General features: G+C 38.7%; 3 protein-coding genes and 3 long non-coding RNA genes across 7 annotated transcripts; 1 reads left to right on the top strand and 5 right to left on the bottom strand.

Moving 5' to 3' along the window:
- Positions 1–36,228: 36,228 nt before the first annotated feature.
- On the bottom strand, positions 36,229–40,148 carry LOC311096048. The gene is made up of 5 exons (XR_014608944.1): positions 38,884–40,148; positions 38,746–38,794; positions 38,082–38,142; positions 37,943–37,993; positions 36,229–36,880 (listed from the first exon to the last, which is right to left on the bottom strand). It is a non-coding gene; the product is annotated as an uncharacterized lncRNA (long non-coding RNA).
- A 6,424-nt stretch (positions 40,149–46,572) lies between these two features.
- Positions 46,573–50,094, top strand: LOC311096466. 2 transcript variants are annotated; one of them, XR_014609042.1, is made up of 5 exons: positions 46,573–46,666; positions 47,721–47,757; positions 48,354–48,414; positions 49,141–49,240; positions 49,612–50,094. It is a non-coding gene; the product is annotated as an uncharacterized lncRNA (long non-coding RNA). The 2 variants fall into 2 exon arrangements; XR_014609043.1 differs by lacking the exon at positions 49,612–50,094 and adding an exon at positions 49,348–49,406.
- Positions 50,095–73,871: 23,777 nt separating this feature from the next.
- On the bottom strand, positions 73,872–89,365 carry LOC311096277 (uncharacterized protein; the record flags this gene model as incomplete). The annotated part of the gene is made up of 15 exons (XM_084135344.1): positions 73,872–74,214; positions 74,297–74,400; positions 74,754–74,916; positions 75,056–75,301; positions 76,321–76,484; positions 76,867–77,051; positions 77,133–77,258; positions 77,738–77,888; positions 78,316–78,594; positions 78,695–78,828; positions 87,473–87,562; positions 87,655–88,056; positions 88,152–88,544; positions 88,813–88,884; positions 88,966–89,365. 15 exons carry the CDS (start codon positions 89,363–89,365, stop codon positions 74,211–74,213), a joined length of 2,913 nt encoding a protein of 970 aa, XP_083991470.1. The 3' UTR covers positions 73,872–74,210.
- A 3,650-nt stretch (positions 89,366–93,015) lies between these two features.
- Positions 93,016–100,343, bottom strand: LOC311096276 (uncharacterized protein; the record flags this gene model as incomplete). Its single annotated transcript, XM_084135343.1, has 10 exons — positions 93,016–93,026; positions 93,204–93,354; positions 93,781–94,059; positions 94,160–94,293; positions 96,127–96,507; positions 98,465–98,554; positions 98,660–99,061; positions 99,150–99,542; positions 99,797–99,868; positions 99,950–100,343. The coding sequence occupies 10 exons, from the start codon at positions 100,341–100,343 to the stop codon at positions 93,016–93,018; spliced, it is 2,307 nt and encodes a 768-aa protein (XP_083991469.1).
- A 3,015-nt stretch (positions 100,344–103,358) lies between these two features.
- LOC311095865 lies at positions 103,359–108,410 on the bottom strand. The gene is made up of 3 exons (XR_014608918.1): positions 104,902–108,410; positions 104,107–104,127; positions 103,359–103,702 (listed from the first exon to the last, which is right to left on the bottom strand). It is a non-coding gene; the product is annotated as an uncharacterized lncRNA (long non-coding RNA).
- A 1,735-nt stretch (positions 108,411–110,145) lies between these two features.
- On the bottom strand, positions 110,146–136,517 carry LOC311096275 (uncharacterized protein; the record flags this gene model as incomplete). Its single annotated transcript, XM_084135342.1, is given in 20 exon segments — positions 110,146–110,496; positions 110,597–110,699; positions 112,177–112,339; positions 112,485–112,730; positions 112,996–113,159; positions 114,644–114,828; positions 114,947–115,051; positions 116,575–116,607; positions 116,703–117,104; positions 117,328–117,591; positions 117,814–117,885; positions 117,966–118,355; positions 129,533–129,913; positions 130,510–130,911; positions 131,038–131,430; positions 131,693–131,764; positions 131,849–132,238; positions 132,779–132,875; positions 132,877–133,175; positions 136,472–136,517. Coding segments are annotated over 20 exon segments (4,311 nt in total). The 3' UTR covers positions 110,146–110,392.
- Between the last annotated feature and the right edge of the window lie 7,662 nt (positions 136,518–144,179).

Raw genomic sequence — 144,179 nt, 5'->3', positions numbered from 1 at the left:
GTGTACAGTGCTGGTCAGAATTATTTGCCCCCTTGGTAAATATGATCAAAGATGGCTGTAAAAAAATTAATCTGCATTGTTAATCATTTTGATATTTTATTAAAACAATTAGCAAAATCTAACCTTTCATTGAAGTAAAATAATTGAATATTATTTCAATTTTATTAAATACTTTTTGCAACCTCCTTTTTCCAAGATAACAGCTCTGAGTCTTCTCCTATAATGCCTGATGAAAACACCTGACAAGAGATCAGAGACCATTCCTCCATACAAAATCTCTCCAGATCCTTTAGATTCCCAGTTCCATGTTGGTGCTTCTTCTCTTCAGTTCAGCCCACTCATTTTCTATAGGGTTCAGGTCAGGGACTGGGATGGCCATTGCAGATGCCACCTCTCAAACTTGCATTGCTGGTTTTGCCAGCGGCGTACCCTATAGAAAATGAGTGGGCTGAACTGAAGAGAAGAAGCGCCAACATGGATCTGGGAATCTGAAGGATCTGGAGAGATTCTATATGGAGGAATGGTCTCTGATCTCTTGTCAGGTGTTCTCCAAACTCATCAGGCATTATAGGAGAATACTCAGAGCTGTTATCTTGGAAAAAGGAGGTTGCAAAAAGTATTTAATAAAAGAGGGCAAATAATTGTTCCCAACGTGTTTTGGAGAAAAACACTTATTTCATAATGTGATTTTTCCCCCACTTTCAATTATTTTACTTCAATGAAATGTTAGATTTTTGCTTTTTTTTTTAAATAAAATATCAAAAGGATTAACAATGTAGATTTATTTTTTACAGCCATCTTTGATCATATTTACCAAGGGGGCAAATAATTCTGACCAGCACTGTATTTGAATAGATCATACATAGTTAAACCTACCACAAGATTTGTACCACAGATGTGTTCATCATTATCAAAGAGGAATTCCACTCTGCCATTCCGGACCGTTCCTTTGCATCTGGGATCATTGAGGTGTAAGACATCAGCTGGAAAACCAGCCTCAAAAAGCTTACAGCGAGACACAGATATGGAGCCAGAGCTGCTTTCACATATTTCTGAGAAGTCTGAGAGAGAAATACAAATAAAGATAATTATTGACTGAAAAAAAGTATATTTCACATTTTGATGTGGAATGATACCAACCAAAAGAGTCAGAATGGGGTTGTGGTGTGTGATGGTCCTTTTTACATAAGAGCTCAGAATAGCGATCTCTTGCATCTAAGAGAAGCACAGATAGATGAAATTTAACACAAAGACACACTGAGTCATGTCTCAGTAGCATCTGATAGAGAAGAGATGAGATAAAACTGTATTAATCCCTAAGGAAATTACAATGCTGGAAAGTTGTTCGCTTACTATTAACAGTGAAACCAAATTTATTTTACAGTAAAAAAAAATAAAAAATTCAAATTAAAAAAAGATAGATAGATAGATAGATAGATAGATAGATAGATATACCCTTCTATACCCTTGTGTAATGGGTCAACAAAAGGAGGGTTATAAAGGAGTCAAGACAATACTTTACCAGTGGTTGGTGGAGTAATGGATTCTGTGGGTGAGATTGTCTCTGTTGTTGTAGACGCCGATGGGATGGACTGGTTTGTGTATTCTGTCATTAGGAACATTTTATATCAACAGCAATCATTTTCAAAATAAATGACTGAAATACATGAGTAAATGCTTTCCTACCAACACAGTAAGCTCCGCAAAATATTGGCTTGACAAACTCATAAACATAGTAATTTCCTGGACAGGCTTTGACTCTTATAGCATGGGATCTGTAAGTACAGCAGCCATTCCATGAGGAGACACAGATCTGACGGGTGACCACTCCATCTTCCAGCTGTGGGTGAGGGCCGTTGAGCCACAGTGGTTCACTAGTGCCACACGTGTACTGATTAACACATGATTCTGGCATCTGAGCATTTTGACCATTGTTGAACAGCCTGTACCAGCCATTCCACTCCACATTATAATCACACATGCCTAAGTTATGATGGTCAGTGGCTCTCCAGGGCTCATCCAGACTGGTATAGTTGTAGCAGGGGTTGACACTTGGGGTTGTGAAAGGTACTATAATGAAATATTAGAAAGAGAGCATTGTATACTGAAGATTAAATGCATCCAAGTAGAAGATAAACTTTAACAGGTCTGCACAGGTAATCATGTGAAAATATACAATACAATTCATGATAAACATGTAAAATAAACAGATGAATATACCTGCACAATATACAGGAGCTGGGATTGAAAGAGTTGGTCTGGTAAATTTGTAGACATAATAATTTCCAGGACAAGCTTTGACTTGGATCAGGTCGGATCTGTAGCGACTGCACTGATCATTACGGGAGCCGTAAATTTCACGAGTAACAACTCCATCTTCTAGCCGAGGATGAGAGTCACCAAGCCACAGAGAACTATAACCTCCACATGACATGTAAGACATACACCACTCAGGCATCTGAGCACTTGATCCATTAATGAAGAGTCGATACCAGCCATCCCATTCTACAAGAGTGTCATCATGTCTATTTACATATTCATTTGTATACCAGTAAATAATTGGGCCTCTCCAGTAGTTGTCGAGTATGCTGTGGTTACTGCATGGGTCATAATCTGTGTTAGTGAGAGATCAAAACAAGGAACTTTGTGAGGCCTAATTTGATCTAGTCAAATATAGTAATAATCTGTGTAGTATGATACATGGTACAAGTTCATGCATAAAAGGTGCCCTTTTAGAGCAGAATCATTACAAAAAAATTAAAATTATGGATATCTTTAATATTGTATTAATTTATATTAAGTTAAGTCAAGTCACCTTTATTTATATTGCGCTTTATGCAATACAGTTTTTCAAAGCAGGAAAATTATTTCAGACATTCATTTCAGATGTAAAGCAGCTCTAAAAAAATAGTGACATTGTTAATCTGAAGTCAGTTCAGTGTCGATTCAGATCCATTGCAAAGATCATAAATTATTACGTTTATTCTTTTAATCTAAAGCAGTTCTGCAGAAAACAGCGATGTCATTGTCCAGCTCAGTCAGTTCTCACCCAATAGTGTCAGGGCAGTCATATATAATACATTAAATTGTATATACTATATACAACTTACTCAATGTCATGTTGAATCCAGAGATTATATTTTGACTTGTAGAGAAAAACACCTGTGAAATAGTGCTGACATCTATAAAGAAGAAAATTCAAAACATGAATGAAATCGTTTTGAAAAGTTTTAAGGTCTCTGGGAAAAATCACACTACCTGTGCAGTATCCCGAACACCCAAATTGTGGATTCACAAGTTCATAGACATAGTAATTGCCTGGACACGCTTTAACTCTGATGGGTTTTGTCTTGTAATCACAGCAGCCTCCCAAATGATAACTACCACAGACCTCCCTGGTCACCACTCCATCCTCTATCTGAGGGTGAGGATCACTGAGCCACAGATTGACTTCTGTGTTACAGGTGTATGAACTAACACAGGTCTCTGACATCCGGATGTCCATTCCATAGTAGAAAAGCCGGTACCAGCCATTCCAGGAGAAACGTTCATCACAAATGTTATCTCCACTATCATTGTTGGCTCTCCAGGGACGATCCAGAGTCTCATAGTTGTAGCAGGGATCACTGCTGATGCTTTGGAAAGCAACTGTCATGGACAAAAGTTATCTTTGTAAAATAATGTTAAAATGATGACAATTTATTTTTAGCCCTGACTACAGAGACACTGGGATAGGCTCCAGCATCCCTGATACCTTGTATAGGACAAGCAGTTAATTTAGTTTTTAAAATTGTACCTGCACAGTACATGGGCCCTGGAGCTGATATTATGGGTTTGACAAATTCATAGATGTAATAATCTCCTGGACAGGCTTTGACTCGTATGGAATTAGATCTGTAGCTGCCACAATCACCGTTCCAATTAGTTCCCACGACTTCACGGGTCACCACTCCATCCTCAAGTGTTGGATGAGAACCGCTGAGATACAGAGCAGTGTAACCACCACATCCCACATCACTCACACACCACTCAGACATCTGGGCACTTTCTCCATTCAAATACAGTCGATACCAGCCACTCCATTCTACAAAAGTATCATCCTGTCCATAGTACTGATATCGCTTTTGCCGTATGTCTCTCCAGGATTCATCAAGAGTGTTATAATCATAGCATGGATCAGAGATGGAAGTTGTAAGTTCTGAGAGAATTAAGACAAACAAATAACAGACGTGATGATTCGTACTCATTCTCTGCACTTAAAAAGTGATTTTCTTCCTCAGTATTTTCCTTACCCTTGCTGGTTTGTACAGTATATCTACATTAGACTTGTTATAGTAGCATTTTTAATTTTTTTTAATTTTTTTTGTAGAGCAAGTATTTGTTTTCTAAAAATACTAAAATCTCTGAAGTGTCTTTGAATACACCTTAAAAGTAAAAGCTTATGATAAAGTGAAAATAGGGATTCCTTTGACAGTTATTGTGTGTTTGCTGGAAAACGTGATTTTAGCCATCCCATCTACTATCATCTCTCTTTAGATGGTTTTTAGGTTTTGCTGTTCCTGCTCTGACCAGCAGGTGAAGTCTGGTGTTACTGTTCTGCTGTCAATCATGGATCATCCTACCTGTTCATCATTACCATTTCATTATCTACCTACATATACACCAGAGGGTATTCCAGAGAGTAAGGTTAACTACCGTCACATATATCCTGAACTCTTGGTTAATTAACCCAAACTTTGTCAGTCCCAAAACTTCTACAAAGAGTTAATTCCAACCTCTTATTGGTAATCGAGAGTTTATGCATGCACATGGTGAGTACATAAAGACATTATCAGTGGATCACCGATTTCACAGTCAATAGATCACCAATTTCAGCTACACCCTTGCTTCATTTAGTATACACAAATCCATGAATATGCAAATTAGTCCCACCTCCAGTAACTCACACCAGCTCAGAGATTCATTCGGTCAACTTTACTGAGGTAAAGTTCCTTTCCATATCTATTGTCTTGGGGTAAATGCTGCACAAGGGCAAGTGGAAATACTGGTTTAATTCAGCCATATACTTTGAACCAGAAACTGACTGAAGTGGAAGAGTATCGCTCTGTATTATTTTTGTATTACTGTATTACTGTAATTGTAATAATTCAAGGCAGAAATAATGAGCTCTTTTAAGAAACAAATATTTGTTTGCTGTTAAATGATTATGACATATAGAAAATTATAGCATTGGTGCAGAAAGGCATATAGTTCATTATAACATTGTAACGTACATCATATATGTAACAAGGCGGACATCCGGCACTGGTGAGGTACACAGTCTCTTTATTTCTTTAAAAGAAATCTACACATCAAATAAACATTAATTGAAACAAATACCAAACAGAATAACATCTTACACAGAGTACAAACAAAAATAAGGGCCACAATAAGGAGAGGGGGCCAGATTGATTTGGTTAGACAAGTCTTGGACTGGAAGTAACAGTCTCCACTATTAAGTGCAACCCGAGAAAATTGTAACACACGTGCCCAATGTAATACACAACCATCAAATCAATCAAAGATAGTGCTATCACTGCATCACACCAACTCCTAATGAGAGATATGGAAACCTCCAGTACCAGGCCCCCTAAATGGCCAAAAAAAATTAAATAAAACAAAAACAAGTAACAAATACACTATACAATACAACTAACAAAAATCAACTAAATAGAACAACAACAAAAAAACAAATAAACTATACAATATTCACATAACAAAACAACAAACACACAATTGGAAATAAACTTTAAATACTGGGAAAAAACAGTGGTCTAGTGCGCCATCAGCTGCCAGATAAATCTGCAACACAATGCACATTCAGCACCCCTACATTTATACACCATTAAAATATAGAAATGACATTTGGACCATACATTTAATTTATACATCTTTATATAGAATATAAAACCACATAAAACATCTCATTACCTCTGCAATGTGTCCTATTTTATACCGAACACGTCATATCACAAGTCACGGACGCGATACCAAGCTCGCCACTATAACACATACAAAACACATACTCAAGAACAATACTCTGCTTTCTTTTGCACATAATAAAAATCAAACGACCTACCCAGAAATTGTCAGCAACATGAACAGGAAAACTGAACGATATGAGACGTACAGCTCCAAGTGAATGACCGCGATGCCAGGTTTGTTACTACAACACATAAAACACATACTCAAGAACAAACAATACTCTGCTTTTTACACAATCAATCTAACGACCTACCCGGGGATTATTAGCAACATAAACAGGTAAGCGATACCCTCAGCGTGCAGCAGCTCTTCACATTTGCAGCAATGCCACGCCAAACAAACATGTGCGTGTCTCCCACCATATTGCGCAACGCACCTTTTAACTCGCGTAGGTGGAAATTACGCAGGCCGCATTCTGCCGTGACGTCAGTCAAAACAGTAGAAAAATATATATAAACACTGCCAACCCACTACACACACCCCTACTTTAAAAGATTCGCCGTCCCGGCGAATACCTCGTAATACTCCTATAGCCATGGTCTAAATACTGTTAAATGTGAATTCACTACCGCATCACCGGGACCCAACACCTGAGATACAGGCTGAGGTAATCGAAATGGATTTGTGTGACATCCAGCAGTGGGACGTGTAGTACGCCTGACTGAGGAAGGGATTATATCCTCTCTACCTAATCCATTACCACTTAGAGGAGACGGACCACCACACCCTGCATTTTCAGGTGAAGCCAAACTTTCACTTGGTGTAGCGACATTCTGGTCCCCAGTCCCCCTAACACAACCTACCTGACCTCCAGAACAAGAATATGGACGCAACTGTATTCCTGTTTCAATTGGCCCCTTACTTACTTGACCTAAAGTACTTGGGTGGGAGACAGTAACTTCCACAACCAATCCATCACCTTCCTCCAATTCAATCTCCTCCTCCACTCCTTCACCACTCTCTACTCCTCCCTCTACCACCGGGACCATGCTGATATGTGAGGTCGGAACCGGCTTTAACTCAGATCTATGAAGGCACTTAGAAGGACCTGTACCATCTCGACGTCGCACCTCGTAAACATTTCCAAGGCCATCCTTACATTCTACTACTTCAAACATGCTAGGAGACCATGCATCTTGGATCTTATTGCGCCCCAAAGGGTGACTCCTGCGATAAACCAACGTGCCTGGAGCAAGTATAGATGCATCATTTGATGGCACTATTCCCTGGTATGGGGCCTTCTCCTCCAGATCCCTCTGTGCACGATCATAAACTAAAGACAAATGCTCTTTATGTTGGAGAATCCAGTCACTCACATGGCCTCCTACCAACTCTTCCTCCGCTGCACCCAAGAGGAAATCAATCGGCAACTGAGGCTTCTGGCCAAACATAAGTTCGTAAGGGGAGTGCTGTATGGACTGATGAACAGTGGTGTTATACGCAAACAACAGTTGCGGAAGGAAGTGTGGCCACTTCCCTTTCTTATCTGGAGGCAAAGTCCTCAACAAATCATGCAACGTTCGATTGAAACGTTCGCACTGCCCGTTCCCCTGAGGGTGATATGGGGTAGTACGACTCTTTTGGATCCCATAAATGTCACAAAGATGTTTAAACAACTCACTCTCAAAGCTACGGCCTTGATCCGAATGTATACGCTTAGGTACGCCATACACACAAAACCACTTTTCCACCAGTATTTTAGCCACGGTCCTTGCTCTCTGATCTGAGGTTGCAAAGGCTTGAGTAAACTTGGAAAACACGGTCACCACCAGAACATTCTCTTGACCGTTGCTAGCTCGTTCCATGAGAGTGAAATCAATTGCAAGGATTTCTAAAGGTCGGGATGCAGTTAGACTTCCCATGAAGGTGCGGAATTTAGGCTGTGTGGCCTTAGCCAGTACACACCGCTCACATGCACTACACCACTGTTTAACATCTTTCCACATTCCTGGCCAATAGCATCTTTCCCTTAGCAAGGTCATGGTTCACTCGACACCCTGATGGCCATGGTTATTGTGCACATTGTTAAGAACCTCAGTCCGTAAAGCAATAGGGAGTAATAACTGCAAGACGGTCTCTCCTGCCGGTGGAAGCTGTACTTGACGGTATAACACTCCTTTATCCTCCCTAATCCGAGGCCACTGCCTAACCAACTCCCTAAGGCCTACATGGCTCTGATCTACTTCTCCCTTTGAGGGCAGTGTTCCCCTCCTCCAGTGTCTCAGGAAACTTCCAATCACCGGATCAGAGGCCTGCAGTGCCAAGAGATCACATTTCTCTCGCACTGGTACAGCATTTATAGCTGAGGCCTTAACGACATGGGGGTTTAACTTAACAGCCGGCTGATGTAAAATAACCTCAACTGGAACTACTGTCCCGGCATTGCTCATCATTTGACTACTCATAGTGGGGGAGGGAAGGCGTGATAATGCGTCCGCGTTACGATTAGCCGCCCCTGGTCGATACCGAAGGTCAAAATCAAAAAGAGCCAGCTGAGAAGCCCAACGCTGTTCTACGGCTGCCAATTTTGCAGTTTGCAAATAACTCAAGGGGTTATTATCGGTATACACAATGAATCGCTTTATTGCCCATTAGGTATTCCCTGAACTTCTCCGTTATTGACCATTTTAAAGCCAAAAGCTCCAATTTCATCGAGCTATAATTTGACATATTCGTTTCAGGGGGCCGCAAACCTCTACTGGCAAATGCGATAGGCCTAGTCTGTCCCCCCTGGTCTTGAGACAAAACTGCTCCGAGACCACGGTGACTCGCATCAATTTCCAAAATAAAAGGTTTAGAAAAGTCTGCGTACCCCAACACCGGAGTATGCACCAACTTCTCTTTAAGGGTCACAAAAGCTCTCACAATTATCACTCCAATGTTGTTCAAAGGAGCGTGTAGTTCTACGAACCACCCTCTTACCACCTTGCAGTGCTCCCACCAACTTATGCAAGGGTGCAGCAACCGAAGCAAACCCTTCAACAAATCGGCGATAATATGAAGCAAAGCCCAAAAAAGAACGCAATTCTGTCACACTACCAGGCCTTCGCCACTGGGCAACAACACTAACCTTTTCGGGGTCAGTAGCTACTCCCTCTGCCGAAATAATGTGCCCTAAATATTTCACCTCAGTCTGGAACAGATGGCACTTTTGTAGTTTCAATTTCAAGTGATATTGCTGGAGACGTCTCAGCACCATTTCTAACCTCTCCAAATGCTGCTGGAAAGAAGTTGAAAAGACCACTATATCATCAAGATATAAAAGCAAAGCATGAAATCGTTGATCACCAAATATCCTTTCCATGAGGCGCTGGAAGGTACTAGGCGCATTGCACAACCCAAAGGGCATCCTAGTAAACTCGAAGAGCCCAAAGGGAGTGCAAAACACGGTCTTCTCTTGATCTTGACTGGCTACAGGAACCTGGTTGTATCCGCTAGCTAGATCTAGGGTACTAAACAACCTAGCCCCAGCCAAAGCATCCAAGGACTCCTCAATCCGTGGGAGAGGGAAGGCATCCTTACGAGTTCTTAAATTCAGTTGTCTATAGTCTACACACAGCCTAATTGAACCATCCTTCTTTTGTACAACAACAATTGGAGACGCATATGGACTGCAACTCTGCTTTACTACTCCTTGATCTATCAGCTCTTGGATATGCCTCTTTACCTGATCGTACTGAGAAGGAGGTAACCTACGATAACGCTGTCGCACTGGAGTCTCGTCTATCAAAGGTATTGTATGCTCAACCAAGGTAGCACAGCCCAAATCACTTTCCCCACGACTAAAGATGTCACTATACCTCTCCAGAAGAGTACGGGCCTCCAATACTTCCTGAGAAGACAGATAGGGCAAACTAACTGTGAAAAATTCACGTGGTTCTTCCACTGCCACCGCTTGGACTACAGCTACCTGCTCTCCAGTGGAACTCTGGGAATTAAATTCTACTTGTGTTGTAGACTGCACTGAAACTAGATGAAAGTCTCCAAGAACTACCTTAGGCTGAATCCACCGATCCTGAGTTCCTAAGTTTACGACAGGTACCTCCAGCCTCCCCTGAGCTACTGGCAGAAATGCAGAAGATATAATCAAATCACAGGGTAAGTGACAATTCTCCAAAGGCAAAGGCTCCAACAAACCTGAAGAAAATGTAGATCCTAATCCAGTGTGACAAATAGCAGGAACAAACTTTAAAGTACCAGCTGGAACCAGAACAGCAGATCCGGGACGAACCCGAACGCGGCCAACTAACCCTGTGTCCAGAACACGATCAAGCTGTCTGCATTCCGCCATTGCCTTCTTCCATTCTTTTCCTGAAGCTTGTACCCCTAGATGTTGAAACAAAGAATCTCCATGCTGGATAAATAACTCTTGATAACACTGATTGATCACGTTCATTCCCAACAAGCCGGCGATACGGCCATGCTGCCCCTGACCTCGCACTCCCTCTGGATTCTTCACTACTAGAATTCCCATACCAGGAAGTAATCTGCCTAGTACTTGGACATCCACCTCCAAGTAGCCCAAATATGGGATAGCGAGACCATTAGCGGCCTTTAACTTTAGCCAGTTGCAAGACTGCAACTCTGTTCCCAAAGACGGCTGAAGATGTTAAAAAAAAAATTTGTTCGGTAATCGTGGTCACCATGGAACCGGTGTCTAACAAACAAGCTACAGGTAACCCCCCAATTATCATTTCTACCGTAGGACAGTTCCCTATAAGCTTAATACCATCATGTCCTTTAAAACCCGAAAAACTCCCCTTCCGATGCCTGGGCACCAGCACCGGAGGGTTCTAGTTTTCCGAGTGATCAACAGTGGCTCTAGATGTAACATTGGACTGACTTGAACTTCGTGGGCCATCCCCTCCAGCAACATGCTGAGATGACTTCAGATCTACCTTGCAAAACCTAGCAATATGACCTGCTTTATTGCAACGAATACATATGGGTTTACCATCTGGCTGGTAGGGAAAATTAGTACCACGTGGACGCACATCATACCTCTTAGGAAACACTGGTGGTTCAAGATGTCTCATAATAGAGTCTAATTGTGCTTGTTGCTTACGCAAGCACTCCTTTAATTCTGTTAGCTCATTTACTGGCTGTACTGCAGCTACATTTGTTTGAATCTCCGCAGCCCTGCCCTGAGCACTATATGAATAGGCACAGGGCCTTTGACTAGCCATGCGTTCTCCTTCTTCTACCCATTGGATAGCTTCCGTACGAATATCCAAAAAGGAGGCAGAAGATTCCATACGTACCCTTCTCTTTAGCTCTCGTCTCAACATGCTATCCCTAACATGCTCGATAAACTGGTCCCTAAGAACAGAATCAGGATTAGCAAAACATTGTGGGTCTCTTCGCTTAACTGACTCAATAAGGGACATAAGGGCATGAGAATATTCCCTCAGCGATTCTCCCTCCATCTGTTTCCGTTGAAAGAACTGCAGTGTTTCCCCTATAAATTTTTCCAGCAGCGGTGCTGTTACGTGCCGGAGGTTGTTACCCAGCTGCTCGCGGGGGGTCCGGGGGCATGCACCCCCGGAAGATTTTTTTTTTTAATAACCCCTTAAACCATGACTTCTGGCAAGTTTTGTGGATAGAAATGGACATTTTGAGACATACATTTTGAGGCTCAAATGTAAGAAAGGGGCACTATGTAAAAAATAAAAATAAAAAAAAATGATATAAATATTATATATATATATATATATATATATATATATATATATATATATATATATATAGTGCTATGCATACGTTTAGACACCCATGCTAAAGTTGACTAAAAAGAGGAATAAAAAAATCATCTTTTGGAAATTGAACTTAATGCCTTAATTTAAAAAATGAGGAAAAATCCAACCTTTAAGGACACCAATTTTCTTTGTGAATGAATAATGTATCGTAAATAAATAAATGTTCTTCCTTAACATACAGGGTGCATAAGTCTGGACACCCCTATGTTGAGGCAGGCAGATTTTTTATTTTTAAAGGCCAGTTACTTCATGGATCCAGGATACTATGCATCCTGATAAAGTTCCCTTGGCTTCTGGAATTAAAATAGCCCCACATCATCACATAGCCTTCACCACACCTAGAGATTGGCATGGTTTTATTTCAGTTAGCCTAATAGCTGGTTTGATTTGCATTGAGAGATGATCTTATAGAAAGTACTCCATGCCAATCTCTAGGTATGGTGAAGGCTATGTGATGATGTGGGGCTATTTTAATTCCAGAGGTCAAGGGAACTTTATCAGGATGCATAGTATCCTGGATCCATGAAGTAACTGGCCTTTAAAAATAAAAAATCTGCCTGCCTCTATGGGAATTTAACATAGGGGTGTCCAGACTTATGCACCCTGTATGTTAAGGAAGAACATTTATTTATTTACGATACATTATTCATTCACAAAGAAAATTGGTGTCCTTAAAGGTTGGATTTTTCCTCATTTTTTAGATTAAGGCATTAAGTTCAATTTCCAAAAGATGATTTTTTATTCCTCTTTTTAGTCAACTTTAGCATGGGTGTCTAAACTTATGCATAGCACTGTATATATATATATATATATATATATATATATATATATATATATATATATATATATATATATATATATATAACGGCTGGGAATCGATTAAAAAAATAACGAATTAATCACACAATTTGCTGTGATTAATCGCAATTAATTGCATTTCCTCCAAACTTGTAATCATCAATATTTAAATGTAGAATCACTAATTAAATCAAACACACAAAAAAGGGGGAAAAAAGAAAAATGTCCACACAAATTGGACAGAAAATAGCCCTATATTAAAATATAAAACATCAATATATTATTCTTCATTCAGTTCTATGCAACATACTCAGATTTAACAGATTTATTTTTTGACTAATTATCAAAATAAAGTATAGTCATACAAAGCTATTATTACCGGAGCATGTGATCAGAGCAGGTCATTTTACCATGCATGACTATACCAGCTCAGCAAACAGAAGTCTAGTACTGAGACATTTCACGTTATTTGAGCATACTTTGCTTTTCCAGTGCATGATCGGTACATGATTGGAGCGTTTGGGCCGTTAACCACAGAGCAGAACGCGCATCGCAAACACGGAGCCGAACATTGAGCAGAGAGCGCAGTGCGCCGACACACACTCACACACACACGGAACCGAGAGCGCGGCGCAAACACGGAGCGGAAAAGACTCGCACGTGAAGTTACTAAAACAAGCTGCGCGAGAATGAAACCTGATCGCCGAACACGGAGGGGCGGGACGGCATATTTTCCATAGACAGTAAAAAAATGGACACAGCGACCCCATAGACTTCAACGGAGAAAAGTTCGTACCGCTTTCTCCTTTGCACAAGCGCTTGCTCGCTCTCCCGTGGCGTCTGTCGTTGCTATGCCAACCATGAACAGAGGCGCGCCTGAAAACCTTTTGATCTGTCCATGCTGAAAACGATGTGAACGGCCCCTTATGGCAACGTGTGTAAGTGAATGTCGTGATATTATTGATCATGTGAAGATTTTGCAGCGGCGCTGAAAATCCAGCGGCTGCTTAATACATTGTAGGGGAAACACTGAACTGAGTCTGCAGACCTATGTAGGATTTAGAACAACCATAGGTCTCCCGAAGGATGTAAAAAATCTTTTCTGCAGTATTTCTTTCTGCAGGGGTCCTAAACTTCATCTCAGCCTTTGCCTCACCTTCCAGTAAGTCAAAAACAAAAAAAGCTTGTTCATTGTCTGACATATGACGTAAAGTCAAAGAGCTACGCACCTCCTCTATCCAGTCCTCAACTCCCAAAGAATCCTGGGAAGCCTTTCCTGAGAAACGAGGACACTTTCTTTCCCTTGGGACATAAACATATCGTTCGGTTACCACCGGAAGAGATGGAATAGACACAAGAGTTGGTAAAGAATTAGTTAACAAAATAGGCACAGAAGAAGGGCCCTCCAACAAATCATAAGCAGGGGCAGCTACAACTCTCTGAGTGGTTTCTTCTCTAAGCCTGGCATTTTCTGACTGCAATTGCTGTACCAATTCAGTTAATGCCTGCAATTGCGCTGCCATTTCCTCTGCCATACTGTAATAAAGCAAAAAAAAAAAAACAATTGATATAATTTGCATATGTCTACCACTCAAAAAGATGGACAATCTGCTGTTCCCAGCCGATGCTCAGAGCCCCTTTGACGATGATCCAGGTCTTCAACCACTGTTTTTCCCAGTACACAACACCATATAACAAAAAAACAAAACAAAAAAAAACTAAAAAAAAACTGAAAAACCGTGCACCATACACCCACAGCCTTAATACCAATTATCCTGCCGTGACTACGCCAAATGTAACAAGGCGGACATCCGCCGTCTATAATCAATGGGGGAATAAACCCGCTCAGGTTGTTCAATTAAATGAAAGTATAGGCACTGGTGAGGTACACGGTCTCTTTATTTCTTTAAAAGAAATCTACACATCAAATAAACATTAATTGAAACAAATACCAAACAGAATAACATCTTACACAGAGTACAAACAAAAATAAGGGCCACAATAAGGAGAGGGGGCCAGATTGATTTGGTTAGACAAGTCTTGGACTGGAAGTAACAGTCTCCACTATTAAGTGCAACCCGAGAAAATTGTAACACACATGCCCAATGTAATACACAACCATCAAATCAATCAAAGATAGTGCTATCACTGCATCACACCAACTCCTAATGAGAGATATGGACACCTCCAGTACCTGGCCCCCTAAATGGCCAAACAAAATTAAATAAAACAAAAACAAGTAACAAATACACTATACAATACAACTAACAAAAATCAACTAAATAGAACAAAAAAAAAAATAATAAACTATACAATATTCACATAACAAAACAACAAACACACAATTGGAAATAAACTTTAAATACTGGGAAAAAACAGTGGTCTAGTGCGCCATCAGCTGCCAGATAAATCTGCAACACAATGCACATTCAGCACCCCTACATTTATACACCATTAAAATATAGAAATGACATTTGGACCATACATTTAATTTATACATCTTTATATAGAATATAAAACCACATAAAACATCTCATTACCTCTGCAATGTGTCCTATTTTATACCGAACACGTCATATCACAAGTCACGGACGCGATACCAAGCTCGCCACTATAACACATACAAAACACATACTCAAGAACAATACTCTGCTTTCTTTCGCACATAATAAAAATCAAACGACCTACCCAGAAATTGTCAGCAACATGAACAGGAAAACTGAACTATATGAGACGTACAGCTCCAAGTGAATGACCGCGATGCCAGGTTTGTTACTACAACACATAAAACACACTCAAGAACAAACAATACTCTGCTTTTTACACAAATCAATCTAACCAATCAATCAATCAATCAATCAACCCTTTATTACAGACTCAAAGTCCAATATTAAAAAAAAAAAAAAAAAAAAAAAAACAACAACAAGACAGTCAACATATACAACCCATACAATCCATCACAAACATCTAGAGTCACATAATACACCAGTACCAGTGTCTCCACAGCTTTGACTGATATCGTGTAGTACTAACCCTTATATTTGATAAACACACAATAATTTCGTTTTTAGAAGCATTAAGCCGGCAGATAAATCTATACATAAGATTACGTAACAATGCTTTAAAAGTGATTACTCTTACACTCACAAACATTTCACTTGCACTATGCCATCTAGGTCTCCTTAGTAAGATTCTCATTGCGTCATTATAAGCTACTTGCAGCTTCTGTAAACTAGAGGTTCTATAGTTACACCACAAATGAGCAGTATAAAATGTTGTACAGTATGCTTTAAAAAGTGACACCTTCACCTCATCTGAACAGAAACTAAACTTACGCAACAGTATATTTGCCCGCATATATATCATGCGGCGCTGCCTCTCAATGTCCTCATCATCTGTCATGTGCTCAGTAATAATATGTCCAAGGTATTTTACTTTCACACACACAGTGAGACTCTTGTTAGACAACTTAAAAACTGGAAAATTTATACTTTTATCCTCCTTAGTTCTGCAAACCATAACCATACTCTTATCAGGATTATATACAATATCATGTTCAAGACCATAATCGGAACACACATTTAAAAGCTGTTGAAGACCAGCACTGCTAGGACTAAACACCACAAGATCATCCGCATACATAATATGATTCACTAAAGTATTCCCACTCATACATCCAGTTTTACAAAAATTCAAACATTCAGACAGCTCATCCATGTAAAGATTAAACAAAATTGGGGACAAAATCCCTCCTTGTCTCACCCCGTTACTGACCCCAAAAGGGGCAGAGACCTTATTGCCCCATTTAACTCGCATCAACTGGTGGGCATACCAATAGGCCAAGATTCTCACAATGTATTCTGGTACCCCTCTTTGTCTCAATTTAAAAAACAGCTTATCATGGTTAACCCGATCAAAAGCTTTAGATGCATCAATGAAACACATAAAAACTGTTGAATTTTTATCTCTATACTTATTTACAATTTCCTTTAGTGCATAGATGCAAAGATCAGTACCATGTTCAGCCTTAAATCCAAACTGATTGTCTGTAGAATTAATAAACTCATTTAACCTATCCAACAAGATTTTTTCCAAAACTTTAGACAAAATACTAGCTAAAGCTACAGGTCTATATTATCTAAGTTACCCACCATTCCAGCTTTGTTTTTAATAACTGGTACTAATAAAACAGACAACATTGAATCAGGTAACACATTGTGAATCAAAAATCCAGTAAGACAAACAGCTAATAGAGGGGCTATCCTCTTACTTCCATATTTAAGATGTTCAGCAGAAATATTATCTAAGCCACTAGCTTTATTCTGAGGTAATTTGCTTATAGCTTGATCTACCTCGTGTGACATAATCACTATTGGATCATTAACTTGGTGATCGCCCCCATTATAATCCTTTCGGATACAATTAAAAAGACTACAATAATGTTGTCTCCATAATTCCGCAATATTCTCTGCCCCAGAAACTCCATTCAAAGTACAAGGAAGAGACACTCTGCAACTATTGAGAGTTCTGACTTCTTTCCAAAAGTCAGTGATATTATAATTTAGGAGCTTCATAGCCATAGAATCAGCCCTTAAAATTTGCTCATTTTTGCAAATAAAACGAATGGCATACTTATATCTTGCATTTGTAGACTTCTTATGCTGAAGCTCTGGCCCATGCCTGGATCTACCTGCCGTCACCCATAATTTATATGCTTTCTGGGCTTCGGCTTGATATTTAGCTACATATTTACTCCATCCAGGCCTAGCCTTATTTATTATACCCTTCGATTTAAAAAATGGCTTGCTACAACCATGTAAGACATTAACTATATCATTATACATTGAGCAGATTTCCTTCTGATGATTTACATCTTTACAGTTAACATCACTACACATTATTGCATCCCTTGGTAAATGAATATCACTCAAGCATGTGTCTGTACTTACATAATAGGCTAAAAGGTCCTCCTTAGTAAGTGCTGACCAATCCATTTTTACTGCATTGATATTACTTTCATTATTAGACATCGCTATAAAGTGATCAACATTTATCACAACAGACACAGGTATATGATCAGTTGTTACGGTGTCATATAAAATACTCATATCCCTCAGCGAGTCATGTGCATCTGCTGTACTAATGCAATGGTCCAACCATGATGTAGTGTTCCAAGCCTCACTAACATAGGTATAGCTATCCACAGGTAAACACACTTCACTTGATAAAATGAGGTTGTTATCTTGACAAAATTGAACAATATGACTAGAAAATAATGACTTTCTGTCCGAAATGTCCGCATTCATGTCACCAATGACGTACACACTGGAAATAATAGAACTTTCAATAAAAGAACCAATAAAAGCTAATCTATTTAAATATTCATCTTCATTCTGATGGCATTCGTAAGGTGTATACACATTTAGAATGATAAATTTCTTATCTTGATAAGTAATCTGTATTGCAATACACCAATTAACATCCAATCTAACCACCTTTACCAATGAGTCTAGGGTTTTTTTCCACAGTATGGCTACACCACCAGATATCCTACCTTTAATTAAACCCATACCAAGATCTGTTGTGGATTCACCAGCACCATTGAAATTATCATTAAGAGAATTCAATTTATCCAAATCCTGCACTGCTAAAAAAGTCTCTTGCAAGCATAAAATGTCACAGTTCTCCAAAAGGCTGTCCACAACCATACGGCGAGCTTTATCCCCATCACTCTGGCCCACACGCAGACCACGACAGTTGTATGACACAACCCGAATGTCCATGCTGGTACCAGGCGTTGTTTATTCTACCCGAAGGCACACACTTTCCCCATCGACTGGTGCAGAATTAGACCCAGTGGCACCCACTCTACGCGGCTCATAATAACGTCTAACAAAAGCCCCTTCAGGCCAGAGCTGCGGGTCATACATTTCACTAACTTCATTACATTCAGCAGATACTTTAAATGAACTGTATCTGCTTTGCATAGTTTCAATCTTCTGACAAGCAACATCACGACCAAGTTTTTCTTTCAAATACTCAGACAAAGTCAAGGCATCTAAGTCAGGTGTAAACTTGGAGGCAAAAACACTCACCAGTTTGGTCTTCACCATTCTGATTTTGCCCACATCTCCAGTACCAACAACAGACATGACATTACCTGACTTCTTCTTGTGCCTGAGAATAACAGGAGGCAATCTTGTTTTCATGACAGCAGAATTCTCAGCACCTTGCCGACGACCCTTTTTCACCACACGACTCCACTTCGGAGAATCCGAGGAAGATGTTAATCCTGTTGTAATCCCATCGTCACAGCACTTTCCATTCTCTGAGCATTCAAGTATAAGGACCTCTCCACAACAGCTCCCTCGCCAATGCCCGTCTCCAAAGTTTCCGCCGATGCGGCCCTGAGTTCCGTACCCTCAATCTGTGTAGCTCCGACCGCAGCTACCGCCACCTCCGAATCCGTTGATTGCTCTAGAGCGCACACTCTTCGATTAATATCCACCGAAATAGCTCGTAGATCTTCACCCACATTAACATGTAGTTGCATCGCGTGTTTCATAGAGCAAAGCTCAGCACTCAGCTGCTCCATTCTTCCAAGCAAACTTGAAACGTCAATACTCTCAAAAGACACTGGCGGCAACTCATCCAAATAGTGAGAAACAAATCTGGGGATATCTTCGCCGCATTCGTTCATCACTTTAAGACAGCTTTTTATGTTATTAACATCTTTCTGTGGCCCTTTATGAGCAACATTCCGTTGAGTTGTAGGACATAGTTCAAACAGTACCTTCTTTGAGGCCTCAATCCAATCAGAATCAAATGTTTTTGCGGCCAACAGGACAATTTCATCCTGGCTTAGGGTTTTAATTTTAACAGCAAGAAAATTAAGAAGTTCATCTTCAACAATAACTTTGCCGTCAACAGTGTTATATATCTCAGGTTTAAAACGAGATCGTTTAAACACAGACGCAAACGAAGCCAACCCTCGTGTCGCAGAATCCGCCATACTGCCCCGCTGATGAGAAAGTGCCCAAGTCCTGGTAAGTCCTGGTTTTCGCGCTTACCAGCCAGCAAACATTTATGCTACATTTATTCGCCTCTGGATTTCACACCCGCCAGAAGCCGTCTGTGAAAATCGATAAGGTCACGACCTACCCGGGGATTATTAGCAACATAAACAGGTAAGCGATACCCTCAGCGTGCAGCAGCTCTTCACATTTGCGGCAATGCCACGCCAAACAAACATGTGCGTGTCTCCCACCGTATTGCGCAACGTCAGTCAAAATAGTAGAAAAATATATATAAACACTGCCAACCCACTACACATACATAATTGACCCGCTATATTGCTAAATGTACCCTGTAGGGAAGTGGGTTTTGACGGCCCACATCCTGGACGTGGTATGGCCCAACGCAAATGCTCTATGGTGCAATATGATGTTTTATTTATATAGAGGTGCGCATTTGTAACATCTGCATCTGCCATTCATTCCTTCAACCGCCAGAGGGAGCCATCTCCTGAATACTGCCACATCACTCCCTGTTCCTATCTGTTATACAGGCCCGGCCCTAACCAATTTGGTGCCCTAGGCAAGATTTTAAGTGGCGCCCCCTTGCATCGCAGTACAGTACTTGCACTGTTAGTGTACATATACTCACAAGAAACTTAATAGCTTTGTTTTAGACATTCTTTTATTTAAAGGTTGGGTAGGTCAGAATTGTCTAAAAAAAAACTTTTATTCAAATTTGTTTAAACTGTCTTTATATACCAATACATAATTAAAATGCAAGTACTCTGAAATAGAGAGTATAAAAAATTGAGTGACTCTAGTGTATTTAATCTTCAATAAACACAGTAAAACACACTAAAACAATTGCACATTCAAAATACTAATTATAATAATAATAAAAGAAACAAATAAAAAAATTAACTCAATATATGAAATACAATATAGATAGCTTACTTATTATTTTAATACTCCCGAAATGAAAAGTGTAAACAAGTGACATTAACTTATATACAATAGAAATACGGCACTGTGCAAAATAAGACATTAGTATATTATCTTATCTATCTTATACATCTTATCTATTTGTATCTTTAAGTAGACACAGAAATACTACAAGGATTTGAATAAAAAAAATGAAAAGATGATCTTAAAAAGAGCTCTATTGGTGTTTTTGGTCCTGCCTTAAATTACTAATATTTACACATTTGTCCGAGGAAGGTACTCATATTACTATTTTCCATAATAATAGCGCTAGGCTTATCTGTTAGAACCATTGACTGTTAATATTTTGGTTAGAACTAGCAGATAGCGCTGGTTATTTATAGATTAGCTAACCACCATGTATGCTAATGACTAATGGCATTATTGATCATCTTTCTGTAACATCAAAATAATATCATTAACATCATCTTTACTGTAACATTACCTTTGTCTTTGTCGCGTTTTTCCTCCTCTTCTTTTCTTTTTTTCCTCCCCTGGGCACCAGATAATTTGGGACGCTTTGACATATTAACTTTTTTTGACGCAATAAAAACGAAAACCGAATGGTGGCCGCGGGTAAAAGAAGTCTGATTGGTGGAAGTGTATGATCCCTTCAACTCCCCCCTGGTCACGTTAAAGTAAGAATTTATAAGAGAAAGTCAATGCCATTAGAAAAATTTGATCACAAAAAAAAAAAGAAAGAAAGAAAGTCAATGCCATGTACATCCCATTATTGCTCCACTCGTTGCAGTGTTAATGAAGTACAATAAAAGCGGAAAGTTTACCCTGTCTCTTTCGAGTGTTTGCTTTACCCTGTTTGGTTTTGTGATATTGCCTGTTTATGACCACGATTCTTGGATTACGGATTTGGACTAGTTTGCTATTAGGACTGCTTCTACTTATATCAACTCTGCACCTGTTTGTTGACTACGATACTTGCCCTGAATATCACTTTGTTTGTACTGCTGTGGATTCGAGCAACCAACCGAGTCAGTCATCGTTACAGAATTATATACAAGTGAGTCCAAACCTGTATAAAAATAGTCAACTCTTCCACCGGCAAAAAATATATTAAATAAACAAAATAAACAAAAAAAGAATAAAATGTAAACACGTATCCACAATCAGTGTTGGGAGTAACGCGTTACAAAAGTAATGCATTACAGGAACATATTACTTTTTGCTGTAACGCAGTAGTGTAAGGCATTACTAATCAATTTTCAGTAATATTTTACTCGGTACATGTTCGGTAACCAGGGACGTGCACAGACATTTTGAGGGGCAGGGGCTCAAGTGAAATAAAGGGCACTTCTCATAATTACGTATTTTTTTCCTTTTTTTAAACAAAAGTATATATATTAACGCAACTCTGACTTCCTTTTTAAAAAAAATAATTAAAAAAGTTAATTTTATCTTCCTCAAACTCACGCAATTGTTTCATTTTCAAAAGATGTCTACAAAATAATCAGTTCACACAGAAACCATGGTCTCCTTAGTATTCACTAGGTTTATAGAGCAGCAAAGGAAACCATTCCACAATGTGCATGTTTTGAAAACATTTTCTATGCTACTAGTTTCAAGTATATGAAGACTTCAGATGCAAAAGCCTCTAAATGCCATCTGAAATTTTCTTCTAAAATGAGCATTTTTTTTCAAGCTCGTATATTTAAGTTCAGTAATTTAACTTAAATGACAATTAATAGGTAATTTTCATTGCCAGTAATGTGAAATAAGTGAACATAAACATACAAGCTTGATAAAAATTATCATTAGCCTATAGAAGGAAATTTCAGATGGCACTTAGAGCCTTTTTCATCTGAACTCTTCATATTTAGAATAACCTAAATAACTGCATCAAGGAGAGGGGTGTGTTTTACTAATAATTTGTTTATTTTTGCACAAGGCACTACATCGTTTTAATTATTTTGGTGTTATCAGAATACATAACACTTTAAAATTAAACTTGCCAAAATAATTGAGTAAAAATTCAATAAAAGCCAATGTCATGTATGTATTTGTGGTTGTATGGAATACTATTTTATAAAGGTTTAGAGGAAATAAAAAAAGTTAAATTACTCATAAATAAAAAGTTAATTTATAAATATTGTTATTTTTAATGTTTAATGTTAACTTATGTCTACTCAGTTTTATTTATTAATGTACCAGATGCAGTTACTCATCTGTTTGCATCTGTAGATTTCTTCTAAATTCACCAATTTAGATTTCTAAATTTCAGGGGGAAAGACTCTTGATGCAAGTCATTAACTGGGGACGTTCTGTATGCAAATTAGGCGTCAACTAGTTAAAATGCGCACATTTGCATCTAATTGACAGGGCAATGCAGGTAAATGGGATAAACAAAATAACTAAAGCATATCACCTGGTGGTGATATATGCTTATTTTATTACTAACTTATTTTATTACATGGCTTGGTTGAATTCCAATGTAGAATGCGGTCTGTTATGTAAGGGTTAATGCCCGACGAGGTGTCCATTATCAGATTTTAATGGACGACGGCGAGGCGTGAACCGTCCGACGCGCAGCGGAGTCCGCCGAAGTCCATTAAAACCTGATAATGGACACCTCGAAGGGCATTAACCCGCTTATACCATGGTTACTTACGAAAGAAAGAAATATTTAATCAATTAATAATACTTTAATGTGTTTTAGAGTAAAAATAGTGAGGGTTTTTATTTATTAAGTCGAGCGCACTATTTAATATCTCCCGTATACAGGCGTTGCCAAGCAACGTGGCCACAGCGACCCGACCGCAGCAGTTGATCAGTGAGTTTGAGCCAGCGCAATCATTTAGAACTGTCATCAGACAAATTGACGGGACGCCTTTCCTAGGTGTCCATTATCACTTTTTAATGGACACCCTGCAGCCAATCAGAATCGAGTATTCACCCAGACCATGGTATAATTATTGATAACAGAGCGCTGTGCGGAGTATAACAGACCATTGCCATGAAAAACAGAGCGTTGCTATGGATTCCAACCGTAGAGACGGAGCGTACTATTTTCTTTAGCGGAAGCAATACAATCGGGTTTAACAATCGGGGGAGAGGGAGAGGGAGCGCTTCAGAACTCCTGACCTGATATTTAGATATACTATTCTTCAATAAATATATTTGTTTGACAGGGAAGCTGTGCGCAAACAGAAATATATATTATTTTTCAAAAATAAAAAAAAGCACCCCAGAAAAAAGGGCACTTTCTCTCCATGAATAAAAGGGCAGGTGCTCAAGCCCCCTTTGATGTCTATGTGTGCACGTGCCTGTCGGTAACGCTTGCGTTACAACACACTTTTAGCCCAAAATGTAATTGTTCCAAAAAAAAAACAACAACAAAAAAACCGGGGGGAAAAAAACAGCAAGACCGCAAGACATTAACGAATGAAAAATGCACGTAAGTTATTACCTGCTCGTGGTCAGTCGATAGCCGCGTGTGGTGTCCAAGTTTTTAAATAAAGACTAAATGACCGCTTCAGATATATTTGTATGGCGATTTATTTCATTCATCTCCTTCTTGCTGGTGTAAATTTGTATTGTGTGACATAGTCCATAAAGGCGTGTTTAGGGCAGGTTTAAATAAATGCGAACACGAAAAATAAAATGAATATATTATGTTCTGTGGAGAGCCAACCCTTCTTCATCCGGTAGGTAGTAGCCTATTACCTTTGGTTTGCTTAGTAGTGTCATTCACAGAATTACTAAAAAATATTTTGCTACCTAAAAGTTAAAGATTTTTTTGTGTCACGCATGCATGTATATTTCCCTCATGTTAAATATAAAACGCATGTAGACTGATATTTTTCTAATGTCTGGACTCTTTTATTAAGGGAGTAGCCTATGGATATATAAACAGACGTTTCAATATATTGGTATTAAATGCATTTTCTGAGAATTTATATTTCATGTTTTTACTGCAAATGTCACGTCCATGACGCTGGAATTGCCCAATTTTAAAGAATTTATCCTCAACTGGTTTTGTGGTGTAGGTCTACGTATTTTATAATGTTAACTTCAAATAATACTAATAGTAATTTAAAGATGTGGTAGCATTAGATCTTCTCACACCGTGACTAGGTTCGTGGATCTGAGTGTCGCGATTTCGGTTTCATATCGCATATCGTTACAGCCCTAAGAATGTTAAGTTCTACTTCTGTAGTTATTTTGGTTAAAGTAACTAAAAAGTAATACAGAAGTAATGTAACGCATTACAATTCTGACACAGTAATACTGTAAATGTAAAGAATTACTTTTAAATAACAGTAACAAGTAATGTATAATGTATTACAGTTTGGAAGTAACTTGCACAACACTGTCCACAATACACAGTTTCACAGAGGAAAAATATCAGATTGACTTGTTTGCGGCACCACAATTGCACGCTCATGCATCGGCCTACCAAGAGACCCTAAATAAATACTCAGACACTCTTTTATACTTTTGGCTCCTCCCCTATTGGAATATGACACTTTACAGTGTTGAAATAGACTACTACATAAACTTGCACCTATAATCAACATCAAACATAAATAAACCTATAAAATGCATACCAAAATCACCTAATATTCCTATTCTTATAACATTTCCCACATCACAGAACACATAAGGCTTGTTCGACTTCATGCAGCACTGAACAGACCGATTGGCGGCTGACTTGAAACAGTGCATGCCGGTTAGAAATTTTGTCCGACTTTTCCCTCAGCAGTCAGCACACAAGAAAAAAAGAGAAAAAGCATGGACTTACTAATTTGTCACGGTGCGCACACGAAAGGGTGAATTCCAAGTGCAGCTTTATTTTGGGTAATCCATAATCATATCCACAAACAGGTAAAAGGTCATAATCCATGTAAATCAGTCCAAACCAACAAACCAACCAACAAACCAACCAACCAACCAACCAACCAACCAACCAACCAACCAACCAACCAACCAACCAACCAACCAACCAACAAACCAACCAACAAACCAACCAACAAACAAACCAACAAACAAACCAACAAACAAACCAACAAACAAACCAACAAACAAACCAACAAACAAACCAACAAACAAACCAACAAACAAACCAACAAACAAACCAACAAACAAACAAACCAAGACAGACTCTGAGATGCGGGTGACAATACAAGGACTCCACACCAGTGACTAAAACAGACAGGGTATAAATAGACAGACACTTAACAAGGTGAGTGGGAACAGCTGAGTGCAATAATAAAAGATGAGTCCGACAAGGGTGATGGGGATTGTAGTTCATGAGTGAATGACACCGTGAGGAAAGAGGACCTCTAGTGGCTACCAAGGGAACATCACCCAGACATTGTGACACTAATTACGAAACTTTGATATGGTTGAACAGGTGAAACAGTCACAATTCCTCTGGAACTATAAAAACTATGAAGGAAGAGAACAGCATCGACAGTTGATGGTTTCAGCGCATCCTCCTTTAATTGCGGTGTTGTGAACAAAACAGTTTTGTAAAATGATATATAATAAAATAAAAATGATTAATTTATCATTTTACAAAACGATTTTGCTCATGTGCTCCCGCGCGCACTATTTCGGTCACAACACAGCAATCAGAGGAGGACGGTGGCGCTGAAACTGCGCACGTTCTTTCTCTCTTGAGTGCTCATATTTACGATCACAACAAGGCAAGCACACGGCACGCAAACTATATGTAGCCTATAGCCTATATAATTTTTCTTGGTTACAAACCCGAATCCGACCCGAACCCGAGGCTATTCATTAAACATGAACCCGAAACCCGAAAGTTTTTCGGGACCCGTCGGGCTCGGGTCAGACCTCTATGTCCACCACACCTATAGTATCCTCCATTCCGTGTGGCGCCATTATTGCGGAGACGTGACAGTGCTATAAATAGCCCTCGATACCAACAATCACGTTTAATCTCCATCTCAATCAACATATCAACAAACTGATCAAAATATTTGAATGTATATGTATTCGTGTGTATGCGATGTGAGTTTATTGTAGCGAGGTGTGTACGTTGAGTTTGAATGAACACGTCCTAAGGGTCTCGTGTGCACCCGGACAATAGCGGTAACAGAGGAGGAGCAAATTAGAATGAGTGTGTCAGAACCAGCGCCATCCTGCCGCCAGATCAGGTCCAGGGTGGGAATTATACCGCGGCCACGCGGCCATGGCCGCCGTTGCCCTACACTTTGGCCTTCATGCCCCGTGAAAAAAAAATCATCGTACGGCCACAGTGGCCTGTGTGCCCTGGCCCTGTCCAAGTTCCATGTATAAAGCGCCAGTGCGGCATAGTGGGCTTGCTTTGAATTACAGCGAGCCACCCAAGTAGTCTCTGAACTTCAATTAGTTCGTGGATTCGCGCAGGTGCAGTGTCATAATCACATCGATGATCTCACGCCTCAAAACAGCAGTGCAAGAAGCATGTAACGTCTGCACCAACAGAAGAACGACAAGCATTAGCAAACGAGCTAAGCCGGTTTGATATGATACGTAACTGATTAATGTGGTAGGATTTGACTGAATGTAACACTTAGTATTACCGGTATTTGCCATTTTTGCATGCTGAACTAGCAAGCTAGCTGCTAGCTACTTAGGACAACAAACATCTCCTCAGGGGGAAAAAGGTCGGCGGCTGCAGCGCCATTTAGCATTTAGTTTACTACCTGAGGCTGTGAATGTAACGTTAGCTAGTATTTTTCCTGCTAAGCCGTATTGATATTATAGCCTACATGACGGACGTATGTGGTGTTACGTTGAACTGACCATCTACGTTTAAGAAGCACTATTTGGTAGGACTATTTAGAACTATTTGTAATCAACGTCTCGCTGACGTTAGTGCTACATTAAACTTATGCTAGCTGCAGCTAGACACTTTTAAATGATGGGTGACTAATACTGTCGCACGTCTTTTCCAGAAATGCCAAGCTTAAAAAGAATTTGTGACAAAAATGACAAACTATTACGGGAGTCTGCTGCTAAGTGCATGCGTCTGGATAGATTTATGATACGGTGAGTATCAAGTTCAATCCCAACAGTGACAAGTGTCTTACTAAGAAGAGCACATTCTTAATGTTCTGATTTGCTGCTGATGTTATGGATAGCAATAACGTTATGCCACAGTGTTTTAGTTGTGCTGGTTTGTTGTATTTTCTCAAGGGACGCAGTAAGTCAGTTTTTACTAAAAATCTATTTGCTAGTAGATAAGTGCCCTTTTCAGAAAAGGGCCCTATGCAAGGTTCCAGAGGTAACGTTATGTCTTAACCTGTTAACCGTTGCCAGTGCGTCGGCGCACTGAAGCGTTTTTTTTTTTTTAATAGTTCAAAGTTACTATAAGATTTAATGTTATTACCTTGACAAACTATACATCATTAAAAAGATATAAGACTCACGTTTCAGTATTTGACCACTATTGTATTCTGAGAAATTTATATTGACAGTTATGTCTTAATTTGTGTCAGGAGTTATGAAATGCAAAAATGAGTCAATACCTTTAATATGAATTATGAGCATCAGACGCTCCCATTCATAAAAAACTCCTGTGCTGTCGAAATGGGATCTGAATGGGAAACCCATCGAATTTTACTCAATGGCCTTTGTGCCCTGTCATATGGTCTTGGTGCCCCTAAAAAAAAAGAAAAGGTGGAGGCCAAAATTTGGCCTTGCCCCTAAAATTACATAATTCCCACCCTGATCAGGTCCCTCTTTTACATATCCCAATTTGCATATCAACAGAAAAATATACCGGGATAACCTGGCTTCTCTTGAGACTCTCCTGCTTCAGAATGGTCATGGTTAATGATATGCTAAAGGTTGACGTGATTACACGTGGTTACAAGGTCATTTGTCTTTTTTTCACTGCAATTTCAAGAAGAAAATACTCCGCAATGGTGTTGACTTATGAATTTACACATGGTTTGTCGTAGTGAAGTTCACAACGTAATTTCGGGAGGAATGAACCCATCTAATCTTTCAATTAACTGCCGGAGCATATAAGCAGCTGCTCACCTTGCTCTGGCATCAGCTGTTTTGGCATCCCTCCACCTCCCCAACTCCGCCAACATAATTTAGGCATCTTGCTACCATACATACTTAATCATCCAAGCATTAGTAGTCCCACTGGGGGGTATATCTAAGCTCGAGATGAAACTGCTTCCTTGAGCCCCTCCATTGCGGACAGCAAGCCAAATATGCTTAACCCTATTAGCTTAAAGATTATATGGGCAAAGGAACTCGTGAAAAGCATATTAAAAACACCACAAAGACATATAAAAACATAACAAACTTATGTCACCACAAGGGGTCTTTAATGCTTTGGAGTAGATGGAAATATGCAGAATGCCTTGCTTTAAATGAAAAGTTGTTATCTAAAGAGGAACTATCAGATGTAATTCTTTGAAAATGCTCCTACCTAATTTGCAAAAACAAAATTAAACGTCAATGTTCTCATTCATTTATGGAGAACGAAAGAAATAGATTTGTTCAGTGTAGACATAATCACTAATTTAGTAATTTCGCATGAGTCCGATGCAGAAAAAAATGACAAAAAGCAACAAGATGGCAGAGCTTTCAGCTTAGATTCCCCGATCCTAGAGAGAATGAAGTGCTACTAAGTGCTAATGTGGATTTCTGTCTAGATAGGCAATAAACATTTTGCAAGAGAAAACCTCAAAAAGGTTAATTATAGATCAAATAAGACAGAAACACACCCGTTCACCGGTCATTTTCCTCAGCTGTAGGCAAAGGCAAGTTTCAAATCAGTGCTTCTCCTGGGAGACTAGCGCTAAATTAGCCTCTAGTTTAGCGCCATCTACTGTTTTAGAAGAGGAAGTTGCTCAACTGCATTTGTGAGAAAATCTGCCTGGACGCATTTGTGAGAAAATATGCCTGGATACATTTGTGAGAAAATCGAGCCGAGAGATCTCATAAAAAGCGAAGCGTCACACAATCATAACAGACAGATATGCATTTGTATGCACTAGATTTGGTATTTGTTCAAAGGTTACATGCAATTTGAAGGATGGTTTGTATATATTTGTGAAGTATTATCTTGGCTCATTTATTTATATTTGTAAAACACAATACATATTTGTAACTCCACTGCATTTTCACTCAAACTGACCTTTGTGCTTGCACATTGCTTTCTGTTTGTTTGCGAGTCGAGTTTTCCTTTGCAAAGCGGATCGAGTTTGTTTGCGAGTGGAGTTTTCCTTTGCGAAGTAGATTGAGTTTGTTTGCAAAATGCTGGATTTGTTTGTTATAATTATGGCACATAATTCGCTCCATATAAGTGTGGCAATAAAATAGGACATTTCAGGTTTCTATCGAACGTGAGCATTTTAGGGAGAAATGTGGTGGAATCTGTGTATATGAATTTTGTGATAATTAAGGTAGCCTACTCCAGTTCCCCTTCGGTCGAGAACGTCAGACGTAGTCGATGTCGACTGAATGGGGATCACGCTTAGGGAGCCTGTCTTCTTCGTACTACTATTTAATCAAGCCAATTAAACATTGGTGTGCATGATTACTGGCTCCGCCCCTCATACGGATTACTTAAACAAATAATTTTTTTATATATATATGATTTACATCATTTAAAACTGGAGACTTCAAGCTTTGTATAGACATTTTTCATGTCAAAGTGACAAGCATTCACTGACTTACAGATCATTTTCTGTCACATTTCAGAATGAACTTCACATTGAGAGAGACGGGAGAACGCGCATTAATGTAATGTCTGACATCACTCATAGAAAGTGTGAGAAGGGATGATCGGCACATGCAGAACTTTAATATAGAATATTTAATGATTTAAAAATTTAGGCTACCTACAGAATGACATCCAAAAATGACAGACATGAATTATTCATACAACATTTCTTTAATTTCTACAGTTTTAATGGAAAACAAAGGATGGAAAGAGGATAAATTAAAGATTAGATGAAGTGAAAGAATGATTCTACCTGTTGTTTGTCCAGTGCTTATTTCACCTGTCAAAATACACAATATGCATCATTTATTACAGAGTAAATATTCAGTCATTTTACATGACAGATTATAAAACACTCACCATTAATCAGCAGCAGCAGTGAAACACACAGTGAGATCAGAAACCTCATTGTGACGAACGTCCTACACACATACAACATTTTGTTATTTTTACTCTGTTTATTGTGCTTGTAAAAAAAATAATAATAATAATAATTAAATGAAAATTAATATCAATTTAGAGCAATCAAAGCCAATGGCATTCAGGGTCATTTGATAAAATGAATAGAAAATGCAGAGAAATAACTTTACCTGCGGTCAAACTCAGGGAGATTCGGAGATTCTCCCTCCAGCAGCACAAAACAATGCTGAACAGTAGCTCTCACAGTTATTTAATTATCAACTGGGTGGAGCTTTACTGCAAGTAGAATTCTGGAATGTATTTAAACAAACAGCCGGCTAATGTCTCCTGCTGCTTAGATCAGCATTAAAGAACTATCTCAATTGTTAAATAACAGATATAAGATTTAAATAATATCTGATTTGTCTCATTTTTACTTTTGATATGGTTAAATAAATGTTCAGTGATATCTTCCAAAAACATTTAGAATTTTATTGTATTTATTTTTTTATTAAATTTCTGCAGACAAATAAAGGGTGTTACAACAGATGTAAAATGAAACAAGGTGTCTGAAAGAAAAAGAAAATCAACAGAACAGTTCCACACAGCAATAGACCCCCACCCATCAACCCCCCCACCCCGCCCCTAAGGCCACCCGTAGCACTCACAAGTAGATAATAAAAATAAAAAATAAACTAGTAAATACATAGACGAGAAAGTACGTAAACGAAAAAATAAATAAAAAAATAAAAATAAATAAATAATAATAAGACAGTAAACAAAAGAAGAAAAGTCTCTCTCCTCCCCCCAGAAGTCTAATCAGGAGGTCTTGACATCCCGATAAGACCTTCAATAGTAGCCTAGTCAGTACAGGGCTCCAAGTTTTATGAAATGATCTCAGCGAACCTTTAAGAGAATGTCTAATTTTTTCAAGGTGGATGCATTGCAATACCTCTCTTATCTACGGTGGCCGAGAGAGCTCAATGCGCTGCAAATGAAGAAAACACATGCAAACAGAAAAAAACGCATGCAAACAGAAAAAAACACATGCAAATAGAAAAAAACACATGCAAATAGAAAAAAACACCAGCGAATAAGAAAACATCTTCATCAGTTTTACAACTCACGTGCGTCCCAATACTCACAACACAACCAAATACGGAAACGCGCTGCAATTACAGAAACGCGCTGCAAAAGTTCACAACACAACCAAACAGAAACGCGCTGCAAATAGGACAGAACACAACGGAAATGTTTCCGGGGAACCCAATAAGTGACGGACGGACGGCTAGGACGTGCTTACAGCTGTCTACTTTTATTATTATTAATTATTTTATATTTTTTGCAAAACATACAAAGATGACACGTTTATGACATACAACTTTGTATACAATATACAAAATGTATTTGCGATATGTTCAATGTCATAAGAATACTAAAAAGAACAATGAGCTGAAGACTAAAATAAATAAATAAATAAAAAAGATAGAGAAAAAGAACGAGGAAAAGACATTAATCTATACATCAGTTACATTGAACACATTTTGTCATGTTATGTTAAAATAAGTTTCGTAAGAAATGTTAGAATGTAGCTATAGGTCCAAATATGAGACGGCAAGTTTTAAAGTTGAGAATCTCACACAAAGATATAACACATATTTTAAAAACTTTGTTGTATAAAATGTATATTTATTTGCAACAGTTATGTTAACAGCATTAATACTATATTTCTGGTAAGAACAGCTATTCAGCTGATGGACACGCGCTGCGTTGTCATGGGAACATCCCAGGTGAAAATAATGAGGAAATTACGTTGTCTTTCGTTGCTCCCTTCATCAACATAATGGCACACAAGTGCCCCGCTCCCTCCAAAGTGCCCAATTCAAGGGCTCTGCCGTCTGCCCTTTTAAGAGAGTAGGGCATAGGTCTCTCTGGTAAAGCTCGCGAGCCGTCCGTCCGTCACTTATTGGGTTCCCCGGAAACATTTCCGTTGTGTTCTGTTCTATTTGCAGTGCGTTTCTGTTTGGTTGTGTTGTGAACTTTTGCAGCGCGTTTCTGTAATTGCAGCGCGTTTCAATATTTGGTTGTGTTGTGAGTATTGGGACGCACGTGAGTTGTAAAACTGATGAAGATGTTTTCTTATTCGCTGGTGTTTTTTTCTATTTGCATGTGTTTTTTTCTGTTTGCATGCGTTTTTTTCTGTTTGCATGTGTTTTCTTCATTTGCAGCGCGTTGAGCTCTCTCGGCCACCGTACTTATCCAGTCGTCATGTGATGGAGGAGAAGCATGCTTCCATTTAAGGAGGATGGCACGCCTGGCCAGCAAAGTAGTAAAGGCAATGACGCAGTGCGCTGTAGCTGGTATACATGTGATTGGGGAAAGGCCGAACAGGACAGTCAAGGAATTAGGGACAATAGTGTAATTGAGGGCCTGTGAGAGGGTACATTTAGAATTTTAGCGCATTTTTGTTCTATATGGTGTTGAAATAGCAACTAGTAAATACATTAAAGGTCCCGTATTATGCCCCTTTTCACAAGATGTAAAATATGTCTCTGATGTCCCCAGAGTGTGTATGTGAAGTTTCAGCTCAAAATACCCAACAGATCATTTTTTACAGCATGTTTAAATTGTCATTTTTTGGGGCACAGAAAAACGCGCTGTTTTAGTGTGTGCCCTTTAAATGCAAATAAGCTGCTGCTGGACGACCCAGGGGGCGGAGCTTCATGAGCTCGCGCTCAGTCTGTCGGGACAATTTCATCTCACGGAATGATGATAATATCAGAAACTCTCAGTAACGGTGTTCATTTCGAGTCGGACAATAATGCCTACAGAGTCAGAGTGCTGTATAGAGATGAAACAGGCAGTGTTGGGAGTAACGCGTTACAAAAGTAATGCATTACAGGAACATATTACTTTTTGCTGTAACGCAGTAGTGTAAGGCATTACTAATCAATTTTCAGTAATATTTTACTCGGTACATGTTCGGTAACGCTTCCCAGCAAACATTTGGACGTTTAATGACCGTTGAAAAGACGTCCGACCGAGACGTCCCGTCATGGTTGAAAAATAGTTCCAAAATGGAAGTTGAACCGACGTCTTTGACGTCGTCTGGCCGTGAATTCCACGTCTTTTCTGGCCGTGATTTCCACGTCTTTTCTGCGCGTCCCTGGACGTCTAAATGGGTTTATTGTTTTTTTAGTTCTTCTGGATGTTTATAAGATGTGTTGCTGCCAAATGTATGTGTATATATAATCCTGCATATAAAATAATCACACCCATATTGTGTAACATCGTGAAAGGCAATAATTTAGGCTATTTTTACACATCTGAACTTGACAAAGGTTCAAAAGGTCCAAAATCGGTCCGGTCAGACCTGGACGTCTATAAAACCGTTTAATCACGTGTACATCAACACATTATTTGTGGACAAAAGCAAAAAAATAGTGCTATAATTTAGCTCAACATTTTATTGTGAATATTACATTTGAAATGTCTTCCAGTTGTTAAACAGCTACTATTCAAAAAAGATAATAGAAATAGTACAATGTGGTAAATTCTGTGGTAATGACAACAGTTTCACATTAAGGTTAAGCAGACATTAATCAAACCAGAATATAACAAAAGTACAGGAACAGTCAACACATTCTATTTTTAGAGTCTTTCTATAAAATGCCATCATTGATGAATAGAGCTGTCAGAGCTGTGGCAGTACTAAGTTTCAGTTACTAACAGTCTTGCATTACTGTTAAACAGCCATAAATAAAAGTTTTTAGAGTCCATGAAGTTTATTTATGGCTTTATGGTTTTTGTTTTGTTAATGGCACATTTTTTAAATCCACCACCCCCAGCTGTTCCTGCCCACATAGCAAATTTTTTCCGGCCCAGCTCCGGGCCACACAATCACTTTTCCCTCGGCCCAAATACCGCAAAGAATGACGGCCCTGAAGTGGCCCAGAACTGGATTAAAGACAAGGGTCACACATGGGCCATAACTGGCCCGAATCTCAGCCAGTTAGTCACCTTTAACTGGCCCTGAACTGGGCCAAAACAGGTTTTATTATTGGTACCAATTCTCAGCCATAAGTTAACCATATCGACACCACCCTTTAACCAGAAACCCCAAAACTGAGCCATAACCCAGCCTAATCTTACCCAAACCATGTGAACAAATAAGGCACAAGAAAATTCAAATCTCAAAAACAGTTTATTTAACAATAGGCACAAGCCAATAATAATAAATTATTATTATTTTCTATTTTTTTTAGTACATTCAAATCTTAACATCTTATTACCACCTCAAAGTGCATTTAATTTCAAAATGTTCTGGTCTGTCTTAAACAGTTTACTTATTGTAGTAATGCACAAGCCAACCCCCCCCCCCCCCCCCCCCAAAAAAAAAACAGCTAGAAATTGTGAACACTATTTTAGTTGCCTGAACAGCCAACTATGTACAACATTTTTCAATTCTAACTAAATGAATCTATCAATGAATCTAGCACTGAAATTTAAACATATTATAATGTAATTTTACTCTCAACAAACATAGAGCAAATAAAAAAAAAAATACTTAAACCAAATTTGCACACAAGAATGTTTGTATGTGTGAGGGAGAAAGTGATGCTATTTAGGACTGTCCTCAGGAAGTAAAGTACAGCTCTGCAGCCCCTCTTTTCTCCTCAAGCGCTCTCCTTCCTCCATCTCTACCAGGAGCAAGCTGAAGCCATCTTTGTATTGTTGCTTCTATCTCCTGATCAGTGGCATGTGTCAGACGATTTTTTCCTCACAGCAGCTAAAAGACAAAATACTAAATTAATAAATACATATACAAATATTCATCCAGCTTCAAAAAAGAGATGTTCTTCAATTTTTTAAAGATTGCCATTACAAAACCTGCCAAAAATAACCTTCGTACCCGCCACGGTCGATTTTTAATCGAGGTTAAGGTTAAATAATAATACAAAAAAAAAAGAGAGCTGTAAACACATCGCAGGCTTGATCTGTTGCGGCATGAGTGCAAAAAAGAACCCATGCGGTTGCATATCTGTTGTATGTATTACATCTAATGTTAGGTCGTACACAATATAGACTGTAAAAAAAAATAGGGTCGTGCAGAAAATAGCTTCACTTACCTGAACAGCGGTTCGGTTGTCAGACAGACGTCTTCTTCACCCTTCAGCGGGAGAAATTTCAAACGACGCATCACGTGAACCTCATCCACCAACCAGAAAGCTGCTGTTACCGTGGAGATCGCACCAAAATAAACAATAGTTCACTGCACAGTTAACTGAATAACTATTTTTAAATAAACTGTTATTTAGAATATAGTAAGTTTTAACTTGATTTTGTGGTGCTTAACCTAAAGAGTATGGAAAACTTAGACTATTTTGTATGTGAATTAAAAAAAAATATATTAGAAATTCATAAACACATTAAAATAAATAATTGAAAAAAATGTAACTCAATTGTCATGTTAGGAAAATGTATATTTTGTTCAGGTCAAATGGATTTTGGAATTTTTAAATGATTATTGAATTTTGTGAACACTGCTGAAAACTAAATGCTATATTTATTAATTATTTGTCATTTTTTCTGGACATAGCTTTTTTCACTGACTCATAAGTCAATTCATATTATTATTGTTATTAATTATTAAAATCATTACATCTCTTTCGTAGTTTTGATAACTGCACCATCCATGGACAACACTTTAAACTGTTTTATTTCTCCCGTGAAAAATTGTGGTGGTGGGGGGGACAATCTTTGAATATATAGTAGCGGCCTAAATACTTATAATTGTCCAGTAGCTACACAAAGTATGGCCCATAATCGCTACACTGATCTGGGCCACACACCTCCCATGCACAATCGGCCCAAATGTTGTCTGCCGACATGCAGTGCCATCATTGCCACACTTGGCCCACAGTTGGCTGACATGATCTGGGCCACACACCTCCCATCCACAATTGGCCCAAATGTTGTCTGCCGTCATGCATGCAGTGCCATCATTGCCACACATGGCCCACAGTTGGCTGACATGATGCATGCCAGTGCCGGCAACACGCCAGCAGTGCCATGATGAGGCCACATTTGGGCCAAGTCTGTTTGCTATGTGGGTGGAGCGTTCTTCAGGTGTTCCTCCACTGCTGCATCAATGTCTGAGTCTGTAGCATTTGGGCTCCACCTCATCACAGCATCTAAGGAAAGAGAATATGGTTTAAAAAAAAAGAAAAAGGCTAATTTCTAGGTAAATGACGTACTTTTTTTTTTTTTTGAAAAGTGTCGGAAAATAACCATTTTATTTTACTGCATAATAATCTTATGCCAATAAAAGATGTTCTGCATTAAATGTGTTCGAATAGTGAAAAAAGAAAAGAAAAAAAAAAACAGCATTTGCCCTCTTCAATACTGAGCCCTTCACTAGCTGTGTAACTGTAAAAGTGAAACGGACATTTCTGATAAAGACAGGTGGTCTTTTAAAGAATGTCCCCTGAATAGATAAAAGTTAACAATAAAAATTACATTAATATTAGACAAGGAACAAGAGATTTTTTTTTGAATGTCATAAGGCCAAAATTACATTGAATTACATCGTACAACGCGTTTGTGTAGCGTTGAATGACTTTTCTATTTGGCCACCACTCCTCATTTTTAAAATCGCCATTAAGGCATTTGACATGATTCTGTGAAAGAAATTACACAGGATTACTTCACCTCAAAAAAAAAAGAAAAAAAAAAAAAAGAAAATCAAGGTCAATTCAGGAGAGACTGAATTGACGATGAGCGAAAACAATGGTATCAATAATCATTCAATACTTGGTTAAATACTTGTACTTCTAACAAAGGTTGACAACAAACTCCAAATAAGCCAGTGTTTTAAACACACCATATATAGTTAATTAAATTTTATTTCTGTGTCATGCCAAACATTTGGCCCATCCCACATGGGATTACAAGACACCACAAACTTATTTAGCAAACATCTTCCGGTCGCATATACAAATCATTCGGAGAAATACATGAATACAAATATATACATACACACAAACAAATCTTCGTCTACAGATCATCTCGATAAAGAGCTTTTTTCCTCTTCTCCCAGGCTTTCTCAAGATAATTGGCAAATTTATATGTTTCACATGTGAACAGCCAGCTCAGTCTTTGAGCATCATCCATATTTACCAAATCAATCTCTAATTTTATCTTACAAAAAAAAAAAATACCGTTCACAATAATTAGAAATATATAATATTTCTTACTTTCACTTTCAGTTGACATGGGGTAAGCGCTCCTTGAGAGTCTGGTGCCAGCTATTTCAAAATGTAAAGATTTGTAAAATGTAAATTCAATTTTGGATAGGACAACCACATGGCTGGAAAAGACCATTAACACACACACCGTCACTTCTGTGCTCTCTCCCGAATGCAGCGGTCAAGAGGCAAGACAACATTTGGAAATTCTGTAAACAGAATGAAAATGAAAACAAAACACACAAACTTAAATAAGAGGGTAGTTAAATGAAAACCGTAAACAATATTGTTTTATTTTAACTACTTTGTGGATGTAGCAAAGATTTAGACTTCTTGTAATCCAATTGGACAGTCAACTATTGTAGCCATATAATAATCATTCACAATGACTAAATCCAAGGTAGCCAACCCTGGTCCTCGAGAGCCACTCTCCTGCTTGTTTCCAAACTATCCCTGCCCTACTTCCTGCTGACTAATAATGGATCAGGTGTGCTGTCAGTCAGAAGCTGGAAGGGCAGGAATAGTTGGAAAACAAGCAGGGCAGTGGCTCTCGAGGACCAGGGTTGGCTACACCTGGTCTACATATTTTAAATTGTGAAGTGATAAGACTGATGTTCAAATGTACACGTCACAGTGTAATACTGCATTAGTTACTATGAAATTAGCTGGCTGTACTTTAGCTTTTTCCTTGAGCAATGACAGACATTATAGGCTCTATATTTGTAACTGTATGAACAATTAATTAGAAAAATGTATGTTTGTATTTAAGGTATATTGTGTATAAAATAAGATGCAAATCGCAAAGTTCTTACATAAAATGGGGTGTCCTCTGGGACTGGGATGATAATGCAGAATTTGGAACTGGAGACAATAGACATTAAAAACAAATGGGTGAAAAATATTTAAGGTAAGAAAGGACCCCTTAAACTATATGGTTAAAAAAAACACACCTTTATGAAGGACATTAAACAAGAAACAAATGCAGTGTCTCTTTGGTTCTGCCAGATGGTCTGGAGAAAGATTCCCGAATTCTACGTCTGACAGATGGCTGTTCGTTATGTGACCCTGAAAGAAAAGTTGCAACTTAACGAAATTTCGTTAAGTACAACAAACAAAATCACGTTTTAAAAATTTCACTGAAGTGATTACAAAATAGAGTGCTGAAGTTATGACGTCACTTTGTAGGCCAAAACGCGGAAGTGAGTTAGCATTTTAGCACTACCGGTTCCCTCGCCCTAAAGTCTATGGGTTTTTTGAATGGGTTTTTGCTAAATCGCCTGAAATAAGGTCTGTGGTTAACAAAAACGTATTTTCACGTTTTGATCTATGACATAAAACACACCAGTTATAACCTGCTTGTGATTTTTTTTAACTTTATTGTGTCTTAAAAACGGTGGTTGCTAACAAGTTGCTAAAAGGGACTACATCCTTTGGCGGGGACTTTAGACGTCATCATGACAAACATGAAATCTCTCACGAGCCCGCGTTTCAGCTTCACGGTCTTAGAAGTTTACCTTTCAGTTAATATACATAACGTTATTTTTGTTTTGTCCCGAGATGCAACCACAAGTCATAGAATGAAATCTCGTTTGACCATTTTCCGTCCGATGTTACCCAGCGGAGACTCTGGGTTCGTGCCAGATGGAGTAAAAAAGGCTAGCAGTAGCAAGAATAAGCGTTTTTCATAACCAAATCAACAGCTAAAATACCTTTTGTCTTTCTCTTAAAATATCTAAAAGCTTGTTTACTTTGCCACTGTTTAATAGATTAGATCCGCTGCAGTTTTATTAAAGGCTAACGTTACGTTGAGAAATGTTTAATTAAAATATTCAAAATAATACCTGGTTTATTGACTTTTATTGTAACTTGTTTGGATATAATTATAGAAAGGGTGGGTCCTGCACCCTGATATTTGTGAACTTGGCTTTTACCCACTTATAATAATATGATTGTATTTGTAAACAGCATTACCGGTAGTTAAGGCATTAGGTAACAATGATATTAATCTTTGTTATTTTAGTAGTAAATGTTAACTATATTTAATGTGCTATATAAACGTGGACAATTCCCAGAGAACACGCTGATATGTATAGCCTTAATGCACTGTAAGTTGCCTGTCTGACACACAAATTAAATGTTAAACTATTGTATACTACTTGTATACTATTGTAACTACACTCCAGTCAGCTCACAGTAATGTGAATGTGATATAAAATGTACTACACTGGCTCTCACATTGGGGCTTGTGGATTACCAGGTAAAAATATATAACGTTAGAAAATGTTAACAAAATTAGTATATGTGGTTTATTTAGGGAACATATATGGTTTAATTATAATATATTATAATAAGCATTTGCTATTGGACAATTCTCTTTAAATTCAACATATATAATTATATACAACTATTATATTGAATGTTTGGAATTTAACTGCGTTATGCTTGTTCAGAGATTATTTGTATAGTTATCTTAAATACATAGAACACTATTATAACTCCTCTATCTCTCCCTAGTTTTACTTATCAAGACTCGATTAACCTTGTCCCTCATGCTGGCCCTTACAATACCGGCAAGTAAACCAGAATCTAAGCTGCACTGTTCATGTCCAGATTTATAGTGGTTCTCTCCTCGATCTATGGTTTTTCTATCGTCTAAGAAAAAGGACTGGATACGTAATTGATACGGCCATAACGTTAGTGCTTCTGAGAAAGCGCGTTTTTTCCTGGCGAATTAGCAAATGGTATGCAAACATACAATCAAACATAATACAGTGAAAGATAATCTTTAAAGTTTATTTGGGGCACAATGATCAGGCATAATAATCTTAATCACAAAGAAAATAATATTAAGGTTTATATAAACTAACAAACTAATAAACAAATAAATAAAACATTAACAAAATGATTAACCTGAAAAATTATGATGACGTTGATCCGCGACCATGATGTGCTGGTGTGCTGTAGTCCGTTTATAGCCTACTGTTAGCATTTTATATCTGACGGCTTTATTTAGGCTTCAAAATGTATACATTTTGGATTAGCTTGTAAAGATTATCTTGATAGACAAAACGTGTTAGGGTCACAACTCTTTGTTGAACACAGATCTTATTTTTTGCGATTTTCCAAAAGTCTATGGGGAAAATGCATTGCTTTTCGATCGAGGGAACCCATGCGCCGCTAACTTCCGGGTTGTCCTACAAAATGACGTCATAACTTCGGCACTCTATTGGTAATCTTAGAGTATGGTTATAGAGCAACTTTGTAACAGAGCATTTAACCTGAGCCATTAACTGCCTTAGAGAGCACATAAACTGCCCTCCAAGTGACAATAATATACTCACAATACATTCCAAATATGATCAAAAACAGAAGATTCGTTCTTTGCATACAGACAGGATTTATATTCATTATGCAAAAAGGCACGGCCATAAAGCATTACTATAATTAAAGCTGAGGCCATAGGTGAGGAATCAGGTAGTCTTCCTTCCTGATACTTGCCTATTTTCATTGTGCATTACCTCACCTGCACAAATAGTTAATTTTATGGTAGTATAAGATATGAACATAGTAAATCACAGAAACGTTTGGGATATTATGTTAACATTTATGCAAAACACCCCCTGACTCATGAAATATCCGAAATGGTCCGACCTAATAAACGGTCCGTGGAGCACAAACGAGTTGCGCAGTTTCGTTCCGCTTTCTTTTTTTTTTCTTTTTTTCTATTCGCTGCTGGGCAATGTTGCGGTCGCGCCAGCGCGACCTATAACAAAATTTGGACTCACCGGCAGAAGAAATTAGCCTGGTTCTACCAGACTCTCGTACATAAATGTAAAATTAAATAAAATGTAATTTGTACAGTCTGGCCCCTCTCTATTGACAAGCGTTAACTTCATTGAAGGCGGGTAGCCTACTCTGTTGAAGCAGAGAATGTCTAATGTTACATTTATAATACAAAATGTACTTACCCAACAGCAGATTTTTAGTAATTCGGCAACACACCATAGACAGTAAAAGAAATGGACACAGCGACCCCATTGGAACTCAATTGAGACAAGTGAAGCCCATTTTCAGCGATTTCTTAGCACTTCCTTTCCTGACGCGCAGACTCAAACCGAGCAAAGCGTTACACGGACCACATGAGCAACCCGTCTGTCTTCTAGTAACTGTGCCAAGAGAAATCTGAATCATTCCCTTCCGAATCTTGCAGAGACGGAGAGTGTGAGTAGGAGCTGTCCATAACCTTGGAGCAGGAGAAACTTTTGCTAGGTATTCTGATTAATTATATTGTCATTTTGCCTCCACGTCCCCCCGATTGCCCGCGAGCTTCTCCTCCCGTCTATACGGTAATCTCTCTAGTGTGCGACAGAGAGTCGCGTGGTATTGACGCAATCGTTAGCCTACTTTTACAAAAACTGCTTCTACGGGTCCATAACATAAGCTACAAGGTAATGGAGCATTTTATACATTGTCGTGTATCTTTAGAAATAAATAATGGACAAATGGAGTCTTTAAACGCCTCAGATGTAAAGTTATTCGCTGTCAAAGTGACGACAAAATGAATGGGAGTCAATGGGATGCTAACGCAAGTGAAGTTCTGCTACAAGATGTCGGCACCCGGCTGACTTCAACTTCCGGTCGACTTCCTTCCCGCCTGCAACCATAGACAGTAAAAGAAATGGACACAGCGACCCCATTGGAACTCAGTTGAGACAAGTGAAGCCCGTTTTCAGCGATTTTTTAGCACTTCCTTTCCTGACGCGCAGACTCAAACCGAGCAAAGCGTTACACGGACCACGTGAGCAACCCGTCTGTCTTCTAGTAGCTGTGCTAAGAGAAATCTGAATCATTCCCTTCCGAATCTTGCAGAGACGGAGAGTGTGATTAGGAGCTGTCCATGAGCGTGGAGCAGGAGCAACTTTTGCCAGGTATTCTGATTAATTATATTGTCATTTTGCCTCCACGTCTCCCCGATTGCCCGCGAGCTTCTCCTCCCGTCCATACGGTAATCTCTCTAGTGTGCGACAGAGAGTCGCGTGATTATGACGCAATCGTTAGCATACTTTTACAAAAACTGCTTCTACGGGGCCATTACATAAGCTACAAGGTAATGGAGCATTTTATACATTGTCGTGTTTCTTTAGAAATAAAAAATGGACAAATGGAGTCTTCAAACGCCTCAGATGTAAAGTTATTCGCTGTCAAAGTGACGCCAAAATGAATGGAAGTCAATGGGATTGCTAACGCAAGTGAAGTTCCGCTCAAGATGGCGGCACCCGGCCGACTTCAACTTCCGGTCGACTTCCTTCCCGCTTGCCTGCAACACACCAATGCACCCTCAAATCCTGCTCGCCTCGTGCTCGTGGTTGTAGAAAAACGGGAAAATGGCTGCGTTATCGCTTCGCTTTATCGCGAGATAATATATCATATCGCGGGATTTTGCAATATCGCGAGATTTGCTACAACATCTCGGTGGCACATTTTTGACCGGTTTTGACGTGTAAAGCACGTTAGTGTACGTCTTTTCAGAACCTCTTAAAAACTACTTGGGGCACTTTAATTATTGCAGCATCAACCAAGGTGTAAACATAATAGCTTTTGCATATTTCATAAGGATTTCAGAGGGTCATGATGGACTATAATTGCACGTGTAAAGGACGTCACCTACTGGACGTCCACTTAAAACGACTAAAATGCAGTGGCTTTGCAATCACTTAACCACACTGGGCACTTTGTCATTATAATTTATTTAAACAAGATAAAGTAAATATATTTACTTTGTATACAAATCGTGTATTTCATAAAGATAATTCCTGTTTTTTTCTGTCTTGCTTGACTAGACGTGTAAAGGACGTCAGTGGACGTCTTCACAACCTCTTAAAAACTACTTGGGCAATTAAATTAATTATTGCAGTATTAATGCAAGGATTAAGCACAGCTTTCGCCTATTTCACAAGGATTTCATAGACATAGAGCAGGGATAGGCAACTCCGGTCCTGGAGGGCCACTGTCCTGCAGAGTTTAGCTCCAACCCTAATTAAACACACCTGAACAAGGCAATCAGTGTTTTCAGGATTACTAAATCTATACAGGCAGGTGAGTTTTTATCAGGACTGAAGCTAAACTCTGCAGGACAGTGGCCCTCCAGGACCGGAGTTGCCTATCCCTGACATAGAGGGTCATGATGGACTATAAATGCACGTGTAAAAGACGTCGCCAGGTGACGCCCTCTCACCCGATACACTATATTGAACTACACGTAGCTAAAAGTCAAAATAACAATTATACATGCAACCACAGAGAACTGTAGACATGTACAAATGTATCTGAATGCATTTTTAGGAAATGTTCTTTGTAACATATTTTGACCGATTTATGCCGTCCTACCGTGACTATTTTTGGCCAGGGACACGACGTTGCCGTCAGACCAATGTTTGCTGGGTTGCGTTACTTTAGCCCTTTAGCCCGTGCACTTTTAGCCCAAAATGTAATTGTTCCAAAAAAAAAAAAAAAAAAAAAAAAACGGGGGGAAAAAACAGCAAGACCGCAAGACATTAACGAATGAAAAATGCACGTAAGTTATTACCTGCTCGTGGTCAGTCGATAGCCGCGTGTGGTGTCCAAGTTTTTAAATAAAGACTAAATGACCGCTTCAGATATATTTGTATGGCGATTTATTTCATTCATCTCCCTCTTGCTGGTGTAAATTTGTATTGTGTGACATAGTCCATAAAGGCGTGTTTAGGGCAGGTTTAAATAAATGCGAACACGAAAAATAAAATGAATATATTATGTTCTGTGGAGAGCCAACCCAGCAAACATGGTCCGACGGCAACGTCGTGTCCCTGGCCAAAAATAGTCGCGGTATGACGGCATAAATCGGTAAAAATATGTAACACCGAACATTTCCTAAAAATGCATTCAGATACATTTGTACATGTCTACAGTTCTCTGGGGTTGCATGTATAATTGTTATTTTGACTTTTAGCTACGTGTAGTTCAATAAATAGTGTATCGGGTGAGAGGACGTCACCTGGCGACGTCTTTTACACGTGCATTTATAGTCCATCATGACCCTCTATGAAATCCTTGTTAAATATGCAAAAGCTGTGCTCAATCCTTGCATGGTTAATACTGCAATAATTAATTTAATTGCCCAATTAGATTTTAAGAGGTTGTGAAGACGTCCACTGACGTCCTTTACACGTCTAGCAAGACAGAAAAAAACAGGAATTATCTTTATATGAAATACACGATTTGTATACAAAGTAAATATATTTACTTTATCTTGTTTAAATAAATTATAATCACAAAGTGCCCAGTGTGGTTAAGTGATTGCAAAGCCACTGCATTTTAGTCGTTTTAAGTGGACGTCCACCCAGCAAACACAGAACGTTGGCACAACGTAGCCAACCTTCTAACAACGTTTTAACAACATGGCCAAAAGGTTGCTATAACTACGTTGTGTGGTGAAGTTGTTACAGCGTTGTCACAATGTTGACATTAAACCATCGTTCAGGGCCATTGCTTAAGGTTGTGCCTAGGGTGTCTTGACAACCACTGGACTACATATGTACTCGTCACTGCCCTGAAGCGGGAAAATCAGCCTTTTAAATTCCAACCACCTGTTGTTGGGCTCATTGTGTTCTCATTCATCATCGAGCAAGGATACGTGAGTATTGCGTTTAGCCTAACAGTTACCTCAGCTATCAAACACAACCTACAGCTTTAATTTCTAATGTGATTAATGAAGCATCGCTCGCACTGTTTAGTTTTTCGTTTGATTTTTCCGCTATTTAGTCTCATTCGTTTCTTTGTTCCTCTGGATTTGTGGATATGTTTCCCCGGTGACACCTGCTCGGCTACTGTCTGCCATATAGACCCGGTTTTGTTCATTAAATGTTCTGATCTGCCTTTGCTTTTCATGTTTTATGTATTATACTTAAAATAAATGTGTATTCGTTTATTTCTTTTTTTTTTTTTTCACAAATGTATGACTTTTGGAAGTGCAATTTGATTATATGCAATTTTAATAAAGTTGAATTAACGAAACCTTCTGTCATTTTTACTCTTTAAAGTGTAGGCTACACTTGCAGGTGTTGATAGCCCCATTAAATAATATAGATAAACAATAAATGATAAAAAGTATATAATTATCTAACAAAATACACCATATAAAAATATTGTCAGAACGTCGTCTCTCAGTTGCTGAATGTCGCGCAACAACGTTGCTACAGCCCTGTCACGTCTTACAATTCTACGTTGTTACAATGTTGCGAGCACGTATACAGCGACGTTGCCATAGCAGAAATGCAACGTGCCAGAGACGTTGCCACAACGTAAATGTGTTTGCTGGGCAGTAGGTGACGTCCTTTACACGTGCATTTATAGTCCATCATGACCCTCTATGAAATCCTTATGAAATATGCAATTATGCTTACACTGGTTGATACTGCAATAATTAATTTAAGTGCCCCAAGTAGTTTTAAGAGGTTCGAAAAGACATACACTGACGTGCTTTACAGGTCAAAACTGTGCCACCGAGATGTTGTAGCAAATCTCGCGATATTGCAAAATCCAATGATATGATATATTATCTCGCGATAAAGCAGTCATTTTCCCGTTTTTCTACAACCACCAGACGGGCTCTGCAACCACGCATAGCAACCACGAGGCGAGCAGGATTTGAGGGTGCATTGTTGTGTTGCCGAATTACTAAAAATCTGCTGTTGGGTAAGTACATTTTGTATTATAAATGTAAAATTAGACATTCTCTGCTTCAACAGAGTATCCGCCTTCAATGAAGTTAACGCTTGTCAATGGAGAGGGGACAGACTCTTTACAAAGAGTTTACAAGTACAAATTAAATGTACGAGAGTCTGGTAGAACCAGGCTAATTTTTTTCTGCCGGTGAGACCAAATTTTGTTATAGGTCGCGCTGGCGCGACCGCAACATTTGCCCAGCAGCGAATGGTAAAAAAAAAAGAAAGAAAGCGGAACGAAACTGCGATACTCGTTTGTGCTCCACGGACCGTTTATTAGTTCGGATCATTTCGGATATTTCATGAGTCAGGAGGTGTTTTGCATAAATGTTAACATAATATCCCAAAACGTTTCTGTGAATTACTGTGTTTATATCTTACACTACCATAAAATCAACTATTTGTGCAGGTGAGGTTAATGCACAATGAAAATAGCCAAGTATCAGGAAGGAGACTAACTTTACCTGATTCCTCACCTATGGCCTCAGCTTTAAATACTTAAGTAATGCTTTATGGCCGTGCCTTTTTGCATAATGAATATAAATCCTGTCTGTATGCAAAGAACGAATCTTCTGTTTTTGATCATATTTGGAATGTATTGTGAGTGTATTATTGTCACTTGGAGGGCAGTTTAATGTGCTCTCTAAGGCAGTTAATGGCTCAGGTTTGCTCTGTTACAAAGTTGCTCTATAACCATACTCTAAGATTACCAATTTTGTAATCACTTAAGTGAAATTTTTAAAACGTGATTTTGTTTGTTGTACTTGACGAAATTACATTAAGTTTTCATTTTTCTTTCAGGGTCACATAACAAACAGCCATCTGTCAGACGTAGAATTCAGGAATCCTTCTCCAGGCCATCTGGCAGAACCAAAGAGACATTGCATTTGTTTCTTGTTTAATGTCCTTCATAAAGGTGTGTTTTGTTGTTGTTGTTTTTTTGCCATATAGTTATGGTGTTTATTGATTAAAGTGTCCTTTCTTACCTTAAATATTTTTCACCCATTTGTTTTTATTGTCTCCAGCATTTTCATCCCAGTCCCAGAGGACACCCCATTTTATGTGAGAATCTTGCGATTTGCATCTTATTTTATACACAATATACCTTAAATACAAACATACATTTTTCTAAATAATTGTTCATACAGTTACAAATATAGAGCCTATAATGTCTGTCATTGCTCAAGGAAAAAGCTAAAGTACAGCCAGCTAATTTTATAGTAACTAATGCAGTATTACACTGTGAAGTGTATATTTGAACAGCAGTCTTATCACTTCACAATTTAAAATATGTAGACCAGGTGTAGCCAACCCTGGTCCTCGAGAGCCACTGCCCTGCTTGTTTTCCAACTATTCCTGCCCTTCCAGCTTCTGACTGACAGCACACCTGATCCATTATTAGTCAGCAGGAAGTAGGGCAGGGATAGTTTGGAAACAAGCAGGAGAGTGGCTCTGGAGGACCAGGGTTGGCTACCTTGGATTTAGTCATTGTGAATGATTATTATATGGCTACAATAGTTGACTATGTCCAATTGGATTACAAGAAGTCTAAATCTTTGCTACATCCACAAAGTAGTTAAAATAAAACAATATTGTTTACTGTTTTTATTTAACTACCCTCTTATTTAAGTTTGTGTGTGTTTTGTTTTCATTAACAGAATTTCCAAATGTTGTCTTGCCTCTTGACCGCTGCATTCGGGAGAGAGCACAGAAGTGACGGTGTGTGTGTTAATGGTCTTTTCCAGCCATGGGGTTGTCCTATCCAAAATTGAATTTACATTTTACAAATCTTTACATTTTGAAATTGCTGGCACCAGACTCTCAAGGAGCGCTTACCCCATGTCAAGTGAAAGAAATATTATATATTTCTAATTATTGTGAACAGCGTGATTTTTGTTTTGTTTTGTAGCATAAAATCAGAGATTGATTTGGTAAATATGGATGATGCTCAAAGACTGAGCTGGCTGTTCACATGTGAAACATATAAATTAGCCAATTATCTTGAGAGAGCCTGGGAGAAGAGGAAAAAAGCTCTTTATTGAGATGATCTGTAGATGAGGATTTGTTTGTATATGCTGTGTATATGTGTATATATATGTTTGTATTCATGTATTTCTCCGAATGATTTGTATATGCGACCGGAAGATGTTTGCTAAATAAGTTTGTGGTGTCTTGTAATCCCATGTGGGATGGGCCAAATGTTTGGCATGACACATAAATAAAATTTAACTAACTATATATGGTGTGTTTAAAACACTGGCTTATTTGGAGTTTGTTGTCAACCTTTGTTAGAAGTACAAGTATTTAACCAAGTATTGAATGATTATTGATACCATTGTTTTCACTCGGTGTCAATTCAGTCTCCCCTGAATTGACCTTTACTTGGATTTTTTTTTTTTTTTTTTTTTTTTGAGGTGAAGTAATCCTGTGTAATTTCTTTCACAGAATCATGTCAAATGCTTTAATGGCGGTTTTCAATATGAGGAGTGATGGCCAAATTCAAAAGAAGTCATTCAACGCTACACTTTGTACGATGTAATTCAAGGTAATTTTGGCCTTATGCCATTAAAAAAAAAATCTCTTGTTCCTTGTCTAATATTAATGTCATTTTTATTGTTAACTTTTATCTATTCCGGGGACATTCTTTAAAAGACCATCTGTCTTTATCAGAAATGTCCTTTTCACTTTTACAGTTACACACCTAGTGAAGGCTCAGTATTGAAGAGGGTAAATGCTGTTTTTTTTTTTTTCACTATTCGAACACATTTAATGCAGAACATCTTTTATTGGCATACGATTACTATGCAGTAAAATAACATGGTTATTTTTCGACATAAAAAAAAAAAAAAAAAAAAAAGTACATTTACCTAGAAATTAGCCTTTCTCTTTTTTTTAAACCATATTCTCTTTCCTCAGATGCTGTGACGAGGTGGAGCCCAAATGCTACAGACTCAGACATTGATGCAGCAGTGGAGGAACACCTGAAGAACGCTCCAGGAACAGCTGAGGGTGGTGGATTTAAAAAATGAGCCATAAACAAAACAAAAACCATAAAGCCATAAACTTCATAGACTCTAAAAACTTTTATTTATGGCTGTTTAACAGTAATGCAAGACTGTTAGTAACTGAAACTTAGTACTGCCACAGCTCTGACTTCTATTCATGAATGATGGAATATTATAGAAAGACTCTTAAAAATAGAATGCGTTGACTGTTCCTGTACTTTTGTTATATTCTGGTTTGATTAATGTCTGCTTAACCTTAATGTGAAACTGTTAGAGAAAATGCCATTACCACAGAATTTACCACATTGTACTATTTCTAACAACTGGAAGACATTTCAAATGTAATATTCACAATAAAATGTTGTGCTAAATTATAGCACTATTTTTTGCTTCAGTCCACAAATAATGTGTTGATGTACACGTGATTAAACGGTTTTATAGACGTTCAGGTCTGACCGGACTGATTTTGGACCTTTTTAGAACCTTTGTCAAGTTCAGATGTGTAAAAATAGCCTAAATGATTGCCTTTCACGATGTTACACAATATGGGTGTGATTAGTTTATATGCAGGATTATATATATATCTTATAAACATCCAGAAGAACTAAAAAAAAAACCCATTTAGACGTCCAGGGACGCGCAGAAAAGACGTGGAATTCACGACCAGACGACGTCAAAGACGTCGGTTCAACTTTCATTTTGGAACTATTTTTCAACCATGACGGGACGTCTCGGACGGACGTCTTTTCAACGGTCATTAAACGTCCAAATGTTTGCTGGGAACCCTTCTTCATCCGGTAGGTAGTAGCCTATTACATTTGGTTTGCTTAGTAGTGTCATTCACAGAATTACTAAAAAATATTTTGCTACCTAAAAGTTAAAGATTTTTTGTGTCACGCATGCATGTATATTTCCCTCATGTTAAATATAAAACGCATGTAGACTGATATTTTTCTAATGTCTGGACTCCTTTATTAAGGGAGTAGCCTATGGATATATAAACAGACGTTTCAATATATTGGTATTAAATGCATTTTCTGAGAATTTATATTTCATGTTTTTACTGCAAATGTCGCGTCCATGACGCTGGAATTGCCCAATTTTAAAGAATTTATCCTCAACTGGTTTTGTGGTGTAGGTCTACGTATTTTATAATGTTAACTTCAAATAATACTAATAGTAATTTAAAGATGTGGTAGCATTAGATCTTCTCACACCGTGACTAGGTTCGTGGATCTGAGTGTCGCGATTTCGGTTTCATATCGCATATCGTTACAGCCCTAAGAATGTTAAGTTCTACTTCTGTAGTTATTTTGGTTAAAGTAACTAAAAAGTAATACAGAAGTAATGTAACGCATTACAATTCTGAGACAGTAATACTGTAAATGTAAAGAATTACTTTTAAATAACAGTAACAAGTAATGTATAATGTATTACAGTTTGGAAGTAACTTGCACAACACTGGAAACAGGTATAGTTTAGTAGTTTAATTACGGTTATTATAACGTATTTGTCATCTGCTTGTATGTATCCGTTATTTATTAATAGCCTACAAGTCTGCTGTCTGAATGATGATCAAACATATACTGATGAGTTTAATAAAGTTTATTGTAGCCTACATCACACAAAAGATGAAGCGTCAGTTTTACTTCAGAAAATCACCGTAAGAGCTGAGTAAACACAGTAAGTTATAAGAAGTGCGCAAGTACATAAACGAATTTCGGTAGAGTTGAGGGCAGTCTATGGTTGAGGGAGCATTCCTGTGGGCGGAGGTTGGTCAAAAAACGGTTCTAGTGACTTCATTAAAGAAGGAAGTAGAGGGATGTAGTCCAAACGGGCCGTTCAATGTAGGCGACTTCTGTTAAATAAAATATCTCGCTTGGCATTGAACTTTGAGATTTATAATTTTACAGATATTATTTATGCTCTAACAGCAACATTACACACTAACTAAAGTTTGAAACATGGGATCACGAAGAACGGGACCTTTAAGTTTCATCATGCTAGGAATGTGTGGAAGTATTTGAAGCAGGGTTGGTATTCGCCGTGTGTGGTGTTGAAAACAGCGAAGCTAAAAAGCACACGTTTGAACAGGCCTATAATCACCCCGAATGTCATCTAACAACATCCTTTAGCCATTAGCTGTACAAAGAGCATCTCATGGTGTATTATCAATAAGAATTTGAGTCAGACTCAGTTTTAAAATGCTTTTATTATTAATTTAGTGAGAATGTGATGTTAATATACAGTAACAGATATTGGGTTAAAACTGATTAAAATAATTCATAAAATTATGATAAAAAGAGCAATAAGACAAAGTGCATACAGTTATAAATGCTGAAGTAATGTGAAAATATACTAAATTGTCATTTTCATGGTTATGAGTATAGAGTTAAATTACTCACCTGTAAGCTGTGCTGTGATATTTTACTGTTATTTGTTATCCTTCTATGCAGTGTAAGAGTGAGAATAGAACACGTTTATGTTTATTGTGTTATGTTTATGGATTTAGAGAAGGTAACCGGTGTCAATAATAATGTGTCCAGTGTCATGTATATATATACGTAAATGGTTGTAGTATGAGACATTATTATTATTTCTGATACATGGCTAAGAAAACTGATGCTAGTAGAGTAAAAGAGCGCTCAGGACATAATGAGTGAGCACTGGTGTACATGCAATGGAGTGTTCCCAACATAACCTGTCTTTATTATCTATTTTACAGAAATAAATGTGTTGCATCAAGGACGAGCAGCTCCTCATTTTTAAAAAGTGTAACATATGCACAACAACTAAATGTATCTACTGCACGAGTCGCTGACAAAAGAGGCTTGAGTTGTTTGCGTTATACATTATCCATTCAAATATATTACAAATAGCTTAAGATAACTTTTAAGCCATTTGCAATATATTTGAATATACAGGGTTGCCAACTCTCATGCATCTGGCGTGACAGTCACGCATTCAGCCTCAATCTCACGCTTAACAAAGAAATATCATGCTAACTACTGGATGGACCACCCCCCAGTCTTCAGATACTACAGTGTCTGAACAACAAGCAGTTGCAGAAAATGAGTTGTACTCAAAGAAGCGTCCACTTTTTTGTAGATGAAGATGTGACATTCAAACTCTTCTGTTTCTTTGGTTCAGCCATTTGTAGGCATAAGTTTGTAAATAATGCATTATTCACTTCTGCACTTTGTTTTTCAGTAACTTTTTCCCCCCAGAAAATTGCATTGTGATGCCAATTTATTTAGTGATGTTATATTCATAGTGTACTTTTCAGTGATACAGGTATAACTAAAATGTTCTACAAAAAAAACTATATAAATAGCTCTGCCATAGCATTTCACTAATCTTTCATTAATTATAATGTATTTTGGTCAAGAGATTATATATGTTGTAGTTTTTTAATGCACTTTTAATATACCATTTTGAATACTGAAAAAAAAAAGCTTTATAATAAACTAGTAGTGTAATGCTAATACATTTATAATGAGCTGAAATTCAATTGAATTGTTCTTGAATGACAATAAAATGAAGCTTCAAATATATTCTAACTAGTTTAAGAAATATGAAAGTATGGGTCAATGATGTGACGGGTCATTTTTTTTGTCCAAAGGCCTTAATAATAATAATAATAATAAACAAAACAAAGATATGACTGTCACGTGTTATGTGGGATAGTATATTATTACATAATTTTGACAGAATTCTACTTTTGCTGATGCCTTTATCAAATAAGGAAAAAGCAGCTCGCTACTGGGAAAGGATGATCCTCAAATCTGATTCTGTTAAAAAAGAAGAGATACTTGCCAAAAGAAGAGAAAATTATAATTTATTTTATTATTTAATTATTATTTATATTATTGTAAGAATTGAGAAATTAGAAAATGCCGGACAGTCTGGTTGAAGAGCGACCAGACCCTGAGAGGACAAAGGACCTCTCTGGAAATTAACATTTAAACTCCTCCTCGTGCACTATCGAGACGAAAGTCTCACCTCCGAGTCATCCTAATCTACATTTCATTCCCTCATCCCTCACCCCCTCTCTCTCATACTAAGATCACCTGAATTCACCCAAGAAAATATATAGTTTAATGTTAATGATTATCATCGAGTATTATACATATTAATATCATTTGAAATATCTCAATGTGACTGGTACAAATGTCTCATTTCCAAATAAGTAAAACAAAAGGTAATAAGGTTTTTAAGAGTTTAGGGATAACTGGCACAACAAAGGAAGGTGATCTCCTGGCAAATGGTCTCCTACCCCCAAAAGGTGTAACCTCTGAATGCAAATTTCCATTGTTAGCATATGTTTCCATGTGAATGAGGTCTGTCTATATAATGGAATGTAGCAAAGGGTTCAGAGCCCTTCTGTTACTCAGATGAGCCCATGATGTTGAAGGACCTCTAAGACTTCAGCATCATGTATTTTATTGTCGGGTTCGCATCTCTTCTCTTTAATCCAGAGCTTTTGATGTTTTGTATTGATTATCTTTGAATTGATTATGTAATTGGCATGATACATTTACCTGACATAATAAATTGTTACATTTGATTATTCTAACTGACTTTGACATTATTTTCATTAAAGAGTTAAAAAGAATAGTCAAACATTCGCTCACATTTAATGACTCACATTTAATGATGCATCATTAAAACTTTTTCATTTATGGAGTCAGATGAAATAACGAGAGAATACATATTCAAATGTATTGCATTTAATCAAAAAATAAAAACTTTTGCCTCGAGAAAAGACAGTAACACGTAGAGACCTTCCGTGCTGGTCGGATGCCGGACTTTGGGCCGATCGAGCGCGAGCTTACATTATTATAATACTATATATAGTAGTAATTGCATCATAACACTGTTACAATGCATTCAATCGGCTCTATTTTACATTTAGTAACTAAAGAAAACTGAGTGATTAACAGGCACCTGCCATTATTATATTATTACTATTAGTAGTAGTAGTAGTGGTAGTAGTGGTAGTTTTCTTTTTGTTTTTAGTTACTAAAGAAGAAAACTCAGTGGCAAAAAAGAACACCTGTCAATTGATGAACTTGGCCAAAAGGATCAAGAAAAAATATTTTGTCTTATATGGATGAGGGCAAAATAGAGGCAGAGAGAGAAGTTGAGGACCATAAACAATATACTGAACCTGAACCCCGATTCTTTAAATGTGACACCTGACATCCCAGTGGATCAGACGCCACAGGAACCACCTTTAGCATCAGAACCAGACAGAATCGTCTACTTTAAAGAAGACGTGCATACAACCATTAGTGAGCCAGAACATCTAAATTCACGGTCCTCGAGATTATGCTCCAAAGACTGGATGAGGATGACTTTCATGAATATATAGCATCTAACATCTAATCTAATCTAATCTAAATGTTTAACAATTTAAGGTCCCACTTTATATTAAGTGGCTTTAAGTACTATGTACTTTGTTGTGGCAAAAACAATAACTAACAAACAGCATCAAGGCGTAAGAAACATTCAAAGTCAAATTGTATTAAAGAGAAGGAGTTTTATTCTCTTTAAGAGGCTTGGTCACACAAATCACTCCAGCTACCCAGTGATAGGAGCAAGACCTGATCACACAGAAACAGGACCTTTATACCTCTTTTCTCCTAAGGTCTCTTCCGTAATTTTCCATTACCCAGTAAACCAGATCGGGCTGGTTAAGACAAAATAAAGTTCTTCTAACCCCCCTCTATTCAAGGTTCCTTCTCCTGTAACATTCCGTATGACTAGATCAAGCTGGTTAAGACAAAAGGTCTTTCTAACCCCTCCACCCGTAAGGTCAAAGGTCTTTGTTTATGGCTAAGTAACCCCTCTGTCTTTCCTGAATACAAATTACCCGCCCTACAGAGTTAAAAAGGCTATTATCTGACCATCAGTGTGTGTGTGTGTGTGTGTGTGTGCGTGTATATGTGTGTGTGTGTGTGTGTGTGTGTGTGTGTGTGTGTGTGTGTGTGTGTGTGTGTGTGTGTGTGCCCATGCTAGGTGCGCACATACATTTCAGGAGAGAAGCACATGGTTTCAAACGAAAAGGAAAGAAAAATAATCTAAAACAGATCAAATATTAATTTTTCCACAACAACTTACATTGAAATTAATAATTTGATACAATGTACTTATTGTGTAACTACATGTTTTTACATTGTACTTACATTTTAAAAATTCCTGCATGTAATTACAGCTGTAATTAATTTATGTAATTACATTTGTAATTACACAGTTGGCCCTTCCCTTACACCTTAACTCACCCTTAAACCTACCCAATCCACCACACCTGTCCCTAACCTTGCCCGTATCACACCTCAATAGCAGCAAAAGTGTTTTACAATACAACATGAACACAATAAGTACATTGTACTTATTTTTTGATGTAAGTACATAGTACTTAACGCCACTTAATATAAAGTGGGACCAATGCTTCAATGTTTTAATTACTTTAATATCATTAACAATATGAGTTGTATGTAAATATGTTTGTTCCAATAACAATGAAATCAAGCATAGCATTAGTTCTGGCAGGTCACGTTAGTCAAGCTCACATCAGCTGACTCTCAGCTGATCCACATCTACCTATAGGAATACGACACCTATCACAGCAATCATATATAAGCTCCTTCAGTACTATCAGCAGCTATCGCGTTTCTCAGGAGCTCCTCCTGACCATGAAAATGACAATTTAGTATATATTCACATTACTTTAGCATTTATAACTGTATGCACTTTGTCTTATTGCTCTTTTTATCATAATTTTATGAATTATTTTGATCACAGTTTTAACCCAATCTGTTACTGTATATTAACAGCACATTCTCACTAAATTAATAATAAAAGCATTTTAAAACTGAGTCTGACTCAAATTCTTATTGATAATACACCATGAGATGCTCTTTGTACAGCTAATGGCTAAAGAAATGTTGTTAGATAACATTAACACGTGAGCGGGGTGATTATAGGCCTGTTCACACGTGTGCTTTTTAGCTTCGCTGTTTTCAACACCACACACGGCGAATTCATGTCCTAAAACATCGATTTAGTTCATCATTTGTCACTTCTCATTTTCATTGCAATCGTGGTATTTTCCACACTAACTCCACATTTTCGCTCATGCTGAAAGTTATGATCGTTTACTATCGTCCGCCATTTTAGGTGCAAACTAGTGCTGGGCGATAAAACGATAACGCTAATTATCACAATATAATATTTCTCGATAAAACGATATCAAGAGTTCGATAAATGTTCGATAATGTTTATGCGCCAAAAGCGGAACGAAACTCATTTGAACCGCGCGCCACACGGACCATTAATCTGCTCGGCTTAAAGTCCAAACGGCAGCGCGAGCTCACTATAGCAGATGCATTTACTCTGATCGGTCTTGGTCACGAGATCCAGTGAGAAGTGCTTGAATTCAGCGAAGAACACAAATGTCTCAGTGATTGTGACGCAGACTCAGACTGATTAGGATCCATGTGCAGTTTTATTTAACAAAGGTGCAAGCTCAGTGTACAAACAGGCGTGGGTCAAAATACCAGGGAGAACAACAATATCAGAGACAGAACAACAAACGTGGTCAAAACTGGCAAAAGGTCAAGGCAGGCAGCTAACAACAGAAGTGAGAGTCCAGGTTAAACAGAGATCAAGGGCAGGCAGAGAAGAGTCGTAAACGGTAATCCAAGGCAGGGTCCAAAACACAGGCAGAAGATACAATCAGAAGATAATGCTCAGAAATGCAGCCGGGGCAAACAAGACTTCGCAATTTGTGTATGAACAGGCAGGGTTTAAATAGTCTGGTGATGAAGATCAGGTGTGCAGTAATCAGTCCCAGTATGTGGCTTCTTGGGAAATGTAGTTCAAAACCAACACTAATATTCAGGAGAGTGAGACCTCCGGTGGCCGACAGAGGATTCTTCACTGGCGTTCGTGACAGAGCCCCCCCCCCCCCCCCCCCCGCGAGCGGCTCCTGACGCGAGAGCACATCCGACGTCGGGGTCTTCCTCAAGGTCGTGGGGCCGGTCTCTCCGGGTGGGTCCTATGAAATTCACAGATGAGATTGGGGTCGAGGATGTCATCCGCATTGACCCAGGACCTCTCCTCCGGACCATACCCCTCCCAGTCTACCAGATATTGGATCTGGCGTCCCCGACGTCTGGAATCTAGCAAATCTCGCACTTGAAATTCCTCCTCGCCATCCACGATCATGGGTGGGGGGCCTGAGTCACCGCCTTCCTCCTCCACCCTCGGACCACCGGCAGGTTTCAGCAGAGAGACATGGAAAGTAGGAGAAATACGATAAGTGGCTGGTAATTCAAGGCGGTATGACACAGGATTGATTTGTCTCAAAATTCTGAAAGGACCCACATACCTGGGACTGAGTTTCTTGCAGGGCAATTGAAGACGGAGGTCTCGGGTTGAAAGCCACACCCACTGTCCAGGAATGTAGTTGGGACTGGGGCGACGATGGCGGTCAGCTTCCTCTTTACCCCTGTTTATGGCACGTTGTAGGTGGACATGCGCTTGGTTCCAAACCGCCTCACTTCGTTGAAACCAGTCGTTCACAGCAGGTACTTCGGACAGCTCTCCGGACCATGGGAAAAGTGGGGGTTGGAACCCCAGAACGCACTGAGAAGGTGTTAATTTTGTGGAGGGTTTGAGAATTGAGTTCTGTGCATATTCTGCCCAGGGAAGAAAGCGGCTCCAGTCGGACTGATTCTGCTGACAATACATTCTGAGGAATTTGGTGAGCTCTTGGTTTAGCCGTTCCGTTTGTCCGTTGGATTGGGGGTGGTAACCTGAAGTGAGACTTATATTGACATTAAGTAATCGAAAGAAGGCTGTCCAAAACCTTGATGTGAACTGGGAACCCCTGTCGGAGACAATGTCTTCCGGAAGACCATAATAGCGAAATACAAAGTGGAAGAGGTGTTCTGCGGTTTCGAAGGCTGATGGGAGCTTAGACAGTGGTATTAGTCGACACGCTTTGGAGAAACGATCAATGACAGTTAGTATGGTGGTGTTACCCTGAGAGACTGGTAGATCGGTGACAAAGTCAATAGCGATGTGGGACCATGGTCGTTGTGGGATGGGTAGGGGTTGTAGTAGTCCTGCTGGTAGTTGTCTGGGGGTCTTTGCTGCAGCACAGCTGTGACAAGAGTTCACAAACGTGCTGGTGTCTGTCTGTAAAGTCTCCCACCAGAACCGGTTTCTTAATAGTCTAACTGTGGTAGTGATGCCTGGGTGGCCAGAGCTTGTGGAGGAGTGCACCCAGTGGATTACCTTTTCTCGTAGTCCTAGGGGAACAAAGGTTCGATTGAGCGGACATTCCGGAGGTGGTGGGTTCTGTGCGTGAGCCTGAGTGATTTCGGACATGATGTCCCACTGGACTGGAGCTAGAATTAGAGAGGGTGAGATGATGGGGTCTGGAGAGGGATTTTGAGGAGTGGAGTCATATTGGCGGGATAATGAGTCAGCTTTGATGTTCTTTGATCCTGGATGATAAGTGATTGAAAAGTTAAATCGAGTGAAGAACAGGGCCCATCTGGCTTGTCTGGGACTTAGTCTTTTGGCTGAGCGTAGGTATTCCAGGTTGCGATGATCTGTTAATACCAGAAAGGAATGTTTAGCCCCCTCTAGCCAGTGACGCCATTCTTCAAGTGCTGCTTTCATAGCTAATAGTTCACGATTACCCACATCGTAATTTTGTTCAGCGGAGGAGAGTTTTCTAGAGTAATAGGCACATGGGAAGAGTTTGGGTGGATTACCTTGGCGTTGAGAGAGGATGGCTCCAATCCCAGTGTTGGATGCGTCAACTTCTACCACGAAAGGTATGTTAGGGTCAGGATGATGCAGAATGGGAGCAGAGGTAAACCGATTCTTTAGTACATTGAAGGCTTGAATGGCGTCAGTAGCCCAGTGAAGCTTGGTGATTCCCCCTTTTACCATAGCAGTGAGCAGAGCGGCGACGGAGCTGAAATTTCTGATAAATCTTCTGTAGAAGTTGGCAAATCCCAAGAATCTTTGTAGTTCCTTTACTGTAGTAGGTTGAGGCCAATTTAGAACTGCTCGTACCTTTCCCTCGTCCATAGACACTCCTTCGGGACTGATGATGTAACCAAGGAAGGAAATTGAGGATTGATGGAACTCACACTTTTCCGCCTTGGCATACAGTTGGTGGTTGATGAGACGCTGCAAGACTGGCCGGACCTGCTTGATGTGTTCCTCCATGGTGTCTGAGTAGATCAAGATATCATCAATATATACGATTAGGCACTGGTTTAGCATGTCTCTGAATATGTCATTGATGAAAGATTGGAACACGGATGGACTATTGGACAGACCGAATGGCATAACGAGGTATTCGTAGTGCCCGCTACTGGTTGAGAACGCAGTTTTCCATTCATCCCCTTCTCGAATGCGTATGAGGTTGTAGGCGGAACGTAGATCGAGCTTAGTATAAAATTTGGCAGTTCTTAGTTGTTCCAAGGCTGCAGGAACCAGAGGCAATGGATATCTGAATTTGACCGTTATATAATTTAGACCACGATAATCAATGCAGGGACGAAGACCCCCATCCTTCTTTCCCACGAAGAAGAATCCCGCTGCTGCTGGTGAAGTGGATGGTCGAATGAAACCCTTAGCCAGTTCTTCTTCAATGTATGATTTTCATTGCGTTAGCTGCGTTACCTGACTCGGTTGAGGCGTTGGAGCAGTGGGTGGAGGTGCAGGCTGATGGACACTTTGTACGGCTTTCACCAACTCCTCAGTCATGGTGGTGAGTCGACTTAGTTGTTGATGGTGAATCGCCAGTTGATTCGCTTGGGCAGAAAGCTTGCTGAGAACTGCTGGATCTGTAGGTGGCGAAGTCTTCTGTGACACAGACTCAGACTGATTAGGATCCATGTGCAGTTTTATTTAACAAAGGTGCAAGCTCAGTGTACAAACAGGCGTGGGTCAAAATACCAGGGCGAACAACAATATCAGAGACAGAACAACAAACGTGGTCAAAACTGGCAAAAGGTCAAGGCAGGCAGCTAACAACAGAAGTGAGAGTCCAGGTTAAACAGAGATCAAGGGCAGGCAGAGAAGAGTCGTAAACGGTAATCCAAGGCAGGGTCCAAAACACAGGCAGAAGATACAATCAGAAGATAATGCTCAGAAATGCAGCCGGGGCAAACAAGACTTCGCAATTTGTGTATGAACAGGCAGGGTTTAAATAGTCTGGTGATGAAGATCAGGTGTGCAGTAATCAGTCTCAGTATGTGGCTTCTTCGGAAATGTAGTTCAAAACCAACACTAATATTCAGGAGAGAGAGACCTCCGGTGGCCGACAGAGGATTCTTCACTGGCGTTAGTGACAGTGATTTACACCAGTTTAACGGAAACAGCGCTGACAAACCGGAGAAACACTGCGCGCAACGATACAGTCAGAAGGCTTTTCCGTCTACAAATTCCCATCATTTACCATGGATTTAGTGTAACGTTAGCCTAGTAATATTAAAGGTGCTCTAAGTGATGTTGGGTGACGTCACTTCTTGTTGACATTTAAAGTATTGTCAAACAAAACGGAGGCTAACTAGACCCTCCCTCCAACTCATCCGCGCACTAACCCCCCAAACCACACCCCAAATTTTTTGTTTGTTATACAAACAGTTTGTTATGTTTCGTGGTGCGGGTTAGTGCAGTTTGTTTTTTTGCCGTTTGTGGAGCCTGTGGTGTCTACAGAGATCGCGTTTTTTTACAGTGTGTTCAGGGGACAGGCAGCTAGCGGATAGTGAGGAGATGTTTGCTGTATGTGACAAAAAATGTTTTGGCCTAAAAAACGTGACATCACTTAGAGCACCATGAAATGTGGCATATACATATTGAATTAGTAGTAACTATGACCCACCTTATGTCAAAATGATTAATGACTTTGACCTTTGACCTTTTGACAGGTTACCCCGCCCCTTTTGGTATAGGATCAAAGGGGATCAAAGGGCTTAACCTTTGACCCGGCAAGCCATCGATCATGTAGTTTTGACAGAAAGTTTTGATCGTTTGAAGACGCTGTTATAATAATACGTCATGGTATGACAGCAAGTTTTGTTTTTTTGAAGTTGTTATAATAATAATTCATGGTATGACAGTTAGTTTTGTTTTTTGAAGTTGTTATAATATGTCATGGTATGACAGAAGGTTTGGGGTTTTGAAGTTGGTGTCACAGGATTCCCCTCCCTTCACATTCCTGAACGTATCCGGGCTGTGCTGTGAAACTGTGAATTGTATCTCACACAAACGTTGAAAAACATTCTGTTCTTTTAAAAGAATATAAATGATTATAAAATAAAGATCTTACTAAAACCTCACACAAAAAGTTTAAATAAAATGGAGTCACAAAAAAAATTGCAATGAGTCTCTCAACCAGAGGCCCCAGCTCGTGTGTGTCAGCAAGGGCTAGGGGCGCGGGCGTTTCTGTCTGTCTGTCTGTCTGTCTGTCTGTCTGTGTGTGTGTGTGTGTGTGTGTGTGTGTGTGTGTGTGTGTGTGTGTGTCACATGCAAGCATTTGAGCTCTGACATCTGAAATGTGCTGCTCCTCCACATTCCTGAGGTAACAGTGAGAAAGGGGTTTTCCTAAATCTGTTGTATATATCAGACTAACTAAAGTTGAAAACATTCTGTTCCTTAAAAGTGTATAAATGAAATGTTTATAATATAAAATATAAAATAAAATAAATATCTTGCTAATTTAACTAGAGTTGAAAAACATTCTATTCTTTAAAAGTATATAAATTAATTGCTTATAATATAAAATATATAATATAAAATCACAGAGCGGTTCTCTCTCTCTCTCTCTCTCTCTCTCTCTCTCTCTCTCTCTCTTCTCTCTCTCTCTCTCAGCTCCTTCTGTCGGTCTCTGACTCACACCCTCCGCATTCCTGAGCGCATTGGGGGCTGCTCGGGCACTGTGATTAAACAACGTCACACAAAAACATCATATCCTTTAAAATAAATATCTACTGAACCAAATATTTATATTTTTTGATAAACAAAAATAAAAATAAAATCATCTTACATTTTTAGAGAGTTGAAGAAGTAGCTCCTAACATACCACAAATGAATGGGTTCACAAAAATGCAATGAGTTTAAAGTTGTAATACAAAAGATCCCAGATTGTTTACTGAAGCGCCTCTCACACCAGCGTTAGACAGTCTCTGACTCAGAGGGTTGTGTTCAGTGATCAGGATATCAGGTACTGAATTTATTTCAAAGTATAATCTTAAAAGTTTAAACGATATATTTAAAAAATAAAAGATGTTTTAAATTAAATTCAATAAATTATTAAAAGTCTTATTAAAAAAAAATATATATATTCTACAATGATGCTCTGTGGAAAAACTTGACTTGAACTTAAAGTATACTTTTTATTTATCATGGGTATGTAAAATAATTAGAAATTTGAAGCGTCACTATCAACTAAGGCAATTGATTATAATGGGAAATATATTTACAGGAGTTAAAGTGTGAAAAACTGTCGGCTAAATATTCTGTAGGCTATATAATAATTTACCCGCTGGCTTTCTAGAACTTTGAATCAATGTTTGCAATGTTGAATGGGCTTTAACCTGTCTTTGCTCTTTCTCACTCTGTCTTCTTCTAATTTTGTGAAGGCATTGTTTTTTGTCTACAAAATCTGCCGACAACAGAAAATGTTATTTATTTATTTATTTATTCGTGTTTTATTTATTTATTAGTGTTTTTTATATTAGATTAGATCAGGTAAAATAATTTGATTGAACAAGAATTCTAATTTTCTTCCAAGAACATGGATATTTTGCACAAGTTGTTAGCACTATTTGAAGACCAGGAGCAAAACATTACAGACAGAAATACAAAAACAAATGACCAAAATACTAATTTCGTGGATCAACCACTGTCTGTAATGTGGATTGTAATTTGTAATCGACCTGTCAATGGGACGACATTCTATTCTGAAACTGTCGTTGGAGAGCGGGCACATGCTTGTCTGTGAGTGATGCTGCGGAGCGAGCAGGAAAACACGGAGCGGATTAGCGGAATCAGTGGATCTTTAGCGGAGCGATAACAGAACGTTTTTATGGGAATCCTCTGGAGCAGGGGTGTCAAACTCAGTTCCTGGAGGGCCACAGCCCTGCAGAGTTTAGCTTCAACCCTAATTAAACACACCTGATCAGGTAATCAAGTCCTTCAGGCTTATTTGAAAACTGCAGGTGTGTGTGTGTTGAAGCAGGGTTGGAACAAAACTGTGTAGGGCTGTGGCCCTCCAGGAACTGAGTTTGACACCTGTGCTCTGGAGGGTTAGGAAGGGGGGCGAGAGGGGCACCTCAGCTGATGAGGGCAGAAGGGCAGTGGCTCTAGCCACCGGGCCACCCCCCTGTGCACGGCCTGGCGCACTGATTCACTAAAACGGACTTCACAAACAACAGTCTGGATGTTTCTGCTGTAAAACATGAACTCGCGATGCCTTAACAGTGGATAATACCGGCTTTTGTGACAAAACGTGTTTAGGGTTCAGTCAATCTTCTCAGGTGTCCATTTCATATCTCCATATCGATGTATTGTTACACCCCTATTATTAGTATCATTAAATGTTTTGTTAATGTGCTATGGAAACAACAATGCCATTTTCATCTTGGCTCAAACAACAACTGTATAATAATGATGCGTCTGTTATAACAAGCACTCTTGACAATTTATGATTGGATCACCCTGCAATACAATTTTGATGTGGGATGTAGTTTTGTAGTGTTTTAAAAACATTTCTTTGAGTCCTCATACGCACGTGTTGGTGATGTTGCAAGTGTGGTTATGTGGTGATGCCTTTATGAATTTAGGTCTTAATATTAATTTGATAACAATACTAGCCTTATAATAATAATAATTTAATAGATTGATGGGAAAACAAGCCATTTTTTGTATTGATATCGTCAAAGGCATCAGGCATCAGCCATCAGCGTTATCTCTGACTATTGTCGATATATGATACTATCGTCACAACCCTAATTCAGGAGCCTACCTCTCTCATAGTAATGTAGTGTTCAATCTTTTCTCTGAAGATGGATGGCAAGAGGATGAGCCCAGCCTTCTAATCAATTCCTGCAATATCAGACAAATATCTTACTTTCACAATCACATATATTTTACAATGTGGTAAAGTAAATTACAGATATTATTGTGAGGTTCACAAGCAAAGGTGACTGTCTCTACCTGGTATATCTTCAGCCAGGGCATCTTGTCTTGCTTCAGTTTACTTTTTTGCTAGGGGGGATTTGGTCTTGGCAAGTTTCAGCACATTAGGCAGAACATTGGCAAAACCCTCTCTGAAGCAATGACAGAAGCTGCTTGGTGAAGGATGGATTCATCAACCTCATCAAAAAACTGTAGAATATACATGAAGACATGATTAACATTCTTCATTCTTATCACTGAAAGCATCACTGAAAGCATAATTTTTATTTTCCTTGTTTTCAGTGACAGCAATCGACATGTCTTCAATTTCACAATTTCCAAAAGCCCAAATGAGCAGACAAACTCTTGTCAAACACATTTACCATTTATCTTGTTGAACACATTTACCAAAACGGGACCCTCATAATGCTGCCCTTACCTTGGATCAGTGAATGGATGAGGCTGGAGTTCTTCCGTAGACTGAGCGACTTCAACTGGTACCGGCTCTAATACAACAGTGGTCTCAGTCTCCTTTTATTGCTTTTTGAAGGAACCATCAAACAGGTAGCCAACCATGGCTTCAGTGAGTCCACAGTCCACTGTTTCTCCATCCACGTCATTTTCTGAACAAACGCAAAATTACAACATTTATAGATTGTAAAACACACAGACTACTGTACTCCCCAAATGAGTGGAAAATGAGAATCGACAGAAAATGGCAGTTTAGCTTAACTCAATGAACTGCTAAACTGAGCTAAACTGAGCAAATACGGTGCGCTTATATTTATGAATGGGAGAAAGTGCAAAATAGGGCCTAGTAAGTTAGTAAGCAACTATCTGAAGTAGTTCATCCGTGGACAAACTCGACAAAAATGAACAAATAACCGATATTTTCACTCATTTCACGCACTCTTATGACTACTTGTGCATTAGAGAAAGCGCTACTTGCACTATGGCGACTTGATATCGCGCCTTCTCATTAGAAGAGCCAATCGCTGATTGTTAAAGTAATCGCGTCATTGCAGCTGCATGTTGCATGTTCATGCTGGCATGGAGAATTTGTTCAGTCTTTACACAAAAGTATGGTAAAAATATCATGATGCAATTTATCATAACATATTTTACACCATTGATTATAGAATCAAAAGAGGATTATTTTGATACCAAGAAAAAGGGGATTTGAAGACGTTAAAGCAGTGATGCATCATCTTTGGATATCAACATTTGAAATTACTCTGACATAACTAAAGAATCATAACTAGGCTAATAAAACATAGGGACATGCATAAAACACAGGGGAAATACTAAAAAACATTTGGGAAAGTCTGTGGTTAAAAATGGAGTAAGTGTCCTTGTGTATTGGAGGTTTATCTCTATAGTCTTGGACCAAATGGCTAGTGCCGTCTGGACTCTCGTGCTGTCTTTGAGGGTGGCAGACACAGTCTCTTGCTGAGATCGTTCAGGAGAGCAGAGATGAGAACTGGCTTGAGGGCCGATGACAACAGGGGAGAGGGGGAAGGTTTTATGATGCCTAGAGCATTTTGGATTAAGTCCATTCGTTACAAAACATACTTAGGTTTAAAGTAGTATTAATTTTTTCCCACATTAATTTCACACATCTAGCACAATTATGTGGTTTTGTTTCATTAATACGGTGTATACTTTTTTCTTGATTTGCCCCAAAATAATGGAAGTAAAATGTGACAACATGCCCCATCGGTGGGGCACATTGTAAAAATGTGAAGGGCACATTGTAACATGATCATATCAAGTCAAGTCAAGTCAAGTGCTTATTTATTGTCATTCTTCTATATAACAGGTATACATTAGAACAAGATGGCGTTTCTTCAGGCCCATGGTACAACACATTACCCAAGACCACATAAGTGCAAATACCTAAAACAACAGCAACAAAAACAAATAAACACAAATATGTACATGTATATATGCACATATCCACATATACACATACACACACATACGTATACATATACATACATATATACATATACACGCATACATACACATACACCCACGTACGCATACATATAAAAATAAATAATAAATAAACAGATATACTGAATATGACTGTGAATGTAAACATATTTGGCATAGAAGCACAAGTATAGCAGCAATAGTGAAGTAACTGATGCAGCTACTTTATCATATGACAGCTTCTAATGTTATCTGATCTAATCAAAAAAATATACAAGATAAACAAATATTTTCTCAATAAAATACAATTATTAACTTTTTATATAAAATAATGGCATTTTTTAATAATTAAAAATAAACAATTTTGAGTTTGACACAAAACACAGCTATACAGCATAGTTCAAAACAGAATAATTAATAATTTCTAAACATTGTCTCTTAGTCTTTATTCACCTTTTTCTCATGGTTTGTCAATAGAATTCATAAAAGTATCGAATATAATATCATAGTTCTAACAGGGGCACATTGTATCGCAGTGTTACAACACGGCCCACCTTGGTTGGTTTCACCCCTGCTTCAAACCACACATACCTGTAGTTATGTAGTTAACTGCCAAATATTTGTGAACTTGACTAGCTGGATCTGGTGTGTTTAATTAGGGGTTGAACCCAAAGGTTTGACACCTGTCGTAAAGATGAGTCATTTATGGTAACATTTGTTAAAACGAATGTAGTTTTTTTTTTTTTTTTTTTCTTGTCAGAACATATCATGACAAACACTTGCCAAACAGGTGAGCATTTCACAAATCTGAGGTAGAACATTCAAACATTTGTCATTTTTCCTTAACAAAATAAATGCTAATGGGGGATATTTTTTCAAGTCTTGTAACAGGTTTGTGTTGCCTGACTTTGATGGCACGTATCTTCAGCACAGTTTGCATTGCAGGCTGCAATATTAATATTACATGTTTTGTCTCGAAACAAATATTTGACAGTGAGTTGGACAGTAGTATTAGCTTGAGTTAGGATGCAGATTTACAATGTTAAATTTATGTTCATTAACAAAAACAGTAACAACCTCATTTTTATTTGGTAAAATGTAATATTTTGACTGTTTGAGTTTTATTAAATGCACAGCTATCCGTGTATTATCCCCCTAATACCATGGTCATTTGCCAGCAATGACAACTTAAAGCTGTTTTTGATGCTTGCAACGCAATATGTGACTGGAAGGGTACAACGGGCGCATATAATGTAGCGATTCAGCGGAAATGGAGTTTAATTTATTCATTTTAATAAAAAATAATATTAATTTTAATTCCTCAAGTGGAATGGATTTGACTGACGGCGCTCTGAAAAGCAAACAGACAAATGCGCTGAATTAGAGACAGTAAAAGTGAGTGGGTATAATATCATTGGTCTTAAAAAGTGGGTGGGTCTTGTCCCACCCATATACAATGGTTCCGACGCCAACACCATTTTAAATCAACGCTATAATACTGTATACGATTTCCATTTGAACTGAATGCATTTCTGCCGATTTCAGAGCAAAACACGAAACTGACATTCACTGACTCGCTTCACTCGGCAGTGCTAAAACCATAGACGGTAAAAGAAATGGACACAGCGACTCCATAGACTTCAACGGAGAAATGTGAAGTAAATTAGAAGCACTCACTTCGTGATGGCTGAGCGTACTGCGCAGACAGGTTTGAAAATTGTGGCAATTCTTATAAAAAAATAAAAAAGTAAAGAAAGAAAATGTAAATATTAGCATTGTATTTAAGTGTAGCCTACTATAAAATAATTGTATTTTTATTTAATACAATTTTCTTTTTAAAAAATATAATAGTTTTATTACACTTTATTTATTATTTTGTTTATTTTATTTAAAAAAAATAAACAATAAATAAAATGCAGTAATACTATTATTTATTTATTTATTTTTTTTATAGTTATATTTAATGGGTCATACTCTGTGCAATGTGAGCACCAACCCGTATCTCCAGGTGCTCTCATGAGAACCAGATGAAAAAAAAGCTTTTTATAAAATCTTGGAATTCGCGCCATTTCATCAGATTTGTAAAGTAAATCATTGATAAACCTACACCAACCCAGAGGAATACATCAATATCTTACAAAATATGTAAGATAAGTTCATTGCAATTTAAAAATTGCATGTGTTGATGTCCACATATTATTGTTAAAGAAATTAGAGTGGCTGTAGCATTTCTATCGTAAAGAAGTTGCCAAATGTTAAAGATTAATTGGACATCGGAATTAAATGTCCAATATTAATAAAGGATCTGTTCATTCTGTGGAGTCTAACAACAAAAATCAAAGGCTATTGGCGCCCTCTGCAGGCAGTTGTTATATTACTAAATGGAGTATAGCTGCAAAAAATTGTAGACCGAAGTCACTTAATGCAGCTTTAAGAAAACTTAAATTGTACACTTTGTGTTCAAATGTGCTGTTTCACTGACTTTTTATGATAGTATTAGTTATCAGTCTGAATGCTTTGCACTTAATGGGGAAGCATTATTTTTTACAACAGATGCATGTTCAAAATTAACCCAGATCAAGGGACCAAAGTCACACGCAAGGAAAAGGGACGCCAGTGCGTCATCAACCCAAGAGTGCTGAGCCTCATATCCAAAATTACCAATTTTGAGTAGACAGAGTAAATGGTATCTCTCCCTCACAAAAAAACAAACAAACAAACAAAAAAACACAATCATCAGTGAAGCGATAAATGAGTATAAGTCAGTCCCAAATCAGATCCTTTGTTAGTTTTGAGGGCACATACACACTGAAAGGTGGTCATGGTATCTTTTTAATGTCAGACGGAGAGAGAGAGGGAGGACGGGATCAGGAAAGGTCCACGAGTGACATAATTTGTTTTACATTCTAGAGAATTAATTATAATTCTGCCACATTTCTAAAATTGTTGTATAATTAATCTCACAGTTCTTCTCTCTTCTTACAGATACCAGATGTTATGAGATGTGTACACACAGTATGGGTGTTATAGACAATGCAATTTCTTTCGTTTCTTGAAGTTCCTTGATGTTCCCTAGTTTGACCAGGAGAGTTAACGGCATGAGAGCTATATTTATTTTTTGTACATGTTCATATGATCTACCTGTTTCTTTGATCCCAAAAGCTCACCCAACATTTTTAAATGGTGTCATCATTACTCACCCTCAAGTTGTTCCAAACCTGTATGAGTTTTTTTCTTCTTTTTGAACACAAAAAGATGATGTTATAAAGAATGTTGGTAACCAGACAGTTAATGGATCCCATTGACTTTTCTTTCAACTATGGAAGTCAATGGCTACCATCAACAACAACAACAACCTTTATTTATAAAGCACATTTAACACAATACAAATTGATCCAAAGTGCATAGCAGGACTACACTTTAAAAAACAACAATTACAAGTTTCCAAAAGCTAAAGAATAAAAATGTGTTTTCAGAGTAGATTTAAAAATGTCCAATGAAGGAGCAGACCTCACATGATAAGGGAGAGCATTCCAAAGCTTGGGCCCAGCCACAGAAAAGGCCCGATCACCCTTTCATTTGTAGCGACATCGTGACACATTTAAAAGCAAGTGATTTGAAGATCTAAGTGCCCTAGCAGGACAGTATGGCACAATAAGATCACAAATATACCTTGGTGCACAGCCAGACAACGCCTTATAAACAAACATAAGGATCTTAAAATCAACTCGAAACTTAATGGGAAGCCAGTGAAGGGATGCCAAAACAGGAGAAATATGATCCCTCTTTCTAGACCCAGTCAAAAGTCTTGCAGCTGCATTTTGAACAATTTGTAATCGAGATAGTGAAGATTGAGGAAGACCACAATAAAGAGAGTTGCAATAGTCTAATCGTGATGTTACAAATGCATGAATTGCAACTTCTAAATCTTTGTTTGAAAGAAGGTTCTTCAACTTTGCAATAGATCTTAAATGGAAAAAGCTTCCTCTAATAACCGCACTAATTTGTTTATCAAAAAATAGAATAAAAATGGACATACGGTTTTGGAACAACTTGAGGGTGAGTAATGATGACACCATTTAAAAATTTTGGGTGAACTAACCATTCATATCCAGAAGAAATTAATATAAGAAGGCTTTATTTTCTAATATGCCTTTGCCGTCAAGGCTTTGACAAAAATGTTTAACAATGAATTGTTACTTCACTTTCATTTGTGTTATTCTCTTTTCTGAGGCATTGCCTCATTGTGAATACTTAAGTTCACACTAAACCACTTAATGGCAAAAAGTGTTGCTGCTCTTTTCATTCTTGCTTGACTAAATCCTGTCTGGACTATTGCAAAGCTTTCCTGGCTTTATCTATATTCAATTTACTTTAGTCAGCTTTCCTGGCATGTATAGTCCTTTTACTCTCTGTGACATCACTGATTATGTGTGTGGCCAGAGGCACAACATGACTGAAGTTTAAATCCGGAGAGCAAATCTGCAAGAGACTACGCATTGTTTAATGCAATGATAAAGGTTTGCTAAATTTGTATCCAGAATTACAGTGTTTCAATGTAAAAATACACTTAAATGTAAAACTAATAATATTTACTTTAAAATGACAAGGAAATATGTTAGATTGTTAGTATGGATATCAACCTTTAATATAATGAGCTACATGTTTAATAAAACATTATTTATTATTGTAATTTTACACAACTTTGTATGTAATTTAAGAAAATGGAAAAATACTGTAAAAATAATACAGTAATTGTCCTGTATAAAAAATAAGCATTACTGTAATTTGTCATTAATGACATAATCCTTAAATTTATAATCCTTATCAATTAATTAATTTACAGATATTGTTTATTTTACAGAAGAAAAAAAATATTTTTTTAAATCTTACAAAAAAGAAAAGTTATTTTTTGTTAAATTAGGATTTTCTTTACAGTGTAAGTTTTATTTGTCTAATGTACATTTGTTATTGAAGACAAAGTATGCAATTTCTAGTATTTGGAATAAGCCAAATGTATTAATGAACCAATACTTATCAACAAATATATCACACCATGATAGCCTCGTGGGCAAGTGCGCTTTGGGAGACCCGAGTCCCAGTCCCGGCTCGTGGACCTTTCCTGCTCCCTCTCCCTCTCCCTCTCCCTCTCCCTCTCCCTCTCCCTCTCCCTCTCCCTCTCCCTCTCCCTCTCTCCCTCTCTCTCTCCCTCTCCCTCTCCCTCTCTCCCTCTCCCTCTCCCTCTCCCTCTCCCTCTCCCTCTCTCCCTCTCCCTCTCCCTCTCCCTCTCTCTCCCTCTCCCTCTCCCTCTCCCTCTCCCTCTCTCCCTCTCCCTCTCTCCCTCTCTCCCTCTCCCTCTCCCTCTCCCTCTCCCTCTCTCCCTCTCCCTCTCCCTCTCCCTCTCTCCCTCTCCCTCTCCCTCTCCCTCTCCCTCTCCCTCTCCCTCTCTCCCTCTCCCTCTCCCTCTCCCTCTCTCCCTCTCCCTCTCCCTCTCTCCCTCTCCCTCTCTCCCTCTCCCTCTCCCTCTCTCTCTCTCTTCTCTCTGTATGTACAGGCAAGTTATACCTAAACTTAAGCTAGGAGTCCTTTTGTTTGTTGTTTTGGCCCTGCTCCCTCCTGGGGCTCGTACCATGACGGTAGTTAAACAAAATCAGGGTTATGGGATTAGTTTTGAGTTGAAAAAAACAAACCAATCCAATCAGCCTTTATGACAATGGCCATCAACTTTCTGTGTTAACCCAGGCTTTAATCCTGAGTGTGTGGAGTGTGTACACATTAAAGTGTGACATCAGTAGCGAACAAACAGTCACAAGCCTTGAAACATGCGATTCACTTCTCACGAGAGAGCCAGTGTGATTCAATTTTCCCTTCTCCCAAAGATTAAGACATTGAAGAATATGAATTATATACTGTAAATGCATTTACATAGCAAGAAGAAAATATCATGCTATATCAGTGCAAGTGAAGGTTATCAAGTAGATAATATATACTATAGGTATACAGAGATTTGAACATGTAAGCTCACATGTAGTCATTTATAAAGCTCTATGTATTGATTATGAACGCGTATTTATATTAAATATTATCTGTACACACATTTAAATTAAATGCTTAATAATAATTGTTGAAATAAAATTGCTCATGTGTAATGAATTAAGCGTGTAATAATTACACAAGTAATATAAAATAATTTAAATAGTTCATTGCTAAAAGCCAGATGATATTGTCTTAAAATCTGTGAAATGGTGGAAGTGACTTTATTGCGTCAGGCATGTGTCACTTTGCTCACAGCTGACTGGTCCAGTGTTAGGTTGACGTCTCTTACACAGAACATAACCTTCTCTAAAACAGGTTTGCTGTGGAGTGGAAGTTACTATTGCGATGAACACCGCTAAAAGCCAAGCAACTTTCATGGAGCCTAAAACCCAGAGTCGGCACAAACTAAACTGAAACATACTGTACCTGATACCCACCTTAACCAGCTTGGTATAGGCGTCTGAAATATACATTTATTGTTTATTTTAAATTAAATAAAGAACAACTTAAGTTCATTATCTGGTAGTGTGTTACTGGTGATGGAGACAAGAAGTTCCTCTCCTCTCTCCAAATTCTGTTCCCACTGACCCGATTTCCCATAATCTAAAGAGGGCTAGTACGTGACACTATTCAGAAATATTCTAGCCGTTTCTTCTTTTTCCTTTTTTCGATCCTCTAATTGAAATGGTTAAAGCTAAACACGATTTCTTGGGAATATTGTTTCAGTTAAGTTAAATGTATTTTTTCCCCCCTTTCTAAATCAAACCTCTGTTACTCTAAAACTTTCCATCCTGTTTGATCCAGTTACACAATTCAGTTTGCTATTATCAACAATGAAAGGGAGGTTATTGATGCATTCATGTATTCATCTTGTTCATGAACCAGATCATCTTTCTATTACTGAAAGCCTGTTATAGAAATAATTCTTTGAGCTGCAACATAAACATATTCATTTTTTTAAACAATAGAACTGAAAGGAAGCGGAAAACAGAAATGATCCCTTTAATGCTTTTGAATAAACATGAATCTGATTGTCTTTGTTACCGTAGTAAAAGATGTAGTATATAACAATTCATGTAAATTATTAAATAATGATTAATTTTTATTCTAGACAAAGACTACATGAGATAAGAAAAAAAAATTAAACCCAAAACCAGTATAACATCAATGTTACATTCATTAAAATGGCATTAGGCAAAATACATATAAAATGTTGTGGTACTAAACTAAAAGTGTGTCAGGACACTCATCAGAGGAACAAGTATCAGCATCAGAGAACCACACAGACAAGAAGCCTCAGATACCTTCACTTGTTCTGGGACCCACTTATCTGTGAACAGGGAATATAATGAAATGCAGTGAAATGTAATGTATTTACATAGAAACCTTTATTTATGAATTATTAAAATCACCTGTGTTCCATTTCAGACAACACCAGAGGACCCATGGATATGGAAGCACTGTCATGGAAGTCCAGAGACCTGCCCTCTCTCCGCCGGTGTCCAGAGTCACAGTCCTAATAGAGAAAAGAGCAAAATCCAGCTGTGTGAATCCCTGTTATATATATGTAATCACAGTTCATCACCATTGTTTTTGTGAAAGGAGTGTTAAGCAGTGGACAGCCAAAACAAGTATTTCAGCAGCCTTACATACTGACACTGAAGAATTTGATAAAGTTCCAACACTGAATTTAAAGCCACTATAACTTTTTTTGTCCACAATTAAAAATTTTAATAATGAAAGGAGCACATCATGAATCCATCTTTCAAACCGTGTTTTTGACTTGCCCATTTATATTTAAATTGATCAGTTACATTTAATATCAGCGTGAATAATTCAGTCCCATTATGACAGGTTTTGTAAACTCACAGTTGAGCAGCGATTGCTTGACAGAAGGCAAAGGTGAACAGCACAGTGCAGGTAAAGCTTAGTGGAGTTTGCAGTGAAGATAAACATCCTGAAGGAGAAACGGCTGGATGTCGAGACGCCGTTCTGCAGCAGATCCACTGTGTCGTCATTTGGATTGGGACACCTGAGAATATCAATAATGACAATCAACAAATCAAATTCTTTTCTTTGTTTCCACTGAACAAAAATTGAATCTGTGCTTTTGTCTTGAAATCATGAGAGATAAAGTATCCCAGGCAATCCTAAAAAAATCCCTGCTTTACTCTGAAAGGATGAGATCCCAGCAGAGGCTGTAATCAGGATCATTCACAGGTGTAGCCCAACACGTGTCCATCACCAGGGCAAACTGGCGGCTGTCGACCCCCTCAACACGAACTTCCACATGCATCTCCTGGTCGAGCTCTGCATCCACAAGACCAGTGAAGGGCCGGGTAAACTCATCATCCTGATATGGAATCATCCGGACCAGATATCTGCCTTCACCAGCGGGGAGGATCTTGCGCACCATACTGTTGAAATGTTCACCAAAAAAAAAAAAAGTAGAATAAAGTAAAATCATGTACATTTTTGTATTTACCTCAACTCAATTTAGAAATGTAAACATTTCAAGAGCATATATATATATATATATATATATATATATATATATATATATATATATATATATATATTCTTAGAGTATATTTGCACAGGGTTCGAATTATGATTTCATCTTTGTGGGGGTCTCTTTAAAAAAAAAAAAAAGTAGCCTATGAGCAGGAGCGGTAGCTTAATAATGTAATATAAAAATATAAAAATTTGTAAATATAATACAAATTTAATAAAAAAGCGTTGGTAACACAATTCAATTTAAATAGTACATTTGGTTTAATTTGTTGAGAATTTTCACGTGAGTGAAATAGATCTGACAGATTTGACCGTGTAATTAAGTGGTTCAGTGGTAGAACATTTGCCAAACGCGTCAGAGGTTCTGGGTCGAAATCCGCACTCATATCAGTTTTTTTTTTTTTTTCATCAAATCCGATTATGTTTATAAGTGGTTCTATATCAGGCAGAGACACGTTTGTGTGCATTTTGTTTTGTAATTTTACTGGAACGAATAGAGAGTCTCCACAACGGATTGAAGCGCGCCCGAGTGAAGACTGTGCGCGAGCCACAAACAAACACAGTATCCGCGCCAATGATCGCAGCGGCACTTTTATCACTTGATTTAAGCATAAGGATGTACCGTAGTGTGATGACGATCCAAGATCCCGTGAGATCCATGTGTTTGGCATCTTGTCCTATCTTTTAAGTCATGCTACAGTAGTCTGAAGGAAAAAGTGCTTTATTTGTAATTTAAAATAATGGTGCTGATGATTTTTAGAGCCCCCCACAGGTGTATGATTTTACTGCTTTCATGGGAGCTCATCCTCTCTCTATGGGAGCTCAGCTCCCACTGGCTCCCACGTAATTCGAACCATGTATTTGCATTTGTTTACTCATTTTTATACTGTGCATTAGTTTTTCCTGCTTAAAAGATTCCCACCTCTCCAGCGGGTTTATTTCCACATTCATGGAAAGTGTTTGTGATTGAGGATAAACACATCTGAAAGAAATCTTCAGGATTTTCTCTCTGCTAATGAGACTGTCACCCTCTGACCTCGGTGTCCCCAGAATAAAGTTATCATAGATGAAGTGGGTGCTGTTAGCCTGTGAACAACAAATGTAAAATTTAGTTATTTAGCCTAAAATGAATTCAAGGTATTGCAACAGCAGAAACTAAGCTAAAATTTCCCTCAGTCAAGAGAAATATTGGTGGGTTACATATTAATGGTGGAGAATGTGGGCAAATGTTCCAAACTCTTTCATAGCAGGGTGCTGTGCATCTTTCCCCACTGAATCTCTCTTTAGGGAGGTCTGTTTGGGCCCTTCCCTTGGTTAGTTACAGATTCTTCAGTACCCTTACAAGCCTCCATACACAATTCTCAAAGTCTCATAGAGATTCCCCAAGTGGTCAAACTCTGTTGTTTCCATCAGGCAATACAAATAATTGGATGGTGTATTTGAATAAATGATACATAGTTAAACCTACCACAAGATTTGTACCACAGATGTGTTCCTCATTATCAAAATGGAATTCCACTCTGCCATTCCGGACCGTTCCTTTGCAGCTGGGATCATTGAGGTGTAAGACATCAGCTGGAAAACCAGCCTCAAAGAGCTGACAGCGAGACACAGACATGGAGCCAGAGCTGCTTTCACAGGTTTCTGAGACATCTGAGACAAAAAGCAAAGCTAATTAATCACTGAATATTGTATTACCGTATATTTTAAATTTATTTGTGGAATGATACCAACCAAAAGAGTCAGAATGTGATTGTGGTGTGTGATGGTCCTTTTTACATAAACAGCCGTAAACACCATTTTTCATCCCACAGCTTTCGTTCTCAGAACAGCTGAGTTCAGAACACGAATTTCCATCAACTAGAAGGGGAAGCACAGATTTAATACAATACTTCTTTTCTGCAATTAACCTCTGTTCTAGCTTGCTTCCTAAACAAGCGTTCAATTAAACCTGGAATTGTAAACTATGAATATTGCTGGCTCTGTGACAAGCTGCTTATGTTACACTATTTGAAGTCGCTTTGGAAAACAGTATCAGCTAAATGCACCTCACTAACGCAACCATAGCTAAGCGTTGTGTGTACAAAATCTTACACCCTGACCGATTACTGCTCTTGGTCTCAAGTTAAAAAAAAATCTAGTGAATTAAATGGATCTTTTTAACATTTATAATAATTTCCCTCATTAGGTCCACTGATAATAATAGTCTAAGTTTTTAAACAGATGCATTATATTCATTCAAAACATTGCATAGAGTTATATGAAACTTATAAGAAAAATTGGCTATTAAAACAAAACCTTATTGTTTTTATCTATTTCTAGAAAGACAAAACTCTTACCTTTAGAGAGGTTGTGTCCACTGTCCACCCTGAAGGCCCAACGGCCTGTAACATTGACATTACTGGACCTCTTGAGGTTTGGAATAAAGCTCCCGTTGACTGATCCAGGAATCACAAAGTAGTGTGTGGAGTTTACAGTGTCATAACCAGCCTGTATAATACACATAAAAAATGCAAAGTATATATTTAAACTGTACACATACATACGATACACTTATATAGTACTGAATAGTAACATTTTGATCTGATACAGAAAGGCTTCTTTCACCTCCACCTGACGTCCTGTTACAGAAATGTCACCATAATTCATCAGAATAAATGTAAAATTACTGCCTGAAATTAAAACCACTTGAAACGATGTTTCCTGCAAAGATTGGAAAAAAGCATAATCACTCTTAGTGTTCATTGTTCATTATTTTTAAACAAAATATTCATATTATTCAATGTTAGTATCAGTAATATTATTGCTCTTATTTGTATGAACATTACTGTGTGATTTCATTGTTATAATTGTTTTATTTGAATGGAATTGAATTTAGTAAAAAACAGTCACATTTCAGAAGCATAATCAAACTTACTGTGCCAGACATGGAAAAGTAAGGGACTTTATCCCACGTTGCAGCAAAGACCCAAGAAGCGTTGAAGGTCAGATTTGGGAAATTATTGTTTATATCCTGAGTGGCGCGTGTGAGAACACTTCCATTAGTGTACTGATGATATGAAACCACACCTCTCGCACTGTTGTCAAGGTCGGTCCAGAGACCAGCAATTATATCTTGGCTTTCATTAGAGGGAAAGGAGTTTGGGAAATATTGTGATGAAGACTGGTTGAATGTGAGGTGTCCATTATTATTCACCTGAAACATGAGATATATTGTCAAAATCACAGCCACAGATGAGCTTATAATGCAATCACTCACATTAAGACTTAGAATCGAGATGAAATCCAATTCTTACATAAATCTGCTGGTATGTTCGGCCAAAGAACAGAAAAGGCCTCAACAGCTTAATTTTAATGGAGCTTCCATCATCAGCAGCAGCATTTCGTGTGTCTCCTGATGAGCCGAAAGGGTAGAATATTTCTGGTGCTGCTGTGAGAATAAACAAAAAATACAGAAGATTTGACATTTACATTTCACAGTGATTTGTGAGGTTCATTTTGAGTTTATGTCATGTGAGAGGAATCTGGCTGCTATTAGTATAGGGACATGATGACCTCTGGTTGTGGATTGGAGTACTGTGAACTAATATTGGCACCTTTGGTAAATATGAGTAAAATGTCGTTCATCATTTTTTTAGGGATGCACCAAGACCACTTTTTCTGATACCGATACTTTCATTTTTGGTACTCGCCGATACCAATACCATATAACCAATACCTGTATTTTCACAGCATTTGTAATTTTTAAATATTGGTAGAGAAAGCAAAAGAATATAAATCATATTGGCTTAATTTGTTCAAATAAATATTTCCTAAAGTTATTTTCATGCTTAATTAAGCCTGCTAAAATGCATTGTATGAGCTTCTGTTACTTTCACTCCTCATTTTATTGCTCTATCATATTTTATCTTTCATTTAACAGTACAGCACATATTTAGAGCAGCTCCAGCAGAGCTCAGTGCTGAGGACTGTGTCAGTGGTACACATGTTTAGACACCAGTGATTCCAATTTTGACACTACAACAAAAACTACAGTAATCAATCAAATGTGGAAAAAAAACACTGCATATTCGTTACTGAATAAATTAAATATAGATGGGTTTTTTGTAAAGTTACAAAAGATAGCCTATTTAGTCAAGAGCAGTGAGTAATGTTTTCCTGAACATTTTATATTGAATATTTGTTTGATTAACATTAAAACAGCAGCAGGTTTATAAGACTGCTGCCCCTTTAAGACCGAACGCACGGACCCCACAAGCCAGAGACGTAAAAGACTATTCAATTCAGTATTAGCGCGCTGAGATTCTGGTTCTCTTACGAGAGGTTCTCTCGTATTGCGTAAGTAGCTTACGCTTCGGGAAAGTTCTCTTTCTTCGAGATCTGAAGCCAAAAAATTATCCTTAATTTTGCATTTATTGTCAACGCAGTGCAGTGGCAGGCAGACCAAAGCAAGCTGTATAAGCGTGCTCATTGGCTGCCAGGCGGCAACTGCTTAAGCCTACCAGTGAGCCCGGCGTGACGTCACACCCAATGAGGGCTTCGCGCCCTCCACACCCTTCTAACCGTCAAGAAGGGTGTGGCCAGTGTGTATATATTGAGGGCTCACAGGCTGAACTCTGATTTTCTTGTCTTCAGCGAAGCTCTTCGCATCGCTGGATCTTGAGAAGCCGCCGCCGTCGAAACCAGCGACCAGCAAGCTTAGGACAGCGCCTGAGGAAGCCGGCCGCCTTCGCCGCCTTCAGCCATCCGTGCCTGCTACGCTATCCGGCGACATATCCTTTTATTACTGCTGTGTGTGTTCGGCCTGCGACACACACTCTCTCTCACTGTTCTAAAAGAGCACGAGGCGTTTTTGTCAAAATGCCTCGTTTTTCCTGCGGCTCGTGCCGCGCCCCGCTCAGCAACGGAGACCGCCACCTCTTCTGCGCTCTCTGCCTGGGCCGCGAGCATGCCGCCACCGCACTCTCTACGGGCGGCTGCCCCGAGTGCGAGGAACTTTCAATGTCGACCCTGCGGGCTCGACTTGAAGTTTTCGACCAAGCTGTCGCTCCGCCTGTCCCTGCCGGGCCGTGCAAGAAGCGCCGCTCGCAGAGACCACCGGAGACTGTTGTGACTGAGGAGCTCGCCGGAACCTCTCCCTCGAGCTTCTCTCTCGCCCTCTCCGCCCCCCCCTCCCGGCCGCTCAACCGCCGGCTCTCACCCGCGCCGCCGCCGCGTCAGAGGATGAGGCGAATGAGATAGACACTCTCCCTCTGTTCGAGCCACGCTACTGCGCCGCTCACAAGGGATGGCAGAAGCGGATGGTCTCGGAGCGAGCTTCCTCTCCCTCTGTTCGAGCCGCGCAAACTGCGCCGCTCACAAGGGATGGCAGAAGCGGACGGTCTTGGAGCTCTCTTTACGTTACAAGAAAGCTACTCCGTCCTCGCGCGTCACTCACCGGCGAAAAGGAGAACAGAGTGTTTTCGTCCCGCTGTGGCCGGACCTACTTCCATTTCTCAGTCCCCTCTTAAGTTCAGGCGACTGGAATTGTTCATATCGCAGTGTACGAGCCTGTTATAAATACACGCACGCCTGCAAGCAAACGCCGTCACAAGACATGACGCTCTCTTATATGCTCGCTCTAACCGAAAGCTATTGTATTCTCCCCTGTGGCTCAGTGGCGGAATCTTAGGCTTTCACGGCCAAAGCCCCGTGTTCGATCCCGGCTCTTGCGGCAGTTAATAATTTATGCTGTTCGCTTCTCCGAGCTCGCGGCCAGCTTTTCTTACATACAGAAAGCGAACCCGCTCTCCCCCTTGTTGGGCCGCGCAGATTGCGCCGTTCACAAGGGATAACAGAGCGGACAGTCACGAGCAACGTTCAGCGCGCGCGCCTCACTCACCAGCGAAAAGAGGAGAGAGAGTGTTTTAGTCCCGCTGTGGCCGGACAAACCGCCAATTCTCACACATTTCTCAGTCCCCTCTTAAGTTCAGGCGGCTGGAAATATTACTATTGCAGTAAACGAGCCTGTTTTTATACACGCACGCCTGCAAACGAACATGAGGTCGCTCTCTTATATCTTCGCGCTAACTGAAAGGTAATGTGTTCTCCCCTGTGGTTCAGTGGCAGAATCATAGACTTTCACGCGGGAGACCCGAGTTCGATCCCGGCTCTCGCGGCAGATAAAAATTTATGCTGTTCGCTTCTCCGAGCTCGCGGCCAGTTTTTCTTACATACAGAAAATGAACCCGCCTCTCGTACCACTCCTACTCATGGTGCTCGAGTATTTATGAGCGTCTAAACACGAGGGAAGAAAAGACGGTTAAGTCCCGCTGCGGCTGGACCACTGTCAAAGCTTCACGCTCTGTCAGTCCCCGTTGCCACGGCTACTGCAGATGTTTACTTCGCAGTCATCGAGCCGGTATATCTACCCGCTCGCCTGCGCGCAACCACCGTTCTCACGGCGACCCAGAGAAATCTCAAATGAGCATAATGTCTGGTTGCACGGCTCACGCCGTATGTGTTTCAAATGCAGTGAATGTGCCCACGTTTCCGTGTTCACCCCTGCACACAAGCACTATAAATCCCGTGTTTCTCACATACCCCTTTTCCACCCAAAAAGAACTGGTTTGGAACTGGTGCTGGTTCAAAGTTGGTTCAACTTGCGAACCTTCTCAGAACCTGTTTGTTTTTCCACTGACTAGAGAGCCCAGCGAACGACGTCGTTATATCACTGTGTACGTTGCCATAGGCTACGTCTTAGCTTTCCTAGAAAGGCTTGCGCCAAATTCAAACATAACAATTACAATGTTGGACTACATTGTCTTTCTGCAAATGTTTCTCCTTGCCTCGCGATCCTATATTGGGGTCAGAAGAAGACAGAACACATTTGTGCTGCTCGTCTGGATTACTATAGACGGAGATTATGCTCGAGAAGAAGTTCGACAATAACCCCACCCCCCGACGTAAGCGTGACGTGGTTAAAGAACGGTTCTAGTCCAGCAAAGAGTTGGTGCCGCTTTGGAACCAATTTTCCTGGCCGAGAACTGGTTCTTTGGCTGTCGAAACACATATAACTGGTTCGCGAGTAGGCACCGGCTCCGAACCGGCACCAGCACTGCTTTGGTGGAAAAGGGGTAACAGAGCCCACTCTCACAAAGCAGGCAGAAGCCGCTCGAGTGTTAAAAGTAGGTCACGTGTCCACCTCACCGTGCCCACACCTACTCACTGCCCGCTCTGTCACACGGCCTCTCACGACCGGTCATGTTTTAAATGTAAGTCCTGTGCCCGCCTTCGAGCGCTCACACATACTAACGAACATTTCGCCCCGACGCCACCCTCGCGCGTCGCGCCTCACACTATATGTTCCCCGTCCAAGCCACCGGGACACCGTGTGTAAAACGGCCAGCTATCGCTGCGTGCGATCCGCCGTATCTAAGCACCAAGAGCGCGCACGCTGCGCCCACCCCTCCGTTTCGAGCTCTCGAGCCCGCGACGCGCGGCGATCAGAGCCCGGAGGCCATTCTGCCCCTGGCTTCACACTCAAAAGCGTGGGAAGCTATTCCAGGCGCATCAGAATGGGTGCTAAGCACAGTAAAAAAGGGCTATACTCTGCAGTTCGCTCGCCGCCCCCTGCGCTTTCAGGCGCGTACCGAGACGAGAGTGAATGGAGAAGTAGTACATCTACTCCGAGCAGAAATAGCTACACTTCTGTGCAAAGGGGCTATAGAACCGGTTTCCCCTTCTATGAGCGAGTCGGGCTTTTACAGCCGTTATTTCCTCGTTCCCAAGAAGGACGGAGCTCTCAGACCAATTTTGGATCTAAGATGTTTGAACAAGGCTCTTATGAGAAGACCGTTCAAAATGCTCACAACCGGGCAAATTCTCGCGCAAATTCGCCCGAGGGACTGGTTTATATCTCTCGATCTAAAAGACGTGTACTTTCAGATCCAGATAATACCCCGTCACTGGCCATTCTTGAGATTCGCCTTCGATGGTCAGGTATATCAGTACACCGTCCTGCCTTTCGGCCTGTCGTTGGCACCCCGTACATTTACGAAGTGCATGGACACGGCTCTCGCTCCCCTGAGGGGTCGGGGAATGCGAATTCTGAACTACTTGGACGATTGGCTAATTCTAGCACAGTCAGAGGCCGAACTCATCGCCCACAGAACAGTGCTTCTAAGCCACCTGGACAGCCTGGGGCTCACGGTCAACTGGACCAAGAGCTCATTAGTGCCCAGTCAATCAACCTCTTTTCTGGGTTTGGATCTGGACACTGTGGCAATGACGGCCCGCCTGTCGACACAGCGCGTGCGCTGCATTCGACACCTGACCGCGTCCTTCCAGCCGGGCAGCACCGCACCTCTCAAGACATTTCAGAGGATGCTGGGTTGTATGGCTTCAGCTGCAGCAGTGCTTCAGCTGGGTCTGTTACGTATGCGCCCGCTACAACGCTGGCTGAATGCCCGAATGCCTCACAGAGCCTGGGCTTCCGGCGGCATTCGAACCAGAGTGACTCAGAGCTGCGTTTTCAGCACTGAAGCCCTGGTTAGCGGCCAACTGGTACCAGCGGGGAGTGACAATGGGAGCTATCTCACACCGCAAAGTTATCTCGACGGACGCTTCCACCTCAGGTTGGGGCGCTCTTTCGAGGGCAAACCGGTCTTTGGCCTGTGGTCAGACCAGGAGAAATGCCTCCACATAAACTGTTTGGAGATGATAGCGGTCGAGAACGCGCTCAAGCGCTTCCTCCCATTCATACAGGATCACCATGTGCTAGTCCGCTCGGACAACATGTCTGTGGTATCCTATGTGATCCGACAGGGCGGTGTCAGATCCAGGAACCTGTGCAAGCTGACAGAACGCCTTCTCGTTTGGGCTCACCGCTCGTTGCGCTCGCTGAGAGCCGCGCACGTGCCGGGCCACCTGAATGTCGGTCCAGACAGACTGTCCAGAGACATCATTCCCCCGGGAGAATGGTCCCTGCAACCCCAGACAGTCCAGTTTCTCTGGCGCCTATTCGGCAGAGCGGAGGTCGACCTCTTTGCGTCGAGAGACAACGCTCATTGCCCGAAATTTTTCTCGAAAAGCGAGGACGTGCTGTCCCAGACCTGGCCCAGCCTCCCGCTGTACGCTTTTCCCCCGATCTCCCTGTTACCACAGGTTTTAACAAGGATCAGGGTAACACAGCACACAGTGCTCCTTATAGCCCCGCGCTGGGAGAACCAGATTTGGTACCCAGAGCTGGTGAGGCTGTCGCACTCACCCCCATGGCCGATCCCGGTGAGAAAGGATCTCCTCTCTCAAGCCGGTGGGTCAATCTGGCATCCCCATCCGGAGCGATGGTCTCTGCATGCATGGGTAATCAACGGATACCCGTTGACCTGCCAGAAGGGGTCGTGAACACGATCACGCAGTCTAGAGCTCCCTCCACGAGACGGCTCTATGCGTCTAAGTGGTCTGTGTTCTCTAAATGGTGCGCTACTAAGAACTTTGATCCACGCACATGTGGGGTTCCGCAAGTGCTCTCCTTCCTACAGGAGCTGTTGGAAAAGGGCAGGTCCCCTTCCACGCTCAAAGTGTATGTGGCGGCTATTGCAGCGTTCGCTGAGACGACGCGCAGCCGGGCAATCGGAAGGAATGAGCTTATTATCCATTTCCTCAGAGGAGCCAGGCAGATGAATCCCCCGCGGCCCCCCTCGGTTCCTATTTGGGATCTGTCCTTGGTCCTGGAGGCCCTGAAGGCTTTTCCTTTTGAACCGCTTGAATCTGTGGATCCTAAGTACCTTTCGCTCAAAACCGTTTTTCTGATAGCTCTGTCTTCAGTAAAACGCGTGGGGGATCTGCACGCGCTATCTATTAGCCCTGCATGTCTTGAGTTCGGACCGAATGACTCTAAAGTCATTCTCAGACCGAGACACAGGTATATTCCCAAAGCGATTGGTACCCCCTTTAGGGCACAAATCATCTCCCTCTCGGCTCTGCCAATATCCGATAACGGGGACAGTGATAACCTCCTATGCTCTGTTAGGGCGCTGAGAGTTTACATCACGTGTTCCGCCGCTTTCAGGCGGTCCGAGCAGCTCTTTGTTTCTTTTGGCGGACGCACCAAGGGTCTCGCCGCCTCGAAACAGAGCCTGCCCAGGTGGATAGTGGACGCGATTGCAGCAGCTTACGCCTCCAAACACCTGCAGTGTCCTTTGGGTGTCAGAGCCCACTCCACTAGAGGCATGGCCTCTTCGTGGGCCTGGTCCAGTGGAATTTCTATTCACGATATTTGTATGGCGGCGGGCTGGGCCTCCCCATCTACATTCGTGAGGTTTTATAACCTGGAAGTTCCCGCCCTGCAGGCTAAACTGTTATCAGTATAAGTGGCATGTATGCTGCCCAGTCGCTTATGCGCAGACTATGTCCACATACTGGTTAATTTTCTGGTTGGCACCAGGGGAAGGATTCTTTTCCACAAATAGACCAGTGTTTCTGCTCTATTCCCTTTCCCTATACGTGTTTATGCACTGTGTGGGCCCGCGCTGCCGGCCACACCATTTCCACTGATGTATACAGACCGGCTATGCCGCTCTATCATTTATGTGAAGTGAAGTGCTTAGTACAGGTGTGGGCCCGACCGGCCACCTGTTTCAACGTTATGTTTTTCCCCGGTCTCCCTGGGATTCATGTGTTGGATGCTCGGCGCGCACGGCGTTGACAATGGGTTCCCGAAGCGTAAGCTACTTACGCAATACGAGAGAACCTCTCGTAAGAGAACGTACTCGGTTACCTAATGTAACCTCGGTTCTCTCTAGAAGAGGGAACGAGTATTGCGTAACCTGCCGTGACGCGCCACGAGCTTTTGCGCTTCAGACTATGAAAACCAGAGTTCAGCCTGTGAGCCCTCAATATATACACACTGGCCACACCCTTCTTGACGGTTAGAAGGGTGTGGAGGGCGCGAAGCCTCATTGGGTGTGACATCACGCCGGGCTCACTGGTAGGCTTAAGCAGTTGCCGCCTGGCAGCCAATGAGCAGCCAAAGAAAGAGAACTTTCCCGAAGCGTAAGCTACTTACGCAATACTCGTTCCCTCTTCTAGAGAGAACCGAGGTTACATTAGGTAACCGAGTACGTTTTCGGGGCACGCGCTTTGGATGTTTGCGTTCATGAAACTTCTTGATGGTGTCGTCCTGTAATAATGTAGGGAACCACTCGTTAAACATAAATCAGGTAACACTTCATGTTTTACTTACATATATGATTTAGTTTTAATCCCAATAACACATGCTGAGTGAGCGATCCCCAATCAAGAGCATTCAACAGAAGTGCTCGCTCTCTCTCTCGTCAGTTAAATGTTAATAATAAGCTACATGCTTTTCTCTTATCAGCTCGCGCACCACAGCTATGTGTTACTATATTTCGTTTAATATTCTACTAATAAGATACATTTACTTCATAGACGGCCTTCTTTTTATCCCTATTATACCCTCTGTTGTCAGTGTTTCTTTGTCGGGACACAAACACTGTTTACACGCTGCCTGGTATCGCTTATTGGTATCGGAGCATTTTTACGACTACAAGCACATGAACTCAATATCGAGCCCGACTGGTATCGGTATCAGTGCATTCCTATTTTTCTTTTTTTTATTCAAAATTTTTCACAAAAATCTATCCTTTAACGTGTGCCACATTTATTTTCACCCCTAGAAATTCGAGATATTCGAACAACTCATATTGTAAGTTAAGTGTTTAGGAAAACTTAAGTTGTAAGTCGTAACTTCCTGCTCTAATTATGATGTGATACGCAAGCCAAATTCCTTTATCCATCACTATAGGAAAGACTGAAAATTCAGCAATAATGTGTAACAAAAGGCTGTTGAGAAGATGAGGAAGTTGATATTAGAAAGAATTATTGAAAATGGCCATTTCCACAAACATAAATAATTATTTTGTGAGCTGTTTTACTTCTGTCTAATGTGATTTATATTCAGAAGAAATTAGTTTAGCTATGATTTTTTTCTACACTCTTGTGTAATGGGTCAAACAAAACAAAAGTCTAAGATGCTCATGAGAGTTCATAAAGGAAGCAAGACAAGACTTTACCAGTGGTTGTGATTGGTGGAGTCATGGATTCTATAGATGAGATCGTCTCTGTTGTTGTAGATGCTGATGGGATTGACTGGCTTGTGGATTCTGGTATTAGGAACAATTTTATGTCAACAGCAATCATTTTCATAACAAAATTCTGAAAAGTTAATGGCTGAAGATCATGAGTAAGTGCTCACCTACACAGTAAGCTCCACAAAATATTGGCTTGACAAACTCATAAACATAGTAATTTCCTGGACAGGCTTTGACACTTATAGGGTGGGATGTGTAAGTACAGCAGCCGCTCCATGAGGAGACACAGACCTGACGGGTGACCACTCCATCTTCCAGCTGTGGGTGAGGGCCGCTGAGCCACAGTGGGTAATTAGTGCCACACATGCCTTGATTTACACATGATTCTGGCATCTGAGTATTTTCACCATTGTAGAACATTCTGTACCAGCCATTCCAGTCCACATTAAAATCACACGTACTATAGTAGTTATAGTTATTATAGTAAGAGTTGTCTGTGGATCTCCAAGGCTGATCCAGACTGGTATAGTTGTAGCAGGGGTCGACAATTGGAGTGATGAAAGATACTATGCAGAAAGTGTGCATTATAATAACATAAAAACCATCAATACAGTTCATGATAATCATGACAAAAACAAAGATGAATGAATAACGAATGTACCTGCACAATATACAGGAGCTGGGATTGAAAGAGTTGGTCTGGTAAATTTGTAGACATAATAATTTCCAGGACAAGCTTTGACTTGGATCGGGTCGGATCTGTAGCGACTGCACTTATCATAGTGAGTACCGTAAATCTCACGAGTAACAACTCCATCGTCTAGCCGAGGATGAGAGCCATTAAGCCACAGAGAACTAAAACCTCCACATGACATGTAAGTCATACACCACTCAGGCATCTGAGCACTTGATCCATTAATGAAGAGTCGATACCAGCCATCCCATTCTACACGATTGTCATCATGTCCAGTTATGAATCCATTACTAGACCAGTAATTGAATGCGTTTCTCCAGTAGTTGTCGAGTATGTTGTAGTTATTACACGGGTCATAATCTGTTAGTAAGAGATGATGATACCAAAACATATTATATTTCAATGATAAACTTCACAAGTACAAATCTAAACCAGTCAAACTACAAATAATCATGAGATTCATAAACCATTTATACATAACATGACTGTGTTAGATAGTGATGGTTCAAGTTAATGTATAAAAATTGCCATTTAAACTTTAATGCAAAACTTTAATTGGAAACAACAAGAGCAAATTTGGCTGTTGAGTTAATCATATATTCATTCATATATATTATATATAGCTTACTCAAGATGATGGTAGATCCAGTGAATATATCTGGACTTATAGTGGAAACTGCCTGTGAAATAGTGTTGACATCTAAAAAGAAGGAAATTCATGCCATGAGAAAAATCATTTTGAAAGGTTTGAACGATTTAAAAATTACAAAAACCACAGTACCTGTACAGTATCCTGAACACCATAATTGTGGATTCACAAGTTCATAGACATAGTAATTGTCTGGACACGCTTTCACTCTGATGGGAACTGTCTTGTATTCACAGCAGCTTTCCCAATAATAACTACCTCCACAGACCTCCCTGGTCACCACTCCATCCTCTATCTGAGGGTGAGGATCATTGAGCCACAGATTGAGGTCTGTGTTACAGGTGTATGAATTAACACAGGTCTCTGACATCCGGATGTCCATTCCATAGTAGAGAAGACGGTACCAGCCATTCCAGGAGAAAGATTCATCACAAATGTAATCTCCACTTTCATTGTTGGCTCTCCAGGGACGATCCAGAGACTCATAGTTGTAGCAGGGATCACTGCTGATGCTTTGGAAAGCAACTGTCATGGACAAAAGAGATCTCTGTATTATACACTTTGTATTAGGCTATCCACCTGCATAAACACTAGGGGCCTCATGTATAAAACTTTATTTAGTGTGGTAGATTTTTCCCTAAACCTAACTATCTGGGGCGTCTCCAATCGACACCCAACTGATCTTAATATCTCTGGCGTCTCCAAATCAACACCAATACCTTTAACTGGGGCGTCTCCAATCGACACCCAATACCTTAAACTGGGGCGTCCACTAATCGACACCCAGTAAAACAACTGGCAACTTGCTTCCCTAAACTAGCTTCCTGCGCAGGAATAAATCGACAAACAGACCTGCAAATGTCCTTTAAATGCTTTAATCATGGCCAGGAGATCTTCCCGAGCAGTTCTCAAGGAATCTCTCCCAAGAAGCAAGGCCGGAGGATCTCAGACAAATTCCATTGCGAATCCCACCGTAAAACACATATACAACAGTTTTTATAGAATCGAGAAAACAAATAAGACTAACATGTCACCTTCAATATGATTGGTTCAATTGGTTCAAAAGCCCCAACCTTTTTCCTCTGTCACTGGCACAAGCAAACTCTGATTTTGTGGTGACTTCATTTGTTAATCACAAAATTCTAACAGACTGTCTAGTTTCATTTCCCCTTTCTGTGTTATTTTTACATACACACATACTCAAAGTCACAAGTTTTCCCCAAAGAGTTTGGAAACATTAAAAGCATATGAATGTTGTTCCGGCAAGAAAAACAAATGTTAGTTGATTAATTAAAGTTGATTAATTAAAATCCATCACAGTAGATTTTATCCTAAAAGTCTGTGCACGAATCCTTCCAAAATTCCCTTTAGAAATGCCAGTCAGTGGAAGGTTGTATACGAGCATCTCCACCCGTCACCTCTCCAAATTATCCATATATGGATCTTACGACACCTAGCTTTATTATTAGGGGTGGGGGAAAAAAATCGATTCTTAGGCCCTGTCCCAAATGTGGACTTCCTCGGAGTCCACACTTGGGTGACGTCATGTAGTGCAGACCTATAGGGCCCTTGGCGCGAATCCACGAGGGTGCATTGAGAGTTATTTTTGGGACAGACTCGATCGCCACGCCGGAAATAACGGTCTGGTTGTTGTTGGACAGGAGAAATCACATTTTTGCGCTCCGACGTCTTATCTGCATGTCAACTACACAGCCTAATTTTACAGTTCTATATTTTGATATTGTGCATGCCACCTGGGCATTAGACAATAGTTACATCATGCTTTTTTAAATGATGTATACAGTTGTACATAATAATACATAATGTTCCATTTGACCTAAGATTTCAATTTTAACACATAATGAAAATGTGCATGAGTTTCAGATGAATTTACAGGTTTCAATATTCATGCTATGTTTACATATGACTCAGTAAAGCCCTGATATTCGGTTCTATTTATTTAATGAATCATGCGATCGTATTATTCAATGCGCTATTATTATGTTTGAGACATCAACCACTGCTCGATGACCATAATGTTTGTATAAACTGTAGGTTACAACTGGTAAAATGTACATCTAGGTCATAAAAAACGTAATATTTCTTCTTAGCCATGTTATCAATTGTCCGTGAGCGAAATCTCCTCCCATCCGTTGTCTAATTGGCCTTTCGCAAGGATTCCTGGGTAGTTAAAGTGTGTGGAGCCTGCATCTATGCGGGCTTCGCGGAAGACAGCTTCAAGGGTACAAAGGGGGCGCTGCTGAGCACACTTCAGAGCATTAAAATGCTGAATGGGACTTGCCAAATCACTTCCATTTGTTTTATTAATAAAATTGATATAGGAAGTATTGGAAGTAAATTCGTTATGGGTCATCATAAATACTTTGCTTTAAAAGTACCAAGTAGTCACAAAAAAAAAAAGATGCATCGATAATCGTTACCCTCTGAATCGTAATCAAATCGAATCGTGAGGTGCCTAGAGATTCCCACCCCTATTTATTTTATTTATTTATTTTATTTATTAATTTATTTGACAGGGACAGTGTACATTAATTAGCATTGCTGCAAATGCACCAGAATTAGCCAAAAGGCTATTTTTCATCCGTTGTCCCTGGACTATGCATTTACTACGCATAACCTTATCTGCATATCATTTTATAGGGTTAGAATTGTTGCATTGTTCCCAATAAATAGATTGAGATTCACAAATAAATGTAAAGATTTTCACAAATTAAATCAAATTCACAAATAAATCAAAATGAGATTTGCAAATAAATGTAAAAAAAATAATTGTTTAGTCACAAACACAACTCTGCCTGGCATTCATTTGTGTATTGCTTCTTGTGCATTTGTGGATTTTGGAACGCTTTTAGTTTCAAGAGGTTCAGACAAATCCACAAATGAGTGGACTCCACCCACTGTCTACTTAAGCTAATCAGAAAACCAATCATAGCAAGGCTCTCACTCCAACCAATCACGATATGCTTTACAATTAGGGCATTATAAGGCCCATAAAACTGGTACAGTAAAAGAGGTTTAGAATGTGGATTTCGTTACACCATTTGACTGTGTATCAAGCCAAGCCACAGTATTATATTTTATGAGCCTTTAAAAATGCGAAAGAAACAGCGCACATCTCTGTTATAGGAACAACACGTTATGGCAGCGTCACGTTATTCAAGGTAGAACAGAAAAGCATCAATAAACAGCTGACTAATGAATAACTAGATTAAACCTAGAGATAAACATGCAAGTTTGTGTAATAGGTGAAATTACTGTCACACAACAGCCAACAGCGTTTCCCAGTTCTTCAGTCAAGCAGTTTTAATGAAGCATATGAGCAGCTCTGTGGATCTAACGAGCTAAAGAGCATTATAAATAGTATTTTAAACATAAAATAAATTATTCCTTTTGTTTGTAGAGACATATATATGGGTTCTTTTTAAATGTGTGACAGGTTGTTGCATTCCAATAGAGAAAGCTTGGTTTGCTCAGCAAGAAAAAAACAAAAAAAAACATTGGCCATGTAATGTCTGACATATTTCACAGAAAGTGGTTGACACAAAGAATTTTAATTAAGAGTATTTAATTGTTCATCGGCACTTTTACACATTTAGGCTACCTACAGAATGACCCCTCAAAAGTGTGCAAGTTCTAGACTTCTCAAGTATGACAGACTCATTTACTATATTGATTCCCTACTACACTTGTTTCATTTCTACATTTGGTAACACTTTACAATATGGTTCATTTATTAAACATTAGTTAATATATTAACTAACATGAACTATCCATGAGAAATCTAATGTTACAAGCGTTCAAATTAACCTGGAATTGTACACTATGAATATTGCTGGCTCTGTGACAAGCTGCTTATGTTACACTATTTGAAGTCGCTTTGGAAAACAGTATCAGCTAAATGGTCTTGGTCTCAAGTAAAAAAAAGAAAAGGAAAAAAAAAGAAAAAATCTAGTGAATTAAATAGATCTTTTTAACATTTATAATAATTTCCCTCTTGAAGTCCACTGATAAAAATATTCTGAGTTTTTCAACAAACTTTGCAACCACCTTAATGTTAGAATTTAATGGGGTTTTTTTTTTTTTTTTTTTTATGACTTTTAGCTCCATGAATGCAGATAATATAATATGATAATATAAAAAATATTATCTTTTATGAATACACTAGATGAACTCTGTGGGCACATGATGAAGCAACACAAATAAAATATTTGTTTAATAACATGTTTAAACAGATGCATTATATTCATTCAAAAAAATTGCATAGAGTTATATGAAACTTATCAGAAAAATTGGCTATTAAAACAAAACCTTATTGTTTTTATCTATTTCTAGAAAGACAAAACTCTTACCTTTAGAGAGGTTGTGTCCACCGTCCACCCTGAAGGCCCAACGGCCTGTAACATTGACATTACTGGACCTCTTGAGGTTTGGAATAAAGCTCCCGTTGACTGATCCAGGAATCACAAAGTAGTGTGTGGAGTTTACAGTGTCATAACCAGCCTGTATAATACATGTAAAAAATGCAAATTATATATTTAAACTGTACACATACATACGATACACTTATATAGTATTGAATGGTAACATTTTGATCTGATACAGAAAGGTTTCTTTTACCTCCACCTGATGTTCTGTTACAGAAATGTCACCATAATTCATCAGAATAAATGTAAAATTACTGCCTGAAATTAAAACCACTTGAAATGATGTTTCCTGCAAAGATTGGAAAAAAGCATAATCACTCTTAGTGTTCATTGTTCATTATTTTTATACAAAATATTCATATTATTCAATGTTAGTATCAGTCATATTATTGCTCTTATTTGTATGAACATTACTGTGTGATCTCATTGTTATAATTGTTTTATTTGAATGGAATTGAATTTAGTAAAAACAGTCACATTTCAGAAGCATAATCAAACTTACTGTGCCAGACAAGGAAAAGTAAGGAACTTTATCCCACGTTGCAACAAAAACCCAAGAAGCGTTGAAGGTCAGATTTGGGAAATGATTGTTTATATCCTGAGTGGCGCGTGTGAGAACACTTCCATTAGTGTACTGATGATATGAAACCACACCTCTCGCACTGTTGTCAAGGTCGGTCCAGAGACCAGCAATTATATCTTGGCTTTCATTAGAGGGAAAGGAGTTTGGGAAATATTGTGATGAAGACTGTTTGAATGTGAGGTGTCCATTATTATTCACCTGAAACATGAGATATATTGTCAAAATCACAGTCACAGATGAGCTTATAATGCAATCACTCACATTAAGACTTAGAATCGAGATGAAATCCAATTCTTACATAAATCTGCTGGTATGTTCGGCCAAAGAACAGAAAAGGCCTCGACAGCTTAATTTTAATGGAGCTTCCATCATCAGCAGCAGCATTTCGTGTGTCTCCTGATGAGCCGAAAGGGTAGAATATTTCTGGTGCTGCTGTGAGAATAAACAAAAAATACAGAAGATTTGACAATTACATTTCACAGTGATTTGTGAGGTTCATTTTGAGGTTATGTCATGTTAAAGGAATCTGGCTGCTATTAGTATTGGGACATGATGACCTCTGGTTGTGGACTGGAGTTACTGTGGACTAATATTGGCACCCTTGGTAAATATGAGTCAAATTTTGTTTATCTTTTTTTACAATTTTTCACAACAATCTATCCTTTAACTTACGTAAAATTATAGAAAATAAATAAATAAACATTTCTCCAAATCTTGTGCCACAATTATTTTCACCCCTAGAAATTCTAACAAATCATATTGTAAGTTAAGTTCACCTGAGTGTTTAATAAAACTTAAGTTGTAAGTCATAACTATGATGTGATACGCAAGCCAAATTCCTCATCCATCACTATAGGAAAGACTGAAAATTCTGCAATAATGTGTAAGAAAAGGGTGTTGAGAAGATGAAAAAAATATTGAAAATGGCCATTTCCACAATTGAGGAAATAATTATTTTATGAGCTGTTTTATTTCTGTCTAATGTGATTTATATTCAGAAGAAATTAGTTTAGCTATGATTTTTTTCTACACTCTTGTGTAATGGGTCAAACAAAAACAAAGAAAACTCTAAGATGCTCATGAGAGTTTATAAAGGAAGCAAGACTTTACCAGTGGTTGTGATTGGTGGAGTCATGGATTCTACAGGTGGGATTGTCTCTGTTGTTGTAGACGCTGATGAGTTTGACTGGCTTGTGGATTCTAGTATTAGGAACAATTTTATGTGGCTTGCATTTAAAATAAATTATAAATATTACATTAAAAAACAACAGGTAGGTTCCACTTTATTTAGATTTAGACATTCTACTAACTATAAGTAACTTTGCAACTACATGTCAACTAACTCTAAGTATTAGTAGACTGTCAGTAGACTATGGAAGCTTGTTTCCGCCACAGAATAAAACATTTTAAAATATAATTTTGCGACTTTTTATCTCACAATTGCGAGTTTATATCTCGCAAATCTGACTTTATTTCTCAGAATTGCGAGATATAAAGTCAGAATTGCGTGAAATAAAGTCGCAATTGTGTCTTATAAAGTCAAAATTGTGAGATATAAACTATTCTGAGGTAAAAAAAAAAAAGTCTGTCTTTTTTTCCCCTTAGAAGAATTGGACTTTATATCTCACAATTGTGAGTTTATAACACTCAATTGCGACTTTATATCATGCAATTCTGACTTTATATCTCCCAATTGCGTGAAATAAAGTCGCAATTGCGTGATATAAAGTCGCAATTGCGAGAAAAAAAGTCAGATTTCTGACTTTATAAGACGCAATTGCGACTTTATATCTCGCAATTCTGACTTTATAACACGCAATTGCGACTTTATTTCACGCAATTCTGACTTTATATCTCGCAATTCTGAGAAATAAAGTCAGAATTGCGAGATGTACACTCGCAATTGTGAGATAAAAAGTCGCAATTATCTTTAAAATGTTTTATTCTGTGGCGGAAACAAGCTTCCATAGTAGACTGTCAGTAGACTGTTAGGTTATGGTTAGGTGTTAGGGTTCGGGTTAGTAGAATAAGTTGACTTGTAAATGCCAAGTTACTTATAGTCAGTAGAATATCTGTTGGGGACCATCAAAATAAAGTGTTAGCAAATATTAAGCAGACAGTCTACTAATACTCTAATGACAGTTAGTTGACATGTAGTTGCAAAGTTACTTATAGTTAGAAAAACGTCTAAAGTGGACGATCGAAATAAAGTGTTACCAACAAGGTTCTCTTACATACACAAAGTGCACATGTAAATATATTTACCTGCACAGTATGTCAAATGGCAGGTAGTTGGGCTCACAAACTCATAGACATAATAATCTCCTGGACAGGCTTTGACTTTAATGGGATTGGATTGGAAAAAGCAGCAGTTATTGCTCCAGTGACCGCAGACATCTCGAGTGACCACTCCATCCTCAACTGTTGGATGTCCTCCGTTCAGCCACAGTGGAGCATGAGTGCCACAACTATACTCATCAACACATGTGTCTGGCATCTGAACGCTCTGACCCTGAATGAAGAGACGGTACCAGCCGTTCCAGCTGACCCAAGCGTCACACATTATTTGAGAGGAATGTTGATTGTTGGTGGCTCTCCATGAATCATCCAGGATAGTGTAGTTGTAGCAGGGGTCAACAGGGGGAACTGTTGGAAATATGGAAATTACAAATATACATTTTGCTGAATTAATAAATGAATGTTGTTTTATGTATCATTTTTGTAGTCATGAAATAGTTATCTCCAGATCACTCTTTACTTAAGTTCCCTGTTTTATTAGAATTTTAAGTTCAAAGCTGAAGACAATTTGTCTTGAACTTTCAGAACATCTCCTCTCATTTAGCTGACAAAACAAGTGTTAAAAACAGCCAAATTTAGTCACTTTGCAATTGAGCACAAAGATTACAAGCAACTTGACCTCAAGAAGTCAATGCTTTCAAAACACACGTTGACACTTATTTGCAAAATATATTTATATATATTTTCAAGTGATCTACGATCTATGACCTTGAAAATCAGATTTTGATTGTTCTTTTAGATTTAAAACATCTTTAAGAACTGACACTCCCTCCCCAGTCCAAAACAAAACATAAATTGAAACTAATCTGCAAAATATCTTGTTCCTAGATCTCTGCTTTTGATTTGATTTCATGGCTTATTACGCTTGCATGTATTATTTGCTAATTACTTCATTTTGCATCTTGTTCGTGTATTTCTCAAACTAGTGTCAGTCTAAGATAGCCAGGGGGTCTAAAAATCACCCAAAACTATAGTAATACCCAAGTAATATTGAGACAAAGAACGACACTACACTATAAAATTGAATATATGAATATGAATGTATAAAAGGCCATCAAATTACACTCTGATTCTTTTATATTTTTGTGTGTACATGCAGTAATTCCCTGTCTCTGATGGTTGGTGTGTGTGAACATGGGTTATAAACTGAGTTTGAGAAACACTGGTGGTTTAGTTTTCATTATTAACAAAGTTTCAGTACTTCACTTTATCTAAAATTGCATTCTATGTTCATTTTAATATATAGGGCCCCATTTTAACAATCTGAAACGCAAGTGTCAAAGCGCAAGTAACTTTGTGGGCGGGTCTCGGCGCTGTTGCTATTATACCGGCGGGATAAATGACTCTTGCGCCAGGCGCAAATCTAAATGGGTTGGTCTGAAGTAGCTTCATTATTCATAGGTGTGGTTTGGGCGTAACGTGAAATAAACCAATCAGAGCGACATCTCACATTCCCTTTAAGAGCAGACGCGCTTTTTCCTTGGCGTATTGCTATTATAACGGCGGATTTGCCAGGCGCGCGCCAGGAGCGGTTCACAGCCGAGGAGAGCAACGCTCTCGTCACGGCCGTAAAAGAGAGAGAAGTGACATTGGGGATGGAGAAACACACCCAAATTAGCTTCGGTTAAACAGGTATATAATAATGTGGGTAAATGTGTAAGCTAGATGTATGCTTTTATAATAAATTGTCTATCTATCTATCTATCTATCTATCTATCTATCTATCTATCGTTTGTAATAATATGATTTGCAAAAATGAAAACTGCTGCTTCTGTGTAGATTAGAGAATCAAAGTGTATGCGCGTTGTGCACGCTATACATTATGGTCAAGCATGCGCCCTTAAAATAGCATAATGAACAATGCGCGACGCGCCACTGACTTTAGACTAGGTTTTTTCTGGCCAGTGGCGCAATTGTTTTATGGAACAGTAAAATAGCACCAGGGATTGTTTGCGCCGGGACACGCCTCCTTTTTTGCGCTGAACCGCCCAGGGAGCGCAAGTTCATTCCCTAGTTTAGCAACGTGCTTCTGTGGAGGGAAAAGCGCGCTTTGCGCGGGTGCAAAATAGGAATGAAACATGCGTCGGTGTACAAAGTCAATTGCGCTGGGTGCAAGATAGGGCCCAAAGAGTCTGAATTTCATACTCATTTGTGAGCTGTATTGCTTCTTCCTAATGTGTTTTTTGCAGAAATGATTATGAATTTACTTAATGCAATAAATAGGAACATTTCAAGAGATCTTGTTTAATAAAAACACATCCAAAAAAGATTCTCAAGAGAGTTTATAAAGGAAGCAATACTTTACCAGTGGTTGTGATTGGTGGAGTCATGGATTCTATGGATGGGATCGTCTCTGTTGTTGTAGACGCTGATGAGTTAGACTGACTTGAGGCTTCTGGTGTTAGGAACATTTTATATTAACAACAATCATTTAATTTAACTTCAAACAATATCCAGAAGAAGAAAAAAATAGCTGAAAATCATATGAGTAAGTGCTCACCAACACAGTAAGCTCCACAATACATTGGCTTGACAAACTCATAAACATAGTAATTTCCTGGACAGGCTTTGACTCTTATAGGATGGGATGTGTAGTTACAGCAGCCGCTCCATGAGGAGAGACAGACCTGACGGGTGACCACTCCATCTTCCAGCTGTGGGTGAGGGCCGTTGAGCGACAGTGGTTCATAAGTGCCACAGATGTAATGATTTACACATGATTCTGGCATCTGAGTATTTTCACCATTGTAGAACATCCTGTACCAGCCATTCCACTCCACATTATAATCACACATGCCATAGTGGTAAGAGTTATTATAGTAAGAGTTGTCTGTGGCTCTCCAAGGCTCATCCAGACTGGTATAGTTGTAGCAGGGATCAACACTTGGGGTGGAGAAAGATACTACGCAGAAAGTGTGCATTATAATAACATAAAAACCATCAATACAATTCATGATAATCATGACAAAAAAAAAGATGAATGAATATACCTGCACAATATACAGGATCTGGGATTGAAAGAGTTGGTCTGGTAAATTTGTAGACATAATAATTTCCAGGACAAGTTTTGACTTGGATCGGGTCGGATCTGTAGCGACTGCACTGATCATTACGGGAGCCGTAAACTTCACGAGTAACAACTCCATCTTCTAGCCGAGGATGAGAGCCATTAAGCCACAGAGAACTAAAACCTCCACATGACATGTAATAAAAACACCACTCAGGCATCTGAGCACTTGATCCATTAATGAAGAGTCGATACCAGCCATCCCATTCTACACGAGTGTCATCATGATCAGATATGAATCCATAACTAGACCAGTAATTGTGTGTGCTTCTCCAGTAGTTGTCGAGTATGTTGTAGTTATTACACGGGTCATAATCTGTTAGTAAGAGATGATGATACCAAAACATATTATATTTCAATGATGAACTTCACAAGAACAAATCTAAAACAGTCAAACTACAAATAATCATGAGATTCATAAACCATTTATACATAACATAACTGTGTTAGATAGTGATGGTTCAAGTTAATGTATACAAATTGCCATTTAAACTTTAATGGAAAAAACAAGAGCAAATTTGGCTGTTGAGATAATCATATATTCACTCATATATATTTTATACAACTTACTCAAGGTGATGCTGGATCCAGTGGTTATATCTGGACTTATAGTGGAAACTGCCTGTGAAATAGTGTTGACATCTAAAAAGAAGGAAATTCATGTCATGAGAAAAATCATTTTAAAAGGTTTGAAAGACTTAAAAACTACAAAAAGCACAGTACCTGTACAGTATCCTGAACACCATAATTGTGGATTCACAAGTTCATAGACATAGTAATTGTCTGGACACGCTTTCACTCTGATGGGAACTGTCTTGTATTCACAGCAGCTTCCCCAATAACCACCACAGACCTCCCTGGTCACCACTCCATCCTCTATCTGAGGGTGAGTATCATTGAGCCACAGATTGATGTATGTGTTACAGGTGTATGAACTAACACAGGTCTCTGACATCCGGATGTCCATTCCATAGTAGAAAAGCCGGTACCAGCCATTCCAGGAGAAAAGTTCATCACAAATGTAATCTCCACTTTCATTGTTGGCTCTCCAGGGACGATCCAGAGACTCATAGTTGTAGCAGGGATCACTGCTGATGCTTTGGAAAGCAACTGTCATGGACAAAAGAGATCTCTGTATTATACACTTTGTATTATCTACCTGCATATACACCAGGGGCCTCATGTATAAAACTTTACGTAGATTTCATCCTAAAAGTGTATGCACACACAAAAGGTATTGTATACGCACGAAAGTCCAAAATTATCCATACATGGATCTTACGACGCCTAGCCTTACTATGCATAACCTTATTGCATATCATTTTATGGGGTTAGAATTGTTGCATTGTTCCCAATAAATAGATTGAGATTCACAAATTAAATCAAATTCTCAAATAAATAAATATGAGATTTTCACACAAAAAAAAACTCTGCCTGGCATTCATTTGTGTTTTGCTTCTTGTGCATTTGTGGATCACAGCACGCATTTGTGGATTTGCAGATGTGCAGACAAATGCACAAATAAGTGGACTCCACCCACCGTCTACTTAAGCTAATCAGAAAACCAATCATAGCAAGCTCTCACTCCAACCAATCACGATTTGCCTTACAATTAGGGCATTATAAGGCCCATAAAATTTGTACAGTAAAAGAGGTTTAAAATGTGGATTTCGTTACACCATTTGACTATCAAGCCAAGCCACAGTATTATATTTTATGAGCCTTTGAAAATGCGAAAGAAACAGCGCACATCTCTGTTATAGGAGCAACACGTTATGGCAGCGTCACGTTATTCAAGGTAGAACAGAAAAGCATCAATAAGCAGCTGACTAATGAATAACTAGATTAAACCTAGAGATAAACATGCAAGTTTGTGTAATAGGTGAAATTACTGTCACACAACAGCCAACAGCGTTTCCCAGTTCTTCAGTCAAGCAGTTTTAATGAAGCATATGAGCAGCTCTGTGGATCTAACGATCTATAGAGCATTATAAATAAATTATTCCTTTTGTTTGTAGAGATATATATGTGGGTTCTTTTTAAATGTGTGACAGGTTGTTGCATTCCAATAGAGAAAGCTTGGTTTGCTCAGCAAGAACAAAACAAAACAAAACATGGGCCATGTAATGTCTGACATATTTCACAGCGCAAAGAATTTTAATTAAGTTTAATTATTTTTTTTAATTTAGGCTACCTACAGAATGACCCCACAAGTGTTTAAGTTCTAGACTTCTCAAGTATGACAGACTCATTTACTATATGAACAATTCCCTACTACACTTGTTTCTACATTTCTACATTTGGTAACAATTTACAATAAGGTTATTTTATTAAACATTATGTATTAACTAACATGAAATAACCATGAACAATACATGTGTTACTGTTTTTGTTAATCTTTGTTATTTAATAAAAAATACAGCTGTTCAATGTTTGTTCATGCTAGTTCACAGTGCATTAACTAATGATAACAAGATTTTAATAAAGTATTAGAAAATGTTGAAATTATAATTAACAAAGATTAACAAATGCTGTATAGGTGCAGTTCATTATTAGTTCATGCTAACTAATGTAGTTAACTAATGTTAACTAATGAACCTTATTGCAAAGTGTTACCCTACATTTTTATGGAAAGCAAAAGATAGAAAGAGGAATTTAAGGTTATAAAGTGAAAAAAATACTGTACCTGTTGGTCCATTGGTTATTTCACCTGTTAAAACAAAATTCAAGCAAAAAGATTTCAATTTAGGAGTATCTTATTAGTTCACATATTTGAAAGTGTCAATCCAATGAGACATATTTGGTCAGTTATAGATTTTAAGATGTATAAAACACTCACCATTAACCAGCATCATCAGTGACGCACACAGTGAAATTAGAAACCTCATTGTGACAAACAGATCTGTAAAGACTCAAGATTATACACATACATCTGCAAAAGGAATAACAACAATAGATTTGTTTCTATATATGTTCATTTCAACTTGTAAGCCATTAAAATCCAAACAAGTAATTTAAATATAATATACATGAAATAACTTTACCTAAGATCAGAGCAAACTCAGTGAGATTCTCTCTTCAGTAGTTCAATACAGTGATGCTGAAGCTCTCACAATCTTATCAGTGCCTTTAATAACTGTGGGTGGATCATTACTGGAACGCTTAACAATACCTTAAAGCAGTGTTTCATTTCTTCTTATTTTGTAAGAGATTGTATCAATGCTTGCCATTTAGTCAGGTCACTTCATTGTGCAGCTCTGTTGTGTACCGGCTGCTCTGATATTACAATGGCAACAATAGTTAATCTAAGTTGACCTAAAATCAGAATGAATCTAGATAAGCAAGATTCCCAGCAACTATACATATACTGTATGTACACACACACACACACACACATACATATATACACACATTACATACATACGTACGTACATACATACATCAGTAGTTTAACTCTTAACTTTAGGAAGCACAAGTAGAATCAGCACTATATGTTGAAAACAATTACATAATTTAACACATTTAAAAGGAACATTTACATTGTATGTATTAATCTCCCAGTGAACATCACACAACATGACCACTGTCCACTTAGCAATCTTCCAAATACATTCTTTAAAAAAAAAAAAGTAAGCAACAAAAAGGTAGCCCCTATAAACTTGCAATACTAGGATACATGCAAAAGTTTAGTGGTAAAAAGTTGCTCTCATGCAAAGATCCATTCATTAAATCATACAATTTCAGTCTCATACTGGAAATACTCTTTCAAAAGTCAATGCAGAAGCACTGCAGACCTCTGAACATGCATTTCTAGCTATTTTACAGGGACTTTAATAAGATGTAGGAATATTTAAGAAGAGTGTCAGACTGCTTGGACGTGAACTTGTCAATAGTCTGACACTGAATGTAGCCTTTCAGTCTTTCTTCACCTTATTTAATTAAAAACTAAAACTAGAACAAAAACAACTTTGGTTATTTGAGCAATGACTGAACCTCACAGCATCTTACCTTTTCAGAGAGAATAATTCAAACAGTGTGCTAACATTCTTCAAAGCCTTTAGAATTGAAAATACAGTAGTCATCATTTGAAGTGGATCAGAAAAGTTCTACCAGAAAGACTCGGGAGAATTAATACTGTAACAATAACATTTATTTAGGAGCTCAGCAAGCAATCAGGTTCTTTGGCGTAGGCCCCGTTCATAACTCGCATTCAGAGGGTACTGAATCTGCGAGTCCCGCCTGAAGACGAAGGCGGGGGCGCCGCTCACCCCCCGGCGGAGTAAGGAAAGGGGCCATCTGGTGGTGGTGGGGTGGATGGAGGAAAAGACATCTGAAGTCTTCAGGATGGAAGGGATAGCCTGACTGATGGTGTTGGGGTTGATAGAGGGAGGACCCAGCTTGGTTGAGTAGAGGAGTTGGAGGAAAGATCCCATCTTGGTGGAGGCGGGGAGGATGGAGGTACTGGAGTGACAGCATCTGTGAACTCAGACATGTGTAAGCGCTGCCCTTTTAAGCTACAGTAAGTGATATAATTGGATAGATGAGGAGGTAATTAATGACGCGAACGATTGAGTCTTCCTGGCAGAACTTGCGCTAGCTTCATTTCTACCAGAAAGACTCGGGAGAATTAATACTGTAACAATAACATTTATTTAGGAGCTCAGCAAGCAATCAGGTTCTTTGGCGTAGGCCCCGTTCATAACTCGCATTCAGAGGGTACTGAATCTGCGAGTCCCGCCTGAAGACGAAGGCGGGGGCGCCGCTCACCCCCAAAGATAGGTGGAATTAAGGATCCGCCGGAACGGGGCCCACCCCCCCAAAAAAAAGTTTTTTTTTTTTTTTTTTTTTTTATATATACATATATTTTTTAATTAACTCACCGGCCGTGAATCCTGAAGTTCCTAACATAGATAAGAAAGGAAGAGAGAGAGAGAAAAAAAAAAAAGAACATTAGATTTAGACGAGTACCATCCTTGATTATATCGAATAAGCCACTGCCGTCGTGGTTCTAACATATTATTTTATTTATAATAAGAAAATATATATCAACTTTCGAGATACATGGACATATGCTGCTGGTATCCTTGGTTGCACGCATAAAACAGAACCGCCTTTAGATGGACCTATGAGCACGAGCCGTCTTTTGATAGAACACATGGGCCACAGGCCATCTTTTGAAAGAACACATGGGCCACAGGCCATCTTTTGATAGGACACATGGGCCACAGGCCATCTTTTGATAGGACACATGGGCCACAGGCCGTCTTTTGATAAAACGCATGGGCCACAGGCCATCTTTTGATAAAACACATGGGCCACAGGCCATCTTTTGATAGAACACATGGCCGCAGGCCGTCCTTGATAGAACACATAGGCCGCAGGCCATCTTTTGAGAGGACACATAGGCCGCAGGCCGTCCTTTGATAGAGCACGTAGGCCGCAGGCCATCTTTTGAGAGGACACATAGGCCGCAGGCCGTCCTTTGATAGAACACGTGGGCCACAGCCACTTGGTAGTACACTTGGGCCGCAGCCACTTGAAACCATAACATGTAACAACTGTTTAAACAGACGTGAAACCCACGGCCATCTTGGTTTAGTAGCTAGCCATACGATCATAGAATGCCAATCTGCTTTGGCAAAAACACCACCACCAGTAGATAAATAGGAATTTACCTAGATCAAGACTGGAGAGCTTGCTGGGCTTCGAGGATGGATTTTAAATCTGGTCTTATGTAGGACTCGAAAGCCGAGGAGGACCACCTGCCCAAGATTTTGATAGCTGCTGTAGAGATGCCGCGCTCGGCTGCTGTAGTGGCAGCTCCAATTCTGAAGGAATGTCCGGTGAATTGAGAAGGAGATAAGCTGCAGCTTTTGAGAACGGAGTTGAGATGGAACTTGAACCGGTTTTGAGAGAGAGGTGCTCCGTTGGGTAGAATGAAGAGGGGAGAACTAGCAGAATGTCTGAGACGGATTTTTAGGAATTTAGTCATTGAGGAGAAGGGGCAGAAATCGCTACTGATTTTAGAGATAGTTAAAGTAATGCCAGAGCCTTTAGAGTCATTCTTGGAATGTTTAAGAAAGAGTGTGAAAAAATTAGGAAAGAATTGTAAGTCTGAAAAGGAAAGACCGCGTGCTGGATCGAATGTATTGGTTGGTGAAGTAAATTCTCCTGGACGCATAAAGCCGTAGAAAGCTGTAAGAAATACAGCTTCTAGCAGAGTGTTGATATATTTGGAAAAGAGGCCGTTGCGAACTGCAATGATTAACCTATGAATTAAAGGTAACGTCAAAGGCAGCCTTTTGTCAGGGGACACGATAGAAGTTTTAGCCATACCTTTGAGCATGAGGCGAATAGGAGTAGCGGTGAATAGGCTAGGAGAATCGGGGTTATAATATTTGGCGTAGAATTGAACACCTGCGAGTAATCTACGAATGGAAGAGATTTTTAAATTTCGTTTGTCGAAATTAAACGCGAGAAAGGAGCAAACTGTCGAAATCAAAATAGGGAATAAAGGAAGTTGAAAGGCTAAACAAAACATTGAAAACGAATACCAGGCAGAAGTATAAGCTTTGAGAGTCGATGGAGCAACGCCTTTAGACATGTAAAGTCTGGCTGAGCAAAGCAAATCTTCTAGTATAACGTTGTGGCTGACAGGGGAGGGCAGGGTGTTGGATCCTTGTTGGCTGCGGGGCAGAGCCGTCTGAAGGTCTGAAAACGAAAGCGAGATAGAGCGTCAGCGACAACATTGAAATGGCCAGGTATGTGAGCAGCTTTAATAATGAAGTTGTGGATGACTGACTGCCAAATTAAGCGACGCAGAAAAGGCATGATCATCAGGCAAGATGATCTGCCTTTATTAATAATAGCTACGGTGGCTTCGTTATCGCAAAACATAAGAATGCGTTTCCTAGACCACTCAGGACCCCAGATTACGCTGGCTACGACTAGAGGATAGAGTTCGTATAGCGCTGAAGAGAGTGAACTAGATGTAGAACTAGGAAAATCATTCGGCCATCTCTCTGCGAACCAGTGCCCTTGGAAAAATCCCCCGAACCCGACGGACGGAGCAGCATCGGTGAATAAATGTAAATCTGCGGATGATTCGAAGTTCTCGTTATAGAAAAAAGAAATGCCGTTCCAATCATTTAGTAAGCGAGACCAGAATGTAATATCGGACCGACAACCTTCGTCTAACTGAACCGGATTACTAAGTTCGGGCACGGAATGTGCAGCTGTTAATAGACGCGAAATGAAAGCCCTGCCTTGCGGGATGATGCTCATCGCGAAATTTAGGTGGCCCAAGAGGGACAATAGATCGCGCTTCGAGACGACTGGTAGAGAGGAAAATTTTTCCAGGAAAGATCGGATTCTTATAAGCTTTTCTAGGGGAAGAGAAGCTTGCATCTTAACCGTATCGAGGGAGATACCTAAAAATTCGAGATTGGTGGAGGGGCCCAGAGTTTTCTCTGAAGAGAGGGGAACGCCGACGTCACTGAAAACCTGCTTTAAGATATCGAGGACGGAAGAATGAGGAGAAGGGAAATCGATAAGCAAGAAATCGTCAAGTAAATGCAAAACGAACGGGAGTTTGCAGACGTTCAGCAGGATCCAACACAAAGCTTCCGACAGACTATTGAAGATATGAGGGCTGCTCCTACACCCGAAAGTGAGCCTTACTGCAAAATAGAATTTTGAATCCCATTTAACGCCGAAAAGTGGCCAGTCAGCAGGGTGTATTGGCATGGTTTTAAAAGCGTCTGTTATGTCTGCTTTAGCCAGCCAAGCACCATGGCCAGCTAGCTTGATTAACTGAATAGCGTTGTCCACCGAAGCGTAATGAAGGGAGAATGGTTCGAGGGGAATGCATTCATTAACGCTTAGAATTTTGCTGGAATGGGGAGAAGACATGTCAAAAATGAGACGTTTTTTACCAGAGTATTTTCGGGTAGCGACACCAATAGAGTTAATCCTGAAGGGGGAAAAAGGAGGGAAGGCGAAAGGGCCGATAACATAGCCTTTATTGACTTCTTTCTCGAGCAGTGTAAAAACAACGTCGGGCTCATTCATAGCTGATTGCAAGTTTTTAGCTGAAAAGGATGAAGTGAGTTGTGAGAGAATTCCCACCCTAAACCCTTGAGACAAGCCGGTGATGAGATAATCGACGAAAGATGGATCGGGGTGAGAAGAGAGGTAGCTAGAGAGGTTTGAAATGTTGATAGGTGTGGACGGATGTTTGCTCAGAATTTCTTCTGAAACTGGGCTTTCCTTGTGGTTTGAGGTTTGTATCGGCGTGGGCAGACTGATTTCGGGTGTGGGTCTTTGCACAAGCTGCAAATATGAGCGAAACGACAGTTATTAAATGTACACACAGCTTCGTTAAACTGATTGCAAATAGGATTGTCATTAAATGTTTCAGCGGGGCGTCCTCTGCTGGAGGAGCTGCGTCTTACATTTTCAGTACCGCGGACAGCGGCCTGATCGCGGCTAGAAAAAGCTTTCGGGCAGAAAGCAGCTGAGTGTCCGTGGGCGCTGCATATAGAACATGACAAACTTCTTTGACCGCCGAAATGGCGAACTAGCAATTCAGTATCCGTGATGGACCAGTCGAGTCTTGAATTGTAGAGTGTAATGCAAGACGCGGATTTAGCGGAAAAGGATTTATGATACTCATAGAATAAGGTGCCCCCGTACCTTTGATTAAAGTCTGCCATCATGGATAGATAGAGGTCTAACTCTTCCCTCCTATCTGGAAAAACTTGGCATAGAGTGTCCCTGTAAATGCTGAAAGCAATTACGAACTCTCCGAACGAAAGATTGCGTTGCAAGCGTGGATCGGAAGTTTTAAGGAGCACTGCCACGTCACCGCATTCCACCATTTTCCTGTCGGCAGCAGGCGAAGGGAGAAGTAAAGAAGCCAGGTTGATGTCCTTACCTTGGATAATATTTGACCTGAGATGTGGAGAGACTGTAGCGGCGGCGGGAGGAACGAAACGCCTACCGAAAGCTTGAGCTGGTGTAGATGAGGAGAGATTAAAACTGGGAGAAGCCGGTGAAGCTGAGACGTTTTGGAATGACGGCTGGATCCTGAGAAGAGGAGCGGGCAGAGAGGTCGATGTAGAAGGTAAGCTTGCTGAAATATTACCGGAGAAAGAGGGCCGAGTTGTAGCGGGATCTGGGCTGCTGTCAGGGTTGAAGAGCGAGTTTTCAAAATCTGTCATCTTGGACTGTAATCCTTTGACCGTTTGGGATAGGTTTTGAACTGCGGAAAGGAGCAGCAGATTAGTATCGGGTGGGTCGGCGATTTGAGAAGGAGATATCTCTTGATCCGGTAATGATGTCCTTTTAGCTGAACGAGGTGTAGATTTTGCAGATCTTTTTCTGCTGGCTTTTTTCGGTTGAGCAGAGGTTGTGGCGGCGTCTGGATGTGGAGAAGTAGATGCAGGAGGATTGCCCAGTGTGTTCTGGGCCAAGAGCAGAAGATCTTCTCTAGAAATTCCTTCGCTAGCAGGGATGCCGGCGTCCTCGAGAGCGTTTAATATGAGTTCAGAAGAGCAGCTCGCCCACGAAGAGGTGCGGCATTGAATTCGGGTACTCCGGCGTGTAGCAGAAGGGGATGGCTGAACGAAATCGTCTGAATCTGAGTAGTCACAAATGGATTGGTTATCCTGAGACATGTTTGGTCGGCTACTGTCGCTAGCAGTTGAGTTACTGGAGTGACAGCATCTGCGAACTCAGACATGTGTAAGCGCTGCCCTTTTAAGCTACAGTAAGTGATATAATTGGATAGATGAGGAGGTAATTAATGACGCGAACGATTGAGTCTTCCTGGCAGAACTTGCGCTAGCTTCATTTCATCAAAGTTGTCCTAAGACAAGAACGGATATTGTTCAAAATTCATGTAGAACTTTGATGAAAGGTTTTGATCCACTTCTATTATAGAATCACACTTACACATTTTGGAACCATTATGGAAAACGATCAAAACGATTGCAATTATTACAAATACTTCTCTTTCTTACTATTCCTGAATGTAACTGATCACAAAAGGCAGACCATGAAGCCACTTTACTTACTTATCAAAATTAATTACCTTTTGGGTTACTCTCTGCATTATGTTCTCATCATATGATTCGATACAATAGATAAAATATGAATCTATCATTTTTAAAGATGGTGCTGCACTTATACAGTGCTATGCATAAGTTTAGACACCCATGCTAAAGTTGACTAAAAAGAGGAATAAAAAATCATCTTTTGGAAATTGAACTTAATGCCTTAATTAAAAAAATTAGGAAAAATCCAACCTTTAAGGACACCAGTTTTCTTTGTGAATGAATAATGTATCGTAAATAAATAAATATTCTTCCTTAAAATACAGGGTGCATAAGTCTGGACACCCCTATGTTAAATTCCCATAGAGGCAGGCAGATTTTTTTTTTTAAAGGCCAGTTTCTTCATGGATCCAGGATACTATGCATCCTGATAAAGTTCCCTTGGCCTCTGGAATTAAAATAGCCCCACATCATCACATAGCCTTCACCATACATAGAGATTGGCATGGTTTTATTTCAGTTAGACTAATAGCTGGTTTGATTTGCATTGAGAGATGATCTTATGGAAAGTACCCCATGCCAATCTCTAGGTATGGTGAAGGCTATGTGATGATGTGGGGCTATTTTAATTCCCCTTTCTAAATCAAACCTCTGTTACTCTAAAACTTTCCATCCTGTTTGATCCAGTTACACAGTTTGCTGTTATCAACAATGAAAGGGAGGTTATTGATGCATTCATGTATTCATCTCGTTCATGAACCAGATCATCTTTCTATTACTGAAAGCCTGTTATAGAATTAATTATTTGAGCTGCAACATAAACGTATTCATTTTTTTAAACAATAGAACTGAAAGGAAGCGGAAAACAGAAATGATCCTTTTAATGCTTTTGAATAAACATGAATCTGATTGTCTTTGTTACCGTAGTAAAAGATGTAGTATATAACAATTCATGTAAATGATTAAATAATGATTAATTTTCATTCTAGACAAAGGCTACATGAGATTAAAAAAAAAAAAAAAAACCAAAACCAGTATGACATCAATGTTACATTCATTAAAATAGCGTTAGACATTGCATGTAATGCATGTAAAATGTTGTGGGATTAAACTAAAAGTCTGTCAGGACACTCATCAGAGGAACAAGTATCAGCATCAGAGAACCACACAGACAAGAAGCCTCAGATACCTTCACTTGTTCTGGGACCCACTTATCTGTGAACAGGGAATACACAATGCAGTGATATATAATGCATTCATGACAGAAATCATCAGAAACCTTTATTACAAATGATTAAAATAAATGAATGTTCACCTGTGTTCCCTTCAGACAACACCAGAGGACCCATGGATATGGAAGCACTGTCATGGAAGTCCAGAGACCTGCCCTCTCTCCGCTGGTGTCCAGAGTCACAGTCCTAATAGAGAAAAGAGCAAAATCCAGCTGTGTGAATCCCTGTTAAATATATGTAATCACAGTTCATCACCATTGTTTTTGTGAAAGGAGTGTTAAGCAGTGGACAGCCAAAACTACGGTGGCCGAGAGAGCTCAACGCGCTGCAACTGAAGAAAACACATGCAAATAGAAAAACACCTGCAAATTAAGAAAACATCTTCATCTGTTTCACAACACATGTGTGCTCCAAATACTCACAACACAACCAAATACAGAAACGTGCTGCAAATAGAACAGAACACAACGGAAATGTTTCCTGGGGAACCCAATAAGTGACAGACCCGGCTGGGACGTGCTTACAGCTGTCTACTTTTATTATTATTTAATTTTTTTTGCAAAACATACAGAGATGACACGTTTATGACATACAACTTTGTATACAATATACAAAATGTATTTACAATATGTTCAATGTCATAAGAATACTAAAAAGAACAATGAGCTGAAGACTAAAATAAATAAATAAAAAAAGATAGAGAAAAAGAACATGAGGGAAAGACATTAATCTATACATCAGTTACATTGTACACATTTTGTCATGTTATGTTAAAATAAGTTTCATAAGAAATGTTAGAATGCAGCTAGGGTCCAAATATGAGACGGCAAGTTTTAAAGTTGAGACACTCACACACAGATATAACGCATATTTTAAAAACTTTGTTGTATAAAATGTATATTTATTTGCAACAGTTATGTTAACAGCAATAATACTATATTTCTGGTAAGAACAGCTATTCAGCTGATGGACACACGCTGCGTTGTCATGGGAAAATCCCAGGTGAAAATAATGAGGAAATTACGTTGTCTTTCGTTGCTCCCTTCATCAACATAATGGCACACAAGTGCCCCGCTCCCTCCAAAGTGCCCAATTCAAGGGCTCTGCCGTCTGCCCTTTTAAGAGAGTAGGGCATAGGTAAAGCTCACGAGCAATAAGCACGTCCCAGCTGTCCGTCCGTCACTTATTGGGTTCCCCGGAAACATTTCCGTTGTGTTCTGTCCTATTTGCGGCGCGTTTCTGTATTTGGTTGTGTTGTGAACTTTTGCAGCGCGTTTCTGTATTTGTTGTGAGTATTTGGAGCACGCATGTGTTGTGAAACTGATGAAGATGTTTTCTTAATTTGCAGGTGTTTTTTCTATTTGCATGTGTTTTCTACAGTTGCAGCGCGTTGAGCTCTCTCGGCCACCGTACAAAACAAGTATTTTAGCAGCCTTACATACTGACACTGAAGCATTTGATAAAGTTCCAACACTGAATTTAAAGCCACACTATACAACTTTTTTTTGTCCACAATTAACATTTTTAATAATGAAAGGAGCACATCATGAATCCATCTTTCAAACCATGTTTTTGACTTGCCCATTTATATTTAAATTGATCAGTTACATTTAATATCAACGTGTATAATTCAGTCTCATTATGAGAGGTTTTGTAAACTCACAGTTGAGCAGCGATTGCTTGACAGAAGGCAAAGGTGAACAGCACAGTGCAGGTAAAGCTTAGTGGAGTTTGCAGTGAAGATAAACATCCTGAAGGAGAAACGGCTGGATGTCGAGACGCCGTTCTGCAGCAGCTCCACTGTGTCGTCATTTGGATTGGGACACCTGAGAATATCAATAATGACAATCAACAAATCAAATTCTTTTCTTTCTTTCCACTGACTAAAAGAGGAATCCTGTGCTTCAGTCTTGAAATCCTGTGAGATAAAGTATCTCAGGCAATCCTATACAAATAAAATCCCTGCTTTACTCTGAAAGGATGAGATCCCAGCGGAGGCTGTAATCAGGATCATTCACAGGTGTAGCCCAACACGTGTCCATCACCAGGGCAAACTGGCGGCTGTCGACCCCCTCAACACGAACTTCCACATGCATCTCCTGGTCGAGCTCTGCATCCACAAGACCAGTGAAGGCCCGGGTAAACTCATCATCCTGATATGGAATCATCCGGACCCGATATCTGCCTTCACCAGCGGGAAGAGTCTTGTGCACAATACTGTCGAAATGTTCCCAAAAAAAAAAAAAGTACAATAAAGTAAAATCATGTACATTTTTGTATTTGCCTCAACTCAATTTAGAAATGTAAATATTTCAAGAGCATAGCATATATACTGTATATATATATATATATATATATATATATATATATATATATATATATATATATATATACATACATATATATATTCTTAAAGTATATTTGCATTTGTTTACTAATTTGTATACTGTGCATTAGTTTTTCCTGCTTAAAAGATTCCCACCTCTCCAGTGGGTTTATCTCCAAATTCATGGAAAGTGTTTGTGATTGAGGATAAACACATCTGAAAGAAAGCTTCAGGATTTTCTCTCTGCTAATGAGACTGTCACCCTCTGACCTCGGTTTCCCCAGAATAAAGTTATCATAGATGAAGTGGGTGCTGTTAGCCTGTGAACAACAAATGTAAAATTTAGTAATTTAGCCTAAAATAAATTCAAGGTATTGCAACAGCAGAAACTAAGCCAAAATTTCCCTCAGTCAATAGAAATATTGGTGGGTTACATATTAATGGTGGAGAATGTGGGCAAATGTTCCAAACTCTTTCATAGCAGGGTGTTGTGCATCTTTCCCCACTGAATCTCTCTTTAGGGAGGTCTGTTTGGGCCCTTCCCTTAGTTAGTTACAGATTCTTCAGTACCCTTACAAGCCTCCATACAGACTTCTCAAAGTCTCATATAAGCCGCGTTTCCACTGCAGGAACTTTCCCCAGGAACTAGGAACTTTGGGCTGGTACTCGATGTGTTTACACCGCAGGAACCAGGGTCTAAATGAAGTTCTGGGTAAATATTTCCCACTCCGATAGTCCCTGCTCACGAGGTAGTACTTTTTCAAAGTTCAGGAACTTTCAGGGGTGGGACTCGTGCGCTGTACAAGCTGATTGGTTGTCTTCACACCGCATTTTGGTTGGATGACTCCACGCAGCATTTTATTTATTTTTAACCTCCCTTTTTAAAAAATCTATTGCGGTTCCTGTCGTGGCTTCATGCAGTAAGAGTTGTCTGTCTGCAAATATGGAATTTAATAAAAAAAACTGGTGGACTGGCGACGAGTTTCAGGCTTTATTAAGGGTATTTGTGGAAGAGGAAACTTTCTGCGCGTTCGTCCCAGCCATCTCACGGTCAAATGTCCGCAATACCTGATAACATACAAATTTTATATCTAACGTTAGCATTACGAGCTTACTGAACACGCTTTATCAGTGCTCGTCTCTTTTCTGCCACAGCTTTTATTATTAAGTCATTATGTTTACACATTGTCATCTATTGCAAGGCACACCATGTAACAAATTTACTATAACAGGATTGAAATAGCGCTTTGAGGTTAGTAACAAACAACTATTTACAACACTATTTATGATTGATAGACGGGGTTCAGGCTTTTTTTAAGCGTATTTGCGAAAGAGGAAATGTTTGTGCGTTCGTCCCAGCATCTCACAATAACTGATAACTTACGTTGTCTAATTTTATACGCATACAAGCTTTCTGAACACGCTTTAGTATCAGTGCTCGTCTATTTTGTTTTGTTAATTACCTCGTTAGTAAACCAATACATAACTGCAGCACAGTTTGAATCTCCTCCATACTTATTATAAATGTGGCGCTCAAAACTGATTACTGTCCATCGCAGACTGGGAGGAGCAGTTGCGCGCAGTTTACCTTCGCGGTACTTTAGACCACGGTGTAAACGCAGAAAGCAACCGGTCTGGGGCAAAAAAAGTTCCTGGGAAAAAAGTTCCTGGGACAAATTGTTCCGGGTAATTTCGGTGGAAACACGGCTATAGATTCCCCAAGTGGTCAAACTCTGTTGGTTCCATCAGGCAATACAAATAATTGGATGGTGTATTTGAATAACTGATACATAGTTAAACCTACCACAAGATTTGTACCACAGATGTGTTCATCATTATCAAAATGGAATTCCACTCTCCCATTCCGGACCGTTCCTTTGCAGCTGGGATCATTGAGGTGTAAGACATCAGCTGGAAAACCAGCCTCAAAGAGCTGACAGCGAGACACAGACATGGAGCCAGAGCTGCTTTCACAGGTTTCTGAGAACTCTGAGAGAGAAAACAGCCAAAAGATGGTCAGAATTATTAATAATAATAATAATAATAATAATAATAACAACTACTAATTAATTACAGATTATTATTTTTTTTGTAGAATGAGTTTCACCAAAAGAATCTGGACTGGTCTGGTTCTTGTAACATAAACATCCATAGACGCCATTTTTCTCTCCACACCATTCATTCTCTGTGCAGTTAAGTTGGGCACAGGGGTCTAAATGAGGAAAACATAAAATGAACAAAACAAAGGAAAGAAGCAGGGGCCATCAACCAAATATTCTGTATTATGTACAAATATGGCCAGTAAACCCTCTTGACGTTGGTTTATTCCTTAAAAAATATCAATGAAAGAGTCAAAGAATGTCAATTCATGTTTATAAATGAGCAGAAAACATGTATGATAATATGATTTTGCAGGTCTGTTTCTTACTCATCTTTATTAAATTAATTCAGTAATCATTTTAATACACTCTTCTGTAAAAGTGTGATGAACTGGGTGGAAAAATTAAGAATTACTTTGTGTAATAAAAATACATGTCAAAAAAGTATACACTACTGTTCAAAAGTATGTTTTTAGGTAGGATTTTTTTTTTATTTGAAGTTATTCAGAAAGTATGCATTAAATTGATCAAAAGCAACAGTAAAGAGTCATGTAACAAAATATTAATGTTTCAAATTCAAATTACTACTCATACAGCTCACTTTATTTGACGATTTAAAATTGTGGGGTAACACAGCGCTGTTTTACTTGGTCAAAACAATCATACTAAAAATACATTTGAGTGTGTTGAAAGTTGTTATATCGTTACTGTGTTGACTTTGGTGGCTGGTATGAGAAACATGTTGCACATCGCAGTAAGCTAGATCGATATTACATACATACATACATACATACATACGGCTACGGTAGCGAGTAGTATGAAAGGCAGAAAATCCGGTTGGTCGGGGTGATCCTGCTGGAAAATGAAGGAAGCATGAAGTGCTCTGAAAATGTCCTGGTAGACGGCTGCGTTGACTCTGGATTTAATAAAGCACAGTGAACCAAAGTCCTCTTTTCTGATGAGAGCAAATTTTGCATCTCATTTGGAAACCAAGGTCCCAGAGTCTGGTGGAAGAATGGAGAGGCACACAATCCAAGATGCTTGAAGTCCAGTGTGAAGTTTCCACAGTCTGTGTTGGTTTGGGGAGCCGTGTCATCGGCTGGTGTTGGTCCACTGTGCTGTCCACTCAACGCAGCCGTCTACCAGGACATTTTCAGAGCACTTCATGCTTCCTTCAGCAGACAAGCTTTATGGAGATGCTGACTTCATTTTCCAGCAGGATTTGCACCTGCCCACACTGCCAAAAGAACCAAAATCTGATTCAATGACCATGGTGTAATTACTGTGTGATTTCATGTAATATTCACATTTTTTTAAATCCTGTTTTCGTGGGTTTTATGAGCTGGAAGCCCAAATTATGTACAAATAAACAACTAAATACTTGAAATCGTTTAAGTTGTGAGCCCTGAATCTATAATCTATGGAAGTTTAACGTTTTGATTGGAATTATGGAAATAAATAAACTTTTCCATGATATTCTAATTTTTTGGAAAGGGTCTGTAAATGCTGCCTTGGTGAGCATGAGACAACTTCCAAAAGAAAGCATTTAAAAAGAAATCCGACTAATATTTCCTTTTATACAGTAGTATACACAAGGACTCTCTTAGCATATTAGGGAAACAGTACAGTACTTTACCAGTGGATGATGTCTCATTAAGGCCTCTGACATCTGATATGAGAAAGATTTATGTTAATGTCACCCATTTCCAAAATTAATTGCAAAAAGTTAATGAACAAAGCCTATACATGGCTGAATTTATTTACCTGCACAGTAAGCACCGCAAAATATTGGCTTGACAAACTCATAAACATAGTAATTTCCTGGACAGGCTTTGACTCTTATAGGGTGGGATGTGTAAGTACAGCAGCCGCTCCCTAAGGAGACACAGACCTGACGGGTGACCACTCCATCTTCCAGCTGTGGGTGAGGGCCGCTGAGCGACAGTGGGTTATAAGTGCCACACATGCCTTGATTTACACATGATTCTGGCATCTGAGTATTTTCACCAGTGTAGAACATCCTGTACCAGCCATTCCACTCCACATTATAATCACACATGCCATAGTAGTTATAGTTATTATAGTAAGGGTTGTCTGTGGCTCTCCAAGGCTCATCCAGACTGGTATAGTTGAGGCAGGGGTCGACACTTAGGGTGCTAAAAGATACTATTACAAAAAAAATTAAGATTTAATGAATTTATGATGCATTCATATTTAAAAGGTCTGTCATTTGAAAGCCAACAACATAATTCATAATCACCTGTACAATATACAGGAGCCGGGATTGAAAGAGTTGGTCTGGTTAATTTGTAGACATAATAATTTCCAGGACAAGCTTTGACTTGGATCGGGTCGGATCTGTAGCGACTGCACTGATCATAGTGAGTACCGTAAATCTCACGAGTAACAACTCCATCTTCTAGCCGAGGATGAGAGCCATTAAGCCACAGAGAACTAAAACCTCCACATGACATGTAAGTCATACACCACTCAGGCATCTGAGCACTTGATCCATTAATGAAGAGTCGATACCAGCCATCCCATTCTACACGAGTGTCATCATGATCAGATATGTATCCAAACATAGACCAGTAATTGTGTGTGCTTCTCCAGTAGTTGTCGAGTATGTTGTAGTTATTACATGGGTCATAATCTGTTATTAAGAGATGATGAGACCAAAACAAACAAGTTAAATCTCAATAAGGATCTTCATAAAATCTGAACTGGTCAAACACAGTACATTTCACAAATAATTCATACACAACATGACTGTATAATAATGATGCAATTTAAACAACAATGCAGAACAATCACTGCAAAAACCAAAACAACAAATTACAGATCTTGTTTATATGCATCATTTGTAACAACTTACTCAAGGTGATGCTGGATCCAGTGAATAAATCTGGACTTATAGTGGAAACTGCCTGTGAAATAGTGCTGACATCTAAAAAGAAGGAAATTCAAGACATGACTGAAATCATGGTATAGCCTACGAAAGACTGTTAAATGTGGAAAAAACATTACCTGTGCAGTATCCTGAACACCACAATAGTGGATTCACAAGTTCATAGACATAGTAATTGCCTGGACACGCTTTCACTCTGATGGGTTTTGTCTTGTATTCACAGCAGTCACTCCAATAATAACGACCACAGACCTCCCTGGTCACCACTCCATCCTCTATCTGAGGGTGAGGATCATTGAGCCACAGATTGACTTCTGTGTTACAGGTGTATGAACTAACACAGGTCTCTGACATCCGGATGTCCATTCCATAGTAGAGAAGCCGGTACCAGCCATTCCAGGAGAAACGTTCATCACAAATGTAATCTCCACTTTCATTGTTGGCTCTCCAGGGACGATCCAGAGACTCATAGTTGTAGCAGGGATCACTGCTGATGCTTTGAAAAGCAACTGTCATGGACAAAAGAGAAATATTGAGTTATGCATTCAAACACCTTTTGTGTACGTGAAAAATATGTCTACAGTTGAAATGTGTATTTTTTCAAACCCTTTCTTCTGTCCCATTTAAACTTATAATCAGACATTTGTAGGTTCAGATTCCCAAAGAGTGCAAACATTCTTTTAGATAATTTCTCTTTTTGTTTTTGAAGTACAACACAACTTCTATCTTAATTAATGGAATAAATTTGCAGCAAGAATACATGTAATAGTCCGTGTAACAGGGACCAGTCAGTGTCTGATGGTTTGGGAAACATTATTTTACTAAATCTGCTTGGAATAGAAATTGCACAATTTCCCTTCAAGTTTTGTTTTGTTAAGTAACTGAATGACATTTGTAAGTGAAGCTTGTTTCACGTAAAATTAACAGCAAGCTTGTGATCTAAAAAAAAATATTTTGTTTAAGAAAAAGCCCATAACTGCACCTGCACAGTGTGTTGGTTTAGGGATTGATGCGTTAGGTTTAACAAATTCATAGATGTAATAATCTCCTGGACAAGCTTTAACTTGGACAGACGTGGATTTGTGGTCGCCACACTGAGAGGAATACCACAAATAAGATCCCAGGACTGCACAGGTCACCACTCCATCCTCAAGTGTTGGATGAGAACCGCTGAGATACAGTGCAGTTTCTCCACCACATCCCACATAACTCACACACCACTCAGACATCTGGGCACTTTCTCCATTCAGATACAGCCGATACCAGCCACTCCATTCAACAAGAGTGTCATCATATCCAGAGTACTGATATGGGCTTTGCCGTATGTCTCTCCAATATTCATCAAGTGACTAAACTGACTAAACCTACAACAAGTGTATCCTTTATACCCCTCTCTCACTAATTAAAAAAGAGCTGCCACCTTGATCATAATTGAGTGTTAAGGAACTGTATATTTATTTTCACCCACTTGAGTAACAATGTTGAACTTAGTGTTGGAACTTTGATGACAAATGTGAGATTCAAATATTTAAATACGATTATTTTCCCATTGAAACAAAATATATAAAAGTGGAACAACATTCAAGATCATCCTCAGATAATTACAGATTGTGATGCTGTACTGTATGAAAAATTTAAAATAAAACTTAAAATAAACAAATGAATATATAACAGTACAAATGTAAAGGAAAAATAAGGGTTTGCAAAATCATATACTTCAAGCTTTTCACCCATTCAGACCACAAACTACTGTAATTTCCGTAATTCATTTTCTCAATTTTGTTTTATTTCTAATAAATTTGTAATATATGAAATTCCCTATTATATTCCCACTAGGTTATACAAAATATTTGATTGAGATTAATTATGCCAACACTGTTTGGTCACACTTTATTTTAAGGTGCCTGTGTTACAGTGTAATTATGCATTTAATTACTGAGTAATAATAATTACATATATGTACTTACTATAGGGTTAGGATTAGGATTAGGGTTTGGTTTAGGGTTAGTTGCATGTAATTGTGCTTATACCATGGTCTGGGTGAATACTCGATTCTGATTGGCTGCAGGCTGTCCATTAAGAGGACACCTAGTAAAGGAGTTCTGGTGAAACTGACTGTTTACTGTTCGAAATTAATAAATAATTAATACCATTAATACCTGACAATGGACACCTCGTCAGGCATTAACCCTTACATAATTTATAGTTATTACTACAGTAACTACATGTAACGTGTAACAAGGACACTGTAAAATAAAGTGTTACCCACTGTTTTTCCACAGAAGGCATTTCATTTCTAAAAGTAATGTTCTGTTCTTGGACTTCTCTTCTGCATTTAACACCATACAGGTTGACAAACTGGTGTTAAAACTCATACAGCTGAGGGTGAACCCTTATCTGATTCAGTGGTATACATCATTTCTCACAGATAGAGTTCAGAGAGTCAGGGTGAATAAAACCGTGTCGTCTGAAATTATTACAAATGTCGGAGTACCGCAAGGTTGTGTTAGTTCCGCCATACTTTTTACATTATATACTGACGACTGTCGAACGGACATGTTAAATCAGTATATTTTGAAGTACTCTGATGATACTGTCCTAATATCTGTGCTGAATGACTTAGATAGTTCTGAGGTTCATCAACACGGTGTAAGTAAATTGATTGAGTGGTGTGAGAATAATGCTCTTATTATTAATACGAGTAAAACTGAGGAGATTGTATTTGGGTCAACGGCAGATATAGCGCCTGTCTTTATTCATAAGGAGGAAATTAGACTGGTCAAGACATATAAGTATTTGGGAGTGACCATAGATGATATGTTATCTTGGAAAGATCACATTGAGACCTTATGTAAAAAGACTAAGCAGAGAATCTATTTTCTTCGCCGTCTTAGGTCTTTTGGAGTAAGAAGGCAGATTCTTCTGCTGTTTTTTAGGTCTGTGATAATGAGTTTACTGCAATACTGCAACTCCAGTTGGTATAAAAGTCTGTCTGTCGTGTTAAAAACAAAGGTTTTTAATCAATTAAAAATCTGCTCAAAGATAGTAGGTCAGCCGCTTGAGAAGCTTTATGACTCAGCTTATCACAATAATATTCTCAGGTTGGCTGACAATATAGCTTCTAATCCCATGCATATTTTGCACAAAGAGTTTGAACTACTACCGTCAAAGCGGAGGTATAGAGTTCCCAAATTTAATAAGGTGAAGCTGAAACACTCTTTTGTGCATCAGGCAATCCTAGCGCTGAACAAACAAACCTAATCAGAGATCAAGAGTATTGAGATGGTGGGGTTGATGGATAAGTGTTGTATTGAATGTATAATTGTGTGGTTTGAGCGAATGTCAATGTTGAATGTATGTTAAATGTTGTGGTAAACATGGATACTGTCATGTAAGAAAAATTTCAGACTTCAGTCTGACAATAAAGTATAAAGTAAGTAAGTAAGTAAGTAATACATTTTATTATAAGTACTATATGTAAAAGTCAGTCTGGATAAAAATATCTGCTTTAAAGGAACACTCCACCGTTTTTTGAAATAGGGCTTATTCACCTTCTTTCCTACATTTAGATAGGTGGGCAAATGCATTTTTGTCTCAGTGCATGCATTTTTTTAGTTTGACAGGGTCGGCGCTAGCTTAGCTTAGCTTAATGAATGGAATCCTTTGTTGCCAGCATGTCCTGAGTAAAAGTGATAAAATAAAAATATTTACTACTTGTGGACTATTTAATTACTTCTTGTGGCCTGCGTATTCACAACGAGTACAAATAGCGATACAGATTAACACTAGGCGATTTCCTAGGCAGATATTGACTTGCTACTTGGGACTTCGTGGGATTTCATGTGTTCATGGGCAGTGCTGAGGGGCTAGCAGGTGCTTCAACACCCCCAAGAAAGACCAAAGCACCCCGATAGCACCCCCAAAAATAATTTCTGGAAGCAATTATATTCAGGCTGTATTCTATGGAAGCCCTGAACCGCATTTTGAAAAAAAAAAAAAGAAAGAAAACTTATCTTGTTATTTCGAGATATTAAGTCGTTATTTCAACATAATATCTCGTTATTTCGACATAAGTCGTTATTTCGACATAATAAGGGGACATTCTAATCTGCATTAAGCCACATTAAGCATTCTTATAATGGTTTTCTATGGGAGGAAAATGCTTAACGTTGCGTTCATATTCTGGGCTCATCTGATTTTTTTGTACATAACATAGCCTACTTTGTTATGATTTTATTATCATAATGATTAATAAATGCACGCACAATTATCCGTGAACTTGATTTGAACAAATGCCTTTCAACTTGTGTGTGCAAAATTCAGAATTAAATGAATTTGTACAAATAGAGAGTCTGTAGGCCTTCTATACTGTTGTAGCCATTAAATAAGCGCATTTAGTTTCATATTTGTTAAAATATTCTAATGTTATTTTTTTCCATCTATGTTGATTATGAAAAGTGAACAGCACGAGTAAGATAGGATGTGCAGTATATCGAGAGACATGACCTGGGTCAGACATGATTTTGACCACTTCATTAATTTTTGTTTTGTAGAAAGCCTTTCTTTAAAGTGAATTTCGTTTTCGTTTTAATCATTTTTTCTTCAACCAATTCCCTGGATTTAATAAATAAGCAAATATAACAGACAATAAAATCATGGAGGCGTCTGCGCGCTCACTTGCATTGCACGTTAACTGGAGCGCATCTCACCCTAACTTAACGAAACTCAATGTATGCCTCACACAGACATGAGAAATACATCTAATGCACAAAGCTTGAAATGTATTTAAACTAAATAATTCAAAACGAAAAGAAAAAGGCTACTCTCTGATTATGTAATCCATTATGTGCATATATAGGCGCGTTCACTACGGAGATGGCGATCGTCAACTTCATCTTTGCAAAACACTAAGTTTATTAACACTAGTTTATTAATAAAAATAAATGCACGCGTCACCGGATTTACAAATGCACATCTTGCTTGTTGCACGCACACATATTATGTCGAAATAACGAGATATTATGTTGAAATAACATTATTATTAATAATACATCTTTTAGAATATTTGATTAATTGCTGAATGCAACATTCAGCATATATATATATATATATATATATATATATATATATATATATATATATATATAGCCTATAATTGCGCGGCTCCCCCTGTCAATGATCTAGCACCCCCTCAGCACATGCGTTAAAAATTCTCTGACACCGCCCCTGCATGTGTTGTGTGATATCTCTGTGCCCAAGTAGCAGTGATTCGCCTGTGCTTCCCCCTAATATAGTCCAAAGTCAATATCTGCCTAGGAAATCGCCTAGTGTTAATCTGCATCCCTATTTGTACTCGTTGTGAATACGCAGGCCACAAGAAGTAATTAGGTGGGGGTTTTTTATCACTTTTACTCAGGACATGCTAGCTGGCAACAAAGGATTCCATTCATTAAGCTAAGCTAAGCTAGCGCCGACCCTGTCAAACTAAAACAATGCATGCACTGAGACAAAAATGCATTTGCCCACCTATCTAAGGGCCCGTCCACACAGAGACGCGTTTCGCTGTATACGTATACATTTTTTATCGTATTGGCGTTTCGTCCACACGGATCCTGCGTTTTCGGAGACTGAAACCGCTATTTTTTGAAACCGGGTCCCAAGGTGGATAAATCTGAAAACGCCGCCCTTGCGTTTTTGTGTGTCCGTACATTTTGTGAAACGATGATGTCATCACACCAAGTGTCAACTAGTCAGACACCGCTAAGTCACAGCAACAATTGCTGACTACATGCTTGTGTTCGTGCTGCAGAAGCTACTGAGCCTCTTTAATTTCTTTATTTATTATTTAGGCCTACTTGAATGTATTTTTATTTCTTTCTTTTTTTTTTTTTATTTAGGCCTATTTATATTTTCTTTCTTATGCTATGATGCTTGTCTGTTGTCTGATTAAGACATTTTGTAGGGATGGGCGTTTCAAGAAAAAATAATATTCGACGATCGCTGGGAATTATTTGATTATTATTCAAAAAACGGTGCACCCAGCTGCCTCTCATGATCACCGGTAAAACGGCGTTCGCTCAAATTCCACTCTGACATTAAATTTTTCTGTACTGTAGGCCTACGTGTTGTAGCCATTAAAGAAAATGTATTTAGTTTCATATTTATGTGTGAATAATATGTTTTTTTTTTTATTTGATCTATGTTGATTATATGAAAAGTGAACAGCATGTACTCATAAGATGCGCAATATATCGGGAGAAATAGGCTAATTTTGACCACATTAAGTTTTGTTTTGTATAAATTGTATCTTAATTTTAATCAGTGTTTCATCAACCAATTGCCTGGATTTAATAAATATAGCAGACAATTTAATCAGGACATGGAGGCACCGGCGCGATATAACTTGCATTGCTCGTGTACTGAGCTTGTCTCATAAATGAACCGAAACTCAGAAATGTAACTATAGAAAGCTTGAAATGTCCACTTTTAAACAAAACAATTCAAAACGAAAAGAAACAGACAACTCTCTTATGTATTCCGTATGAAATGTGCATTTCTCTCTATAGACACGTTCGCAATACTGCGAAGATGACGTGTCAGCATCGTCAACATCTTTAGCCGAGACTGACACAGAAAAAAATAGTTTATTAATAAACAATTAAAATATCTCCTTGCTATATTTGACACATTCATAATGATTACTTTTGCCGGTTCTTTGTGGCAAGCTTTACGCGTCCGCTAACTATCGAATATCGTGGCTCATATTTTGCACCAGGCCATTTATGGTTTTTCATATTGTTCAACAAAGTTCTTGATAAAAAAAGAAAAGAAAAAAAGAAGCTACTGTGCCTAATATTATTGTTGTATACAGCGCGCAAGGTTTATGCGCATGCTTTAAGTCTTCTTCTCCGTTTTTAGTGTATGTCTGTGGCAGAATTACAGCGCCACATACTGGTCTGGCATGTACACTACATCGTTTTGAGTCGGTTTCAGTGGTTTCGTGTGTACGCAGATATTTCTTGAGACGACGCTGTGTTTACGGAATTTTTTTTTTGAACGGGGAAAAAAAAATATCGGATAGGGAAAGCTCTGGCTTCGTGTGGATGTGGCCTAAATGTAGGAAAGAAGGTGAATAAGCCCCATTTCAAAAAACGGTGGAGTGTTCCTTTAAGCTTCAAATGCATAATCTTTTTGTAAGTTATAACAATACATCCTTTTATCCCTTTGAAACAATGAAATACAGCAGCTTATTAAAAATGGTGTTTTAATATTAGTGCACACTCATAAATGATGTAATTTTCTTTCAAATTTTAGATACACGGTATGCTGTCAGGTCTACTATAATATCCCGTGTTACTGTTTAAGTCTGGTGTTACTGTTCTGCTGTCTATCATTGATCATCCCAGCTGTTACTCCGCCCATTTCATCTGTTCATCATTACCTCTGATTATATCATTATCTACAAGCATAGCATATATCCACCTTTTTCCTATCGAGTCTACTGCGTTTTATATTGTGGGAGCCACTTCAGGTTCGGGGAAGTTCAAAAAGACTGAAACAAATTATAAGGTTGAGCTACGAATAATATTTATCTGTCAATTTGACTGAATGAGCTGTACAATTTTCTTCATGTTCTATTTTCAGACATCAGGAGAATAACGTAACGTTTGGTATTTTAATGTGACGTGGTATTGTGACACTGTCACACATGACATGTTTTAACCACTCTATATATTATGATGATTATATGTATATTAGAGTTTTAATAGGTTTACATTCCTCTTATCTGTTTTAATGTGTGTAAACCATACTGGGTCTGCCTGTCATGTGACTGATCACATGACAGGAAACAGGAAATAGCCAACATAAAGGAAGCAGCATGGCAAACAAATGAGGGCTCTGTCAAGACGACCAAAGCTGGATCGAGGAGTTTCTTTTAAGGACTTACCATTCCAGCAAACCCAATCACTTTTCATTGGATTATCACTACAGTTGGATTGTATATACACCGGTGGACACTTACAAATTGGGATTTACAGCACGCGAGGACTCTTAAGGACTGTTTTATGGTATGGAACCAGTGGACTCTATGCTTTTAACAGCCTAAGGCTTCTAGTTGTATTATGTTGTTTTAAGTTCATTGTGGAAATTGTAAATACACTTAATTTATTCACTTTATTTCTGTTGTCGTCTCATCTTTTAAAACGCTTCCAAAACTCTCACAGTTTAATCTGACCCCAGTTTTAGCTCATGTAACTCATACGATTAGGTCGATTGTTATAGTATAACAAGAATATTTATGACAAAAGCTCTTTTCAATCACTGTATTCACTGTATTCTCCTGATTATTTTCAGTTTTGCTTTGTATTCCGGTGTAACAGTATGACAAAATACAACATATCCTGCACATTTGTGGTCTGCTCTCTCCATTTAATTTACGATTTATCACATGGATAATTCACTGGAATGCACTAAGAATCTCTCGTTTTCCTCCTTAAATCCTCACATCTCTTTCCAGGTTTGTTTTCACATGGATGCTTTAAAATGTAATTGTCTCCCTTTTTCACTTCTAATCTTGTGTTTACTGGGATGTTTGTAAAGCAGGTTAATAAATACAATTACTGTCTGTCAAAATAATGTAAATCACTTAGAAATATTATCAGTGTTCCAGTTAATAAACATTTTTGATCAAGGCAACAAATGTTACATAATACAGACATATATCACTACAGTGATATTTAACGCGTCTGTAATATTGCTTCGGAAATAATTGAGCTTTTGAGGTTATTTATGGACTTTTAGTCATTTGTTAATGCTTTTACAATTTTAAATGTCCTTTTTATGTAGAATAGTGTCATCTCATAGTACACAATTTTGGAAATTCTTTTTATTGCATTTATACAGCAAAATGTTCACTGATTGTTTACAGTTAAATAGAAATAATTTGCACAAAGCGTCATGGGACTTAGGAAAAATGTGGATACATGCTTTCTATTTGTATTCTAGTTAAATACATATGATACAGCATAGCAGCAGTATATCAGCATGGCTATGATTACCTTTGACCTTGTGCCTATGGCTGAATCATCCTTAATATAGCTCATAATTTAATAGCCTATTTGGTTTTGTAAATTCTTTTAAATATTTACATGCATCACAAACACAACATGGATCTGATCTGCTTATGCCAAACAATAATCCTCCAGATTGTAACATAATACATTATATTACCAGTCGTAGTGTCCATGGTTGTAGTTTCATCTGTGGTTGTCTCTGGCATGACAGTAGTAGTGGTAGTGTTTATTTTGCTTGAATCTGAAATAAATGATAAATATTACATAAATAACAATTATGTCTTACTTATGGCGCTTTTCCACTGCATGGTACGGTACGGCTCGGTTCGGTACGGCACGCTTTGGCGCTTTTCCACTGCATGGTACGGTACGGCTCGGTTCGGTACGGCTCACTTATGGCGCATTTCCACTGCATGGTACGGTACGGTACGGCTCGCTTTGGCTCGCTTTAAATGGTACCACCTCTGTTGAGGTTCCAAGCGTACCGTACCGATACTAAAATGTGACGTGAAAACACTGAAGATCACTGATTGGTCAGACAGAATCGTCACTACCAGTGTCATTGTATTTGCGACACGAGACCATGCACGAGACAAACCCGCTAGATTTAAATAGCCAGTAGACAACAGCCAACGCTGTAGTTTCTTGCAGTTAAAAAGTTTCTTGCAAACTGTTTCTTGCAGTCAGGGGCGGCGCCGGATAATTTTTAACGCATGTGCTGAGGGCACACACACACACATGTGTGTGTGTGTGTGTGTGTGTGTGCATATATATATATATATATATATATATATATATATATATATATATATATATATATATATATATATATATATACATATATATATATATACATATACATATATATACATATACATATATATACATATATATATATATATATACATATATATATATATACATATATATATATATACATATATATATATATACATATATATATATATATATTATTAATAAATGAGCAAAACTTGGCCACAAAATATTTAATATTCAATTATTTTAATGATCACAATTAAAGTTTTAATTTTATTAAATTGAACAAGCGCAAAATTCAGCAATCAAATATTCAAAAAGACTTAATAATAATGTTATTTCTCTCTAGGCGCGTTTACTACGAATATGGCGATCGTCAACTTCATCTTTGCCAGACACTGACAGAAAACACTATTTTATAAATAAAAATCAATGCACGCATCCCCGGATTTACAAATGCACATCTTGCTTGTTGCACGCACATTATGTCGAAATAACGAGATATTATGTTGAAATAACATTATTATTAAGTCTTTTTGAATATTTGATTGAATGCTGAATTTTGCGCTTGTTCAATTTAATAAAATTACGCCTATATATAGTCTATATATATAATATTAATAAATGAGCAAAACTTGGCCACAAAATATTTAATATTCAATTATTTTAATGATCACAATTAAAGTTTTAATTTTATTAAAACGCGTGCACTGATTTTTATTTATAAAATAGTGTTTTCTGTCAGTGTCTGTGCATGGCAAAGATGAAGTTGACGATCGCCATATTCGTAGTAAACGCGCCTATAGAGAGAAATGCACATAATGGATTACATAAGAGAGTAGCCTATTTCTTTTTGTTTTGAATTATTTCGTTTAAAGACATTTCAAGCTTTGTGTTTATGAGGATGAGATGCGCTCCAATTAACGTACAATGCAACTGACTGCTCGGGCGCCTCAATGATTAAATTGTCTATTTTGCTCTTATTTATTCAATCCAGGTAATTGTTTGATGAAAAAAATATTAAAATTAAGATACAATTTATACAAAACGAAATTCACTTTAAAGAAAGGCTTTCTACAAAACAAAACTTAACGAAGTGGTCAAAATTATGTCCGACTCGCTCCATGTCTCTCTACTCGTGCTGTTCACTTTTCATAATCAACATAGGCAGATGGAAAAAAATAACATAACATTAACTAAATGCGCTTTTTTAATGGCAGTAGGCTAGTTTAAAACAGTACATTAGGCCTAGACTCTCTATTTGTAAAGATTGCTGCACATTCATTTAATTCTGAATTTTGCACACACAAGTTGAAAGGCATTTGTTCAAATCAAGTTCACGGATAATTGTGCGTGCATTTATTAATCATTATGATACTAAAATCATAACAAAGTAGGCTATGCTATGTACAAAAAATCAGATGAGCCCAGAATATGAACGCAACGTTTAATTACACGTTAAGAATTTTCCTTCCATATAGTAAACCATTATAAGAACGTTTAATTTAATTTAAAAACATCCACATGCCGAGAATCAAGAGCACCATCCCCTGTGTTGTGCGTTTGAAATGTGGCGCGTTTACGATGATGTCATGACAGTAGAGGCGGCAACTATAACGATCAGTCCCACCCAGTTTGAAGCGGTACTAACTGCAATGGAAAAGCAACCGAGCTAAAGCGAACCGAACCGTGCCGTACCGAGTCGAGTCGTACCACGCAGTGGAAAAGCGAAGCGAGCCGAACCGTTCCGCGCCGAGTCGAACCGTACCGAGCCGAACCGTGCCGTACCATGCAGTGGAAAAGCGCCAATAAAGTGCACATGTAAATATATTTACCTGCACAGTATGCCAAACTGCAGGCAGTTGGGCTCACAAACTCATAGACATAATAATCTCCTGGACAGGCTTTGACTTTAATGGGATTGGATTGGAAAAAGCAGCAGTTATTGCTCCAGTGACCGCAGACATCTCGAGTGACCACTCCATCCTCAACTGTTGGATGTCCTCCGTTCAGCCACAGTGGAGCATCAGTGCCACAACTAAACTCATCAACACATGTGTCTGGCATCTGAATGCTCTGGCCCTGAATGAAGAGACGGTACCAGCCGTTCCAGCTGACCGCAGAGTCACACATTATTTGAGAGGAATGTTGATTGTTGGTGGCTCTCCATGAATCATCCAGGATATTGTAGTTGTAGCAGGGGTCAACAGGGGGAGCTGTTGTCATGGAAATATTAAAAATATACATTTTGCTGAATGAATAAATGGATGATGTGATACATTTTTATTTTTGTAGTAGTTGAGCTATGAAAACGTTGTCTCCAGAACAATCTTTACTTAAGCTCCCTGTTTCATTTGTGTTTTAAATTCAGAGCTGAAGACAATTTTTTGTGAGCTTTCAGAACATCTCCACTCATTTAGCTGACAAAACAATTGTTAAAAACAGCTGAGCTTGAGTCCCTTTGCAATTGAGCCCAAATGGCACTTTTCCACTGTATGGTACGGCCCGGTAGGGCTCACTTTTGGGGGGGTTTCCACTGTGTACAACACCTAGTACCTTTTTTTTTTTTTTTAACTACCACCTCATTTGAGGTTCTAAGCGAGCCGTATGATGTTAAATTGTGACGTGTTAACGTTGTGATTGGTGGAGTCATGGATTCTATAGATGAGATCGTCTCTGTTGTTGTAGACGCTGATGAGATGGACTGGTTTGAGGCATCTAGTATTAGGAACATTTTATATCAACATCAATCATTTTCAAACAAAATCCAGAAAAAAAATAAAGAATGGGGATTGAATAAGTAAATGCTCACCTGTACAGTAAGCGCCGCAAAATATTGGCTTGACAAACTCATACACATAGTAATTTCCTGGACAGGCTTTGACTCTTATAGGGTGGGATGTGTAGTCACAGCAGCCGCTCCATGAGGAGAGACAGACCTGACGGGTGACCACTCCATCTTCCAGCTGTGGGTGAGGGCCGTTGAGCGACAGTGGTTCAAAAGTGCCACACATGCCTTGATTTACACATGATTCTGGCATCTGAGTATTTTCACCATTGTAGAACATCCTGTACCAGCCATTCCACTCCACATTATAATCACACATGCCATAGTAGTTATAGTTATTATAGTAAGAGTTGTCTGTGGCTCTCCAAGGCTCATCCAGACTGGCATAGTTGAAGCAGGGGTCGACACTTGGGGTGGAGAAAGGCACTATTAAGGAAAAAGTAGAAAGAGAGCATTATATATTGAAGATTAAATATATTCAAGATGATAATATGAATTCAAACCAATACAATTCATGATAAGCACATCAAATATAAAGATTAACTAATGTACCTGCACAATATACAGGAGCTGGGATTGAAAGAGTTGGTCTGGTAAATTTGTAGACATAATAATTTCCAGGACAAGTTTTGACTTGGATCGGGTCGGATCTGTAGCGACTGCACTGTTCATTACGGGAGCCGTAAATTTCACGAGTAACAACTCCATCTTCTAGCCGAGGATGAGAGTCACCAAGCCACAGAGAACTAAAACTTCCACATGACATATAATAAAAACACCACTCAGGCATCTGAGCACTTGATCCATTAATGAAGAGTCGATACCAGCCATCCCATTCTACACGAGTGTCATCATGATCAGATATGTATCCATAACTAGACCAGTAATTGTGTGTGCTTCTCCAGTAGTTGTCGAGTATGTTGTAGTTATTACACGGGTCATAATCTGTTAGTGAGAGATGATGAGACCAAAACAAGCAAGTTATATATTTCAACAAGGAACTTCACAAGAGCAAATCTGAACCAGTCAAACACTGTAATAATCATGAGATTCATAAACCATTCATATGCAATGCGACTGTGTAATAGTAAAAATGTTAATGCATAAACATTTCCATTTAAACTATAATGCAAATCTTTCATTGAAAAAAATTGATTATTTTTAATAACACTCATGTATTCGTTCATATATATTATTTACAACTTACTCAAGGTGATGCTGGATCCAGTGAATATATCTGGACTTATAGTGGAAACCGCCTGTGAAATAGTGTTGACATCTAAAAAGAAGGAAATTCATGTCATGACAGAAATCATTTACAAAAAGGTTTGAAATACTTAAATAAATGAGAAAACCACAGTACCTGTACAGTATCCTGAACACCCCCATACTGGATTCACAAGTTCATAAACATAGTAATTGCCTGGACACGCTTTCACTCTGATGGGTCTTGACTTGTAATCACAGCAGCTTCCCCAATAATAACCACCACAGACGTCCCTGGTCACCACTCCATCCTCTATCTGAGGGTGAGGATCATTGAGCCACAGATTGATGTATGTGTTACAGGTGTATGAACTAACACAGGTCTCTGGCATCCGGATGTCCATTCCATAGTAGAAAAGCCGGTACCAGCCATTCCAGGAGAACACGTCATCACAAATGTAATCTCCACTTTCATTGTTGGCTCTCCAGGGACGATCCAGAGACTCATAGTTGTAGCAGGGATCACTGCTGATGCTTTGGAAAGCAACTGTCATGGAGTTTGCAAAAATATAATAAATAAATAAATATATATATACACTAACTTGCAATTATATTCTAACTATATTATAGCAATTATATTCTAACAAGAAGTGTACTTTCAGGCTCAAAGTGAGGCAAGTCTACAGTACTGACAGCAGCCTACAGAAGCAACAGGGGATACATGTAAAAAATATATGAAAATAAGCTTTATTCTGAGACAAAAACATGACTGCAGATAGGCACAAGAGGACTGTAGAGTAATATTATGATACATTAATATACAGTATACAAATTAATTACTGAACAAATGGCATAACGTGTAAATTGAGGAATTGTGTAACAAAGAGATCTAGGTGCTATTGATCTGTAACATAACCTACTATACAGAATGGGTAATGGACTGCACACCACTGATTATAAGTAGTTAAAACATGATTATTTTCATAAAACCAAAAATTATGTTAAATTACCTAATATATAGAGCATTTACTCATAGTGAAATAAAAAATCATAACAAAAATCCCAGAGACAAGGGTTAAAATTGTACCTGCACAGTACATAGGCTGGGGGGATGATATGATGGGTTTGACCAACTCATAGACGTAATAATCTCCTGGACAGGCTTTGACTCGGATGGATGTGGAACTGATTGGAATACCCCCACCACCACCATCCATTATTTCCCACGACTTCACGGGTCACCACTCGATCCTCAAGAGTTGGATGAGAACCGCTGAGATACAGAGCAGTGTAACCACCACATCCCACATCACTCACACACCACTCAGACATCTGGGCACTTTCTCCATTCAAATACAGCCGATACCAGCCACTCCATTCAACAAGAGTGTCATCATATCCAGAGTACTGATAAGGGCTTTGCCGTATGTCTCTCCAGGATTCATCAAGAGTGTTATAATAATAGCATGGATCAGTCGTAGGTTCTGAGAGAATAAAGAAAAAAGACTCATTCACTCATTCACTGAGGTGTCAAACACAAGAGTACAGGTAAACATCTAACATCTGTGTCTGCCTGAAAGAGAAGATATTGGAATGGTAAACTGAAAATGGATTATTAGATAAACTGACTAAACCTACAACAAGTGTATCCTTTATACCCCTCTCTCACTAATTAAAAAAGAGCTTCCACCTTGATCTTAATTGAGTGTTAAGGAACTGTATATTTATTTTCACCCACTTGAATAAGAATGTTAAACTTAGTGTTGGAACTTTGATTCTGTGAGATTCAAATATTTAAATACGATTATTTTCCCATTGAAACAAAATATATAAAAGTGGAACAACATTCAAGATCATCCTCAGATAATTACAGATTGTGATGCTGTACTGTATGAAATATTCTAAATAAAACTTAAAATTAACATTAATAAATAACTGTCAATTGTAAAGGAAAAATAAATCATTGTAAAATCATATATTTCACACTTTCTCCCATCCAGACCGCAAACTACTGTACATAAAAAAAAAAAAAAATTCCAATATATTTGTGATATATGACATTCCCTATTAAATTTCCCATTGAACACCATATGTTTTATACAACATGTAACGGAGCGGACCGAGCGCTTTCAATTCATTACATTGGAAGTCGAGTTTCACGCTCGCGCAGTGCATTGTGGGATTGACAGTGGACCGGAGAAAGCTGAGAGTGATCGAGAGCGTCAAAAGGTTGGGCCGACTTATGCAAATATCAAGCGAACAACGCGGTCGGCAGCCAATCGCTGTGAGGTTCGGGTTGTGTCTCTATTGAGAGTGTATGCTGGATTTAGAGTGTAAAACATTTTGTGTCAAGCATCTTTTTGTAACGGCCCAACCTTTTGACGCTCTTGGCCGCTCTCAACGCTTTCTCTGGTCCACTGTTAATCCCAAAAAGCTCGACTTCCATAGAAATAAATTGAAAACACTGTAAGCCGCTACAAATAATCCTTATATCTGTCAATTTGACTGAATGAGCTGTCAAATTTTCTTCATGTTCTATTTTCAAACATCAGCAGAATAATTTAACACTTGGTATTTTAATGTGATGTGGTAGCTTACAACAAGAATATTTATGTCAAAAACTCTTTTCAGTCACTGCTTTCTTTTCCTCCTGATTATTTTTTTGCTTTGTATTCCGCTGTAATAGTACAAAATAAAATAAAACATATCCTGCGCATTTGTGGTCTGCTCTCTCCATTTAAAGGTTGTATCAGTGATTTCAGGCCCAAAAAAAATGTATCACATTCATCTAATCTTTCCTAACAATCCGCTAGCTGGCCGCCACATAAGCAAGCCGTCAAAAAACGCGTCTCTGTAGGCAGCCTAGGCTCTGAGATCTGCACACAAAAACAATTGGTTTCACCAACCACTCAAAACCAAAACAAATAGTGTTCCAACCAATCACCGACAGGGGGTGGGTGTTGTGAGGTTTTGTGCTCGTGCACGGCTGCACGCGAAGTCGGAGCTGAAGAAGAAGCTGACTCAAAACCTCACAACACCCTCCCCCTGTCAGTGATTGGTTGGACCTACAGAGATGCGTTTTTTTTACGGCATGCTTATGGGGCGGGCAGCAAGCGGATCGTTAGGAAAGATTAGATGAATGTGATTAAAAAAAATTGGGGGCCTGAAATCACTGATACAACCTTTAATTTACGATTTATCCCATGAATAATTCACTGGAATGCACTAAGAATCTCTTGTTTTCCTCCCTAAATCTCTTTCCAGGTTTGTTTTCACATGGATGCTGTAAAATGTAATTGTCTCCCTTTTTCACTTCTAATCCCTATTAGCTGTGTTTACTGGAATGTTTATAAAGCAGGTTAATAAATACAATATATATTGTCTTATATATGTCATATATACACACAAATATTATCAGTGTTCCAGTTAATGAACAATTTTGATCAAGGCAACATATGTTACATAATACAGACATATATCACTACAGTGATATTAAGCCTCTGGTCTTCTTCGGTCTAAAATGACCGAAAACTTTCTTTTTTTTTTTTGCTTCATCGGAATGGGATGACACTTGGTGACTTTTTTTGTATTAGCTATGTGAACACACAAAAAAATCATGGACATGATTCAGATATGTTAAAGGGTCGTGGAAAAAAAGAGTCACACTTGGCTCCTTCGCGGTCAAAATTGACCGCCATAGGAAATTAATGGGAAATACGAAAAAATACGAAAACTCAGAGAAACTTTTGGTGGTAAATTAGGTAAAAATTAGGTGGTAAAAAAAGTGATTAGATGCATTAAAAAGCTGAGATTCTAAGCTTTAGAATGTTCCATTCAGTGGTTGCTTAGTAATTTGATTTTTTCTTTCCGATTGGGAATCAAAAAGCCTCTCTATGTATTTATATAGGGAGCTACAGTATAGCCTACAGGCAGTTAAACGACATTGCACACGTTTTTCTTTTTTTAACACCACTGGATGGGGCTTTTCTCACTTCAAAAAATGGATTTTAAAAGGCCTGCACTCTATTTTAAAGGAACACTATGTAGCTTTTCAACCTTCATAATATATTTCCAAGACCCTTGTGATGGTACATCGACTTACAGGTTGAATGACACGTCTGCCATAGCCTGACAGGGTCTGTATCGCTTTTACTGGCACTACGTAACTTCGGGGTTCGGGTAGTAACCCGAGCACAAAAAGAACTACAAAATCTGACTGCTTTACGGCATACGTCACTTCCCCCACCACTTCCTCAAATTTGGACGCGAGCGTTTATATACTGTCTATGGACGTGAGAGGCCAACCAGCGTTTGTTTTCGGCTTTCGTGCGTATGTTTTTGTCATGGGGGCTGTTTACACCTGGCCACTTCATGCGTTTTCTCAGATCGGATAGCTATCTGATCGTGAAAAGACCAGGTGTAAATGTCCTCCGAAACGCATTCAAGACGGATTTGAATCCGACCGCTCAAACCACTTCAGGAGGTCTGGGCCACCTTCCAGACGAAACTGGACAAGTGTAAATGCATCTGGTTGTTGAAACCACATATGTAAATTGTACTCCTCCCAAAAATGTTAAAAAAATAAATAAAAAAACGTGTGAGAGCGTGTTATAGTCTATATGTTATTGCCAGATATGACAACGCTACTGGAACACGCATTACCACAGCTGAGCAACTGCATATTCAAGACAACGTGCAAACTATCACAAATCAAAGTGAAAGTGCAGACGCTTATCACACAATCATCATCATTAAAAGTAAAGAAACAAAATGATCTTACCAGGGCTGTTACTGCTTTCTCTTATTGCTGTCTTTGATTTTGACATTTTAGCTGATGATCAATAAAATGCAGCTCATATCTGTTGCTTTCGGTGACGTGCACTCCATTAAATATGCATATAGCGCGAGAATTGAAGATCGGATTTAAATCCGTTTTGCAAAAACACATTTATGTGACCAGGTGTTAATGGAATCGTTTTGATAAATCAGAAATCCGATCTGAGAAAACGCATGAAGTGGCTAGTAAATAAATATCTTATTTGTAAACTTGTTTGCATTCTATGTTGTATGTTGTTGCGCTTGCTTGGGGTCGCAACAACAACTCGCCTGCAACTCTAGGGGTCGCTGTTTGACAAAAACACAATTTCTCCACAGTGTGCCTTTAATGTGAAATGTTGCATTTATTTGATTTTTTTTTTACAAATTATAAAAATAAAAAAAAACAATTATAATGGAAAAAATAGCTCATAAAAATGTTATAAATATTGCATAGTACCATAGAAACCTTTCAAATTTTTAAATAATAATCCAAAAATATTATTGAACAAAAATATATTACATTGATTTTCTTAAAAAAAAAAAAAAATTGAAGTTAAATTTTAAGGCTTCGGTCACTTTAGACCGCAAAGAAGCCAAGTGTGACCCCTAAACGAAGAAGCCCAGATTAACCACGTCTATAATATTGCTGCAGAAATAATCAAACTTTTGGGAGTTTATTTATGCTCTGTTAGTCATTTTTTAATGCTTTTACAATTTTAAATGTCCTTTTAATGTAGAATAGTGTCATCTCATAGTACCCAATTTTGGAAATGCTTTTTATTGCGTTTATACAGCAAACTTTTCAATGTGGATACCTGCTTTCTTCAGTAATTCTCAGCCAGAGGAGCATTTCCAGAACAACGACGTAACTTGTGAATAGTATCAACACAGTGTCTGAGGAATACCTGTTATTTTGCTTAATTATTTCTAGATGTTTGACTCAATCATAGGATCCCTCTTACGTTATACTCTGGGGTTCCCCGGGTTACTAAAGCACATGATCACTCTTCAAAAATGGCGCTTTCATTCTCTTGACAAACTAAAGGAAGTAGAATGAAATTTGTATGTCATATAATGAAAGATACAGATTGTACTGCATGTTAGCTCGCTTATTTTGCTCAGTATTGATCTCTTTCTAAATGTCATACTAGTAAGAAACTATACTTCCAACCACGTGTCAAGAGCTTTAATTCCAACCATTCAACCTTGCGATGCTGTTTGCGAATGTTTGTTGGAACTGTGGTTTCATGAAACACTGAATCGTTGAATTGTGTTGCATGGCAACAGCTGAACTTGCCACCATAGTTTGCTAACGGTGCTTTTGGGAAACGCAGCCCAGATTGTTCCTTACGTTGCAGATTAGCATTAAGCAAATGGGTGTCTAATATTTGGGTACCAACAATGAAGAAAGAGAGAGAGAGAGAGAGAGAGAGAGAGAGAGAGAGAGAGAGAGAGAGAGAGAGAGAGAGAGAGAGAGAGAGAGAGAGAGAGGAGACCGCAACAAATGGAACGTGATTTAGGAAGGCCGCAAAGAATACATAAAATTAGGCTAACAGGCAAATGTTGGTCCTTCCCTAAAGCAAGAACATGTTGCATATGTCATGTAGGTCTATATGTTTTAGGAACATTTAAGGAATTAAGAGTTTAAGGAAGGGAACATTATATTCACGAGTTTACTGTTACACTCTTCAGAATTGTTCCAAATTCCTCACCTGCACATTGCACAAGAAGCTCATTATCATTCAAAGAAGCCTATGTGACGCACTTTAATGTGTCCTGACAGTGTGTCCCCTCTGTAAGTGGATATACAGTGAGAAAAATAAGTATTTGAACACCCTGCTATTTTGCAAGTTCTCCCACTTGGAAATCATGGAGGGGTCTGAAATTGTCATCATAGGTGCATGTCCACTGTGAGAGACATAATCTAAAAAAAAAAATATAGAAATCAAAATATATGATTTTTTAACTATTTATTTGTATGATACAGCTGCAAATAAGTATTTGAACACCTGTCTATCAGCTAGAATTCTGACCCTCAAAGACCTGTTAGTCTGCCTTTAAAATGTCCACCTCCACTCCATTTATTATCCTAAATTAGATGCACCTGTTTGAGGTCGTTAGCTGCATAAAGACACCTGTCCACCCCATACAATCAGTAAGAATCCAACTACTAACATGGCCAAGACCAAAGAGCTGTCCAAAGACACTAGAGACAAAATTGTACACCTCCACAAGGCTGGAAAGGGCTACGGGGAAATTGCCAAGCAGCTTGGTGAAAAAAGGTCCACTGTTGGAGCAATCATTAGAAAATGGAAGAAGCTAAACATGACTGTCAATCTCCCTCGGACTGGGGCTCCATGCAAGATCTCACCTCGTGGGGTCTCAATGATCCTAAGAAAGGTGAGAAATCAGCCCAGAACTACACGGGAGGAGCTGGTCAATGACCTGAAAAGAGCTGGGACCACCGTTTCCAAGGTTACTGTTGGTAATACACTAAGACGTCATGGTTTGAAATCATGCATGGCACGGAAGGTTCCCCTGCTTAAACCAGCACATGTCAAGGCCCGTCTTAAGTTTGCCAATGACCATTTGGATGATCCAGAGGAGTCATGGGAGAAAGTCATGTGGTCAGATGAGACCAAAATAGAACTTTTTGGTCATAATTCCACTAAACGTGTTTGGAGGAAGAAGAATGATGAGTACCATCCCAAGAACACCATCCCTACTGTGAAGCATGGGGGTGGTAGCATCATGCTTTGGGGGTGTTTTTCTGCACATGGGACAGGGCGACTGCACTGTATTAAGGAGAGGATGACCGGGGCCATGTATTGCGAGATTTTGGGGAACAACCTCCTTCCCTCAGTTAGAGCATTGAAGATGGGTCGAGGCTGGGTCTTCCAACATGACAATGACCCGAAGCACACAGTCAGGATAACCAAGGAGTGGCTCTGTAAGAAGCATATCAAGGTTCTGGCGTGGCCTAGCCAGTCTCCAGACCTAAACCCAATAGAGAATCTTTGGAGGGAGCTCAAACTCCGTGTTTCTCAGCGACAGCCCAGAAACCTGACTGATCTAGAGAAGATCTGTGTGGAGGAGTGGGCCAAAACCCCTCCTGCAGTGTGTGCAAACCTGGTGAAAAACTACAGGAAACGTTTGACCTCTGTAATTGCAAACAAAGGCTACTGTACCAAATATTAACATTGATTTTCTCAGGTGTTCAAAGACTTATTTGCAGCTGTATCATACAAATAAATAGTTAAAAAAATCATACATTGTGATTTCTGGATTTTTTTTTTTAGATTATGTCTCTCACATGTGGACAATTTCAGACCCCTCCATGATTTCTAAGTGGGAGAACTTGCAAAATAGCAGGGTGTTCAAATACTTATTTTCCTCACTGTATATATATATATATATATATATATATATATATATATATATCAAAATGTATTGGAATATGTTACAAATGCAAAATAAAATACAACTGTAACACATGGCATTTTATATGTAATATAATCTATATAGGCTACCATAGATTTTATATGACATATAAAGCCTCCTAAATAAATACATAATCTTCCAGACTAATATAGCACATTTTATTACCAGTCGTAATGTCCGTGGTTGTAGTTTCCGTGGTTTCGATTGTGGCGGTCTCTGGTATAACAGTAGTACTTTCAACTAAAAAAAAAAAGAGAGAGAATAGTCTATTACATAAAAAGCAACACTTACATATACAGAGGACACATGTAAATATATTTACCTGCACAGAAGGTGAGATAAAACATATGAAACAAAGTCACAATTGTGAGATATAAAGATTGTCAGACATTTATTTATTTATATAATGATTTTGGATGGAAATTACATGAGTGTGTTGCTTTGTTTCGCTATAATGACTGAACACAAAACAAGCAAGTGTTTGAGATTTGTGCAGTTCATAAATGTCACAAATTCCAAACACATTGTGCCTGGCTTGGGGGTTTCATTTTAAAACTTTTGTTACTGCAGTGTATATTAAATAATAAATAAATAAAGTGTATATATATATATATATATATATATATATATATATATATATATGTGTGTGTGTGTGTGTGTGTGTGTGTGTGTGTCTGTGTGTGTGTGTGTGTGTGTGTGTGTGTGTGTGTGTGTGTGTATATATATGAGTTATTTTATTTTCATTTACAACTCACCATTAATCAGCAGCAGCAGCAGCAACACACACAGAAACCTCATTGTGACGAACTGACCTGTAAAATCAAAACTTGTTTCTGAATGGTCAATTGTGGCATTCTGTAATGAAAACCGTTCTGTATAATCTGCACTAACTGTATAATTAAGTCCTATTCTGGCATCCGATGTCCTGCACTGCTAACTTGATGTCTCTCGTATCAATTCTCGCTCACCAAAATACGTTTTTCATATCAATTTATTTACTTTTTTTAATAAATAGACATGTAAATGTAATTATGTAAAATAGATAATAGATACAATAATTATCACAAAACTAGACCTATGAGAGGGATCTTTTTCACATTGGTGTGATCAAACTGACTGAATATTATACCTTAAGCATGGAGAATTAAGTCAGCAACATCACTTTTGTTATACATTTTGACTTACAAAATGCCAAATGTTATAACATGGGATCTTCATTTGTTGTTTTTACTTGTTCATATTAAGTTATGCATTTTTATGTAAAATACACCTTCACTACAACTATTCCATAAGACAACAACATATAATTAAAAATATAATATGAATAGACTCATGACTATTAATAAATAATCCGATCCATCTAAAGCAAATGACTGAAAAAGTGATCAGAATACACTGGGATAAAATGGAGAGACATACTATTACCTGAGGAAAAATGCAAAGCAAACTCAGAGAGAATCTGTTGAACATAGTGATGCTGAACTGCAGTGCCTTTATTTATAACTGTGGGTGGACCTTTACTGGAACCAAGAGCAACCTCTCTAAACAATCACTTAAACCAGTTTGTCCATTTCTTTTTAAGTTGTGTGAGTGTAACTATGGTTTGCGTGCCATTTAATCGGTTTACATCACTTTGCTCTGTTGGGTACTGGTTGCTCTGATATTAAAATGCGATGAAAACAATAGCTAATGTATATGTCAGCCTGAAATCAGACCATTCAAATCCTACTTAAGTGCATTAATTACCAATAAAGTTAGTCTAAATATCTTATTTGTCTAATGTGTCCTATGTTGTTGAATTTTATTGTAGTCATACTGACATGTTTAAATACTCTCATCACAATTTTCATATCTGTCATGCATATAATTATGTCTTGTTCCGGTCAGGCATTTTCACATCAAAAATATGTCAATGCATTATAACAAAATAGATGTTTAGTACAATACATACAAGATAACAAAATAAGTCTTAATATCTTATGCACTTCTTTTTTATGCCAAAACTTGCGTAGATATTTTAACTGGTAAACAAGATTAAACAGAAAATGCATTTTTGCAGTGTAGAAGAAACATTTGTGTAGATGTGGATAGGGGGCTTGTGAGCAACAGTTCCTAAGAGCAGCAGAGATGTCACTGGTGAATCAACCAGATTACAATTCAGTCATGTTCAGTGTACAATATTAAAATACATACCTCTCCATTTTAAATCCAGACATGAGAATGTCAGCAAAGACCTAAACAAATGACAGGGCAAACTTCATCTGTGGGTATAAAGATAAGTAAAGCTATTAATATGACAAATATGACAAAAGGTATAGATAATATTTAAGAATGTAAGAATTTATGTTTGCAGTGTTCTAATTACCTCTTCTTTATGCCAGTCAGAAAAAAGGTTCAAAGTTGGGGGAATTGTGCATTCATTTAATTAACTACACTGGACATTGAAAGTCAAGTAAAGCATTTTGCATTGTGGGATACAATATTCAATGCAAGTTAGTGTAGTTTCAAAACTGTAGCTATCAAGATACTCCATCTATACATAAAAAAACATACTTTGCACATGCAGTATTTATTGTGCATATTGAAGAAATAGTAAGAGTAGTAGAATTTTCCAAACATAGCCCAGGACTTTAAATGCTGCTTTGAAAGCACTTGACGGATTCAGTATCTCTCTCTCTGGACTTAATACGCTGACTGCTTTTGTTTGGTTAATTTTCCCTTATTTAGTGCTATTTTGTCAACACCTAATCCTTTTTGGACCCCACTATGAAAATAATTTTAGAATGAAAGCAACAAACATATGTTCAAAGGCTCATTAAAGTTCAACAATTCCATTTTATATTCCATATGAAGAGGAAACAGCAAATTTCAGGGAGAGAAAAGTGGAACAAGACTGTGACATTTAAAAATAAACCAAAGGTGCAGGGAGTTATGTAATATTTTTTTAAATGTATAAATCAATTTGGAGGTTTTAATTCAGAGGTTAATGGTTTCTAGCTTGTACAGATCAAATACTGTGTTTTGCACGTGTCCAAACAATGGAAATACTGGGTGCGACACAGACAGATTTTGGAAAAATACAAATGGCAAGTGTCAACCTTGAACAGCATTTCCAAAAGAAACTAATATATATATATAATAAGTTGTTGTTTTTTTTTTTTACTTTCAATGTCAAATACATTAACAAGAGTATTCCAATTGCTGTAAAGCATGTAAATGCTTTTCTGAATAAAGTTTGTATCTAAAAATGATGAGTGTATAAACATAGTCCACTTAGCCAATAATTGGAAATTTTATTGCCATCAGTTCTGCTTCTTTTGCTATTTTGAAATGCCAAAACAAAAAGTTTTGCATCTACAGAGCACTGTGTAAAGCTGAGATTCAGAAACGCATCTTTTAATCAATCATCCCCAAAATTGGCGTGTAAAATTAGTGTTTTTACTTGTGGAATGAGGTAGGCCTAAATCTGGAATTTGGAATTGTGTGACCTTGTTTAAATATAATTTTGTAAAGTTGAGATGGAAAAAATGTAGATAGCTGCCATATTCAGCAGCTTTGTGACATGTTATGATATTTCTTACTAAATGTTCTTTAAGCATTTGTCTGATTCCTGTATAAGGGGACAGGTCGGGGCACAACCTAACGCTTTTTGGCTTTCTCTGTTTTTGTAAATCTACTTTGGGTTCAGAATATTATTATTTTTCCCACATTCATTTCACACGTCTAATACAATTATGTGGTTTTGTTTCATTAGTACACTTTTTTCTTGATATACCCTGAAAGATTGGAAGTGAAATGTGACAACATGCCCCATAGGTGGGGTACGTTGTAACATGTGAGGGGCACATTGTAACATGACCATATGACAGCTTAAAATGTTATCTGATCTAATTAAAAAAAAATGTACAAGACAAATTAAAATAATTTCAATTATTCAATTATTAAGTTTTTCATATAACATAATCACATTTTTTAATAATTAAAAATAAACTCATTTTTGAGTTTGACAACAAATACACTGCAAATGACAGCTATACAGCATAGTTCAAAACATTTTAATAATTAATAATTTCTGAACATTGACTCTGTCTTTATTCACCTTTTTTCTTAATAGAATTAATAGAAGTATAGAATAGAAAATCACAGTTCTAATAGGGGCTCATTGTAACACAGTGTTACATCATGGCCCATCTGCTCAACTGGGATTTAAACCCCTCGAGTGTCTTCTA

This window comes from Abramis brama (genome assembly GCF_963993115.1).
Source record: "Abramis brama genome assembly, chromosome: 14".
NCBI classification, from domain to species: Eukaryota; Metazoa; Chordata; class Actinopteri; order Cypriniformes; family Leuciscidae; genus Abramis; species Abramis brama.
This window is presented reverse-complemented; position numbering and strand designations above follow the sequence as displayed.